The sequence below is a fragment of the Callithrix jacchus genome, chromosome 10 (genome assembly GCF_049354715.1).
Source record: "Callithrix jacchus isolate 240 chromosome 10, calJac240_pri, whole genome shotgun sequence".
Lineage (NCBI taxonomy): Eukaryota > Metazoa > Chordata > Mammalia > Primates > Cebidae > Callithrix > Callithrix jacchus.
In genome coordinates this window covers 42,781,936-42,926,114 of record NC_133511.1, presented here as the reverse complement: position 1 = coordinate 42,926,114, position 144,179 = coordinate 42,781,936, and the positions used below count along the sequence as shown (strand labels likewise).

At 36.3% G+C, this 144,179-nt stretch overlaps 1 long non-coding RNA gene across 1 annotated transcript; it reads left to right on the top strand.

Annotated features, from left to right (window-relative positions):
- The first annotated feature begins 69,134 nt into the window (after positions 1 to 69,134).
- LOC144577980 (uncharacterized) lies at positions 69,135 to 127,239 on the top strand. The gene is made up of 4 exons (XR_013522855.1): positions 69,135 to 69,578; positions 119,651 to 119,691; positions 120,829 to 120,907; positions 125,470 to 127,239. It is a non-coding gene; the product is annotated as an uncharacterized LOC144577980 (long non-coding RNA).
- Positions 127,240 to 144,179: the final 16,940 nt, after the last annotated feature.

Sequence of the window (144,179 nt, the reverse complement as noted above, 5' to 3'; positions counted from 1 at the left end):
TATATCCATGGGTTCCACATTTGTGGATTCAACCAACAATACATAGAAAATACTCAGAAAAAAATTCCACAAAGTTCCAAAAAGCAAAACTTGACTTTGCTGTACTTGGGGTAATCTGTTGAATCCACAAGAATAAAGTTATATATAGGCATTGCATTAGATTTGGTAAGTAACCTAGAGATGATTTATAGGATACAGGAGGATTACCTAGGTTATACGCAAATACTATGTACTTGAATATAGTACTTGACTGTAAGACTTGAACCTCTGTAATTTGGGTATCTGCGGGGGCTGAGAGAGAAAGGAGGGACCTGAAACCAATTCCTCACAGATAGGAGAGATAACTAAACTGTATAACTAAACTATTTAATTGTAGCATACACACACACACACACACGTGTGTGCATATATATAATGTAACATATATGTCCTCTGTCTTATAAATTGTAAAAATGTAAGTATCAACACAGTATTTAAGTCCAGGGAATTATAACATTATCCTGCATTTACCATATGATGAACTATGATCTTGGCAATGAATATAGTTTATTTGAATGCTAAGGTTGCCTGATATGAAATTTCAGCTATGCTAACCCTGTCATAGATACAGAAATTAGAGAGAGACTTTTTGTATAAGAAAGTTTCTGAAATATTTGTGCACATCAAATATTTTCAAACCAAGTAGTAACAATTCCATTTGAAATAATGATCTTTAGGAGACAGTCTAACATGGAAACAGACAATATATACCACTTTGATCTATGATGGATGTGTTATTATGAGTCCTTTGAGATTCACATTAAATGACTGTTTTCAGTGGATTGAGGATATTTATCTCTGTAATTGTATAAAAGTGAAGGAGAGAAAGAGAAAAACAAAAGACATTAGAGAAATACTCTGCTTTCAGTTGAGCTTGGAAATGAGAACTAATGAGATGGAGAGTAATAAGAAAGACTATTCCAGACAACAGGAGTTACAGAGGAGACGTTCCTTTTACCAACATCAGAGAAATTAGTGGAGGGCTGGGATTGAGTGAGAGGGAATCACAGAATGCAGATTTCCATCAGGAAAACAGAAAGTCCCTCTCACATTTAGAAACAAGAAAATGTTAGGAACAAATGCTTTAGTGAAGAGAATAGTGAATAGAATCACTAGAATCACTAGAGGAAGAGGGAATGACAGTTGTGTGTACAAGTGTGGGCTTCCTAGCCTCTGAGATCAACTTCATGTGGTACATCATGGAATGTGAAAATGTGAACCCTGAGAAGCTATTACAAAAGTGAACTGAGTAGTTTAATTGAGAAGCAATAAAGGTATGGATAAGAAGTTAAGCAGATATGCAACTGCGACACAGTGGTATATATGGACAGATTTGCAGAAGGGGTTTTAATGTATTTTTAATGTGTTTGTAAAAGCTGTGAAAATCTTGGCATGTCGCCCAAAGCCATCAGGGCTCCATGCAAGTGGGTGGGAGGGAAGGCTTAAGACAGGCAGTTAGACGAACAGCATGGAGCATGCCATCAGCAGCTGAAGGGAAAATAAAGTTTATTAATTAGGGGAATTAATTGGATAGCTGTGACTTTTGCCTTATGTGGTCAAAAGAGATTGGGAAAACAGACTGTAAAGTGTATGCAATTTAGTAACTTAGTTTAAAATATAACCTTGTAACTGAACCAAAGTAATGAGATGGAAAATGGCAAAGACCAGGAGGTGTGGATCTGATTCTACACTATCTGTAACTGTCATATTTATGAGGTATTATTTAATAATTCTTGTTTCTTAGAGACTTTATTTCAGATCAATCCAATAAAAGGATTGGCTAATTGTTTGGTGGCTGATGTAAATTAAATGCCATTTCAATGTAAAATGGCAGCTCTTAAACAGATCTTATTAAATGTATTTATGATAGGAATTTCTCCTGATCAAATTTAGCAGCCTTTTCTCTCTTAAACTTTTAAAACCTCATTGTTCTAGTAGTCTCAACAAATAATTTTTTTACCTGTGATTTAGTTTTTGAGTTTTTTCTAAGAGTTTTCTGAAACTATTTATTTCCAGTGTAAGTTTCTGAAACAAAATTATGTTGAGATCTCTATTTTTGTTTTTCTACTTTCAAGAATTCATAATTTTACCTAATTTCATATTCCATGTCTGAAGAGTACATCTATTCCTTTTCTCTAATTTTATACATTATTCCCAAATAACATTTTTAACTTACTAGGATGTGCATTCAATTTCTGTTGTACAATCAATAAAGCATCAATTCAAATAATCTTTTCATTAGAAGTTAAAATAATAATAATTAAAATACCCTGATAATTTACAGTTCACAAAGCACTTTCTCGTGCTTTATTTATAGTATTATATAATACTATAAATCTATATACTAGATGTTGATTCTTACAGATTTGGACAAAGTATATGACTTGTCTACTGTCTTAAGATTACTTGTGTAGCTTAGGCGTGAGCATTTTGACTGTCAATTCCATGTAATTTCCAAATTCAACATAGTTTAAAAAGTCTTTAAGCTCATATTCCATGCCAGAAACTATGCTAGCAGCTGAGCTAGGAAATGCTTTGGTCCCAAACTCTTTGAGTTTATGGTGTAATGGGAAAGAATAATAGTTGTGAGTCTGTGTGACAAGAATTTTGTTGGAGTTAAATAAGGTGGCAGTGGAGTTAAGACAGAGGAAGAGCAAGTACAGTCAAGGAAAGGATAATGGGAGAGTCCCTATGGGAGATTTACTCTGCCTAGGTTAGGAATGTGAATAAAAGATAAATTATTTATAGTCATAAGCAATGCAGTGTTGTGGGAGTATGAGAGGGCATATGTGATGGTTAATATAGAGTATCAACTTGATTGAAGGGTGGAAAGCATTGTTCCCGGGTGTCTATAAGGGTATCGGCAAAGGAGATTATCATTTGAGTCAGTGAACTGGGAGAAGACAACCTACCCTAAATCTGGGTGGGCACCATCTAATCAACTGCTACCTGACTAACACAGTATATAAAGAAGAACTTTTACATGACTAGGATAAAAACAGGCAGAGGAATGTGGAGGGACTAGACTGTCTGAATCTTCTGGCCTTCATCTTTCTCCCGTGCTGGATGCTTCCTGCTCTTGAACATTGGACTTCAAGTGCTTCAGCTTTTAAACTCTTGGACTTACAGCAGTGGTTTCCCAGGTGCTCTCTGGCCTTTGGCCACAGACTGAAGGCTGTCAGCTTCCACGTCTTTGAAGTTTTGGCATTCGGACTGGCTTCCATGCTCCTCAGCTTGCAGATGGCCTATTATGGGACTTCACCTTGTGATTGTGAGAGTCAGTACTTTTTAACAAATTCCCTCTCATATGTATATCCATCCTATTAGTCCTATCCCTCTAGAGAATCCTGACCAATACAGTATATAAAGAGGAAATTTTACATATTACAGCAGGAATGAAAGCAGATTGCAAGAGAGGAGTAGCGAGACTAAACATGGGAATAGATCATGTATTTAGAGCGTTCAGCCATCGATTTTCTGTTAGCATTTGTGACATTGCCATTTCCCTTCCATTGCACAGTGTCCTCCTATGACTTGTTTGCTAATTTGAAAATTTTCATAGCATATGCAGGAAACTTTTTTGCATACTGGGTACTTGGGAATAGTTATTAACTGACAAAGTCAGGTTTTGACTCCTAATCCATGGACTCTGCTTCTCTGTATATTTAATATGTAACCGTTTAGGTACAACATTTAAAGTGTATCGTAAGTACTTCAGTAGCTGCCAATACTAGCTGTTAAAAATGAGCATGTCTTTTCTCTATCCTCTCCTGCTCCTTCAAGTACAGATCTGCTAATCCAGTACAAAACATATTATCTGAGAGGAAATGACTATAAAAGCAGCATTCTGTCCACCTATTATCAGGGGGTGAAAATTCGGAGAGTGGGTTTATGGACAAATAAGTAGATAAAGCAAACCGACAAAATCTCTGCTCTAGAAAAGGAAGCATTTTCATCTTTTTGGTGAAAAGCTATGACAATGAGTCAATCTAAATGAATTTAAGGCCACATTTGTTCCAGAGAAATAACATACCTTTTGATATAGCTAAGCCTACAGAAACTTTTTATAAGGATGTTGATGAAAAAATCATCACCTTGCGAACTTCTCATCTCAGTTTTCCAAATATTAATACTGAGTTAGAAATATGACTTTTGAATTATATATATATTTCACTAATACTGAGCCTCTTGGCAGAGATCAGTTTTATATAAAAGTAGTATAGATTAAAAACAGTTGAGGGGCATTTCAAATTCATTTTCATTTGGTATGCTAGCTTGTATCAAACGAAATTTTCTGACCCACCAGAAATTTTAATCACTATGTTTTACACAGTGTCTGGCTCTGTTGCTCAGGCTGGAGTGCAGTGGTGCAATCTCAGCTCATGGCAGTCTCCAGCTACTGGGCTCAAGCCATCCTCCCAGGTCAGCCACCATGCCCTGATAATTTTTGTACTTTTTGTAGAGATGGGGTTTTGCCATGTTGCCCAGGTTGGTCTAAAACTCCTGGTCTCAGACGATTCACCTGGCTTGGCCTCCCAAAGTTCTTGGATTAAAGATGTGAGCCACTGCACCTGGTAGCACTTTTTTGGATTATGTTACAAAGTTCAAATTCATCAGCTTTATATTCAAGCCTCATGTCATTCTTCCCAACCAGAATTATTGAGAATTAGTCTACTCATAATACCTTATGCATATGATCATTCTTCACTTAAAAATGAAGATATTAATACTTTCCATATACCAATGCTAGTCACACAATGTAACCTCTAAAGAGAGTTGTAGTTATGCCATTCTCCACCCCAGTTTCAACCCCATAACTGAGGAAAATGAATCACTCAGGTACACCCATATTTCTACTATGTGCAAGGTGAATATTCAGTTAGCATCAATAAGTGACTTATAAGTAGAATCATACTAGGTTAAATGACCTCTATTGATTCATCTTTTCTCTCAGTTTCCCTCTATATCACTTGAGAGGTGTTCCAGACATTAGAAGGATAAGTAAGACTAGAGTGCAGCCCAGAGGAAAGAAAATATTGAGTAGATAAATCAGAGCATGCCTATAGCCATTAAGAACACTGGCTGTAGGGCTGGATACATCTGGTTTTAAATGGCATCTCTGCTTTTAGTAGTTTTTTGGCTGCAAGGAAATCTTTAAGTCTCTAACCTCTCTAAGCATCAGTTTCACATTATAAAAGAATTTTAAAACTTTAACAAGTAATATCAAAGAAAAGTTTCCTTTTTTTAATGTTAGCTGCATGCCAGGAATTGTAATATGAAGTTAACAATAGTGTCCACTTCAATGCCTATAACAACCCATGGAGGTGGGCATCAGAACTGCGTGTGTTCAACATGCATCACAAACTACTGGGATAAGCCAGTGATGTCCATTCATATGAAATAACAAAATATTTTCCTTTTTGAGGAAATTAGAAACCAGTCATAATGAGTCTTTACTCCAAAAAAGGCCTAATAACATCCAAGAACAGAAATATAAACCTAAATACTTAGATAATTTTTATTCATTTATCATTTATTCTTTTAAATATTCATGTAAAATCATAATATTAAAGGAAAAATGAATTGTACAACCTTGATCCCATATAATTATTATAATTTCTCTTACCTGTAAAAGGCTTTCCCTACATATCTTTATACCCAGTTTTATGGGTAAATACTCCAGATGAGTTAGAAAATGTGACTATTTGGGCATATTACTTGGGAATTACTTAGGAAAGACACTGGTATATATGGTAGAAAGAACAGGATAGAAAAGAGAAAGAAGATCAAGAAGGTTTATGAAAAGCAGGTGAAGGAGAATAAGGTAAATAGGAGAAAAAGCAGAAAAGTGGAGTTAGCATTAGTTAGGAAGGGCTGGAGTCCAGCAAGTCGTATGAGAAGTTAAGCAGCATTGAAAAAGTGTTTAATTTCAGAGAAAGAATAGAGTGAAAAGGAAATGGCAGAATGAGGGCAAGAGAAGGTAAAAACTCTTATCAAGACACTGATGAGAATTCCTAAAATAAAAAATGTGACCTAGAATCAATTGGTATTTTTAGTTTAAGGGTTACCTGAGAAAAATGCTGCTGATAATTGTTGAATAAAGGTCACTCTATTTAATTTTGGAATCACTTTTAAAATTTATTTTGAATCGAATTTTTTAGAAATCTAATTTTAATTAAAGTGTGACATGTAATTAAATTTTAGCATCAAGTATAAGTCTTAACTATGCCAATTAATGGCACATTTTTAGCATGCTACTCTCAACTTCTCTTAAGTCAATCCTTATTTGAAAACACACCCACTCACAAAAACGTTCACAATGCCCTGTTTCCTGGATATTTTAAATTCTAATAATTTTAGAGGTCATGTAAAGCAGTCGTGGGTAAAAACAAAGCTACAGTAAATATAAAAATGCAAATTCCACTGGTTATTTCCCTATGTGGCTCTTGTAGAATGTCAAATATTTATGAAGGCCTTGGAGGGTGTATTCCATGTACATGGAAGCATATTATGTCTTGCACGTTGCAGCTGCTGCTTTCCTATCTTCCCCTGGGGACCCATTTGAAATCTACATGTCTTCCTGTCACCTTTCTCTCTTGCTACACCACAAGCCATGAAACTTTCAAAATGCTAAAGTTGAACTGTGTCCCAGTATGAGGTAGGCAAAAATTCCTTTCTCATAATTTCTTTCACTTCAGTTAGAGCTAATCAATAAGCACTCTTTGTTCCACAGTAAATATTAAAGTAATGGAAAACTTTAGTTTGATTTTTGTTTTCACTTCATTTCTGCTTCTGCCTTCCTACTTCCCTGCATTTTGTCAGATAACTCTCTTGAGAACCATCAGGCTGTTTTTAGCTTCACGTGGAGGATAGACCTTCATTCCTTGGTCAAACTTACTGAGACTTTCTTTTGTCTGATTGATTCTATTCGCAGGAGACCCACTGATATTGCATGAAAATAAATTTTTGGCCAGTTCACTCAGCCAGCTTGCCAGCCCAGCCCACCAGAGGTTCAAGCTGAGCTTTCTGCGGTAGTTTAAAGAAAATGGATGATGATAATGATGATAACTTTTAACCAAGAGCTTTGGTTGTGTCAACAGTGTTTCAGAGATAAATACGACCGTAAAAAGTTTAGCGGCAGAAACAATATTGTTTCGATTTTTATGTTTTAAGCATAAAATTATCTTTATTTTTCTTTTCTCAAGACCTTTACTTTAGACTAGTTTATCAATGTTCTTTGTAAATGCCAGGTATGACACCTGTTTAGAAAATGGTCTTGGACTGTTTTTATTTTCACTAAATATATTTCAGTGATTCTGACCTCCCTCCCTTTCGAATTTTGGATTCCAATTTTTGCTTTGAAATCTGCTTTAAATGTTAGCCACAGTTTCACTCTTCTACATTTGACTTAATAGTTTTAACCTTCCTCCCTGGATTTTAGAACTGCTTGCTCTTCTGATTTTATTATTCCTACATTTTTATAAAAGAAGAAGCAAATATTAAATACCTCTTTCATCTTTCAACCCTGGTTCCTCAACTTCACTGCCAGTGGTCTGGAAAGAAGGGTGAGAGAATAGTTTGCAAAATAATTAAAATGCCAAATTTAGTAGGTAATGAAGTCATATTCTAGGCTGGTTACAGTATTTTTTTCCAGAGTGTTTAGATGTCAAATTCCATGAAACTAAAAACCATCATCACTCATTTTTTGTATCTTCTAATGAGTCAACAAAGTTTACTCACAGATAAGGTAGACTTATTCAACTTGAAATTGACATAAATTACTAGTGGTAAAACCAAAACATGAGATTTGGTTGGGCACACAGACCCAAATCATATCAATGGGTAAAGAAGATTTAGGGTTTACTGGCCTCATTTAAGCATTAATCAATTAAAAATTTTGATAGAGCAGGGACAAGCATATGTGACATCTCATGGCTTGTAGGAATGAAATATCTACTTGAGCTGTCACCTCTACTCAGCTAGAATAAAATGCCTGATGAAGGTATCACTTTCAGGGTTTAAGTTACTTTTGACCTTAGAACAGAATGAGGGCATGAAGAATTCAAAAACTGTGGAGTAGAATCCTGTTTTTAATAGCATTAAACAAGGTAGATAAAATGACAAATACAAGAGCCTAAATCCTCAATTTATAGCCAAGACTAAAACTGAAGAATGATCACGACTGTACAAAAAAAAAAGATGGAAAAACACCTCTTACCTGGTTATTATGTTGAAAATACAGTTTGATTCTCTATGATTTCAAATTTTAGTGTTCGATTAATAAATATTTAAAGTGAACATATGACGCTAATCATAAATGAGTGGATCACTGAGAATTATGACAGAAATAAAGATTCCAAGGACTTTCATTTCCCTGACTTCGTAACCAGTATGAGCATCCATTATTAAATGAAGTAGTACCTTCTTTCTGATCATGTTAGATTCTTACCTCCTTTCTGGGAGATGCTATAATTTCTTTATCTTAACAAGTTTCTAACAAAAGAGAGTACATTTTTTTCTGATGTTACACACCTCAAGTTCTCATTTCTCCTAAATTAATTGGGACTCAACATGCTTTATATTTCTAGTTACAAAGTCAAATTCTTGCAGAGAATTCTTATACATTAAAATAATTGCAGGGCCTTTCCAATTTATATGAGCAGATATCAGGGAAATATCTAGAAATGCATATTGATTTATTTTTCTTGAAAACTAAGAATTTAATTTTATATTCAGATAATTTACTATTATGTTCAAGGAGTAATTCTAACTATGCGTTTAACTGGATGCATGTAGTTTAGATGCAAAGAGGCCATGCTACCTAAAGATAAATGCCAGAAATATTTCAGTAAAATTAGCAGTAATTTTACAAATTTTAATGTTCTTCAAAATATCTTTGTTGATAGATATTCTCAGAATCTATTACAGAAAGTCTTATTCATTAAGAATAGGTAATTCTTATCGTGGTTAGAGGACCAAACTTTGAAATCCAGAGGTATCAATCAAATGCTTGGTGATGGGAATGTTTAGAGAATACGTTAATATGATTTACTGGTGATCAACATGCATATATCCCATATTTTTTCCCCTGAGAGTAACCAGAAGACACTTTTTTTTTTCTTTTTTGGAATACAGTGGAGAAAGTGTGTTGAGATGCTTTGGAAATGTCTTGGTCACTTCTCTCTGTAAGTTGTAAATTCTAGTTAGAGATACTTAAAATCTGATTTCATTAGAAATGGGAAGATTCTGTTTCAGACATAAGAGAGGCTCATTCAGTTAGCAAATGTAAAGTAGCATAATTATCTGCATGTATGGGAGGTCCCTCTCAGACACCAGGATAGTTTCATCCATAAAGAACATTAGTTGTGGCTACTTAATAAGATCTCAAGGACCGTCGTAGCTAAGAAGTTGACTGAAATTTTACCTCATCTGTATGACACCTGTCCCCGAAACAAAATTGGACTGCTTTGACTCACTATAACAAAAAGTTGGATTGCACCAAAATTCCATATTCTGAGTCTCTACAAAAAGTAATATTGAGTATTATAGAACCAGTAATATCATAAATATATTCAGTGAATCTTCCTCACAGCTCACTTCAGAGGGCATTATTCCTATTGAGCAAGGTAAATGTGCTCTCAGGTGAGCTCACTTTAGGAAATTTTCCAATCTGTTTTCTACAACTTGGGACCCAGAATGCTACTGCAGAATTCTAGTATTATAGATACTTATGCAGTCAGCCAAAACAACAGTGTTTCCAAATATTTGCACGGTTTTCGAAGTGTGTGCTCAAATTGGCACCATGTTTATTATCCCAGTATCTGCATCTGTGTTTGGAATTCATATCTCAACATCATGCAGAATCTCCATTGTCCTCCCTCCATTAGCTGTGGAGTAATACCTGCCGTAATAGGCAGAGCCAAGAGCAATCCCCTGGAGCTCTCTACCTAGAAAAACAATAAAGAACAGCACTCTATACTGGTTGACTGGCAGATACTAATGTTACCATCAAATAGAAAGTTGTAGGCAGATGATCCTTATTCTGTTTAAATTTCTGGTTTGACTTGTGTGGACAACAGGTAGTCACAAGGACCTTTATTTATAATATGGACTTGGGAAGTTGGACTGCTATAGGAAACATTACTAACTGTTAAAATGGAGAACAGCAGCCAGAACTGTTTTTCTAACATAATAATATTCTCTTTACTCTAGACTTCCATCATCCAACTCTTGGATGATGATTATCATTGCTGTGTTTTACTGAGGTAAGTTTGTCTTGGAGAATCCTCCGTCCAGGGCTGGGTATTTCATGTGTCATTCATTGAGGAAAGGTGTACACCCTCAGATAAAATCCTAGAACTGAGAAGGAACTGAGAAGAGAAAATCTCTGTCTTTCTTTGTACTTTGGGTTTGGGTGTTGAAGAATAAAGTGGTATAGAACGTACAGGAAATCAGAGGAAAGGAGAGGACAAATTGGTAACTTAGAAGGGTGTCTGCCTTACAGAGGACCCCATGTTCTAAATGAATCAACTAGGTGAATGAACTATACCTGTACACTAGAGGACATGGTATATTATATTTCTATTACTTTTTTCATTGTTATTTCTGATTCTTTTAAAGCTGTTTTCATTTTCCATCTGCAGTCTCCCCCACTTCTCATCCATAAGGATAATGAAGAAGCTACCAAATTGTCTACGTAATAAAATCTGGAGAATAACTTAATAATCTAGTAGTAGTGGAAGATAACATTAGAAATGGTTACCCTCAATATTTGGAGGAAGGGGAGGTAGGGCAGATATTATCAGAATCTAGGATTGTATTTTAGTTTAATAACTTTTAAAGTATTTTTTATATTCTTTTCACCATCCCCATGTCCCAGAAACTTGCCTCATTGGAATGGGACAGAAAAGGCAGTCTCATGCTTTCCTAGATGGGTCAGAGTGTTAAGAGACTTGCAAACCTTCTCCTTAAACCATCTCCTTAAGCGATACTTACGAATATCCCTATATGAGCTAGGGTTCAACCACAGAAGCAGAACCACTAAAAAAACATGTTAAGAGACTTATTACAAGAAACTGGCCTAGGTTTGGGAAGGCTGGCAAGGCAACTTGTATTTGTAGGGCAACTGAAATTTGTAGGGAAGACTGTCAGGGCAGGCTGGGACTCTAAAGCAAGGGCTTGACCTGCCATCTATCCTCAGACTCGAATCCTCATGAAAGCCTTGGTTCTGCTCTTACCACATTTCAAGATTGAATTAGGCCTACAAAGATTATTTAGGATAATATTCTTAGAGTCAACTAAGTACAGATTTGAATCATATCCACAAATACCTTTACATCAACACCTTGATTAGTGTTGGCTTGAATAACGGCACTACAGCTTAGACAAGTTGACACATAATCCTGACCCTCACAGGCCCTGCACTGAATCTTGGCAACAGTGTTAATGCACATTCCCATACGTGGAGATTTTCATCGACAAAATTAACTGAAGGGTTTTGATGGATGAAGATTTAGAATAAGGGTCTTTTTCCCTCGAGACTATATCTTGCCTGTAGAAAAGTATCTATAGTTTGTAATATTTGATTGAGAGCACGATTGTATTTTGAAGGAAAAAGGGAATCTGGCTTAAGAGATCCAGAAGGTTTAAATAACAGACTCAGAGCAATTTCCTGGGGAGATGAACCAGATCATTTAATGGCACTGGTTTATATAACTTCCTATAATGTAGTGTGTAAAAAAATGCCCATTATAGAAATTCATTAGGGTTGTTTGAACGTATAAAGTGGTTGATTCAATGTTTCTGAGTTTTGCTTCCCCGTTGTCCTCAGCATAAAGGGGACCAAGTACTTACATAAAAAATTCATGGCTTTCTGTATTACGTGTTTTATGTTGTGTGACTCAGCCACAAAATGATATTCTATTAATGTCTAAAAATCTCTTAGCACTAAATTCTTTATAAATTAAGTAATAATCATTTGAATTGAAGCTAACTTCTTATTCTCTTTCCTTACTTAACTCTTAAAGATGCGACACTGGAATGTGGCAATACCACGGTGTTCAATTTACATCATGTTAATGAAGCTTTAGAGGATTTTTTAGAAAGTTGATGTTCTCAATACCTCTAGTCATAGTTCCAAGAACAGGGAAGTGATTCCTGAGCTATGTTCTGTTAAACGTATATTAATTATTACCTTGTGAACATTAACATCTAAATATTCTCTCTGTAGAAAATTGATCCTTATAAGGGGAGGGTGAAAGAAACCTTAAAATATTTTTGAAATCCATCCACTTTCCCATGTCTCCACAGCCTTCAACCTTATCAAATCCATGTTCATCTCTCAGCTGAACTACTGCCTTCTCACCTTTCTCTTTGCATCTACTAAAATGTAAATATGATCATGCCAATACTTCCCAGGGTTGTTGGAATAAAGGCCAGTATTTTCAACATAGATTTAAAACACTTGCACGATTTGACTCCCTTCTCCTTTTGAAGCATTAACTTGCCAATGCCCATGGTATTTAAGGTAAATCAGCCTCTTCTTAGCTCTGTACTTTGTAGTAGAAATTTGCATACAAAAACTACTAGACCAAAAATACCTCAAGGAAAATCACCCAAAATTACAAACAAGTGTCACGCATATGTCACATTCAGGTACTTCCTATTGAGTTTGATATTGACAGTTTCATCCTGTGTGGAGGACTGTGCAAAGATTGATTCAGTCGTACCCTTCAGCTTGAGACATATACATCTTCATTACTTCTTAAATGTCTTTTTTTTCTTGTTTAGTTCTCTTCCATTTTTTTTTGTTTTGCCTCAGTGGAAGACTACTCAATATGTTATGTATTTTTAATCTATCAGTCAATCTAGATATATCTAATAGCATTGAATCTATAATATGCAGGACTATTTTTTCATGTCTGTATTTTTAAGTATTATAATTATATCAAAACATGGACACAGGGAGGGGAGCACTACATACTGGGGTCTATTGGGGGGAATAGGGGAGGGACAGTGGGGGGTGGAGCTGGGGAGGGATAGCATGGGGAGAAATGCCAGATGTGGGTGAAGGGGAGGAAGACAGCAAATCACACTGCCACATGTGTACCTATGCAACTATCTTGCATGTTCTGCACATGTACCCCAAAACCTAAAATGCAATAAAAAATAAAATAAAATAAAAATTCTCTACTTTTTGCCTTTTAAGATTTTTCTATTTTTTAATTTTTAAAATTTGTCTACATTTGGGGGTACAATTGCAAATTTTATCATATGCATATAAATGGGTAGTGGTGAAGTTTGGGCTATTAGTCTACTTATCATTCAAATGCTGAACATTGTACTGAACAGGTAATTTTTCAGTCCTTATCCTCTCCTCCAATCCCACCTTTTATAGTCTCAAATGTGTATTATTCTATTCTGTATATTCATGTATACCCATTAATATCTCCAACTTATAAGTGAGAATGCATGGTATTTGACTTTCTGTTTGAGTTATTTCACTTATGATAATGGCCTCCAGTTTCAGCCATGATACCACAAAATACATAATTTCATTTTTTGTGGCAGAGTAGTAGTCCATGGTGCATGTGTTTGAGGTATATGTGTGTGTGTGTGTGTGTGTGTGTGTGTGTGTATTTCTCATATGTATATATGTATCTATGAGAAAATGTGATACATATATCCAGTCATGTCAGTGAACATTTTGGTTGATTCTATATCTTTGCTATTGTAAATAGTGGTATGATAAACATGTAAGTGCAGGTATCATATCAATATAATGATTTTTTCCCTTTGAGTATATACCCAGTAGTGGGATTTCTGGGTCAAATTAGATTTATATTTAAGTTTTTTGAGAAATCTTCATATTGCTTTTCATAAAGTTGTACTAATTTACATTGCTACCCTCAGTATATAATTCTTCCCTTTTCTCTTCAACTTCACCAACATCTGTTATTTTCTGACTTTTAAAATAATAGCTATTCTGACTTGTGTGACATAGCTTATCTCTGCAGTTTTAATTTGCATTTCTTCAATTAGTGAGGTTCAGTATTTTTTTCATGTTTGTTAGCTACTTTTTTGTCTTCTTATGAGAAGTGGTGGAGAGCGCTTACTTTTTATGAATTTTTTTTTTTTTTGCTTGTTGAGTTGAGTTCTTGCAGAATCTAGTTATTAGATCTCTTATAGATATATAATTTGCCAATATTTTTCCCAATTCTGTGATTTGTCTGTTTACTCTGTTGATTCTTTCTTACTTTGTTTAATATCTTAAGTTCCATTCATGTAATTTTGTTTTTGTTACATTTGCATTTGAGAATTTGGTAATATTCCTTGCCTAGGCCCATGTCCAGAAGATTTTCCTAGATTTCCTTCTAGAAATTGTATAGTTTCAAGTCTTACATTTAGGTTCTTTGGGGTTAATTTTTGTATATAATGGAAGGGTACAGGTCTAGTTTTATCCTTCTGCATATAGCATATGACTTCTCAATTTTTCCAGCACCATTTATTGAAAAGGGTATCCTTTTCCCTGTGCATATTTTTTATGTTTGTCAAAGGTCACTTGGCTGTAGGTATGCATATTCTTTTCTGGGATCTCTATTCTGTTTAATTGATCTATGTATGCTTTTTGTACAATTACCATACGGTTTTGATTACAATAGCCTTATACTATAATTTGAAGTCAGGTAATGTAAAGCCTCTAGCTGTGTTCTTTTTGCTTAGGATTTATTTTGCTATTTAGGAGCAAGAAATCATATTTGGTTCCATATGAATTTTAGGCTTTTCTTCCTAATTCTGTGAAAAGTGACATTAGTAATTTTATAGGTATTACATTTAATCTATAGATTGCATTGGATAATATGGTTGGTCATTTTACCAATATTGATTCCTTCATTCTATGGGCATGGGATATTTCTCCATTTGTTTGTATCATCTATGGATTTTTTCAGCAGTGATTTGTAGCTCTCCTTAAAGGTGTTTTACCTTTTTGTAGCTATTGTAAATGGGACTGCCTTCTTGATTTGGTCTTCAGCTGAATTCCAAATCAGGGGTAATTTGACTGCTTCTTTTCCAATTTGGATGCATTTTATTTTCTTCTCGTGCCTGATTGCTCTGGCAAATTCTTCTTCCAGTACTATTTTTAATAAGAGTAGTGAAAATTGACATCCTTGTCTTATTCCAGTTCTCAGAGGAAATGCATTCGACTTTTTTCTAATAGGTATGAAGTTGGCTGTCAATTTATCAAATACTGATCCTCTACTATGTTAAAGTATGTTTCTTCTATACCTAATTCGTTGAAGATTTTTATCAGGAGGGTTGCTAAATTTTATAAAATACATTTTCTGCATCTATTTAGATGATTATACATTTTTATCTTTTTTATTGTACTTTAGATTCTGGGGTACATGTGCAGATCATGCAAGATTGTTTCATAATTACACTCTTGGCAAGCTGGTTTGTTGCCACCATCCCCCCATCACCTATACCTGACATTTCTCCCCACGTTATCCCTCCCCCACCCTCCCACTATCCTTCCCATAGCCCCTCCAGCAGATCTCAGTGTGTGATGCTCCCCTCTTTGTATCCAAATGTTCTCATTGTTCAACACCTGCCTATGAGTGAGAACATGCGGCGTTTGATTTTCTGTTCTTGTGTCAGTTTGCCGAGAATGATGGTTTCCAGGTTCATCCATGTCCCTACAAAGGACACGAACTCATTGTTTTTTATGACTGCATAGTATTCTATGGTGTATATATGCCACATTTTCTTTGTCCAGTCTGTCATTGATGGACATTTGGGTTGGTTCCAGGTTTTTGCTATTGTAAACAGTGCCATGATGAACATGCATGTGCATGTGTCTTTATAATAGAATGATTTATAGTCCTTTGGGTATATATTCAGTAATGTGATTGCCTGGACAAATGGAATTTCTATTTCTAGATCCTTGAGGAATCATCACACTGTCTTCCACAGTGGTTGACCTAATTTACACTACAACCAACAGTGTAAAAGTGATCTCACTTCTCCACATCCTCTCCAGTATCTGTTGTCTCCAGATTTTTTAATGATCGCCATTCTAACTGGCATGAGATGGTATCTCAATGTGGTTTTGATTTTCATTTCTCTAATTATCAGTGATGATGAGCATTTTTTCATATGTTTGTTGGCCACATGTATGTTCATAGCTTCTATTGTTCCCTTCTGGGGCTAGTGTGTAAATCAAATAACTCTTGGAAAATGACTAGGTAATTTTATTCAATCAATGATACTAGTCATAGCTTCTATTCTATACTGATATCACCAAAATACTGGTAGGTAGCTATTGATTTAAGAAATGATTCATATTAATTGCAATCAGTAGAGGAATCAGAAATAGTTTTCTTTTATCTCTCAATAACAGTATAGTATTAACTATCTTAACCCAGGGCTACATCAACTGCCATGCTCTCTGTCATGACAGTCTGAAGACGTTTGATCATCTTGTTATCCTTCAGTATGTCACCCTTTTCTAAAATACTGATGCTTTTGTACAAATTGAACCTGGTGAGTAGGAAACTGAAAACATCTTAGATACCTTAGAAAACAGAGTACCAGAATTTGTGAGAAATGTCAGGAGTATGCCATACCCTTGGAAGATCCCCTATAAAGTGAAGGACAAGTTGCTGTTTTTTGAGTCACCTATTAGGTTGAAAAGATAACTCTTTAGATTTTAGAGGGAATAGGGTGTAATTCTCTAAGTTTATTTATCAGATTGTCTGTAATACTGCCAGTTTCAACAGTGCCAGATCAAGAAAAGGATTTGTATCACATTCGGGCTGTGACTCAAGCACCCATGCCACTTGGGTCATGTGTTCCAACAGCCTAAATTTTGCCTGAACGGTCGGTGCCACAAAGAGATATAGTCTGAGCCCTTTAGCAACTCCCAATAGGAGAATCACAGTGAAGACCTACAGATGTTGGCACAGGGTCATGCTCTATTCTGCTGACAGAAATTTTACATTTAGCAAAATAGTTTCTACCTTGGAATTGGACCCAGGTAGAGCCATAGTGCCTGATCAAAGAACAGTAAATGAATGTGAAACCCAAGATGCCCACTATTAAATGTGAATTTGATCCACTCAATCAGAAAGCTTGACATACAGGTAAACTTTCTACTAATTGAAAGTTGTATATCACGAATGTACCCAAGGAAGTCTTGAAGGCACAAGAAAGTTGGATACAAATATTGCTCATACTTATCTGCTCTAAACACTTTGCTACTTCTCTCTACACTTAGATAAATGGCCTCTTGTGGAGTTTCGTATGTCCAGTTAACAGGAGGCCTGGTTAACCATGTTTAGGATTGGTATAAAAATAAGTCTGCATGGCATTTAGCACTGCTGGAAGTATATAGTGCTGCACTACAGCTTCACTTACTGATAGCCCTACTAAACAGTATGAAAAGGAAACTTGTCAGTGAGAAGGACTTTGAGCAAAATAACTGAGTTTCTACTGCCTAGAATGAGAGATGGCTTGGAGTGTCGGGATCCTTACAGATTCATGAAAAATGATTAATGGGTTGCCCAATTTTCCAAGGACTTGGAAAGGTCAGAATAAAGACTGGTTACAAGGAAGTTTTCCAGAGAGGTATTTTGGTATTTAAAGAATGTGGGTATACTGGGACTGGATCTGAATTCATGTAAATTCCCTCTGAAGGGTTTCCAGGGCAGAGAAGCTCATCAACAATCAGGGTAAAAAGCGGACCCATGTCATACACGTACGCAAGCCTCTTTTGGCAGTGTCTTTCACTGATAACATTCACTAGTTGTTTCATGTGCTCCATTACTCGAAAGCATATGGATTGTTAGAACTATAAAGTTTTGTTGAAGTCTCAATTACAGAGCAAGCTGCAGAAGAACAACTAATTATATTGGTGTGCCTTCTCAAAGGGCATAATGTATACCTTAAAGCCAATTTAGGGTGGCTTTCTCCAAATTTCCCTGTTTTCAAGGGTCCAGAAACCTAAAGGTTAAGGTGTGGTAGCCCTTCTCATAATTATAGTCCATAATCTACTAAAATTACCTTTTTTCCTATTCTCACAGTCTTGGACTTGGTGGGTTTGGACATAAAAGTGCTCCAGAGAAAACTAATTCCTCTAGAAACATAGCTTAGATTCTTATCAGTTAGAAGCTGAGATTGGCCCCAGACAATTTTATGCTTATACTACTAAACTGGCATGCTTCTGAACCACTATTCTGGGCAAGATTCCCACAACCCAGAGTAAATTAGATTATGGCTTCTTGATATGGCATGTAGGACTATGTATGGAACCTGGAGAATCACTTGGGTGTAGCTTAGTGTTCCTGTTCAATAACAATTCATAGAAAACAGAAGAAGTCTAACGAAGAAAGGACCTATAAGGACTTAGAAGTTGTAATGATACAGGTTTGAGTCATTTCTCCAGGAAAGAGAAACACAAGCAAAAACTTCACAACTATTGGCACTGTTGGTAGAAAGCAGAAGATAGAATATATAGGACATAAAGGAAGCTACGAATACACATTTGGGGCTTTTTACCAGCTACAAAGTATGGACTGTAGCAGCTCTGTTTGGTGTTCATTATTATTTTTTCCTTCCTTTTATTCTAAAAATGTGTAAATAAGTAACATTTGTGGCTAATTGTTATTGATTCAAGTATGCCCTGCTAGTATATGTTGGCTGATGAGACATTACATTTTTCTCCCTGGGGAAATGGGAATTTCTTCACATGAATGAATTATCAATTAAAGGAATATTGGTAATGATGAATGTTGAGTGGCAAAAGCAGTGGTGTACCCATAACTTTTACACTGTATTCTTTCTGGCTTTGCGCCTAGAAAGATTAATCAAACCCTACAGATTGCAATATGTAAATGCAGCAGTCCCTTCATTTCTGGGAAGAGACAAACAGAAGTTGAAAATGTATTAAAGGAAGGGAAGATCAAGGTATGACTCTTCCTTGCTATTTCATTCCTCTCAGTGGTTGGCCATAGTTTGGGCAACTGCTGTATTTACTGTGGAGTTATGACTCACCTTGGTCAGTCTCTCTTCCTTGGCTTCTACCATTGACAATTCTTCTTTAGTGCCTTGTTTCATCAGGCCAGTGGTGATAATGGTGATAATGGCTTCCCACTGTTGATAGTCCTGGGGTACTATGCCATTTATTGTAGATTTCAAACTATGAAGTGCCCCTTTATTAAATTCTGTTCATGGATTTCTTTAAATGTGCCATTGATTTATGTCAGTACTGTGACTGATATAACAGAATTTATAGTTTCTTCCAATTCTTATATTTTAAGTGTCTATAGGCTATTGATTTTTAAATGCCATTTTTTTATAATGCTGCAGCTAAATAAGGTATTGTTTTACACACATAGAGGATTTAGAATTATGTTATACTGAGACATGCAAAGTAATAACTCTATAAAAAGAAATACTTTTGGCGGGGGGCATGCAGAGTCTCACTCTGTCACCAGGCTGGAGTACAGTGGCTTGATCTCGGCTCACTGCAACCTCTGCCTCCTGGGTTCAAGGGATTCTCCTGCCTCAGCCTCCTGAGTAATATGGACTCAGGCAGGCCCCACCATGCCCAGCTAATTTTATATTTTTAGTAGAGACTGGATTTCACCATGTTGGTCAAGATGATCTCGATCTCTTGCCCTCGTGATACAGCCGCCTCAGCCTCCCAAAGTGGTAGGATTACAGGCATGGGCAATCACGCTCAGCATACATTTTTAAAGGAGGAATAATTATAGGAAAATGTTGCCAAGTTTCAATACATTTTTAAAGGAGGAATAATTGTAGGAAAATGCTGCCAAGTTGCTGAGGAGAATTTATTATTAGTTAAAATATAACACCCCAAAGCCTCTAGAAAGTACAAATATGACTTTCATATGCATGAAGTCATGAACACATTATTCTTTTTCCTTTTATAGTAGCACATCACAGAAACTTGTTCAGTCTTCCTTGTGACCTTGTGAAGGAGAGCAAACATGTCCCTTTGTCACCTAAAACATTTTATTCATTTCAAAATGGCAATGACACTGTGGCTATTTTAAGCTTCCCATTGTTTGTCTAAAATAGATTGCTCTGGCAGAGTGTATGTTCTGAAAGTTGTTTGCTTGGTGTGCTCATTACTTCATGTCAACTTTCAGAATGGCAATTTCTAACAATTTCTAAACACTCTTTTCCCAAACAGGTCAAGTGAATGATGCTATTTAAGTGTATGGTTAGTGGACTATGAAGTGTAAGGGAGTAAGGCATTAGCCCTGGTGAGGGGTAGGCAGACCACACTCAAAAACCATACCAGTGTCGTAGAATAAACTAAGTTTTATGGAAGTGTAGAGAATGGTAATCAGATATAAGGCCAACTGGTTTGCAGTTCTTGTTAAGGTCAGGGCAAATCTGAAATACAAATTATAGGGGGTTAATTGATAGACTGTAAAACAGACTGAATGGGTCAAAGGACTGGTTTCTGTTTTCCAACTCTTTCCTCACTCTACTTCGTCTCCCATTTTGACAGTAGGAATAGCATGCTATAGAGAAAATTTAATTGTGCTAACAATTTGCTTAATGGCATCAGCTTTAGATATGCCTTTTTCAGGGCTTCTTATTATCAGTGTTATCAAAGGCAAGCCTCATCTGATCTCCCTCATCTTACTTTCCAGTATTCCTTTTCACATATCTTCTAGATCTGTGCTTTTCCCATCACTACTCTGATATTTCACCATTTTGACAAACATTAGAATTTTTGTTTCAAACTGCAGGTTGAGCTGAATTGCTTGTGTGATGTGTGCAAATCATTTGGTTTCTAGCATGAAAAAACTAAGTCAAGGAGCTAAAGTAAGATCAGAATTGACTGGAATATGTGAGTTTGGCTGAAAAAGTTATAAACTGCTGCTCTAGCCACAGTGAACATACTTTGTGAGCAGCACTGAATATGCCTTCACAATGATTTTACTTCTTCCTCCAGTTACCTTTCCCTGAGATATGAGTCTAATGCCTACTCCTTACTGTCCATACAAACTCATTTCACACCATTATAGAGAAGTCTGATTCTCCAGGTAAAGTAGTAATTACTTTGCCTGATCTCTCAATTATTTTTTCATGAGCCATTAGCTTAGTTATCTGATTATGTAATAATTCATCTGTTTAAGTTGTAGCAAGTGAACTTCTTCAAAATAGGACTACAATTAATATCTACATTCTTAGACCCCCCCCCCAAAATGGCTTGCCTCCTTGTGGGTGCTCAAAAATATTTAAAAGATCATCATTTCAAGCTGGAATCAGGAATCTAAATAGATGTGCACTTCTAGACAAAAGAAACAGCATGTAAATAAACTCAAAATGACCTTTTATTCTAGTTTAAAACCTGGAATAAGACATCTACATACCGATGTCTTTCATAGGTTCTGCCTTGCATTCAGGTGTTTCCATAGGAGACAATCTTAATCAAAGAGAAGATCTGAGGTTTTGAAAATGCCTTATTTCTGAAATGAAGAAGGAAATGAAGCTGGAAAGCTAAGGTTTGTAAGATTTGACTGGAAAGCTAAGGTTTTCTTTCCACTTGTGCCATCTGACTTGGTGACCATGAAAAGAACAATTGCAAGAGCAACAACAAACTTCCAGTAGTAATAATTATAACAGGTGAAATGGAGTTTGTACCCCATGCCTCAAACCGTTTCAAGCACCTAAAGTTATTAGGTTATGAAATTTTAAAACTGTGTTTATTAAACATCATAGGCAGAATACCCTCAGTGTTTGTATGCTTCATCCAAAATCTCTGAGTGTAAGAAGATTTTTAAACATTATAGATGCCTAAAGGAAAGTTGAAGAGATAGAATGAGGGATGGCAATAAAATTTGAAGAAATTAACAGTAGTGGTTACACAGCACAGTAGACAAAGCTAAAAATCCATCAGTTGGATGAGGCAAAAGATAGTGATAAGTAAGCTTATTTATGCTGCAAAACCATTCTTGGGGAGAGGAGACACTAGTTCACTTTAAAGTGGGAATAAGAAGGGGGAATGAAAACAGGAGTAGTATTTTGAAACGTTTCAAAAGCACTTATTTTGTTCCTTGTTCAACATACCCATATGAACCCACACATTAGATGACTACTCCTCCTGTAGTTTATCAGGAAAAGAATCTACTCTGAAAAATTAAAACTAATAAGCTCTAGACTTACACACATTGAGCAAATTTAAGGGGACTTGAGGGTAGATGAGTATATTAAAACAGGAGGGTAGGGTAAATATCTTCTCACTAAATGCCGAGACAACCTCCTGCTTCTCTCACTCAGCTTCTAGAATCCCAAAAGCTAGGCTTATACTACCAATTAGGAGGAACAGGATGAACCAATAAATTTATAACTGCTGATATTAATATATAATCAGAACAGCTGAACGTCCACCAGGGAAGTCAAACCCATTCATATTTTGGGACTTCTCACAGCACAGATATTCTAAGTATAAAATGAATCAGTCTTACATAGGATAGGGCAGGTTACACATTTGAGGAAATCTACATGATTTAAAGACAGATGCCAAGCTGTTTGTGGTGTGTGTGTGTGTGTGTGTGTGTGTGTGCATGTAAAACAAAACAAAAAGTATTTAGAGAAAAGAAAACTTCAAAAATAACATTCAACATTAACCACAACTATATTATCGAGAAGATATGACATTATAATATAAGAATAAATGCTATTTTGGCTGGGCACAGTGGCTCATGCCTGTAATCCCAGCACATTGGCAGGCAGAGGCAGTTGGATCCCCGGAGGTCAGGAGTTTGAGAGAAGCCTGGCCAAAATGGGGAAACCCTATCTCTGGTAAAAATACAAAAATTAGCCGGACATGGTGACACATGCCTGTAGTCTCAGCTACTTGGAAGGCTGAGGCAAGAGAATCACTTGAACCCAGGAGGTGGATGTTGCAGTGAGATGAGGTCGTGCTACTGCACTCAAGTCTGGGTGACAGAGTGAGACTCCCTCTCAAAGAAAAAAAAGAATAAATGCTATTTTTTTAAAACAAACATTTAAAGAATTAAGAAATAGATATTGAAAATTCGAGAAAGTGCATTTTAGTAGAAATACTTTTTGAAGACTTATTGGAGAAAGTTGAGGATCTGACTTAGAAGAAAAATATAGGAAGAAGTAAAGCCATGTAGATCAGGTTTAAATTGGCAGTTTCAAAATCTGAGAAAAGGTAAAATAGATGGGAAGATATCAAAAATTTAAAAGAAACTTTCCCTGGGAAACAGTGACATGTGATTCCAGATTAAAAGAAGCATTCATTGATGACCCAGTGAAATTTATATGAAGTCACATGAACCAAGTCAAATTTTAGTACTCATAAAGACCTTAAACATTCTAAGGGCAACAATATCTGTTACAGATATCTACATACAGATAAGTATATAAATATGTGTTCATCCATCTGACAGAGAACAGAAACTATATCAAAGGATTAGGAATCAAAATAAATAAACTATATATTTCTCAGCATAAAATTCCACACTCAAACTATTCCAGTGTAGTGTAGAATGAAGATGGTTTTAGACAGGTAAAACACACAAGTTTTGCATATCATGCACATTAATATGGTTTATTAAGATATGTTCCTTCCATAAAAATGAGAGTAAATTAAGATAAATTTATGTAATTCAACAAATAATAGACTAATGCTTCTGAGGCTTGAAGGAAAAAATCAGGATAATACTGTGCAGTAGTCTAGGAAGTTCCGACTCTCTACTTGTTATTTCTGTATTTGATAATATCTTCCAGCAAATAGATGGAAATTTTTTTCTCTCTCTCTGCTCTTTTTTTCCTTGTACTTTAGGTTCTGGGGTACATGTGCAGATCATGCAGGATTGTTGCATAGGTACATACATGGCAAGGTGGTTTGCTGCCTTCATTACCCCATCACTTATATCTGGTATTTCTCCCCACGTTATTCCTCCTCACCCTCTCCATCCCCCACTGTCCTTCCCCCAGCCCCCCCAACTAATGACAGTGTGTGATGCTCTCCTCCCTGTGTCCATGTGTTCTAATTGTTCAACACCTGCCTATGAGTGAGAACATGTGGTGTTTGGTTTTCTGTTCTTGTGTCAGTTTGCTGAGAATGTTGGTTTCCAGATTCATCCATGTCCCTATGAAGGACCTGAACTCATTTTTTTTTATGGCTGCAAAGTATTCCATGGTGTATATGTGCCACATTTTTTTTATCCAGTCTATCGTTGATGGACATTTGGGTGGTACCAGGTCTTTGCTCTTGTCAACAGTGCCACAGTGAAGATATATGTGCATGTGTTTTTATAGTAGCACAATTTATAATTCTTTGGATATATACCCAGTAATGAGACTACTAGGTTAAATGGTATTTCTATTTCTAGGTCCTTGAGGAATCGCCGCACTGTCTTCCACAATGGTTGCACTAATTTGCACTCCCACCAACAGTGTAAAAGTGTTCCTATTTCTCCATATCTGCTCCAGCATCTGTCTCCAGATTTTTTAATGATTGCCATTCTAACTGATGTGAGATGGTATCTCAATGTAGTTTTGATTTGCATCTCTCTAATAACCAGTGATGATGAGCACTTTTTTCATATGTTTGTTGGCCTCATATATGTCTTCTTTTGGAAAGTGTCTGTTCAAAAGAAGTGCCCACTTTTGGATGGGTTTGTTTGTGTTTTTCTTGCAAATCTCTTTTAGTTCTTTGTAGATTCTGGATATTAGTCCTTTGTAAGATGGGTAGATTGCAAACATTTTTTCCCATTCGTTTGGTTGCCAATTCGCTCTATTGCTTGTTTCCTTTGCTGTACAGAAGCTCTGGAGTTTTTAATTTGATCCCATTTTTTAATTTTGGCTTTTGTTGCCATTGGAAAATTGTAAGAGTTACAGTCAAAGGAAAAAAAAATACTGTAACTGCTTGATCACCTGAACTTGTTAAGAGGAGATTTTCAAGTCTTTCCAAAGGTTTGGAAAAAGAATAAATGCTAAGGAAACTAAGCATTTACAGTAGAAACTATTTCTGGAGTGCTCATTTGTGCCAGGTAACTGCCCTCAGTTTATGTGTTTTATATATTACCTTAAGAACCTTATAACCCTGGTAATTTTGTTATCCTCATTTTGTAGATGAAGAAATTCTAGGACAAACAAAATAAATATACTACAATATATGGTTTACCCATGAATACTGTCCAAATAAATATAAAAATGCAAACCAAAATACTTACTCAAAATATGAAATTGCTAGGATAGAGATGAGGCACAAAGTTGGCAAATGATAAGATTATTTCTGATCTTCTGTAATAGGAACTCAATAGATAATGTCTAATGGTATGAAATCAAGAAACAGTATCACTTTGTTGTTAAACAGGATCTCCCCTATGGTATGTAGGACTCAGGGTAATACCTTGGTGGGGCCTCTGTTTCATAAACAATTTGAATTAATATTTGTAACAAAACTCATGTGCCCTTGTGGAATATAGGGATTTGATTTATTGAAGATGTAGAGGAAAGAGACACTCATATGTTTAAAAGTGTCATACCTTGAATTCTTCAGACTGTAATCTCTGAATTCCCAGGACATAATCTCGTTTGATACTGGCCATATCTCTGCCTTCTATCCACCACCACCTACAGGAAGATAAGTGAGAGGAGATAAATCGAAAAAGAGTGGGTCCTTTCGAGGAAGGATGGTCTTTCTTTTGTCTAGCACAAATGAAGACTGACCCTGGAACATGATGTTTTCACATCCATCGGTGGTGATAGAGAACACTGATTAGGAGAGCTCATTGTCCTGTGGAACAACAGTCTTCAGAACCTTAAAGGAAATGGCACAGCCACCCTTGGAGACTGCCTGACAAGTGGCAAAGAGTTAGTGAATGGTACTAGTGGCAGGCAGGGTAAACAATGCCTGCTATCAACATCACTACACCCTACCATTGCATACTGTAGGCCCTCGGTGGTGGGGTAATCACAACACAGATGGGTCAAATACATTGCATAGGCCTAGACATGTGACTTTAGGACAAGGGTCAACCATGCCATGGATAGATAGCACAGGATCTGAAATCTTCCTGGGTCTGACACAAATAAGAGAGAGTTACCACAAATCAGCATGATGGCATCATTTCGACACTTTAATCTTATACAATCTTTAGAGAGAAATACTTGGATCGTCCAGGAGGAGTCATCTTGTAATGATGCCACTTTCTTGGAACTAGATCCTTGCTTACCCGGTCTAAGAGTAGTTCTGTATCTGAAATCTGGAGGCAAATACAAAAAGAAACAGCTAAAACATTGAAATGTTGTGCTAACTTATTCCAGTAGCAGGGCTAGGGAGGAGGAAGGGTAGAGTTGAGGAATTACTGTTTTTCCTAATAAGTCTTTTAATACTGTATTACTTTTTAAGTCCTGTAGATGTATTACTTTTCAAAATTAAAGAAATAAATATACAAAAGCAGTTTATTTTTAAGTTCTTTTTCCAGCTCCAAACTGCTAAGGGTACATATATAAGAATATGCTTATTAGAGTTTACAGCGAGCTGAATACACTATAAAATATTAAAGTTATTGTCCATTTATTTTTAAATTGGTACTTTCAAATATATTATGGTTGGCCTCAAAGAAATTTCAAGGTCAGTGACCAACAGTATGGAACTTTAACCTAAACCAGTCAAAGGGGATAACAAGAAGAAAGCTTAGTATTATTAGAGGTATAGAGTTTGTTCAGGACAGTATTGGGCCAAAACAGTGACTCCCAGCTTGCTCATCTGTGGTAGTCTGACTTCCAGCCCCCATCTTCCCTCGGGCACCTCTGCTGGCTGTCAATTAAACACCACTAATGAGGACACTGATAACAACTTAAGAAATGCTTCTGTCCCTTGAGTATTTCATTCCAATAAGAAGTGTCTTATTAGACCAAACTATTTTAAACCCAGAAGAAATAGCCTGAAAAAGAACTAATTTTAGTCAGTGTCATTTACAATAATGGTGAAACTTTGAGGCCTTATAAACTCTCCACTACTCTCAAGTTTTGATTTGTAGTTGGCTGCATATTGTGAAGCTGACGCAGGTTATACGTAACTATGAAATAGTATTTTAAGGTTAAAAAAAATGCCCTGCTGAGTAAAATGAGATCTTTTGATTTGTATTTACTTCTACATAGGCTATAGTGCAAGTATAGATGCGAGAAGTATTTTTATTACACATACATTATCATTTATTTCAAGGAAGCATACAAGCCCTCGTTTGCATACACACTTGATGGAAAACCTCATTGAATAAATCTGGAAAAACTGAGTGTAATTTCTTGTCTGTGTCTACGTAAACTTAACTGTATAAATATGTACATGCACATTCACAGAGATATTTAAGGCAATGTACACAGTAACATCTCACTATCTTTGCAGTGTTAAAGGATCATTATTTGTATGTGAATTTCAAGAAAATTAAAATTTACCTCATCAGAAATACTTAAAATGTTCTTTAAAACTGCCTGCCAACTACATCACCGTTCTTTTATCTTCTAAAACACTAAATTGAACTTTTGAATTATTCGACACATAATTATTATAGTACATAAATTGACATAATGTGTTATAGTTCGTGCTTTCCAGTGTTGTCGATTTGCAAATATTTCACACAGTCCGCGAGAACTCTGCTACTTATTTTTGTTTGTTTGTGTTTGTAACTTTCTGCCTTTTTCTCACTGGTAGGCTATCCCATGTCACTCTTCACTTCTTTAGTATGTTCTTGGAGCTGTTTTTAAAAGTTAGTTTTTGCATCATCGAGAACATAACTGCTCAATAACTGTTCTGTTGAGTTAAGCTAGATAGTTCTCTGCTCTTTGACAGTGTTGTAAAGAAAGGAGGAACTGTTTTTACTGATCAGAAACCATACATTTTTCCTCTACTTTTATCATACCAGCTATTTAACATGACCTGAACTAGTTTCAAAGTAAGTTAAGCACTGTACGTTAAAATGCTGGCAATAAAAATTCAGTTAGTTTCTGGTCAGTGTGAGAGTCCTACTAATTATTGAGATTTGGCTCTTTCTGTGAGTAGGTGTTTGCAAAGGGCTGAATATTGAATGAGACTGACAGTATTTCTAAGAGGATTTGAAGCTATCCCTTCATAATCCACAGGATGAGCTCCTACTTTATAATTGCTGTAATCCAAAGAACTTCTGGCTCATAAGGAGCGTATGTTTGAAGCCGTGTGAGTTGGTAGTTAACATTGATCTCTTCAGTTTCTTCTGTTGTCACAGCCCCTCCTGGCAAAGTAAATTTTCTTTTGAATGTCTATTTTAATGCTTCTTTCCCACCCCCTCGAGGTGGTAAGCCATTTCACTTAGAAATTAGAAAACTGGAAGGCAGAAGATCATTTTGAAGATTGTTTATTTCATGGCCTCATATTTTAGAGGGCCCTGAAAGTCTCATCTCTAAGCAATCAAGGCAGACAAGCTTGACTTTATGGTTACCCTAGGCATAGCTCTTTGATGGATTAAAAAGTGCTTTTAGCAAATTGACATCTGCTGCTTCAATGATACAATGTGGGCATTTTTGGCTTGTACTGAAAATGGAAATTGGACTTCACTGCATTGAAAATAAGGTTTAGGAACACTAATAGCCACATTAGTGACTTAGAATAATTTTTAGTTATAGTTCTTGAGTAATAGGACTGGAAATATTTGCTATGAAAACAAATTACTAATTTGCCAGTAGGAATGATGGCATTGACCTTAACTTGAATAAGTATTTTAAAAGGCTGGTGATACATAAGGCTTTATGGAAGGGTGAGTTTCATGTGGAAGGTCATGTTTCCACATGACTCCACATGTCAATTAGGGGAATTCTACAAACACATTTACGATGAATATTTCTTTGTCTTAAACTGAATAGAGAGAGTATATTCATACTTTATCTCCAGAAACTAGTGGTCCTTGATGATACTGCCCTTTAAAATTCGTTTAGCTGAACAGTTACGTTCTTTTGAATGCTAAGATACTAGTAAAGTAAAACCCAACAAATTTACTGGAAGTACTATTTTAATGTGACCGTCTGTTCTGCTATGAAAAATTACCTGAAACTAGGTAGTTTAAAAACAAGATAAATTAATTTTCTTATAGTTCTAATGACTAGGAAGTCCAAGATGAAGGTGCCAGCATTTTAAGTTGTTTAATAAGGACTGCACATTCCAGAGAGAAGAAAAGCTGTGTTCTCACAAGGCAAAAGGTGGAAGGGCAAGCTAGCTGAGCACTGCACAAAGCCTCTTTTATTAGCGCCTTAATTCCATTCCTGGGGCAGGAGACCTCATGGCCTAATCAGTTCTTAAAGGCCCCACCTCAGCACATCACAATTGGTAACATCTGAATTTTGGAGAGAACCCATTCAAACCACAGCAGTAAGTTTTTTCAACTTGTTTTCTTATGCAGTTTTCGTTCAGTTGACATATGCTTTGTTATATGATTATGCTATAAATACACCTGGTTCGTGAGAGAGAGAACGCTTTATGCAGATTCATAAATATCACATATCAAGTGTTAGACCAAATGTAAAAAAATGCTGGCGATTAAACTGAAATTCAATATTTTCTGTCTGAAATTTGAAAAGTAGGTCTAGAGAATGAGGAATGATTAATTTCAATAAGCAGCAAAAAGATACACATGGAAAATAAACAAGAATGCTGTGTCCTGAAGTGAATGTTATTTCCAAAAGCATAAGATAACCTGTATTCTTAGGCTACTTAGTATTCTGAATAACTTTTCCAAAGGCTGACAGCATTTATAAGTCTCTGGGTAAGCTTTCAAAACTTGGGAGAGGTTAATTTGGTTACTACTGTTTCTGGGTCCCCTATGAGTTACAAGTGTTTGACTTCCCCAGTTTCTGATGAGGTCAAGAAAAATGACCAAAATTTCTGCTTATGTTTGTATCAAACTTCCCATTATTTGGAGTATACCAAGAGATTTTATTCCTTGGTTTCAGAAGAATCTAACATGATGCCTGAAAGAAATAATTCACTTTTATTTTTAGTAATAATTCTGTTGGAATGTAATTTATATACAATTAAATTCACATTTAAAATGTATAGTTCAATATTTTAAGTCTGTTCAAAGTTGTGCAACCATTACCACAATTTCAAAACATTTTCATCACCCTCTACCCAAATCCCATCATTGGACCCTTTAACAGCCACATACCACGTACCTCATTCCTTCTATCTACAGTCAACCACTAATTAACTTTCTCTGTTGATTTTTCACATCCTGGACATTTCATATAAATTGCATTATATAATATAGGATCCTATTTACTGGCTCTTGTACTTAGAGAAATGTTTTCAAGGCTCACCTATGGTGTGGCTTGCATCAGCACTATATTTACTGACACATAATTTCCATTATATGGATATACCATATATTGTTTATTGATTCATCAATCAGTAGACATTTAGGTTGTTTCCACTTTTATGAAAGATACTGCCATACATATTCATGAACAGATTTTTGTGTGGATATGTGTTTTCATTTATCTTGGGAGTAGGGGTAGCAACTCTATGTTTAAACTTTTCAGGAAATGGCAGATTGTTTGCCAAAGTGTATGCCTCATTTTACATTCTCACCCGCAGTGTATGAGGGTTTCAGTTTCTCCACAGCCTTGGTGACATTTGTCATTACATGCATCTTAATTATAGTCACCTTACTGAGTGTGAGGTTATTTCTCATTGTGGCATTTATTTTCATTTCCCTAACAGCTAATGCTGTTATTTTCTTATATATTTATTGGCCATTTAAATATTCTTTGTAAAAACATGTATTAAGTCAATTGACTACTTTTTAGTTGGATAATTTGGGATATGATTGAGTTGTGAATGTTATTTATGTTGTCTAGATACAGGTTATTTAAATGAGATTTGTAAATTTTTTTTCATTCTGTAGATTATTGTCTTAATTACTTGACAGTGTCCTTTGAAACATACAGGCTTTACATTTTGATGAGGTACAAATTACATATTTTTTCTTTCTTGCTTGTGATTTTTATGTCATAACCAAGAAATGATTGCCTGGTCCAAGGTGGTGATGATTTCATTTTATTCTAAGACTTTTATTTCTTTAGCACCTGTATTTAGACTTTCATTCACTGAGGTATTTTTTGTAAATTATGTAAAATAGGGGTCCAATTTTATCTTTTGCATGTAGATATCCAGTGGGACCAGCACCATTTGTTGAAAAGACTTTAGTTGTCGATCTTTTCAAAAATGACTGTAAATGTAAAGGTTTGTTTTCAAACACCCAGTTCTATTACATTTAAATATATGAGTGTGTGTATGTGTGTGTGTCTGTCTCAGTCTGTTTTACTTTTCTATAAAGGAATAACTGAGACTGAGTAATTTGTGAAGAAGTAAGTTTATTTGGCTCATGATTCTGCTATGGGAAGTTCAAGATTGGGCATGTAGTGAGGGTTTCAGGGGGTTTCCTCTCATGGTAGAAGGTGAAGGGGAGCCAGTATGTGCAGAGATCACATGGCAGGAGAGGAAGCCCGTGAGAGAGAGAGGAGAGGTGCCAACTACTTCTTGTGGGAGCTAATAGAGTAAGAACTCATGTATCCTTAAGAAAGGACATTAATCTGTGCATGAGGGATCCACCTCCATGACCCAAATGCCTCCCATTAGGCCATACCTCCAACATAGATAGGGAATCAAATTTCAACATGAGGTTTGGAGAGGACAAACATCCAAACCATAGCATATGTATACATATATAGCTTCAGTCAGTACCACATTGTCATGGTTTCCATAACTTTGTACTGAGTTTTGAGTTTGGGAAGTGTCAATACTATAGTCTTGTTCTTTATCAGGATATTTTGGCAATCTGGATATTTTGAATGTCCTTATGAGTGTTTGGATCAACTTACTAATATCTACAAATACACAGCTGAAATTTTCACAGAAAATACACTGAATTTATAGATTTATATAGGCTTATTACTATCTTAATGTTAATGGTTAAGTCATCTGTATAGATTATTAGTTCTGACTTTTTGTTAAATTTCTAAGCATTTTTTGCTGCTATTATAAATGTTTTCTTAATTTCATTTTTGGATTGTTCTTTGCAAGTGCATAGAAATATAAATGATATTTGTATATCAATCTTATAAGCTGAAACCTTGCAGAATTTGTTTACCAGTTCTAACAGTTTTGTGGTGAATGTCTTAGAGGAGTTTACATACAAAATCATGCCATCTGCAAAGATACATAGTTTTACTTCTTTTTCAACCTAAATGTCTTTTATTTCACTTTCTTGCTATTTTACCCTTACTAGAACCTTCAGTATAATATTGAATAGAAGTAGTAAGAGAAAACATTATTGCCTTGTTCCTGATTTTAAGAAGAAAATACAGTTTTTCACTAAGCATGCTGCTGTCCATTGTTTTTTGGTAGATTCCCTAAAAAGATTAAAGAAGTTTGCTTATATTCATAGTTTGTTGAGTATTTTCATAATGGAGAGGTGTCAGATTTTGTTAAATGCTACTTGTGGTTCTTCTATTGCAATAATTGTTCTGTCCTTTATTGCATTAACATGTTGAGTACGTTAATAGATTTTGACATGTTAAATCAATGTTGGATTTGTAAGATAAATTCTATTTTGTTATGATGTCTAATCTTTGATATAAGGACTAATCTGGTGAGCTAGCTTTTTGTTAAGGAATTTTGCTTGCTTTCTTTCTCTCTCTCTCTCTCTCTCTCTCTCTCTCTCCATATGCATATTGAATGTGTGTGTGTGTGTGTGTGTGTGTGTGTAATTTTCTTTTCCTACAATTTATTTGTTTGGTTTTGTATCAGGGTAATACTGGATTCAGAGAGAATTGAGAATATACACTTCTCCTCCTCTGATATTTTTTAAGAGTCAATAAAAAGATGGTATTAATTCTTTAAATGTTAGAATTCACCATTGAAGTAATCAGGCCTGAGCTTTTATATTTTCTCTGCAAATAGTTTATTCTTCTCTAGATATCAATTCAGTTACTTTAAATGTTGTTAACTCCATACAGAGCTTCTATTTCCTTATGAGTCAGTGTTGGCAATTTATGCTTTTCTGGGATTTTGTTCACCTAAATGTTCTAATTTATTAGCATACTGTTTTTTCTAGTATTCTTGACAATACTTTAAGTCTACTAGTAATAATCTTTCTTTCATTCCTGATTTTAGTAATATGAATATTCTCTTCCTTTTTTTTAGTCTAGCTAAATATATAGAATTATTTTTAAGCTACTCAATAAAACAAGCTTTATATTTGTTGATACTCTTATTCATTGTTTTCCTATTCTGTATCTTATTTCAAAACTGTTTGCTTTGTTATCTTACTTTGAGTTGAATGTAATCTTTTTTCCTAGTGTACTATGGTGAAATGTTAGATTATTGATTTCAGTCTTTCCCTTTTTAAAATATGAGCCCTTACCACTACAAGTACTTGCTTTAACTGCATCCAGTAAGCTTTGGTATATTATGTCTTCATTTAATTTATATCAAAGCGCTTTCTAATTTCCCGTGTGATTTCTTTTTTGATTATATCATTATTTAGGACTATGTTGTTTAACTTTCCTGTATTTGTGAATTTCCCAAATTTCTTTTTATTATTGATTTCTAATTTTATTCAATTGTGACTGCAGAATATGCTTTGTAGAATTCCAATTACTTTAACTTATTGAAGCTTATTTTATGGCCTAACACACACTCTACCCTGGAGAATGTTTCATGTGCACTCTGCTGTGGGTGGGTGCAGTGTTCTACAGATGTCTGTTACATCTGGTTGGTATATAAGCTTGTACACATCTTTTATTTCCTTATTGATTCTTCTGAGTAGCAGTAGTTGTTTTCTGTTTGTTTAGTGACTGTCTGGAATATTTTAGTGAAGTTTCTTTGCCCTGAGGTATGAAGTTTCTGACGTTGCTCCATAGCTCTGGACATGTTCACAGTCACCCTGGGATGACAGTAGTTTCAGCAGAGCTATCTTTAACTGTTTCTTCCCCTGATCACATCAAGTTGCTGATTAGGTACTCTTGTTCTCAAAAATCCCAGGGGCATATGTTGTTTTATAGACTGTTCCAATTAAATTGAGGACCCTTTACCCAGGTAGTATTTGGGGATACTATATGAGGTTTTAATGACTCCAGGATTGCTCTTCTTAGCTGTCTCATTTTCCTCTTGTCTCACCTAAAATGGCTTGAGTATGACTGAACTTGTTTTTCTCATGAGGTTACCTCCATGTAATTGCTTCATTAGCACCTTCCATGTTTTGGAAAGCACTATTAGGCTTGAACTTCCCCAGACCCTACTTAAATGAAGTCAGTTCTTTTCACTAAAGCTACAGAGTTCTCTGTTAAGACTTGCCTCTGCCCCTGGACAGAATTTTTGAACCAAGTTCCTAGAGCTGTAGTCCAGGACTTTGTGTCACTTTTCTCTGAGTTACCCCTGCTGGAAAGGCAAGTACGACCTTAGTTTTCTAGGCATTTTTTTTCCTACAGACAAGGTGGGGGAAACTCTTCCCTACAAATGAATTGGTGCGAAAGCCTTTGGGGCCTGGAGTGCTCAGCATGCTTTTTGTAAGCTAAGGCCCCAACCCATGAGTGGGGCACAGGGGATAAAGGTAGTCACTGACCTCTTGAGTGCACGTGCATGGAATTTAGCCCCCCTGCAAAGTAGCTGAAGGAAGTATTAAAAATCTATTTCTTTCTACTGGTTTCCTCCTCTTTGGAAGATATCATACCCTTCCACGAGGGGGATAGCTGTGTTCTTAGCGGCATATGCCTGAGGGAAGTTTCCATCACATTATGCTGAGAGTGCAGCGGTAGAGCTCACAGTTCAAATGCCAGTCTCATTGTTCTTACTGAGTTTTAGTCGTTTTCTTAAATAAATGTGTCTTCATTTCCTGTATGCCTTTAGAATATTTCCAGAGACATTACTTTTAATTATTATTACCAGTTATGTTGATTTCACTGAGGAGTGGCCCATCCAGCTTCTCATAATACCATTCCAGAAATAGAATTCCCTTATGTTTATGTTTGATAATCATAAGACATCTGTAAACATGTAATATATTATTTGACCAGGCTAATTTGCAGGATAGTATACATTATTATGTAATAGCCTACTTGCTATCTGAGTTAATGCAAATGTTTTGTTTAGTGGTATATTGTGCAGAAAAATTATATCTTGACTACAGAATTTCAAAGAAAAAGGTAAATTTTTTGCTATTTTTGAATGTCTGAAGTTGTATGCAATGTGCAATACACACACTTACAATATTAGACATGGACATACATACATGTATAATCTACCTTTATACAAAATACACACACACACACACACACACACACACATGTGTATGTATCCAGTCTTTGAGTTAATGTCATTCAACTAAACACTTTAGGCCAGACCTGTTCTGACTCTTTAGTGGCTAGTTTCTAAAAGATGATACCTTCTTGAGTTTCTGCTTTAACTAACTGAAGTCATGTTTAGTTGCTTAGAACCACAGAGTCCTGACTGATTAATATAAATATTAAATGCTCACAAATTATCTAGACACAGGCATAGGCAAAGATTTCATGAAGAAGGCACAAAAAGCAATTGCAGCAAAAGCAAAAATTGACAAATGGGATCTAATTAAAGAGATATGCACAGCAAAAGAAGCTATCCACACAGTAAACAGACAGCCTACAAAATAAGAGAATTTTGCAAACTGTGCATTTGACAAAGCTCTAATATCTAGCAGCTATAAGAAATAAATGATTTTACAATAAAAACTATGCACAGCCCTATACAAAAGTGGGCAAAGGACATGAGCAGACACATTTAAAAAGAAGACATACATGCAGCCAACAAGTATATAAACAAAAGGTCAACATTACTGATTATTAGAGAAATGCAAATCAGAACCACAATGAGATACTATCCCACACGTAGTATGCCACACATTCTGAAGGGAATGGCTATTAAAAAGTAAAAAAAAAAAAAAATAGATACTGGCAAGGTTGTAGAGAGAAAGGAATACTTATACACTGCTGGTGGGAGTGTAAATTACTCCACCCATTGTAGAAGACATTGTGGCAATTCCTCAAAGACCTAAAGACAGAAATATCATTTGACCCAGCAATTCCATTACTGGGTATGTACTCAAAGTGAAATAAATTGTTCTGTTACAGAGACACATGCACACATGTGTTGATTGTAGCACTGTTTACAATAGCAAAGATATGGAATCAAACTAAATGTCCATCAATGATAGACTGGATAAAGAAAATGTGCTATATATACACCATGGAGTACTATGTAGCCATGAAGAAGAAGAATATTATGTCCTTTGGGATATGGATTGAGTTAGAGGCCATTATTCTTAGCAAAGTAACACAAGAATGGAAAACCAAATGCACTATGTTCTTACATGTAAGTAGAAGCCAAATGATAACACATGGACACATAGCGGAGAATAATATATACTGGGGCCTATTGGAGGATGGGGTATGAGAGGAGGGAGAGAATCAGGAAAAACAATGGGTACTATGCTTAATTCCTGGGTGATGAAATCTGTGCAATAAACCGCCATGACATGTTTGCCTATACAACAAACTGCACTTGTACCCTAAAATTAAAATGAGTTAAAAAGTTATATAAACAGAAAAAAGAAGCTACAAATAAATAAAATCATAAAAAGGAGATGTTAAAACTGATAACATGGAAATGCAAAAGAGCATTAGAGATTACTCTGAACAGCTGTATGTCAACAAATAGAAAACCTATAGGAAATGGATGAATTCCTAGTCCCATATTAGGAAAAAATGAAAAACCTAAACATACTAGTAATAAATAACAAGTTTGAGTCAGTAATAAAAGCCTCCCAATAAAGCCCAGAACAGAATTGCTTTACTGCTGAGATCTGCCAATCTTTCCAAAAAGAGCAAATGTCAATTCTTCTCAAAGTGTTTCAAAAATATGGAAGAGAAAGGAATCATTCCTAATATATTCTATGAGGCTGGCGTTACACTGTCCCAAAACCGAACAAGGATACAACAAAAAAGAAAGCTGTATTTCAATATGTCTGATTAGCATAGATGTCGAAATCATCAATAAAATACTAAAAAATTGAATCCAAGAGCACGTCAGAAAGATAATATACCATTATTTATCCCAATATGCATGTATGATTTATCCCAGCAACGCAAAGATGTGACTCAACACATCAATCAAATGAAGACAAAAAAACATATGTTCATCTTAATAGATGTAGAAAGCGCATTTGATGAAATGCAACTTTTCTTCATGATAAAAATTTGCAACAAGTTAGGAATAGAAGAAATAGAACTAAACACAATGGTCATGAGTGGCAATCCCACACCTAACACAATAGCGAATGCATAAAAGGTTATCTCTAAGAATTGGAACAAAATGAGGATGCTGACTCTCACACTCTTCTTCCATATGGTACTGGAAGTCCTAGACAGAGACATTAGGCAAGAGAAAGAAATAAAGGCTATCCAAATAGGGAGAGTAGAAGCAAAACTGTCCTACTTGGTAGGCAATATGATATAATGTACAGAAATTCCTAAAAACTCCATCAAAATGCTCTCAGAAGTAATAAATTTAGTAAAGCGAGAGAATACAAATTCTGTAGTATTTCTATACACAAATAATGAACAAGATGAAAAGGAAATCAATAAATCACATTTACAGTGACTACAAAAAATTCAGGAATTAAGTAGGTAAGATTTCTATACTGAAAACCACAAATCACTGAGAAAAATTAAAGAAGATATAAATGGAAGGGCATTCCATGTGCATGAATGAAAAGGATCAATATTATTAAAATGACCATACTGCCCACAGCAATCTACAAATTTGATACTATCCCTGTTAAAATACCAATGACACTTTTCACAGAAATAGAAAAAATCCCAAGATTTGTATGGAACTACAAAAGATCTTAAATAGCCAAAGCAATTCTGAGCAAGAAGTACAAAGCTGGAGGCATCAGAGTGCCTGAATTTAAAATACCCTCCAAGGGGTGGAGCAGGATAGTGGAATAGAAGCATACACTGTTCATCCCCCACAATGGAACATCAAATTTTATCAACTATCTTCACATATAAAAGAAATGTCACAAGAACCAAAAATTAGGTGAGCATATTGTTGAAAGGGACATTGAGAAGGGGTTCAGAGAGTCTTGGATCCCTGACACCTCCCCTCCTCCATGTTCCCAGCAGCAGTCCTGCTATTTGGAGTAACAATCTTTGCACTTTGTGGAGGAAGAGTGCAGGGATCAGAGGACTTAACATTGAACTCGTGCTGCTCTGTCACAGCCAGCATCTGCACATGGAAGGAGCATTTGGACCAGCCCCAGCTAGAGAATCACCCATCACAGCAGTTGAAACCTTTTTGGCCAGCCTCACCACCACAGACTGAAGCACTCCAAGGTCCTAGGTAAACTTGAATGGTAGTCTAGAACACAAGGTCTGCAATTTGCAGGCAACTCCCAGTGCTAGGATGGGCTTAGAACCAGTAGACTAGGGTGACATATCACCTAATGAGATACCAATTGGCATGGCAAAGGGAGGACATGTGGCCTCCCTTCCCCAACCCCAGGAAGTACAGCTCCTAACAATAAAAGTGCCTTCCTCCTTGCATTTAGGAGAGGAAAGCAATGAGTAAAGAGGATTTCATCTTGCATCTTGAATACTAGCTCATCCACAGAAGGATAGTGCATCAGGCAGAGTCATGGAAGCCCCCATTCCAAGCCCTAATTCCTGGATGGCATTCCTAGATACATCCTGTAACAAAAAGAAACCTGCTGCCTTGAAGGTAAGGACTTAGTCCTAGCAGAACGCATCACTTGTTGACTAAGGAGCCCTTGGACTCTGGATAACCACCAGTTATACCCAGGGAGTACACTATGGGCCTTGGACTCTGAGATCTGCTGGCTTCAGGGGAGACTCAGCACATTCTGTAGCTATGGCTACAGTGAAAGACTCCTTCTGTTTGAGAAAAGCAGAGGGAAAAGTAAAAGGGACATTTTCTTGCACACTAGAAACCAGCTTAGCCACAGTGGGGTAGAGCAAAAAGCAGGCCTACTAGGTCCTTGACTCCAGGCATAGGCTCTTAGACCTTCCCTGGGCCAAAGGATAGCCCACTGCCCTGAAGGGTGAGTCTCAGATCTGACAGTATTCACCAAAAACTGGTTGAAGAGCCCTTAGCATTGAGGCAAACATCATCAGTAGCCTGGCAGAAGCCCCCATAAACTGGCAGTGGTGGTGACCATAGGGAGAGGCTCTTTTGCCTCTGTATAGGGAAGGCAAAATGGGGAAGAACTTTGTATTAACATTTAAGCGTCAGCTTAGTCACAGTAGAATAGAACATCATGAAAATTGCTAAGATTTGTACTTTGATCCTCGTTTTCCAGACAACATCTCTGGGTATGCCTGGGGCCCTGGGTAAATCACAATCCTGAAGGTAAGGGCCTTGGGCAGGGCCTAGTGCTATGCTGTTTTCAGTTCTGACCTAGCAGTGTCTCAGTGGTGGTGGCCACAGGGGTGCAGGCATCACCAACCTTCTAGTTTCAGGTATCTCAGTATAGAGACAGAGAGAGACAGAGACAGAGTTGGGGGGGAGGAAGGGAAGAAAGAGAGAGAGAGAGAGAGAGAGAGAGACTCTGTATGTTTGGGAAAAAGTAAGGGAAAAGGACAAGAGACTCTGATAATTCAGAAAATTCTTCTAAATGTTATCTAAGATGAATAAAGTGTTACCTCTATGAGTCTGCAAAATCTACAACATTATTGGGCTTAGGGCCCAAGTCCCTTCAAATACCTAGAAAAACCTTCTCAGGAGAGTGAGATACAAACACGCCCAGGCTGTGAACACTACAATTAATACCTAACTTGTCAATGCCTAAACATCTAAGAACATCTACAAGTATCAGCAGCATCTGGGAAAACATGACCTCATCAAATGAACTACATAAGGCACCAGGGACTCTCCTGAAGAAACAGGTATGTCAGAGAATTCAAAATAGTTGTCTTGAAGAAACTGAAAGAAATTCAGTTTAACACAGAGAAGGAATTCAGAATTTAATCAGATAAATTTAAAAAGATATTGAAATAATTAAAAGGATTCAAACAGAAAATCTAGAGTTGAAAAATGCAATTGACATGCCAAGGAATGCATCATAGTCTCTGATTAGCAGAATTGATAAAGCAGTAGAAATAATTAGAGCTTAAAGATAGTCTATTTAAAAATACATAGAGGAGACAAAATAAAAAAAAATTAAAAACAACCATACCTACAGGATCTAGAAAATAGCATCAAAGGGTAAATCTAAGTAGTTGGCCTTAATAAAGAGGTAGACAAAGAGACAGGAGTTGAAAGGCTATTCAAAGCATTAATATCAGAGAACTTCTCAAAACTAGAGAAAAATATCAACCTCCAAATACTAGAAAGTTATGGAACACCAAGCATATTTAGCCCAAAATAGACTATGTCAAGGCATTTAATAAATTTCCAAAGTCAAGGATAACGAAAGGATCTTAAAAGCAGCGAGAGACCAAATAACAGACAATGAAGCTGCAATATGTCTGGCAGCATGCTTTTCAGTAGAAATCTTACAGGACAGAGAAGGACAGGATATATGTGAAGTGTTGAAATAAGAAAATAAATCTTTTAACCTAGAATAATGTATAAAAAATATTCTTTAAGTGTGAAAGTGAATAAAAGAACTTCCTAGATAAATAAAATCAGAGGGAATTCATCACCAGACCTCTCCTACATAAATTGGTAAAGGGAGATTTAAATCTGAAATCACCAGAAGGTATAAAACGCACCAGTAATCTTTAAATGAGCAAGAAGAAATCAACTGAAGGTACAAAACTCACTAGTAATAGTAAGCACAGGAAAACAGAATAATACAATGCTATAATTTTAGTTTATAAACTTCTTGATTTAAGTAGAAAGATTAAATCATGAACCAATCAAAAATAACTACAACTTTTCAAGACATAGCATAAAATATAAAAAGAAACAATAAAATATTAAAAGTGGAGGACAAAGTTAAAATGTAGAGTTTTATTAGTTTTTCTTTTGTGTGTTTGTTAATCAGTGCTAAATCGTCATCAATTTAAAATAATGGGTTATCGGATAGTATTCGCAAGCCACATAGTAAACTCGAACCAAAAAACAAAACATATGATGGACATGTAAAAAAGTAAAAAGAAATGCCAGCATATTACCAGAGAGAGTCACCTTCACTAAAAGGAAGAGAAAAAGCTAAGAGAACACAAACAACCAGAGAACAAATAACAAAATGGCAGGAGTAGTTCCTACTTACTAATAACATTGAATGTAAGTGAAATAAACTCTCCAATCAGAAGACACAGAGTGGCTGAATGGATGAAAAAACAAGACTCAGTGATCTTTTGCCTACAAAGTACAAAAAGCATGCTTCACCTAGAAAGGTATGTAGACTGGGCTGGGCACAGTGGCTCATGCCTGTAATTTCATCACTTTGGGAGGCCGAGGCAGGTGGATCACAAGGTCAAGAGATCGAGACCATTCTGGCCAACATAGTGAAACCCCATCTCTACTAAAAATATAAAAAAAATTAGCCAGGCGTGGTGGCACGTGCCTGTGGTCCCAGCTACTCAGGAGGCTGAGGTGGAAGAATCGCCTGAACTCAGGAGGCAGAGGTAACAGTGAGCCGAGATTGCACCACTGAACTCCAGCCTGGTGACAGAGCAAGACTCCCTCTAGGAAAAAAAGAAAAGAAAAGAAAAGTATGTAGACTGAAAATAAAAAGATGGAAAAATATTCTATAACAATGAAAACCAAAAAAGGCAGAATTAGCTATACTTATATCAGAGAAAATAACTTTGAGATCAACATCATAAGAAGAGACAGACAAGGTCATTATATAATGATAAAAAGGTCAATTCGGCAAGTGATAATAACACTTATAAATATATATGCACACAACCATGAAATACCAAAATATATAATGCAAATAGTATTAAAGGTAAAAAGAGAGATAACTCCCAATACAATAATAGCTGGAGACTTCAGTACCTTACTTTCAGCATTGGACAGGTATTCCTGGCAGAAAGGCAAAGAAATATCGGAAATAATCTTCACAATAGAACCAATGGACCCAACAGATATTTACAGAATACTTTATAAAATGGCTGTGGAATATACATATTGTTCATTCTCAAAGATAGACCACATGTTAGTTTGTAAAACAAGTCATAAAACTTTCAAAAAATTGAAATATCATGCATCTTCTCTGATCACATGGAATAAAACAACAAATAAATAACATCTAGAAATTATACAAACACATGGAAATTAAATATGATTCTAATGACCAGCGGTTAATGAGGAAATTGAAAGATTTCTTTAAAAAAAAAAAGATGATGAAAATACAACATACTAAAACCTGTAGAATACAATGAAAGCAGTACTAAGAAGAAAATTTATAGCTATAAATGGCTACATCAGAAAAGAATAAAAACTCTAATAACCTAATGATACAGCTTAAAGAACAGTAAAAGTAATATCAAACTGAACATGTTAGTAGAAAAAAGATATAAGAAAGATTAGAGTAGGAACAAATGAAATGAAAACAATACAAAAAGATCAATAAAGCAAAAGTTGTTTTCTGTAAAGATAAACAAAATTACAAACTCATAGCTAAACTGACAAGAAAAAAAAAGAATATCCAAATAAATAAAACCAGAGGTTAAAAAAAGGAAACATTAAAACTGATGCTGCAGAGATTCAGAGGACCATCAGTGGCTACTATAAGTAAATATATGCCAACGAATAATGTAGAAGAAATGGTCATTCCTAGAAACATCCAACCTACTAATATTGAACCAGGAAAAACTCCAAAACTTGTTCAAACCAAGAACAAGTAAGGAAATCAAAGTCGTAATAAAAATTCTCCCTGCAAAGAAAAGCCCAGGACCCAATGGCTTCATTTCAGAATTCTACTGAACATTTGAAGAAAGCCTAATACCAATCCCACTCAAACTGTCCCCAAAAACAGTGGATGTGGGAATACTTCCAAACTCATTCTATCTAGCCAGTATTATCCTGATACCAAAACCAGAGACATCAAAAAACTAGGAGTCAATATCTCTGATGAATATTGATACAAAAATCCTCAGCAAAATACTAGCAAACAAAATTCAGCAATACGTTAGATTATTCATCACGAGCAAGTGGGATTTAATCCCAGGGATGCAAGCATTGTTCAATATGCAAATAAATCATTGTAATACATCATATCAATCAAATAAAGGGCAGGAACCATATGATCATTTCAACGGATGCTGAAAATTATTTGGTAAATTTCAACATCCCTTCATGATAAAAACCCTCAGAGAACTGAAAGTAGATGGAACATACCTTAAAATAATAAAAGTCATATTTGACAGACCAACAGTTAGTACTGTACAGAATAGGGAACAGTGGAAAGTCATTCCTCTTAGAACTGCAGCATTACAAAGATGCCTCACTTTCATCAGTATTATTCAATGTGGTAACCAGAGGTCTTAGCTAAAGCAACCAGACAAGAGAAAGAAATAAAGAGCTTCCAAATTGGAAAGAGAGAAGTCAAATTATCCTTAGTAGCTGATGATACAACTTTGTATTTGGAAAAACCTGAATACTCAGCCACAAAAACTGTTAGAACTGATTAACAAACTTAGTAAATGTGCCAGATACAAAATCTAAATATGAAAGTCAGCATTTCTATATGCCGACAGCAAACAGCCTGAAAACAAAATTGGAAAGATAATCACATTTACGATAGCAGCAAATAAAATTAAATACCTAGGAATTAACCAAAGAAGTGAAAGATTTCTATAATAAAAACTATAAAACACTGAAGAGATAAAGAGGACACCAAAAGATTTAAAGATTCCATGTTCATAGGTTGGAAGAATCAGTATTGTTTAAATGTCCATACTAAGAGTCAGTGTAATCTCTATCAAATTACCAGTGATAGAGATTATTAATAGAAATAGAAAAGTGAATTCCAAAATATATTTGAAACCACAAAAGACACAGAGTAGATCAAGTATCCTAAATAAAAAGAACAAAACTGGAAGAATCAATTTACATGACCTCCAATTATTCTACAGAGCTGTAGTAACCCGAACAGCGAGGTACTAGAGTAAAAACAGACACATAAACCAATGGAAGAGAGTAGAGAACCCAGAAACAAATCCACACAGCTATCGTGAACTAATTTTCAACAAAGGTGCCAAGAGCATACCTTGGGGAAAAAACAGTCTCTTAAATGTGCTGGGAAAATGGGATTTTTGTATGCAGGAGGATGAAACTTGATCCTGATCTCTTGCCTTATACAAAAATGAAATCAAAATGGATTAAAGACTTAAACCTAACACTTCCAACTGCAAAACTACAACAAGAAAACATTGGGGAAACTCTCCAGAACACTGGTCAGGACAAAATTTTCTTGAGTAATACCACACAAGCACAGGCAACCAAAGCAAAACTGGACAAATGGGATCACATTAAGTTAAAAAGGTTCTGCCCAGCAAAACAAAACAACCAGCAAAGTGAAGAGACAACTCACAGGATAGGAGAAAATATTTGCAAACTACTCATCTGACAAGGGATTGATAATCAAAATATATAAAGAGCTAATACAATTCTAGAAGAAAAAACTAACACTCTGATTAAAGAATGGGCAAAAAAATTCTGAATATACACTTCTCAAAAGATGACATTCAAATAAAAAACAAGTGTATGAAAAATTGTCCATCATTATTGGTCATCAGAGAAATGCCATCAAAAACTTCAATCGGATACCATCTTACCCCAGTTAAAATGGCTTATATCCAAAAGACAGGCAATAACAACTGCTGTCAAGGATGTGAAGGAAAGGGAACTCTTATATGTTGGTGGCTGTAAATTAGCATAACCACTATGGAGAATATTTTGGAAGTTTCTAAAAAATATAAAAATAGAGCCACTATACGGTCCAGCAATATCACTGCTGCATATATACCCCAAAGAAAGAAAATCAGCATATCAAAGATATTCACACTCCTGTTTTTTGTTGCAGCACTGTTTACAGTAGCCAGGATTTAGAAGCAACTTAAGTGCTCATCATCAAATGAATGAATAAAGAAAATGTGGTACTTATACATAATGGAGTACTACTAGCCACTAAAAAAGAATGAGATCTAGTCATTTGCAGCAACATGGAGGAAATGAATGTCATAATGTTAAGCGACATAAGCTAGGCACAGAAAGACAAAGCTTTCATTTTTTTCTCACTTATTTGTGGGATTTAAAAATCTAAACAATTGATATCATGGAGATAGAGAGCAGAAGGATGATTAACAGAAACTAGGTAAGGTAATTGGGGGGTGAGGAAGGAGGTAGATATGATTAATGGGTACAAAAAAAAGTTAGAAAAAATAAATAAACCTGACCCATCAAATCTTTGTGTAAAACAATGTTCTGAATCATTTGCTCTATGTTTTGTTCCAATAGTTTCATAGTGTTTGCTCTTATGTTTAAGACTTTAATCAATGTTAAAGAATGTAATAGTACCACAAGGGACTATAGTCAATAATAACTTAATCATATATTTAAAATAACTAAAACTATGCAATTGCATTATCTGTAACACAAAGAATAAATGCTTGAAAGCATGAATACCCCATTCTCCATAATGTCATTATTATGCATCACTTGCCTGTACCATAATGTCTTATGTACCCTTGCAATATATACACCTATGTAGCCACAAAAATTTAAATAAAAATATTAAAAAATACTATAAAATTATAGTAACCAAAATAGTATGGTATTAGCATAAAAACAGACACATTGACAAATGGAACAGAACAGAGAACCTAGAAATAAATCCACACATTTACTGATTTTTTTTTTTAGAGAGACACCAAGAATATATATAGTGGGGAAAAGACACCCTCTTCAATAAATGGTGCTGGGAGCTTTTGAAAACTGTATGCAGAATGATAGTATATTTCTAACTGTTAACATACACAAAAGTAAACAACATAAAACAACATAAACACAAGAGCAAACACTATGAAACTATTGGAAGAAAGTGAAGGGAAAATAATTCAGAACATTGTTCTAGGTAAAGATTTTCTGGGTCAGATTTCAAAAGCACAGGCAACAACAACAAGAATTGGACTGAGAGAAGTATATCAAACAAGAAAAGGAGTGTGTTGGCACATGCCTGTAGTCACAGTCAGTCAGGAGGGTGACGGAAGGATTGCTTGAGCCCAGGAGTTCAAGGCTGCAGTCAGCTATGATTGTGCTACTACCTTCTACCCTGAATAACAAAATTAGACCCTGTCTCTAAAAGAAAATGAAGTTTATTTATTTGGTTCATGGTTGTGCATGCTGTATGAGAAGCATGGCACCGTATCTGCCTCTGGAAAAGACCTCAGAAAGCTTTTAATCCAGGTGGAAGGCCAAGAAGAAGCACCATGTCACATGGAGAGAAGGCGGCAAGAGACAGAGGAGAGCCCTGCAACACTCTTTTATCCAATCAGCTCTCCTGTAAACTAATGCAAGGAGAACTCATTCATTGCAGTGAGGATGGCACCAAGCCATCCATGAGGGCTCCTTCCACACAACCCGAATATCTCTTACCATGCCCCACTTCCCAACACTGGGTTCAACATTTCAACATGAGATTTGGAAGGGACAACTATCCAAACAAAATTAATATACCTGGAGTAATATTCAGCAACAAAAAATATTGTAATTGGTATCAATATGAATGAACTGGGAGGTTATTGTTATAAATAAAATAAGTCTAGCAGAAAAAATAAATACTCCCTGTTCTCAGTCATATGTGGAGCTAAAATATATCAGAAGTAGAGAGTAAAACTGTGGTTATTAGAGGTCAAGAAGGTGAGGAGGGAGGGGAGGATAGGAAGAGGCTGGTTACCAGTAGATACAAAGTTATGTTTAGATGACTGGAATAAGTTCTAGTGATCTTTAGCATTGTAAAGCGAATATAGTTAGTAGTAATTGGGTGTATATCTTCAAAACACTAGAAAGGATTTTGACTGTTTACCGCACAAAGAGATGATAAAAGTTTGAGGTGAGGAATGTGCTAATTACCCTGATCTGAACATTACAGGTTATATACATGTATTCCACTATAACTCTTTATTCCAGAAGATGTAGAGTTACAATGTGTCAACTAAAAAAGAAGGAAAAGATAAAAATTAAAAACGGAGCTGTTCCTCAATATTCAGTGATACATGAGAGCTTTCATACATGAGAGCTGAGAAGTGACCACTGAATTTTTAAATGAGAAGATCATTCATGAAATGACTGATTTGATGAGACTAGATTATAGCCTGTTAGGAAGTACGTAATTAAAGAAAATAATTGAAGAATGTACTTTAAATAAAGTTAACTGTGATAAAAATATTTGAGAGAGCAATATATTCTTTTTTATAGGAGTTGCTTTGTTTTCTGTTCTTATTTTTGTTTGAAATTCTAGCACACCTCATCTGTACTGAATGTAGATATCTAAGGAAATGGGTGTTTTTGCCACATGCTTGGGCCATGGTTTTGAATGGGAAGCAGAATTTTTTTATGCTCAGTATGATTTACTTTGTCTATAGTAGTGGAAGTAAGAAAAACTCTAGAAGACTATATAAATCAAATGTAAGAGAGATGGAAGCTTGGGGATTGGTAGTTCTGCCAACCTGGGCACATGCCTTTAGAGCTACAGTTTTAGAGTTCCTAATAATTGTTTGAATTAGAGAGTTGATTCATTGGCCACTGGTAAGGATATACCAGTATTGAGCAGTACTTAAGATAATTTTGTTCACAATTAACCTGGTCCTTAAGCTGATCTGTGCAGGATGCTGTACCATGAAGAAATTTTATTTGCATAAGTATTAAAAAACTTAGGCATTTCCATGGAGTGTATTTAGTGCAATGCTTTAGAATTATTGATTACCTATGACATATTTAAATAAAGATCCAAGAGTAAAACGTTATGAAGTTTATAAACCTAATGATACTTCTATAGTTTTGAATGGAAGTTCATGCTGTTGTTTCTAGTACATACACTTATTTTTAACACTGCTTATTGAGTAATTGTCATTATATTTTACAGTTATTGAGCACTCAAATGTGATCACTTTACGCAATAGAACACTCAGATGATCCTTCATTATTGAATTAAAAATAAAGCCTTTAAGATTAGATCATTAGTACCCTTTCTCCATCCAGAGTCTTTTAATTATGTAAGAATTTTAATAACTTTTAATATCTTTCTTTTAATATTAATAAATTTTAATATCTTTCTATGATTACTTTCATTAAAGACATAGAGATCCAAAATTAAGAAAATAAATATAGTTTGAAAATACAGATAGCATTCGGAAATCTATTTTTTTTTTTTAAAAAAAAAGACTGTATGGGTAGAATAATAATAGGTTACATATTTGTAGTCAAATGGTTAGTGTTGGAATACTGATTTCCTTTTTTGAGACTGGCCAAACTTACTCTCTAAGTGTCGTGCTTTTCACATAATGCTTCTCTGATGTGTTAAGAGAAACACATGAAGTTCTGTGAAAGACATTTTGAAAGTGCTAAATAATTATAAAGTAGTATTAAGATTACCATATTATTACTCAGGGTCTAAAATGTCCTTGTCATAAGTAAGGTGTGAATAACTATTGTTAAGGGTTCTAGAGTTTTAAAAAACATGGATAAAATAACAAACTGCGTAGGAAGAGAGAGTAAAAGGAAATTGAACCGAACAATGCCAATAAAACAGAAAATACATAAAAAGTTCTCTTTTTAAAAAAAATCCCCACACAATGTGTTCTAGAAAGCTGAATGTATCATATATTTCAAATTTCATTGTAGTGATCAAATTGGTAGTTTTCAAAGTTAAATATATCACACTTAACACCCTGTAGAATGCAATTTGAGTATATCTTCCATATTGGGCCACATTTCTCCAGACCTAACCCTATTCAGCCCTTCATCATGTCTTGCTTCAACTGTTATTGTTAAAGACACCTCTTTTTATGATTATCAATATTTCTCCCCAAATTATATTTAAATTAAAATATAAGACCAGCCCTTTTTTCTTTTTTCTTAGCAAATCCTTTCTTTATTGATGATATGAAAGCACAATGAACACAAATTCTGAATCATCAGTGTTCTAAGTAAAATGGGGTGATCATGTATATAGAGTAGTTTTTATAATTAATTGAAACTTAAGAGTGTTGCTGAAACACTAAAGATAGTACCGACCTTTGCAAATATCTGGTCCCTTTCTCCAAGTTGGTAGTTAAAAACAATGAGAAAATATATCAAAATTATTTATTAGTCATTTTGGAACCAGAAAAAAGAGTTAAACTACTCTCAAAAGATTATCCTTTGTATTTCAGGCCCTCCAGGGAAACAAAGTAAGCAAGGTCGAAGAGGAGAATCTAGTAATTCTCTTTCAGCTGCTCGTCACTCATGATATGAGTGTTCCAGCATCTGTTCTTCCTAATTCATGATAATTTTGTCTTGTTGGAAGTTATGTGTGTATATTTAGATCTTCTCTGCTATACCTAGTTTTCTTTTATTTTTTTAAACTTCTCATTTCTATCAGACTGTAAAAAGGAGAAGTTTGCAAAGTATTGTTAATTGCAGTTCGGTAACAATTGGTAACCATTTTTTGCTTTTTTTACTGGGTCGAGTTAAGTCTGTACTCCTCCATTTCTTTGTACAATGGAGGGTTTCTCGGCTGCACACAGTATGATAATGTCACTCTTTTCCATGTAGGTGGTCTCTAAATGTAGGTCCTTTGCAGAAACATCTGCCTAGGGACACTAGGGCACATGTCTTAGAAAGGTGTATTATTATTTTATATAATTGGCAGAATATTGGTATGCTTTAGCTCTCATTGTTTTCAAAATTTGGGAATGTTTTATCCTTCTTGTACAACCATGGAATTTTAGCAATGACGGGAGCCTCAGTAATCAAACCAGAACTTTCATTTTGCAGCTGAGGAAATGGAGTCCCAGAGCAGTCAGGTGATTTGGCCAAGGCAGAATTTGAAACAGAACAAATTGTCCTGATTCCTACATCAGTGCATTTTTGCTTTCAGACCAAATTTCTACACATAAAACAAATCTCCAGTGTAAAACAGAAAAGTCAAGTAAAATTAATTTTGAAACTGAGGTGATCTGTATAAATGAGTTCACTAACCATTTTACTTTTTTTGGAAGTGACCACATGAAGTCTTATCAGTCCATTCATTCTTCATGCAAGATAAAGTAATTTAAGGTTTGATTCTAACATGCTGTTAATTGCCGTTTTTCAGTATTTTCTGTAAGTATTTATCAATACTAAGAATAATAATTTCTAAGTATTGAAACAGAAATATTAACCTATCAAAAAGAGCTGACAGCAGATTGATGTGTTTTTTTCCTTTTCATTTCCTCTTCCATTTTAAGAGAGATGTAAAGTAAAAAGTGTTTATGAAAAAGTATTAATTTGAGCAGTGTAATGGCTTATTTTTTTAAATTTTACTTTAAATTCTGGGACACATGTGCAGAATGTGCAGGTTTGTTACATAGGTATGCATGTACCATGGTGATTTGCTGCCCCTATCAACCCGTCATCTCGGTTTTAAACTCTGCATGCATTAAGTATTTGTCCTAATGCTCTCCCTCCCTTTGCCACCAACCCCCCGACAGGCCCCTGTGTGTGATGTTCCTCTCAATGTGTCCATGTGTTCTCACTGTTCAACTCAAAATGGATTAAAGAATTAAGAGTAAGACTTAAAACCATAAAAAGCCTAGAAGAAAACCTACGCAGCACCATTCAGGACATAGGCATGGGCAAAGACTTCATGACTGAAACACCGAAAGCAATTGCAACAAAAGCCAAAACTGACAAATGAGATATAATTAAACTAGAGTTTCTGCACAGCAAAAGAAACCATCATCAGAGTTAACAGGCAACCTACAGAATGGGAGAAAATTTTTGCTGTCTACCCATCTGACAAACGTATAATATCCAGAATCTACAAGGAACTTAAATTTACAAGAAAAAAACAACCTCATCATAATGTGGGCAAAGGATATAAACAGGCAGTTCTCAAAAAAAGACATTTATGCAGCCAATAAACATGAAAAAAAGCTCATCATCACTGATCATTAGAGAAATACAAATCAAAACCACAATGAAATACCATCTCACGCCAGTTAGAATGGCGATTATTAAAAAGTCAGGAGACAACAGATGCTGGAGAGAATGTGGAGAACTAGGAAAGCTTTTACACTGTTGGTGGGAGTGTAAATTACTTCAACCATTGTGGAAGACAGTGTGGCAATTCCTCAAGGATTTAGAAATAGAAATACCATTCGATCCAGCAATTCCAAAACTGGATATATACCAAAGGATTATAAATCATTCTACTATAAAGACACATGTACATGTATGTTTATTGCAGTATTATTTACAGTAGCAAAGACTTGGAACTAACCCAAATGCCCATAAATGATAGACTGGATAAAGAAAATGTGGTACATATATACAATGGAATGCTATGCAGGCATAAAAAAGATGAGTTCTCAAAGTGCTGGGATTACAGGTGTGAGCCACTGTGCCAGGCCTTGGTTATTGTTTTAAGCTACTGTTACCTTCTTGCCTATTAATTTGCTCATTTACTCCTCAAGGCTGGGTAGGTGTCTGGAATTTCCCTTGAAGGAACTCAAGATTTTCTGTTCTTTTCATGCTTGGGAAATCCATAGGCCCTTAAGAGGAGACCCTGCTCAGTCTCTTTTACACCAAATGATTCATTTTTAGCAGTTGCCTAAAAGTTTTTAGTTTCTTTAAAAAAAGTTTTGTTGGTAGAGACAGGATCTTGCTATGTTGCCCGCGGTGATCTCAAACTCCTGGCCTTAGGTGATCCTCCTGCCTTGGCCTCTCAAAGGGCTGGGATTATAGGCAAGAGCCACCACTCCCAGCCATCTAAACATTTTGGTTTTATTTTTGTTTGTTTGTTTGTTTGGTGGGGAGAGAGCAGCTAAATTTTTTGTTCCTTCTCTGGAAACTCTTATTCCCTAAATATTACAACTACATTTGCATGAATGTAAGCTGCCCAACTATTCTGTGGACGTATCTTGCCTAGCATCCTCCTACAATGTTTACTGGACACCTGATATGCACAACTCATTGTGCCAGAGAGGATAGCCATTCGGTTTTACAGACTGGTTACAAAGATTAATGCAAAAACCAAATAGGTGAAATTTATGAACTTAATATTGAGAGAATAAAGCAAGTGTTGGGAGAATAAAAAAAATGAGTTGATGTCCTTTGTAGGGGCATGGATGAAGCTGGAAGCCATCATTCTCATCAAACTAACACAGGAACAGCAAATCAAACACTGCATGTTCTCACTCATAAGTGGGAGTTGAACAAGAGTAGCCCTATTTTAAAAGCTCTGTATAATTACATGTTGCCTATATTTAAAAAATTTTAAAATAAAAAAATTTCTAGCACATGAAATCTACCTATAAACTCTCTCTCACCAATGGCTTCTATGTATCTAACTTTCTGCTTAACTTTTGCTTTTACATAGCTACATCAGTGTTGTTTTTAATTTGCAACTTCCAGCCCTTTTATATGCTACTATGATTACCTAAAATGTCTTCCCTTCTCTTTTTCTCCTGGCAAACTCTCTCACAGTCTTTGAGACCCAGTTCAAATAGCCCGTTCACAGAGATGCCCCTCCAACTTCACAACACTTGTTTTGTTTATGTTATTAAATGTGATAGTGTTTCCTGAGTTATGGAGTATCTGTTTTGAGGATTTTATTTCTCACTAAATTGTGAGCCTCTTTGTTTAGAGGTAGTGCTTGTGTTGTAATTTATGTTTAATATTTAAATCCTCATTAATGGGTGAGCAAATGGATGGATGTCTGGATAGCAGAAGAGGAAGACGATAACCTTAGGACCAAGTGGTTAATCTAATTCCGGTTCAGATTTCTGATTTCTACATCTCTTGTATACCTGTTGCCAGTACATCCTTTGTCTTTCTGTTGGTTCTTCACTGATTAAGGCAACTATCCCTTGTGTAGCTACCATGCAATAGAAGTAGCTCAATTCATTTATTTTCCATTTTCCTTCAGACAGTACCTAAGTAAGTCTAGAAGCTCTTACAGCAAATGTGTGAGAGTAAATCACATTGTGTTAGTCATGGATATTTAAACAGAGATATTACTAGTTGATATTGGAATTACCTTTTTTTTCTCATTTATAGCTGATTAAGAATCAAGCGTTCTTATTCACAATATATATACAGACTCACTCTCTTTTGTCAGCTTAGAAAAAGATTATCTCGCGTGGTTGAAACTTCCCTGAATGATTACTAGCTTCCAATATTACAGCATGGACATGCCTGCAAACTATACCCCTTTAATCATACTTGCTACCTACAAATATCTCTTAGAAAGCATATAATACTTTTACATCAATAAGAAATAAATCATATTTGTAAACAATTTTAATGTTCATTCTGGTTTACATTAGTTCCTGGACTTAGGGTCAATTCTTAATTCTGCAGATATTTCAGCATCCTGCAAACAGCACAAATCTAGCATTAGAAAAAAAAAAGTTTTCTGCCTGCAAGCCAAGCAGTCAAAACGTTAACAAGGATCCCTGATTCCATAAATAAGAGTTTCCTTACCAGCAGTAAAATTTCCAGAAACTCCTGCTGTGTAAGCTAGAAGCCTTCAAGCTGAGCTCTTTTTTTAGCGGCAAGTTGCCCTTAGATAAATTACACTGATGACTAAGTAAAACCAAGGTAATGTGAGACCACAGTATAGCTAACATTCTTCACGTCATGCACCATTATCAGGCTCAATGAAGCAAACCTTTAGAGATCAAAGAATAAACCTTGTCCTCACTGCTTTTTGCTGTGCTGAAAATTTTAACTGCTGGTTAGTCTATTTTTAACTGATTTAAATAGAGCCAACTGCTCACTGGCTCAGAGGGTGCTTAGCTAAGACACTACTGCCTGGCTTGCATTGTCCTATCATCTAAGAACCTGATGCCCTAGATTTCCCAAGGCAGACCCTGTTTTAAAACTTACAGGTTTCAGACCTAATTTGTACTCCCTGGCTTCAGTGAAAAATAACCTGAAACCAAATTAATTGGAGAGATAATTCATATTAGGTGATACTAGATTGAAAAATTTAAATAACAACTGGAATTTAGATCTAATATGATAGACCATAAACAGCTATAGTAGATTCTTGACTTGAAAGAAACAAACAAACAAAAAACCCACATTTTTAACTAACAATAGTAAAAATAAAGATGATATAGTATATTATCAATTAATTGTGGAGTAATGTTGGAATTAAAATCTTATGTGGCAAAGAGACTGGTTTTCTGCCTTGGCTAGTTATGCATCCTTAGAGGGTCTAAACCCTTTGTATTGGGAAAACACTTTGTCAGAACCAAGAACTGCTCTTCATAAGCTCAGGCCAAAGAAAGAGGCAGACCCTTCAAGGTTGGTAAGTAGTCAAATATTTATTCAGAGGGAATTTACAAGGCAATCTTGGGTGTCAGTCAGACAAGGTACATCTCTGTGTCTGTAACGGCTATCTGTCTAGTCTTTTTCCCTTTCCTTTTCCTTTTCATGGTATAAAAGAGAAACAAAAAGTTACTAATGTGGTAAGCCATCTGTTTGCGTTCTTAATCTATGTACTCTCAACTAAAAGGGATTATTTGAATTTCCTACAATCTATCCCACATTCCTAAGGTGGGGTAATGTTCTGGGCAGCAGCAATGATCTTGGTGCTTGTATGTTTCTTCCAGTCGCTGCGTCCTACATCCACTTCATGGTCACATATACAGAAAACATTTTCACAACACTCTATTCCTCATGATCGCCTTGCAGTTTTAAACACCTCCTCCCCATGAGAATCCCTGGTTTTCACTGTGGGTTCTATAGTGAGGGTGATAGCCTTACTGGCAACTTGATGCTACACTGCAGGGTGATTTCACAGCAAAAATAGAAACACATACAGGAGAAAAGGCAAAGCAATGAAGTAAGCAAGTAATGACTAACAAGTGTTTTAACCATTTACCAAGATTTTAAAATCAGTTTGACAACTGCTGATGGAGCAGCATCACTGAGAGCATTTATCTATGAAGCCATGTGTTGCTCTAGAGTGGTGACATTTTATTTGTAATAGGTAGCATTCTGTTATGATAATGGCATGGGTTCTGCCTTGTGTCGTAGTCTTTTACAGGAAGGCTATTTCTGTGTTCAGTGCTAGAATGTCCTGTCTACTGTCCTTTAGAGATTGTCTAGTGACACTGGTTAATGTCTTTGTACTATATTATATTTCTCATGCTCATTTGAGGAATAAAGACGGCAGCTCTATGACCATACCTGTAGAAGGCAGATCACTGTCCCATCCAGCTCTGAGGTATGGGTGATTGGCAGCAGTAGTCAGTTTATTCCATAACTGTCCATTGCCCAGCAGAACCCTAGAGTACAACATCCCATCCATCTGGGGGCAGCCAAGGCTACAGGTTGGAACCACACAGCAACTGTGTTTCATTAGGGGCCACCCAGTGTATGCCTGGTCATTTTACTCTGGCAGTGGCGTATCAGAGTTTAGCAGGGTAACCATGGCATTATGGGTGGGAGGAGGCACTACTCCATGTATGGAGTGGTCTCTGGAATTGTGTTTTTGGCTGTGATTATTTTCTTTCTGGCAGAGAGGGGTAACTTGACTCAACTTTTCATAGCCTTGTGTTATTTAGATAGAGTTATTTCAGACCCTTATACATTTTTGTTATTTACTCCTGATTTTGGGACTAACTGAGACTTTATTTTTTTTTTTATTTTTGTGGCAGCACATGAAAGTGGGAAGGAGGGTCCCTTGTTTGATAAAGTATCATTAATGGGCCATTGGGTGGGGTCTTGCCTAGTAATATCTGCAGTAGTTCAAGAACTCACATATTTTTTCTCAAAATGTATGATTATAATGCAACCAAGAAAGTTACTGCAAGGAGTTAGCATTCATGTCTGAACAGAGATTCCTAACAGTATCACCTGTCCATAAGCCTAACAAGCTGACGTATTTCTCATTTGGGCATAGGACATAGCCCAATGCAAGAACACATTTTTTAGACTATGTCCTGTAATGTTCACACTTCATATTAGCAACAGGAAGCTAGAGGCAGCAAAATAAAATTCTAATTCACATTTGTAAAGGCAGATCATCTCCTTTCAACGAGGTTTAGACTGGTGAATTGTTTTTGACTGGTCAAAACAGCAGCTTCTGAGGTGTCTTCCCAGGAGAAACGTACCATATGTGCTGACAAGGGAAAGTAGGAGTGCTTCCCATGAGGGTTCTCACTGCAGACAGGTTTATATGCCAGACCAGCAATCTGATGACTTTTCCCCTCTGCAAAGTGCAAGTGCCTCTCCATTGGTACATCATTACCTCAGGCCCAGTGTCTAGAGGCATGATGAGACTCCGGGTGAGTGTGGTCCTCTGGGCCCCGCAGGACGAAGTATCCCACTCAACCTGCTAGGGTATCCCATGCTAATTTTCACTGCACCAGACCATCTCTTGGTTGGATGTTTCAAGGGGTATGCATTACCATAATGCACTTAGTAGGTGCCAGCGGAGGCAAGAATGTATCTTGCTCTGTTTGCCATTCTCTTAGCCTTAGTGAGGGCCCATATAGCTTTCTTTGTCTGGCAAATGGGATAACAGGGTAGGTTATGGCAATACTTTCATCTGCCTGAGCAGGTTAGAAGAACCTATAAGTGCTTTTATCTGCTGTTTGAATACCCTGGTTTCTGCTCTATCAGCCCTGTTGCCTGTGGGTTATAGGGTAAATGGAATCTCTGTAGGACTTTATTTTGTTATGCCCATTTTTATATATAATATCCATTGAAGTGGGTTTTTAATTGCTACCTCATGGGCATGTCATTTGTTAACACTTAATTTTTTTAAGTCTCAAATTGTAGCTTGCTGGTTAGCCCTGTAACAGGGGAAAGCCAATGTCAGGTCATTACCCTCAGTTACGGATAATGGATCGGTATGCTCTACCTGCCGTTACTTGATAGATGTCAGCCCTCTTTATGTTGTTGCAGATAGCTTAGGCAGTGCTCTGGGGCATCTCAAGGAGCAGGCTTGACAGTGTTTTATTGTATGTGGCATATGACTACATTTTACAGGCAAATCTTTGTCCTGGGCAGCTTTTCATTTTACCTTTGTTTCTTTATGTTCCTTTGTTTTTGACTGCATTGTGCTATGTCCTCTGCCTGGAAGACCATAGCACACATTTCAATGAGGGCATTTGCTTCCTGATTGCTTGTTGGTGAGACAAGAGTGTGGGTTGGTACATAGAACACTTGAAAATCAGCATGCGAGTTTTGCAGCCTGTCCCTTACCTCTTGCCACATTTCCTGTCCCCAGATGGGCTTTCCCATCAGTGTCTACTCTTCCTTCACTCGTTGCCCAATCCAAACGTCATGATGGTCCAATTACTCAGTGCAGAGTACTAAAGGCCGAGGTTTGTTATCAAGTACCATCCATATGGTCTACAACTCTGCCCACTGGTTACTTTAGTGTCTCCCAAATTTAACTTCTCAAATTATATGTCTCAAGATGAAACACTACTATTTTCCATGAGGAAGAATTGCCTTTGCTGGACTTAACTGTATACCATGCCTCTACAGGGCCAGGCCCATTATTTTGCTTAGTGTTGGTGGTACTGCCTCAGGAACCTAGGGTACCACAGATTCCAGGTCTTTCTAGACCACACGCTCCAGTGACATCCACATTTCCTCTGCCTGTGTGCTTAAAGATAGTGAGCTGTGCTGCTGAAGGTACTCATGCTGCTTTGTAAGCATGGGGGCCTGAGAAGTGGCAGAGCATGAGTTTTTGAACATACTATGTACCTGCCCTCCACGTGAGTAAGTGGTCCTAAGAGTGGCTGGGTTGTCCTTGGTCAGGGGATCAGTTTAGACAGGGGCAGTGTATACTACAAATAGCTGCAGTTTTACCTTAAAGTAGCGTTTAACTCTTCTCCATAACTGTGATCAAAATCCTCAAGAAACTGAACTCTTACCTTGTTATTGCCATAGTGCCCCTCCTACCTCATCTTTGGCAATAGACACATTGAATTTACAGGGTGACCATACCCTGGTTACCTCTAAAGCCTTAAGCTGTTAGACCAGAACTTTTGCCTTTTTAATAGCCTGTTCTTCTCGTGTCTGATCCTAGACTGTTCCCTTTTTACTTAGCCCATATAAGGGCCTGAGACATTGAGTAAGGTGCGCTATAAGGCTCTTTAAGTACCATAACAGTCTCACAGAAGCTCGTACTTCCTTCATTGTCATAGGAACAGGGTAGGCTTGGATCTTATCTATTACTCATTTAGGCACTACCTGACTCTTTGTGACCAGAAGACTTTTAAGAACTTTGTGATGGTGACTAGTTCCTGTACCTTGTTGGTGTTCACTACTCATCTTTGTGAATAGAGATATTTGGTCATTGAGGTCAGGGTGATCTGTAAGAGGGAAAATCCTTACAAGTTAATGTGTCATCAATGACAGATGGTGATGGGGGGGGCAGAAACAGAGTCAAGTCCCAGCCAGAATCCTATGGCAGATTTGTAGGGTTGTGAATGTATTCTCACAGTAGCGCCTGAAAGGCCTATTGCCATCCTTTCCACATAAAAGCAAATTCATTCTGTGAGTTCATAGGAAAATACAAAAAAGGCATTAGCTAAATCCAGTATTGCATGGGTAATTTCTTTGGGAAGACATTAAGTTCTAGGAAAGAAGTATTGTTCAGTACACCAACATGTATGGCGACACCATTTTGTTGAAATTTTTTTGTAATCCATTGTCATTTATCATGACCCACTTGACTTTCCTACTGCCCATAAAGGACTATTAAAGGTGCTTTGTGCTGTTCTTACTGTCCCTGGCCCTTGTAACTCCATATCTCCTCCCACCTTCCCCACCAGCAATGTGCAATGCTCAGTGGCCACTGTCCTCCCTCCAGGAAGTGGGAAAGGCCACTGGCTCCCAGCCTACAAGTCCACCTAAGGTAAGTTTCATTATCTGTACCCATAGGCAAATTTTTCCTGGGGGGTCCTTTTAAGATGTCAAAACCTAACATGTTTGTAGGTTTAGCCAAAATATAGAGCACATAGTGTTTGGAGGGACTCCATCCAATTTGCAAAGCAAGAGCCACTTGTACTAAACAGCACTTCCTTCTGTAGCCATTTATAGCACAGATAGGACCCATAAAGCAGCTAAGATTTCTATATATGGGAGTACGTTCTATCCTGGAATATACCAAAGTCTAGTTTGTTGGTTTCTTTTTTTTTTTTCTTATTTAAATGTGACTAATGTATTGTTACCACGACATGTTGCCTCCAATTGCCGCCCCAACACTAGTATTTCAGGGTGACGTTGGCTCTACCCTAGACCCTAGGGATTGGAAGAACCCAACCTGTATAGATTTAAATACTGGAAGCCTCCTTGGTTAGGACAAAGGGACTGACAAAATCAGGGACACTAAGCAGTCTTAACAGCTGCTCCAGACTCAAGGCCTTTCATTCATAGCCCCAACAACAAAGGCTGGGTTGTGTGCCTGTCTTTTCCACTGGACTCCCAACCTTTACCAGAATTACTCACATTTGCTTTTGTGTCACCATTGTGTGTCTCCTTTCACTTCAGTAGCACCCCTTTTAGGGGTAGCTGCCCTCCTTTGGTAATGTATTTACTTTTTCCTGGAGTCAGTTTTTCCCAGCTCAGTCACAGTCTGTCCCACTTCATAGAATTTCTGGCCTAAGACAGGGCTAAGCATAGCGATCAAGGTTTCTAAAAAGCAGATGGAGCAGACTGCAAATGTTAGGTTGGTGCAAAAGTAACTGCAGTCTTTGCCATTTGAAAGTAATGACAAAAACCAAGGCTACTTTTGTACCAACCTTATACAGTGTCTAACTCCTGCAGTAAAAGTAGCCTTGTTTGGGCCCTTAAAGAGAGCCTAATATACCATCTGGCACGTTTCAAATTCCTTAGGATCTGCTATAGATTTCCAGTTGAATATACCACCCAGCAAGACACCCTCATTGGGCCTGCTATCTGACCAGAGCTAATAACCAATTTAAAAGTAAGTGGGTACCCAAGGTGCTTCTCTCCCCGGGATGGGTGATTATATTACTTATCTTTTTTGATAGGGTTTTTTTTTTTTGGCCATTGAGAGAAGCCATTTCCACCCTTATCCCATAGCCTCATTAGCCACGTGGAAATGCTTTCCCTAGGTTTCTGTTGAAACTAAACTGTAATCTCTGTTCATTTGGGTGTTTACTGATGTGAACTGCATGTTACTTGTAGAGGTAGTCTGCCCTTAAGCTGTACCTATATCTGGTCAGTCTCTAGCTTGTGGCTTAATAAGAGTGGGCCTGGTATATTTTTTAAGTTACTTTTTATTACTACTTTAATTTTATTGTTATGTTTATTTTCCAATGTGTTTTATGTCTTTGCATCTCCATCTGCATTATGGGCACGGACTTTCACCTTGGGGACTTTTCTTCCCTGTAACTTAGTACACCTGCATGCCAGTTGTAAAGTTTTTATCCTGATTCTCAACCTCATTGGCTAGTCCTGTGGCCAGTAGAGTAGTAGACATTTGCATATTCCTTTGTAATTCTAGTTTCTTTCTCAGTTTTCTTACTCTTACTCTTTTTTTTTTAGACAGAAATATAACTTTGTCAATGTTCTTATGTAACTGAGAAATGAGACACATTACCTAAAGACATTCAGTGCACATTATTTCATATTTAAGGTGACATTCCCATACCAGTTCCACCACCTGGTTAGAAGTGGCCATCACAACAACCTCTGCAGGCACTACTGACACATCCTGAACTCATATTCATACACAAAGGGACAGAGAGGGAGGTCAGAGACCTGGACCAAATTCTTCTCAAAACCACACTTTTATATTGTAGAAAAATGAATAATAGTTATAGAAAATCAATTGATCTACAGAGTTTTATTGGGTATAATTTCATAATACAGTTTTACAAATTTGTATAACAAGTTCTGATTGTTCACCTTCACACTTAAACTTTTTGTATTTTTTTAATTTATTGTGTATGTCTTAAAATATGTATACGTTGTGGAATAGCTAAATCAAGCAAATTAACATGTATTACCTCACATATCATAGTTTTTCAACTTTTAGATTCAGGGGGTCCATGTGCAAGTTTGCTCTCTGGATGTATTTAGTGTGAGACTGAGGTTTGGGTCTGACTTTTGTTGCTGTTGCTGACTGCCTCTTGGCTCTTGCACTGCCCAATATAGGGGAAGCCCTACTGCAGCCACCACCATCCTCCTTTCTTTTTTAACTCCCTTGCCCTATTTTTACCTGCTCAAATGGAACTTGGGATATTTTCAGAGAGTCCCCACACTTCCAGGTAAATCCATATGTATGAAGTATGTGGGCCACTGATCCCTACAAGGAAGCTGCCAGCTAGCCTGGGATTTTCCCTCTGGATGCCTCAATCCCCAAGCCCCTTTCTTTGGTGGGTATAGGGAATCCATGAGCCGCACATCACCTGTGGGTACCCCGAGTTCAGTGGTGACAAAGGAATGAGAGAAAGACAGATTAGGAGAAAAAGTGTGACCAGGGGCCATCGCGTTATTCCTCTGGAGGTGACAGTGAAGGCTCTGAGCTCTGATAATCCACACTATTTATTGATGACAATAACTTTGATCTATAGGGTAGGGATGGAGTGATGGTGGGATGAATCAGTGAACCAGAAGTGAATCAGTGGCCAGAACCGGTGTGTCATCCTAAGGATTGATAACAGAGGCAGTTTGGGAGTCTAACAAAACAAGAACATGTGGTTATCTTGAGCTTATTGTCTATGTACAGCTTGTGGAAAGCAGGCCTTCACTGTTGCCTCCAGAGTAATGACGTGATGCCCCCTGATCCCACTTTTTCTCTTAATCTTTTTCTCATTCCTTTGTCACCACCAAACTCGGGGTACCCATGGGTGACATAGGGCTGGGTGCCCAATGTGGGGCTTATGGTTCCCTACATTCTGGCACCGAAGTGTGGGGCTCATGGATTCCCTACAGTGGGCTCTTGTCTGGCTTGCTGTTTGTTGGGAAAAATCCCTGTCAGAAATAAGAACTACCTTCCATAAGCAAAGACAAGCTCAGATCAAAGAAAGAGGCAGACACTACAGGTTGGTAGGTAGTCAAAAATATATTCAAGGGGAACTTACCTATGATGAAGTCTTGGGTGGCAGCAAGACAAGGTAGAGCTGTGTATTTGTAATACACTGCCTGTGGAGCCTTTTATACCAGGAAAAGAAAAAGGACAGTAAAAAAGTCATGGATAGTGTATTAAACCCTCTGGTTGCATGCTTAATCTAGTTAATCTATTTAAAAGGATTGTTTGGATTCCCTACAATGTGACCAACATTCCTACAGGGAAAAGGGGAGCAAGATGTTCTGGGCAGCAGCATTTATCCAAGACTGTGTGTTTCCTCCAGCCAGTGCATCCTGTGTCTCACTTTGTGGTCATGTACCCAAAATACATTTCCTCAAATTGTGTAAGCCATATAAATTTGATGATGATTCAAGACCATAGAGTATTTCATTACTTATAATCTCTGTTAAACATATAACCATTTTATAGAATAGTGTCAGGCGCAGTGTTGTCTTAATAAATATTTGGGAAATAAATTAAAAATGAATGCTTATTTCAAGAAGACTAGATCAGGGAGGCACGATATCAATGCAAAACCCTCACTAGAGTGCATGGAATACATAGGCTTGCTCTCAAAACGCACCTTAAGTTGGGGAGAGAATCACAAATTTATTAAATGGGAAAAATTCATTTCAGGATAGTGATTATGGGGGTGCTAATTCTCAATTACTCAGCAGTGGTTCAAAATTTTATCTTCTATCTGTTTATCATCCCAGTGTTACTTCCCCACAATTGCTTAGATGAAATCTCTACTTCTGCCAGACTAATTAACTTACCCATTCCTATAGAATCCTCTGTGTCCTTTGCCTTCATCGTTGCTCATACCGATCCCTCTATTTGGAATGCCCTTTCACTACCCAGCTATTTTAATGTTAGATTCTCTTTAAGAATCAGCCTAACAGTAATCTTGCCCATGAATCATTTTTCTCTCACTTCCGGATCTCACAGGTATTCTGAATTTCAGTATTGCTCATCTTAATATTCACGTGGCCCTTAATGTGTGTGTGTGTGTGTGTGTGTGTGTGTGTTTGTGTGTGTGTGTGTACACTCATTGTTTTGGATAATTTATGCTGCAATAACTTGGACCATATCTGTGTGTATGTTTATTTCATTCCTTCAACAAATATTTCATAAGCAGGTACTTTCCAAGGCACTGGGACTCAAGATTGAACCAAACAGATTAAAAACTCTGAGTTATGAAACTTATATTCTGTTTTATTTATTTATATTTTTGTATTTTAAAATGTTATTCCTCAAAATAATATAATAGCATGATTAAAGTATTTACAATGTAATAGGTAAGCATTTCATTGTAGTTTCTATAGACAGGAATATCTTCAGAGGAGTTTGTGTAGAAAAAGTTAGACTCAGCATTCTGACAGCATTCTAACTAGGATGTGCTCAGGTATAAAATAGGCTCCTAAGGGAATTTAGAGAGCTACTTTTTGAAGGTCTTTTTTCCCAGATGTTTCTGACTAAAAATGGTCTCTCAAAAGATCACAATTCTCCAGGCATATATATATATATGTGCATATATGTGTGTGTGCATGTGCATGTGTGTGTGTGTGTGTGTGTGTAATGAATGTATTTGGTAAATAAGTTCTTTGCAGTTGTGATTAAGTTAAAGATTTTGAGATGGGAATATTATCCTGTGTCATCCATGTGGGCCCTCTATCCTGTCATAAATGCTCTTCTAAAAGAGAGGCAAACTGAGAGTTGACACAGACGTAAGAGGAGAATGCAGTGTGATCAAGGAGACAGAGATGGGAGTGATGTGGTCACAGGTAAAAGCATACCAGTGGCCATGAGAGGGTGAAAGAACTAAGAAACACTGTTCCCTAGAGCATCTGGAGTGAGCATAGCCCTGTTGACTTTGTAATTTTAGCTCAGTAATAAAGATTGCGAATGTATGGGCTCCAGAACTGTGAGGGAATAAATGTATTCTGTTTTAAGCCCTCTAGTTTGTAGGAATTTCTTACAGCAGCCATATTAAATGAATACATTTCTTAATTATTATTCCCTCTTCCTATTTAAGATTTTTGCTGTAACTTCTAATTATATGCCCTTAAGAAGGTTAAGAAAGTAGGGCCTATTCTTAGTGTGCTAAAAGTGTTTAAAATAAATGGGTGATGAATTAAATATAATTTTCTGCATTAATGATTCTCTATTAATAACACAAATTATGCATACACACATTCACACATGCATTCTTCTAAGAATATTTTTTCCTAAGATAAACTCAACTAGAACATGATGTATTATCTTTTATTAGATGTGGTTTGCTAAATAATTATTTAGAACTATACTTATTAGTGAGATTGACTTATTCTTTTTTTGTACTGTATTATTTTGGTTTGGATATACAAGACATGCTAGCCTCAAACAATTCTTTGGACATTGCTTTCTTTTTTTCTACCCTTTGGAAGTGTTTGTACAACAATAAATGATGATTTCCCAGGCAAGGTTTAAGTTTTTAATTTACTTAAGGAAGGGGACATTAATACCCAAAACATAATTTTGATAGCACTAAATCTAATGTGTGTGTGTGTGTGTGTGTGTGTGTGTGTGTTTTAAAGGTACTAATGGGTAGGTCATAACTTGATTACATTTAACAAAATAGGGTTAAATGTGAATGTAGCTCCATTACCAAGCAAGGAAAGTTAGATGATTTTGCCTTATCTCCTTGTAACATAAGTAGACCTCTGAAAAATAGACAATATTTGCTATGACATCTGAACATATAAACTAATAATATTTGTTTGAAGTGTTGTTTTTATAAAATACTATAGTCAACTACAGTTGTGTTTTGCATAACTTAAAGAATACAGACTTCAAAGTCTGCCTTCGTGGGTTCAGATCTTAAATCTTCACATTTCTGTGTGATGTCAGGCAAGTTACTTAGCCTCTCTATGACTTAGTTGCCCCTACCTGGAAAAGAGAAATAACACGTCATATGTTTGTTACAGGGCTTAAGTGAGTGAGCATTTGTTGAAGTACACAGAATTGTTTTTGTTTCTAGGAAGGATTTTATATGCATTAACTACTAGTATTTTTCTTATCATGTTCTATACTATTTTTCTTCTAAACATATGAGAAGAGTTCACATCAATAGTCTGGCCCAACATCAGAACCCTTGTGTACAGTGGCAGGAAATTCCCCATTTGGAGTAGTTGAATGTTGGAACTAGCCTGAGAGGGGCAAAGTGCTGACTATAAGCCAGATATTACTCCAAGGTGTGATTTTTCTGTCTTACACTTACTTCACTAATTGTGTTAAATCAAAGAATAAGAAAAACGCATTTAATGTGTGATCGGCCTTTTGATCCATATGTTTGCTCAGATTCTGTCTGCTTGCTAGTGTACTTGATGAAATCACTGATGATAAGTAGTGTGCTGAATTAGTTATCTTTTAATCTTAAAGGTTTAAGTAGAATAAATTAAATTGTAGGCAGCAAAAAATTGAGATTGGCTGTTACATTTTTTCTCATTAGGAAAGCTTTCTCATTTCAGTTCCTTACCTTTATTTGTTTGCTTGTTAAATAAACTTTTATATCAGTATGGCCTGGATGTAAGACTCACTTCTATTACTATTGTCAGAATTTTCTATGAATGTAAATGTGCCTCTAGCATGCAGATAACATTCCCCACGCTCTCTAACTATGTATTCAATCTGTCAATTCTAGGCAATAACTTCATAACTCTGCCCTTCCATGTTAAATAATAAGTAGCAACCACTGAAGTATGGGTAAAGATTCCAACAGTTTGAGCACAGTCTATCACATTTTCTCCAAATGAAATGTTACTTTTTTGGTCAATCAGGGCACATCTGGCAAAATATTTTTAATGCATGTAAATATCTCAGTCTCCTCTCATATTAAACTGGCTGATGCTCAACATCTAAAATTGGATATGTACAAACTAACTTGCCAAGCAAGTGGGGAATTTTTTTTTGAGGAAGCATCTGAACAATAATAATGTAAATTTTAAGGGGACTTTTTGTTATATAATTAGTTTAAAAATTAAAAAGTGCACAAATTAATTATGCCAAATAGAATAGAAAAAAGTGCCTCTACCGACCGTGATTAAAAATGATCCTGATGTAGTATATGGTTTTTAGAATTTACTCCAGTAAGTTATTTTGTGAGTGATAAGATGATGTGAGTTTTTCTTCAAAAGCAAGAAGAAAAGGAATAGAAAAGGTATGAAAAAAAGAAGGAAAAAGAGAAAGAAAAAAAGGCGACTTTCTATGGTGTCTATTACAGCCCAAATTAAAAAAAAATACACAAAAGTAGGTAAATATGTAGTGTATTTTAGCTTTGTTATTGAAATAGAAAATATATACTCAACTGTATAATACATGTATATACTTAATTGGAGTAATAGATTTTGGTGTTCATATATGGAATCTATATAAAATCTATATAATATATATGGCATAGTTATTAAAATGGTGCATTAAAATAAGATTAGCAAACTAATAGTTATTGAAACATTAAATGAGATAATGTATATAAAGTTCTTAGTACAGTGCTGACACTTACTAAGATATGCAGGTGTTATTAATGCTCGATTTTTATTGCTACTGGTCGTACTAGTAGTACTAGGGTCTTTAAAGAGTTTATAAAAATGTTTGAAACACCAAAGGCATAATAATTGGGAGGAATGTTTTGCTAGTGATATACTGGTTTCTGAGGAAATGCATACCTTTCCCTAATTAATCAAAATAATGTCATTAATTAATATTATCTCTGTAAAGGCTTACAATATACTTTCAAAAAGAGATATGTTTATACAGACATGCATAAAAATATTTTAATGAGAAAAATATGTACTAAAAGAATGAAATTCAGAAGACAATAAATAATTGCTACTTTAAATTTTCAGTACCTAAGATAGTATATACTAATTATATGTTTTTAAAAAAATAAATTAATACACCTGGAAGAAAAAAGTTACTGAAGAATTAGATTTTGGCTAAATTGAGATGGATGATTGGAGTTGATCCTGAAGAAAGGTCATCGTAAAAGTAGTTACCAAACTCAACTATAAAAATGTTACTGGAAATTAAATATATCACTTAGATAGGTATCACTTACGTAATACCACGGGAGGGAGATAAGGAATACACAACAAAAGTGTGAGTACCAAGTGTAGTTGAACAGGATGAACAGAAAGTTGCTAATTGGAATATAATCCGCTGGGTTCCCAATGCGCTACATACTCTAAACTATACTTTGGTGCAATGTTATTAGTCTGATATATTGATCTTTACTGAAATTACCAACTCTAGGTAACTCACTGATTATATTTAAGAATAATGTTCAGGGACATTTTTCTTACATCACATGGTATCTTTATTATAAGGATGTGTAAGAGGAATTCTTTTCTAATTGTTCCAAGAATTATATATATTTTAAATCTATTTTTATATTATAAATTGAATAACCATTTCCATGTTGAACATTAGTACTGCATAGCCCAATACAGCTCAGATAAAAATTGCCAATGTATAGTGAAACAGAAGCACACGTAGTGGATGGAGATGAGTATGTTCTTACAAGTGACTCTGGAATCTTTTCAGCCAATGGCACAGCAGTGAGACAGCTATCTCATTAGAACAGTCTCAAGAAATCAAGTAGGAATAAGAATAAGGACAAAGATTATAGCAGTGAAATGCTGTAGGAATTATCAGCTCCTTCCATCTGCCTCCCAACTCCTTGCAACATACACACACGCACACACACACACACACAGTAAAGCCACAACAAAGGATTTACTGTGTATGTGGCACCAAGTAAGTATTTTATTATTTCCCTGCTCGACTATTTTTCAAGGCTATTTATATATTGATTATGAAAGTAAAATATAAATATGCACAAAATTGGAGAGGGGAAAGGGCAGAGAACGAGTGGGGAGAGAGTAAAATTTCATTGGTTCAAGTACAAGGTAATTTAGAGTAGAATTAAACAGTGAGACTAGATATAATGTTTGGTAGCAGATGTAGAAGTTAGGAACAGATGTTGTAAAGCTCTGACTATAACATAAGAGTTTAATTTTATTCTCTAACTTAATAGAAAACTACTTAGACATTGCGTAGGGTACTAATGCTATAGTGTTGATATTATAGGAAGATTAATTTGGTAATGTAACCTCAGTTTACTCTAACAATTATTTACGAAGTATCTACCATTTTTAAGATGATATGCTAAGTGCTTCAGGTGATGTACTTTGACTTGGTGTTTCAAAGCTTGTCCAAGATGGATTTAACAGTTACTATGTAACAGGGATAGTTGTAGCTGTATTGAGCCAAATAGGTGGAAATGGGAGAATAAGAAAGACAACACAAATCAAAAGTCACATAAACAATGTGTAATCAAATGTTACGGAAATTTAAAAGAGCCAGAAACTGCATTCAATTGGCTATAGAGGATGGGCTGCTGGATTTTTCAACATAGTTGGTTCTGCCTATATCAGCATCCTCCTTATCACTTGGTAAAACCAAAAAACCTCCCAGCCCTCCTGAAGAATACTGTCAACTTCTTGGTGTCTTGGTCTTTCATAATAAATCCATTGTAGCGTACCCAATTCTCTGAGCCCTTATTCTCATTCTTTGTCCTTTACCATGAGAATTTTAGCATCTAATCTGAGAGGAGTAATAGCATTTTCCAAGCTTCCATCAGTCATCTGAAAAGGGCATTCGAACTATCTCCCAGAGCCCTTAAAATCATGTTAAATCTTGTAGCAAGGGAGAGTTCTCCCACACTAAAACATCTCCCTTTTGCAGCACCCTCAGGATCTGTTTTTAGGCAAACTGGCTTTTTTTCCTAGTACTTGTTAACCATAACCTGGAGTGACTTTTTGAATGTAATTATTCTCCTCCCTTAGCAACCTTGGTGCTTCCTTCTTGAATCTTGCTTGGATTTGACTGAATTTATTTATTTGGTGGCTACAAGACAGTTCTCCAGGTGGCTTAATCTTTGGACTGAAACAGGAGATTCTCTCCTCTTTCTTGTTAGCAGTTTTGAAGAGTAACTTGACTATGCTGGGAATACAACATCTTGAGACTGGGGAGAGACTAGTCAGAATAGCCCAGGGCTGATTTCCTCTCTCTTAGAAACAATGTGTCCTTCAGTGCATTCACTCAGCATGTCTTGTTTCTCCGGAGGTAAGTAACCTGGGTGGGATGCATTTTGGAATTTCTCAGCAGTGGTGCAAGTAAAATGTATCAAGTAGGGACACCCTGGGCAGTTTACATGAGCCTGGGGGACCAGCTTGCAAGAATCTTAAGCTTCGGTTGTTTCTTGCTGCCTATCTATAAATAATAAATCCAGTTTATGTAACTTGTTGCATGCATGGATGTTCTCTGTCACTGATATCAGACAAGTTAGTAACCAGTGCAGTTAGCCAGCTTGATAGTGGCCAATAGAAGGGAAAGACGTAGATTCTAAGGGAGAAAAGCATTGTCTGTAAGGTATCTGTCTAGTCTTCAATAAAAGCAGAGGCTACTATAATCTACCAAAGTAGAAAACTTATAAAAACCCAGGAAATTCAGTGTAATCAGAGCTTTCAGGGTTCTTGACACTACCCATTTAAATCAATTGTAGTATCAGGGAAAACATTGGCTTGAAATTCAGCCATTCTTGCAATTAATTATGCACCCCAGATTCAGTTCATCCTGCCATCTGGCTCTAGGAAATAAGAATCTCTTCGAATGTTAGCAAAGAACATTATATAGGACAACAGTTCATCTGAGTCAGGTGTTTCTCTATGGAAAGCGTTAATGATGCTCAGCAGTAGGCACAGCCTTTTTAATTGTTCTTTCTCCTCTACTTCTCAAGTGTGTGCACCAAACTGTGCATCCCCTTCCAGTTCACTAAATGTGAGCATTTTAGCAATTGTACTTTGTCATGCTAGGGATCATCAATATTTTACCTTTCACCAGTAATGGGGTCCTCACTGTCATATGGCCAGAGAGTGAAATAACAGAGAGGATCCTGTTCACAGAGTCTGTTTCTTAGGATCATTTGTGTTAATAGCTGTTTTAGTTCAGAGACCCAACAAGCAGAACCTGAGATGAGATTCTCATGCGGTAGATTTCCTGAATGTGTAATCTTAATGTGGAATCTGTAGAGGAGTGAAAAAGAGTATGGCAAAGAAAGAAACTGGGAAAAGATGTGTGTTTAGCTTAGGTCTAGTCTCAGCCTGACTCCATAAGAAACCCTATGGTTCCACAAAATTATCTCATTTGGAAGAAATGCGACTGGACTTCTGAACCTCATTTCATTTAGTCATTGGTGAGGGGACAGTCTAAGAATAGAGCATAGCCTTCCAGGCATTTCTGGGCAAAACAACTTTTAACAAGAATCAAACATTTAGAAATGGAATCAGGCTCTTTATTACATAGACCAACAGCAACTACTAGAGAAGGCCACTCCGACTTTGACTTCTTAATTTACAAACCTATGAATCCTCTCTATAGAGGGCATAGTTTCACATATTAGCTAGTATTTCAGAATGTTTAACATGCCTTGACGAGTAAAACCCTAACTCTAAAACACTGCTCTCCTTCAGCTGACACCCTAAATGAACTTTAATAGACCATTGCACCATATCATTAGTCCTGCTGTTTCTTAAATATAAGGTACATGACAAAATATTTGGGCCTATTGAAATATTTTATTTGCTGTGAGGTTGTCCTTTGGGCTGAGACAACATTGCATGGGATAACATATCAACAGATGAATTGCAAAAGCCACATGTTAATGCTGCTGGTAGGAGGAAAAGTCATTTTGCAGTAAGAAGCACTTCTGAGTCAGAGTGAATTGCTACACCCTCCAGGGTGATGAATCACATCTTCAAATAGATAATAAGCCTTCTCAAAAAATTATGCCACATCTAGAGCTCAACCTTTGTTTCAACTGCTGGCAGTGGCAATAGCTAGATTTGCCTCGATAAGATGTAACCCAGGCTGTTAAACTAATGTGTAGCCTCCTCTCTGCTACAGTGATATATATATACATGTTCATTGCCCTACTGAGCCAACATTTGTATGGCCAAGAAGAGAGGGTAACTGGCATCCACAGAACCAATGATCCTGTCCATCTAGCTTTGGAGAATTCCATCTGAATTGGATGTTCTCTGAGGACATTAATGCTAGCAAAACTATTTGTATGCTTTCTGTTCAATTTCACTTTCCAGCCGCATAATCTTTATCCACACATCCCTGTCTTTTAGCCTCTGGTTCAGTTGATTTCTAGCTCCTTACCAACCAGTCGAGGTGGTTTTCACTGCTTAGAAGTCCATGCACATTTGTACATGAGGCACTTCTCTCTATATGAACTGAATGAATATATTGCTTTGTGCTCTGCTTACTGTATTTCTTTACACTAATGTCATTTTGCTCAGGTACTAATACAACTGAATGGTACAGTAATAAATTCAGTCTTGATACATAATTTGAACTGAGCTTAAATTATTGCTTTTTTGTTAAGATTGTTGAACGGGTCATTACATTAGACCACAGGTGCGAGTTGAGGAAGAGGTTTTAGTGAGACATATAGGTAACAGGGCTATTTGGATCACCTTTAAATTCACATCTTTTGAACCTGCCCTGTCAGTAATTTAAATGTGCCATTCAAATAAAATGATTTTAGTTGTGCCTGACTTATTTTCTGTTTGGGGAACTGATTAGAGCCAGCTCATGATGGGCAGCTTCAGTCACAGGGTAATTTGTTTTCAGTTTCAAACATTGAATAGTGTTCTGTTGCAGAACAGGTGACATTATGCCAGATCCAAGGTGTATTTATACTTGGCTTTCTTAGAATGTTGCATCTTACTTCACAGGTCATGAAACCTAAATAAGGATTTTCCAAGTTAGCAAGTATATCAGCACATTATACATTTGGAGAGCAGACAATTCACTGTAGGCTGGGTATATGGATCCACTGAAAACAATGTATTATACATTTTGGCCAAAAAAATCATTTTCTCTGACCTCTATTAGCATAATTCTAATCAGAAGGTAATGATGGAATATTGCATTTCATAGTATTAATCTTGGTTCAGACTCTGTATGTCCCGTCTTTGAAAAATCAAAATATTTCTCATTCTCTAGGGCACCGGTGCCTTGAAAACTGGCGCAGGTCCCTTTGGGGAAAAAATTGTAGGCATTTTTTAACATGTTACATCAGCATGACAGTTCCCTTCTCAAGGATCTCTGAGTCAGTGAATAGAATTAGGTCTTGAAACTCAGTGAGGGAGAACAATTTTTATTGTAACATTTTTTTTATGAGAAAAAGAGAAAGGGAGAGAAAGAACAGGAGTCTTGCTCTATTGCCCAGGCTGGAGTGCAATCTAAAAATAGGTATTAAAAACCTCTTTTCTGCTGATAATTGTGCTTAACAGCAGAGACAGGAAGGAATAAGGAAAGAAAATAACAAACAAACAGCCATCAATATTTCATTTAAATCTGTGAAATGCTATAGAAATGCTGAAGAGTGATTTGCTTCTATTTATGTGGTACTTTCAAAATAGATGTAATGTGATACTGAGAAAAATGTATGTTCTGTGGACCTGGAGTGAAGAATTCTATAAATATTCACTGAGTTTTCTTGTTCCAGGTCTGAGTTCAAATCATAAATGTCCCTGTTAATTTTCTATTTTGTTGATCCATTGAATATTAACAATGTGGTGTCAATGTCTCCCACTATTATTGTGCAGGAGTCCAAGTCTCTTTATAAGTCATTAAGTACTTGTCTTATATATCTGGGTGTTCCTATATTGGGTGCATATATATTTATCATCATTGACTCCTATTGTTGCATTCATCATTTATCATGATGTAATGTCCTTCTTTGTTTCTTTTAGTCTTTGTTACTATTAAAGTCTATTTTGCCAGAGACGAAAGTCACAACTCCTGTTTTTTTTTTCCTCTCCATTTGATTGGTGAGTCTTCCTCCAATCTTTTGTTTTGAGTCTTTGTGTGTCCTTGCTTATGAGATGGATCTGGATACAGTGTGCCAAGGTGTTTTGACTTTTTATTAAGTTTGCATGTCTGTGTCTTTGATTGGGGCATTTAATCCATTTAAATTTAGGATTAATATTGATATTTGTGAGTTTAATATTGTCATTTAATGCTAGCTGGTTATTTTGTCCATTAGTTGATATAGATTCTTCATTATGAAGATACTCTTTACATTTTGGTAAGTTTTTGGGGTGACTGATACTGGTTGTTCCTTTCTGTGTGTAGTGCTTCTTTCAGAAGCTCTTGTAAAGCAGGCCTGGTGGTGATGAAATCTCTGAGTGCTTGCTTGTTTGTGAAAAATTTTATTTTTCCTTCATTTATGAAGCTTAATTTGGCTGGATATGAGATTCTAGGTTGAAAATTCTTTTCGTTCAGGATATTGAATATTGACCCCCCACTCTCTTCTAGTTTGTAGGGTTTCTGCTGAGAGATCTGCTGTAAGTCTGATAGGCTTCCCTTTATGGGTAATCTGACCTTTCTCTATAGCTGCCCTTAGAATTTTCTCCTTTATTTCATCCCTGGCGAATATAACAATTATGTGTCTTGGGGTTGCTCTACTTGAGGAGTATCTTTGTGGTGTTCTCTGTATTACCTGGAGTTGAGTATTGTCCTGCATTTCTAGGTTAGGAAAGTTTTCCTGAGTAATATCCTGAGGAATATTTTCCAGCTTGGATTCATTCTCTTCATGACATTCAGGTACACCTTTCAAACGTAAATTAGGTCTTTTTACATAGTCCCATATTTCTTGGAGACTTTGCTCATTCCTTTTTACTTTTTCTTCTCCAATCTTGTCTTCTTGTTTTATTTCATTAATTTGGTCTTTGACCTCTAATATCCTTTCTTCTGCTTGATCAATTCAAGTGTTTAAACTTGTGCATGCTTCTTGGCGTTCCCGTATTGTATTCTTCAGTTCATTAATTCACTTATAGTCCTCTCTAAATTGTCTATTCTCGTTAGGATTTCCTCAAACGTTTTTTCAAGGTTCTTAGTTTCTTTACATTGGGCTAGAACATGTTCTTTTAACTCACAGAAGTTTCTTATTATCCACCTTCTGAAGCCTAATGCTGTTATTGGATTGCACTCGTTCTCTATCAGGCCTTGTTACCTTGTTGAGGAACTATGATCCTCTGTTGAGGGAGAGGCTTTCTGATTTTGAGTATTCTCAGCCTTCTTACACTGGTTTCTTCCTCTCATTGTAAATTTATCCACCAGTTGTCTTTGTAATTACTGACTTTGAAATTAGGTCTCTGAGTGGATGTCCAACTTGTTGATTCCCAGCACCAAAATCTGAGCAACCCGCTGTGCTGGCTAAAATAGCAGCATCAAGATTCTTGGTGCTTTTCTGCCCAGGCATCTCCAGTCTGGCTTCCCTCCTGAATCCCTTCTTCAATCAGCTGAATGGGCAACTGTGCTTTCCCGGAGCTCCAAACGTCGACCAAAAGGGGACCCAGTCCCGTTGACTCTGCACCGAAAACCGCCTGCTGGGGCACTGGCAAAACCACTGCACCAGCCACAAGAGTCATGCTTGCGACCCGTGGGGCTCCTCCACTGGGAATCTCCTGGTCCGTGAGCAACAAAAATTCATCTGAAAATATGGCGTCCTCTCATTTCACTGGGAGCTATGATCCTGAGCTGCTAGTGATTGGCCATCTTGGATCTCTCTCCAACTTTTTTGTAACTTTTGATGATAGTTTTCTGCTTGCCAAAAATTGATTTCTTTTTTGCAAGATGAGCAGCATCTTATACGTCTGTCTTCCTGAGGAATCTTAGTAGCTCTTCAATGTATGCCTGTGTCAAGGCATCTTTACTATCACTCCAAACTTGCTGCCTTTTATGTTGATCACATCTACCCTGCATATATGGATTAAGGGTTGACATCTAGCTTCTGGCCTTCTGTGATCTCATCATCTCCAATTTATATTAAGAAGCCTGGTTCCACAGAAGCATCTCCTACTGTAAACCTTGTCCTCCAAGGATTGCTACCACCGAACTTTTCAGATTCTATTGTCATCTTCATCAATTTCTTATTGGCCTAGTAAAAGGTCTTGCTGAGCAACATGTTCAGGTGGTGCTTTCTTAATGCTTACAAAAAATCCATTTTAGTTGTCCCACTTTTCTGAGTTTTCTGATCCCTTCTTCAGTACTATATCAAAAAAGTTTTCTTTTGCCATAAGTAATTTTTATGCTCAGATTTCCAGTAGTGATCCCAGTTGACTTTTAGGTCTAGCTGCAAGTATTACTATGAAAATATTTAGTGTTCTGTTGCAGAAAAGGTGACGTTATGTTGGCCAGGCTGGTCTCAAACTCCTCATCTTGTGGTTTGCCCACCTCTGCCTCCCAAATTGTTGAGATTACAGGAGTGAGCCACTGCTTCTGGCCCTAAATATAATTCTTAAAACTCAAGCATAAGACAAATAACCAACTAGAAGTTGGGCAAAATATTTGAGAAGACATTTCAGAAAATGAGATAGACAAGTGGACAAAGAAATATGAATACCCATGAGAATGGCTAGAATTATAAAAACTGTCATGGTAACTTTTGAATGGAATGTTTCAAATTTGATCTCTTATATAGTTTGTCAGCTTCTTATCAGGATACATCATATATGCCATTTATTCAATGTTTTACCTCTCAGCTCTGAATGAAGCCTTCAATATACGCTCCATGATAAATAATGAGATACTGTTAAATATTTTACCTTTAAAGTGAGTACAATGTCAAGCTTTCTTAGCAGAGAGTGCTGGTAAAACACTGTACGAGCCTAGGTTTCTTGAAATTTCCCACTTGGACCTGAGTGGAAAGTGAGGGTTTGTCTATAGATCATAGGTTAGTTGGGGGCAAAAATGAGGGTTGAAGTGACTGCTAAGTGGTGAGTGAAAGAACCTATGGGTAATAAAAATGGTCTATATATTGAATCAGGGTGATTACATGGGTGTACAAAATTGTCAAAGCTCATAAAACTGTTTACTTACATTGTGTGCATTTCATTTTGTGTAAATGACACCTTAAAACAATTTATTTAAAAGTAAACATACAATGTATGGACAAATGAATGGAACTTTAGAGTGTGTTTCTGAAGACCTAGATTTGATTCACAGTTTACTGTGTATCATTGAAAAAAAATCATCTGACACAGATACTTTCTGCTTTCACCCAACACAAGCAAAGCACACTCCATCCAGCTCTGAGGAAAAGAGATTGTGAAAAAGATTCTATGATGTTGTGTTTCTAAAAGAAAAAAGAAAGTGCAAAGTTGAGGGCGGAAAATCAGCTTGTCAGTTCCACTAGATTTAAACTAAAGTTTGACTGCAAAACAAAGACTTAATCAAAACAACAACAACAACAAAATATGAAAGAGGATAAATTTATGAGTTATAAAAAAAGAAACTAGAGGGAAACAAGTCATTTGTGTACTAATTCAACATGCACCCAACTGAGTAGATACTTTGTACCAAACCTTGTGCTAACATTGGGAAAAACAAAGTTCTCTTCAGTTAAAAAGAGTCCAATAGACAGGCAAGTAAAGTCATGTATTTATAATTGGACAATAGGTTTAACTGACAGAGGTAATCCCAGTGTGCTTGCCAATGTGTACTACAGTGGGAGTAAGACCTGGGTAAGGTAAGGAGTGTAAGAGATTTATCATGTAGAAGAGGTGATAGAGAAAGACATGCAAAAATTATTTCATAATGTTGAGCAAAAAAAAAAAAAAGAAAAAGAAATTGCAAAATTAGTGGAAAATAATGAATTTGGCTTTGAATAGGTCAAATGTTGGCAATTATAATGCTGCCCTGTAAGATTTGATAGTGAAAGATATGAATATACATGAAATCTCCAAGAAGAGGATTAGAGAAAGCGCAACAGAAATTCAAGTATTAAAAGTCAAAATTAGCCAGGCGTGGTGGCACGCGCCTGTGGTCCCAGCTACTTGGGAGGCTGAGGCAGAAGAATAGCTTGAACCCAGGAGGTGGAGGGAGGTTGCAGTGAGCCGAGATTGTGCCACTGCCCTCCAGCCTGGTCACAGAGCAAGACTCTGTTTAAAAAAAAAAAAAGGCAAAATTAAGGTGTCATTTTAAATGAGGGGTCAATATTAGGAAGAACTAATGGTGGTAACTATTAGGCTGCAAGCATTTCATTGAGGGTGTTCAGATATGACCCAGAATCAAAGCTGTTTGCTAAGTTGGTTTTGGCAGCCTTTAAGCTACACTGCATTAAGATGAAAAGTAATGGCAAGTAATAGTAAAGTTTAGAATGATGCAATAAAAGATGCTTCACATTTCAATAGTTTTATGACTGTAAAAACAAATTTTAAATATTCTATTTCATTGAATTTTTGTACTCTTTTAAGGTGGACAGGAAAGATATATTTACCGTTTTCTGTTCAAGGAAATAAAAATCTATCAAGTTTAATGATTTACTGGAGATCTTACAGGTAGTAAATGACAGAAATGGGACAAACACTTGAGTCATATTCCTAACCTAATACAGTTTCTACTATACCATTTAATAGAAGATTATATTTTCCTGCTTTGTGCACTGAACTAGTAATGGGAATTTTGACAATTACCTCTTTCACTCTGTAAGATTAAGCACATTAAGGGTGAACTAGGGTAATGGGGGTGAAAATAGGGAAGACTGTGAGTTTGAACATAGGCACAGTTTTTTTTTGGTTAACATTCCAACATGCCTCTCTCCTGATGATGAATTTCAGATAATAATGATTATCACTGTTGGAATTAATTTTCTGTATGACTATATTGTAACCACTTAATCTAACTGATTTGCTTTTACTGGCAATTATAGACTCTCACTATTAACTTAATGAATGTATGTTTTTCTATTATACATATATTTTATGTGATACTTAGAAGTTTGGAGCATAAAAACTATTAAAGAAATCTACATAAACCACGTTAAATTATGTTTCCAATAATCCTGAGAGCTTCAATAATACTAATGCCAACCTCCATATATAAACAAAATGCTGCTACTTGCAGTACTCAGGATATATGCTGCTTTGAGTAAAAGTGATGGATTGGTCCCGGTCCATCTACTTTCTGTCCCTGGATTTAACTTGTGGCATGATGATGAATATTTACAAGAGGGATGGCCTAAGTAAGCAGTATTATTTTTGGCCCTGGTGAGTCTAAGATAAATCTGTGATGCGATCAGCCTCTATCTATCTTACGGGAACATCAGAAACTATTATATGGAAGTGATTTAATCTTTCGGGAGAAAAAAGTGCTTTTAGACCCACATAACAATATAATTATGTTGTATAGTGTTTGACACATCTTGCCTTTTTATAGGGAATTAGATTATATCATGGTTAAGTATAAATAAATTGGCATGCCTTGTGTATGTTTAAGGTCATGAGCAATCTAATTTTCCTAGAGCGAATAGTAATTAATATAGTATCCATGGGACTGTCCTTGGAAAGAAAAGGAGAGTAAACATAACCCTTAATTTAGAGACTAATTCTCCAGTGACTCAGACAAGAGTTCAATGTTAATTTTTAGAATGATTTTTATGATTAAAGTTGTTTCAATAAATCATTCTGAACATAAAAAGTTTCCTCACTTTTGCTTCTGTTGTGTTTCTTAGCACAGTTTTCCCTGTATTGTCATCATTTTGTGATTTTCTTTCCTTTTCCTTTTTTTATTTTTTTCCAGAAGAAGTCTCACTCTGTCACCAGGCAGGAGTGCAGTGGCACAATCTAGGCTCACTGCAACCCCTGTCTCCCGGGTTCAAGCAATTCCCTGGCTTCAACCTCCCAAGTAGCTAGTACTACAGGTGTGCTTCACCATGCCTGGCTAATTTTTCATATTTTAGTAGAAGAGGGATTTCACCATATTGGCCAGGGTGGTCTTGATCTCCTAACCTCATGATCTGCCTGCCGCAGCCTCTCAAAGTGCTTGGGTTACAGGCATGAACCACTATGCCTGGGACATTTTGTGATTTTCTTAATTCTCTACTTGAGAATAATCTTTCAAAATCTAAACTGAGCCTTATTCCTTGTTGCATTTCTCATGATACCTATCAGAGGAACCTGTTCACAGTGAATACCGAATAAACATCTTTTTGAATGAAAAATATATGAAAGAACAAATATCTATTACTAAAACATACGGAAACTTGATCTATAAGAGGACATAATGCTTCATCTTATTCTCAGTACAGTTGTTCTTGGAAGGCTATACAGAGAAAGTGAATTTATTTAAATATGAGCAATAATACTTATCAAGCCCCTACTATGTGCCAGACACTGTTCTTGACACTGAATAAATAGGAAATTTAACAGATAAATCTAAAGCCTAATGAAGGTTGCATCCTTCATTATCAGTAGACAAGATAGCAGTAGACAGGAAGCAAACACACAAATAAACTATATAAAATGTGAGATGGGGATAACAGCCATCAAGGAAAATAAAGTAGAAAAAGTAGATAGGAAGTGACAGGTTGAGAACATGATGACGTATACTATGAAGGTAAGAAGGGCCTCACTGCGAAAGCAGATATTTGGAAAAAGCTTAATGGAGGTCAGAGAGTGAGTCCCATGGATTCTTGACAGAAGGGTAATCTTAGCAGAGTGTTTTTATCTAGCACCATTTCTCCAGAAAGCACAGAAAAACATTTCCTGCAATAAATAAAAGCAAATATGTAAGTAGAACATGACATCTAAGAAACGATGGGGCGGTAGATACAAAGATGTGTGTACATCATTGTGGTGATGGGCCTTTACAGAAAGCAAGAGAAAGCCATCTGGAGGCTTGTTTTAGTAATCGTTCTGGCAAAAATGTTGAAATTAAACTACAGATTAAAAAAGGACTGCCATGAAGATCAATGTAGAAGACTTTTGCAAAAATCCAGGAAATCTGATAATACATTGGGGGAATTGTTTCAATGTAGGTGGAGAACAGTGTGATTTTAGAAATATTTTGAGGGTAGAGCCAACAGGATTTCTTGACAGGTTGGATGTGGGATGTGAGAAAAGGAAAAGGTTCATAGATGACTCCAAATTTTTTGTATTGAGGAACTAAAATAATAGAGTTACCATTAATGGACACAGGGAAGACTGTGTATGGGAGGAGGTTAAATATTTTTAAAATTGGTGATTTTGATGATGATTATTACACCCAAGTGGAGATAGTCATTTGAAGAGCAGGAGTGGCATTCTGCCAGGAAACAGAGATTTAGAAGTCATTAACATTTAGTTACTTTCTACAGCCATGTGCCTAAAAGAGATTGTCAAGAGAGTGAATGAAAATGAAGGAGAGAAGGGAAGGGAGGGGGAGGATAGAAGAGAGAAGGGAAAAAGGAAGAGAAGGGAAGAGAAATTAAGAATAGATTATTGAAATATTCCAATGTGAAGAAAAGACCAGAAAATGAGGCTATATCTGTATTAACTTCTATTGTGCTGTAACAAAAAAATACTACAAACTTAGTGGCTTGATATAGCACAGTCTTTATTTTCTTCGAATTCTGAAAGTTACAAATTGAAAATGGCCTTCAATGGACTAAAACCAACAAGACTGTACTTCTGGAACATCTATAGGGAATGTATTTTTGCCTTTTCAGCTTCTAGAGGCCACCTGCATTTATTGGTGTATGGTTCCTTTCTCCTATTTTTTATTTTATCTTTTATGTTCAGAGTTACATGTGGAGGTTTGTTACATAGATAAACTTGTGTCATGGAGGACTGTTGGACAGATTCTTTCATCACCCAGATAGTAAGCCTAGTACCTATTAGTTATTTTTCTTGATCTTTCTCCTCTCACCTTTCCACCCTCCACAATCCAATATGCCCCAGTGTGTGTTGTCTCCCTCTGTGTCCCTGTGTTCTCATCATTTAGCTCCCACTTATAAGTGAGAACATGTATTTAGTTGTCTGTTCCTGCATTAGTTTGCTAAGGATAATAACCTCCAGCTCCATCCATGACCCTGCAAAAGGCATGATCTCATTTTTTTATGGTTGCATAGTATTCCATGGTGTATATGTACCACATTTTCTTTATCCAATTTATTACTGATGAGCATTTAGGTTGATTTCATGTCTTCACTATTGTGAACAGTGTTGCAATGAACATATGTGCATGTGTCCTTATAACAGAATGATTTTTATGCCTTTGGTTTTATACCCAGGAATGAAATTGCTGGGCCAAATAGTATTTCTGTCTTTAGCTCTTTGAGGGATTGCCAAACTGTCTTCCCCAATGGCTGAACTAATTTAAACTCCAAACAGCAGTGTGTAAGTGATCTTTTCTCTCCACAACCTCACCAGCAATTTTGTGTGTGGGTTTTTTTATTTTGACTTTTTAATAGTAGCCATTCTGACTGGTATGAGATGGTATCCCATCGCAGTTTTGATTTGCATTTCTCTAATATTCAGTGATAGTGAGCTTTTGTTCATATGATTGTTGGCCCCATGTATGTCAGCTTTTGGAAAATGTTGATATCCATTGTCCGCTTTTTAATTGTGTTGTTTTTTTCCCATGAATTTAAGTTCCTTATAGATGCTGGATATTAGATGTTTGTCAGATGTATAGTTGTAAAAATTTTCTCCCACTTAGTTGGTTGTCAGTTTACTGTTTATAGTTTGTGTTTTTATTCTTTTGGTCATGCAAAAGCTCTTTAATTATATCCCATTTGTCATTTTTTACTTTTGTTGCAATTCCATTTGGTGTCTTCGGCATAAAATCTTTGCCTGTGAGTATGTCCTGAATGGTACTGTCTGGGTTGTCTTCCAGGATTTTTACAGTTTTGGGTTTTACATTTGAGTCTTTAATTCATCTTGATTTGATATTTTTTCTGGTGTAAGAAAGGGGTAAAATTTCAGTTTTCTTCAAATGTCTAGTCAGTTATCCCAGTACCATTGATTGAAAAGGGAATTTTTTTCCCCATTGCTTGTTTTTATCAGCTTTGTTGAAGATCAGTGTGTAGTCTTATTTCTGGGTTCTCCATTGTGTTCCATTGGTCTAATGTGCCTGCTTTTGTACAAGCACCATGCTGTTTTGGGTACTGTAGCCCTGTAGCATAGTTTGAAGGTGGGTAGTATGATGCCTCCAGCTTTGTTCCTTTTGCTTAGTATTACCTTGGGCATTTGGGCCCTTTTTTGGTTACATATGAATTTTAAAGTCATATTTTCTAGTTCTGTGAAGAATTTCAATGGTAGTTTAAGAGGAATAGGATTAATCTGTAAACTGCTCTGAGCAGTATGGCCATTTTAACAATATTGATTCTTCTCTCTATAAGTATGAAATGTTTTTCTGTTTGTGTCATCTCTGATTTCCTTTACCAGTGGTTTTTAGTTCTCCTTGTAGAAATCTTTCACTTTCCTAGTGAGCTCTAATCCTAGGTTTTAATCATTTTTGTGGCAATTGTGAATGGGAGTTCATTTCTGATTTGACTGTTGGGTGGACTTTTATTGATGTATAGGAATGTAAGTGATTCTGGCACATTGATTTTGCATCCTGAGACTTTACTGAAGGTGTTCATCAGCTTAAAAAGCTTTTAGGCTGAGACTCTGGGGTTTTGTAGATATTGGGTCATGTTTACAGAAAGGGATAGTTTTGCTTCTTCTCTTCCTATTTGGATGCCCTTTATTTCTTTCTCATGACTGATTGACCTGGCCAGGACTTCCAGTACTATGGCAAATAGTAGTAGTAAGAAAGGACATTCTTGTGTTGTGCCAGTTTTCAATGGAAATGCCTTCAGCTTTTGCCCATTCAGTATGATATTGGCTGTGGATTTGTCATAAATGCTTCTTATTATTTGGAGGTATGTTCCTTCAATACATACCTTATTGAGAATTTTTAACGTTAATGAATGTTGAATTGTATCAATAGATTTTTCTGCATCTATAATCATGTAGTATTTGTCTTTAGTTCCGTATACATGATGAGTCACAGTTACTGATTTGCATATGTTGAACCAAACTTGTATGACAGGGATTAAGCAAACTTAGTTGTGGTAGATAAGTTTTTTGATGTGCTATTGGATTCAGTTTGCCAGTAATATTGTGGAAAATTTTTGCATGGATTTTCTTCAAGGATATTGGCCTGAAGTTTTCTTTTTTGTTGTCTCTCTGCCAGTTTTTGGTATCAGGATTATGCTTGCCTCAGAGAATGGGTTAGTAAGAAGTCTCTTCTTTTCAATTTTTTTAGTATAGTTTCAGTAGAAATGCTACCAGCTCTTTTTCATACATTGGGTAGAAATCAGCTGTGATTCCATCTAGTCCAGGTCTTTTTTTGGTGGGTAGGCTATTTAATACTGCCTCAATTTCAGAATTCATTATTGTTCAGATATTCAATTTCATCCTGGTTCAGTCTTGGGAAGGTGTATATGCCCAAGAATGTATCAATTTCTTCTAGATTTTCCAGTTTATTTCCATAGAGGTGTTTATAGTATTCTCTGATGGTTGTTTGTATTTCTGTGGGGTCAGTAATAGTATCCCCCTTGTCATTTCTGACGGTGTTCATTTGAATCTTCTCTCTTTTCTCCTTTATTAGCATAGCTAGTGGTTTATCTATTTTATTAATTTTTCCAAAAAACGGATCCTGGAATTGCTCATCTGTTGAATGGTTTTTCATGTCTGTCTCTCCCTCAGCTGGCTCTAATTTTGGTTACTTATTATGATGATAAATACTAAGTGTCAATTTGATTGGATTGAAAGATACAAGTATTGATCCTTGATGTGTCTGTGAGGGTGTTGCCAAAAGAGGTTAGCATTGGAGTCAGTGGGCTGGGCAAGGTAGATCCATTCTTAATCTGGTAGGCACAGTCTAATCAGCTGCCAGTGAATATAAAGTAGGCAGAAAAATGTGAAAAAGAGAGACTGGCCTGGTGCCCAGCCTAAAACTTTCTTCCATACTGGATGCTTTTTGCCCTCAAACATCGGACGCCACGTTCTTCGGTTTTGGGACTCAGACTGGCTCTCCTTGATCCTCAGCTTGCAGACAGCCTATTGTGGGACCTTGTGAGATCATGTAAGTTAATACTTAGTAAATTCAGATAGATAGATAGATAGATGGATGGATAGATGATAGATTGATAGATAGATAGATAGATTTTATTCTGTTCCTCTAGAGAACCCTGAAAAACTGGGTACCAGGAGTAGTTCTAGAGGAACACAATATTAAGGATGGAGCCCTTTCATTGGTTTTGGGGTTTCTGGAGTTGACTGCTTAATATAATTAGACTCAAAAATGCTAAGGACTCTACTGTTAATAGTATGGAGAATACTGATAGTACATGGCGTGAACTGTTTAGAGAATTATGTAAAATAAATGCATTTGACACTCATGATTCACAGATTGTGAGAGATAAGGGGTTTAGTGACTCCATGCCTAATACCTTAGACCATATGTGGAAAACCAAGGAACATAATAAAGCTGGTTTGTTGTTCCTAAGTTCAGTGGATAAAGTGTTGAAAGAAAATGATGAACTCCACAATCTGTCTCTGGCTTGAGAAGCAGATACTGAGCCTCAAATCTGCTTAGATTGCTCTGAGACTCCTGTAGAGAAAGAGTTGAAATTGTGGAAAAACAGACATAATAACCTCTTATCATGGGAGTGGCTGACCTGCAACAAAAGATGCATGCACAGGCTTGCCATGTGTCTGCTCTTAAAATGAGGGCATTGATTGGAAGAGAGTAGGACTCTGAAACTTGAAATGGGTATGTGTGGGAGGACACTGATGAAGCTGAGGACACTGAGTTTGTAAACTCTGATAACTTTTTTTTTTTTTTTTTTTTTTTTTGCCAGAGGGAACAGCTTCCCCATCCCCAGTAGTGGCAACACCCCTTCCCCAACCCATCAGCCTTTCCACCTTTGTCTGAGGATAAAAACCCTACTGCCTCATGCAACAGTTATAGCCTCCCCTGAGGTAGTTGCCAGGCAAGGTAATGTTGATTCTCCTCAGGAGCCACCCCTAAAACCTCTGTTTTCTTCTGGACCTATAACTAGACTAAAGTCCTGAAGGACTCATAGAAGTGAGGTTGAGATTGTAACCCACGAGGGGTGTGCTACACTAGAAAAGAACTGTTTGAATTCCCTAATTTTTATGAACAGCAATCTGGAGAACAGGCATGGGAATGGATATTAAGGGTATGGGTTAATGGTGGAAGGAACATCGAATTGGATCAGGCTGATTTTATTAATTTGAGCCCACTAAGTAGGGCCTCTGCATTTAATGTTGCAGATCGAGGAGTTAACAAAGGTTCTTATAGTTTATTTGCATAGTTAGCTGAAATATGAATTAAAAGATGGCACACTGTGAGCAAGCTGGAAATGCCTGGTCTCTCTTGGTTTAATGTAGAGGAAGGGATCCAAAGGCTTCGTGAGATTGGGCTGGTGGCGTGGATCAGTCACTTTGGATCAACTCATCCCAGCTGGGAGGGTACAGAAGATATATCCTCGACCAATGCCTTGCAAAATAGATTTGTTAGGGCAGCACCTGCATCTTCAAAGAGCCCTGTAATTGGTTTTCTCTGTATGTCAGCACTAATATTGGGAACCTCAGTCACTCAACCAGAAAATTTAAATACAATGAGAATAATTGGACTCTGAGGTGGCAGGGGCCATGTGGCAGTACTCAACCACCAAAGGCAAGGTGCTCATAGCTACCATAAGGGACAGCAGAGGTAAATTGGCAATCAGAATAGTATGACTCATGTAGAGCTCTAGCATTGGCTAATTAATCATTGTGTTTCTAGAAATGAAATTGATACAGCCTACTACGTTCCTACTTAATTTATACAAGCAGAAAATTTCTAGGTTTAATGAACAAAAGATAAACTTTGATTATGAAAACAGAAAATCATGGTACCTTAATCAGTTTCCAGGCTTGAGCCAGTTTATGGACTCAGAGTCTCTTGAATGAAGGGGATTCTGGGTCCCTTTGACAAAGGACCCCCCTACATTACTGACAATTTATGCAGTGAATCTTTCTCTCATCCTTCCCCAAAGAGATATTCACCCTTTTACCAGGTTAACTCTGCATTGGTGAAAGGGAAATCACCAGACATTTTGGGGACCACTGGCTCTGAGCTGATGTTGATTCCAGGGAGCCCAAAACGTCATTGTGGTCCTCCAGTTAAAGTAGGTTCTTATGGAGGTCAGGTAATTAATGCAGTTTTAGCTCATTCTGACTTACAGTGGTTCCAGTGGGTCTCCAGACTCATCCTGTGGTCATTTCCCCAGTGCCATAATGCAGGGGTGGTGATTCCCTCCACATCCCCTTTTAGCTCTCCTATTTGGCCTGTGCAGGAGACAGATGACTTATGGAGAAAGACAGTGGATTACAGTAAACTTAACCAAGCGGTGACTCCAATTGCTGCTGCCGTACCAGATGTGGTTTCATTGCTTGAGCAAATTAACACATCTCCTGGTACCTAGCATGCAGCCCTTGACTTGGCAAATGCCTTTTTCTCCATTCCAGTCCACTGGGCCCACCAGAAGAAATTTGCCTTCAGCTGGCAAGGCCAGCAATATACCTTTACTGTCCTACCTTAGGGACATATCAACTCTCCAGTTTTGTGTTATGATCTTATTCAGAGAGACTAGATGACTTTTCACTTCTGGAAAATACCACATTGGTCCATTACATTGATGACATTATGCTGATTGAATCCACTGAGCAAGAAGTAGCAAACACGTTGGACTTTTTGGTGAGACATTTACATGCCAGAGAATGGGAAATAAATATGACTAAAATTCAGGAATATTCTTTGTTAATTTTTTCTCAATGATCAGTCTAATATTGTCAGTGGGTGATGATGCCTCCCACTGTTATTGTGTGGGAGTCTAAGTCTCTCTAAAAATTTGGTTTATAAATCTGGGTGCTCATGTGTTGGGTGCATATATAGTTAGGATATTTAGATCCTTTTGTTGCTTTGAACGCTTTACCATTATGTAATGCGCTCTTTGTATTTTTTAATATTTGTTGCTTTAAAGTCTGTTTTGTTAGTAGGATTTCAACCCCTGCTTTTTTCTGTTTTCCATTTATTTGGTAGATTTTTCTCTATCCCTTTATTTTGAGCCTCTATGTGTCACTGCATGTGAAATGAGTCTCTTGAAGACAGCACTCCAGTGAGTCTTGATTCTTCATCAGATTGCTACTCTGTCTTTTAATTGGGACATTTAGCCCATTTACATTTAAGTTCAGTATTCCTAAGTGTGGATTTGATCTTGTCATCATGATGTTGGCTCGGTATTTTGCAGACTTGGTTATGTAGTTACTGCATAGTGTCACTGGTCTATGTACTTCAGTGTGCTTTTATAGGGGCTGGTAATGGTCTTTCCTTTCCATATTTAGTGTTTCTTTCAGGAGCTCTTGTAAGGCAGGTCTTGTGGTCAGTTTTCTCAGAATTTGCTTGTATGAAAGAAATCTTATTTCTCCTTCACTTAGGAAGACTAGCTTGGCTGGATATAAAATTCTGGGTTGGAATTTATTTTCTTCAAGGTTGTTGAATATTGACCCCCAATCTCCTCTTCTTCTTAGGGTTTCAGCTGAGAGGTCCACTGTTAGTCGAATGTGCTTTCCTTTATATGACCTGGCCTTTCTCTCTGGCTGCCCTTTTTTTTTCATGTCAACCTTAGAGAATTTGATGATTAAGTGTTTTGGGGATGATCTTCTTGTAGAGTATCTAGCTGGGGCTTTCATTTCTCAAATTTGAATGTTGGCCTCCCTAGCTAGGTTGGGAAAGTTCTCTTGGATGATATCCTGAACTACATTTTCCAAGTGGGTTCCATTCTCCCCATCTCTTTCAGGTACACCAGTCAGTCATAGATTTGGTTTCTTTATATAACCCCATATGTCTCAGAGGGTTCATTCATTACTTTTCATTTTTCTCTCTTGTCTGCCTGTCTTCTATCAGAAGGCCAGTCTTTAAGCTCTGAGATTTTTTCCTTTACTTGGTCTATTCTACTACTCATTCTTGTGATTGCACTATGAGATTATTGTAGTGTGCTATTCAGCTGTGGTCAGGGTGGTTATCTTCTTCTCTGTACTGTTTATTTTGTCTGTCATCCCCCTCAATGTTTTATAATGATTTTTAGCTTTCTTGCATTGGGTTACAATATACTCCTGTAGCTCAATGAACTTTGCTCCCATTCATATTCTTAATTCTAATTTTTTTATTTCAGCCATCTCAGCCTTGGCCTGGTTCTAAACCCTTGTTGGAGACATGATGCAGTAATTTGGAGGAAAGAAGGCACTCTGGATTTTTGAGTTTTCAACATTCTTGCACCGATTTTTCCTCATCTCTGTGGGCTTACCTGTCTTCAATCTTTGATGTTGTTGACATATGGATGGGTTCTTTTTCCTTTTATCCTGTTTGATTACCTTGAGGGATTGGTTATAGTATAAGATAGATTCAGATGACTGGCTTCATTTCTGGAAGATTTTAGGGGACTAACACTGAGCTTCCAACTTCTGGACTTGTGCTCTAACTCAGGGATTTGTAATGGATCCCAATTTTGTTCTCTGGCTCCCCAAGGCTTGGCAACCACTGTGCTGGTGAAAGGCAAGGTACAGCAGCTGCAGGAGAGTGCTAGTGGGTGCAAGGGTGCCTGACTGCCTGGGGCTATTTACTACAGTGGCAGAGACAAGGTAGCTAGTTGGGTGGGGGGACAGGGGAAAAGCGGGGCCCCTGCTGTGTACTGTTGCACTGGAGCTGGTGTTGACTTGGGGCATGGTGCTGGCTGGCACTAGTTTAAGTACATTCTCTGCATCCTGCAAGCAGGGGTGATTGCTCAGGTTGTAGGAGGATCCCCTGTTCTCTGTGCAGAGTTAGTGTAAGAGCAGGATACTGATACAGGTGGGGCTTTCTGTCTCTGTGCCACCAGCCCTGTCTGATGTGAGAGACTACTCTACAAAGGTGAAATCTGACAGTTCCCTTAGGGCTAAAGTATCTTATGGGAGCAAGTCAAGCTTAAAGGGATGGCCATTCCTGGCCTTGTTCTGCTATAGACACTCTCATACAAACCCTCTGGGCTCCACCCTTTCAAAATAGGTGGTGGCTTGCTGCTTCATCACTTGCTTGTCTCCTGGGGATCCATCCAGAGAGATGTGGGTCATCAGTTCTTTAGTGTAATCACCCCAGGATGAAGGGTATGTGCTGTGCCCAAGTCAGGGGCTTCCTGTCTGGGGATGAGCAGTCGGAGTTGTGTGGGACCTATGAGTGGTGGACTGGCCACACATCTTCTTGGGTCAACTGCAGCTTGTTGGAGGTATGGATAAGGCACTTAGGATCTTTGCTCCTTTGTTATCAAGGACAGTTACAGTGTACATGCAGTAGCAGAAAGGTTTTCAGTTGCCCCTGCAGGTTCTGTTCAGGGAGTTGCCAAGTTGCTACTGGCTTGATAGCTCTGGTGGTAGGTGGTTAGAGGCCCAGGCCTGGAGGACCTTCCTGGTGAGGAGATACGGAAACAGGCACCCACATAACAGTATGGCTGCTTTTCCACAGGACTGCTGTAGTATTCTTGGGGATCCACTCCAGTTCCTAGTTGTCTTGGATTCCAATACTTGGAGGTATCACCAGTGAAAGCTGCAAAATAGCAAAGATGGTAGCCTGCCCCTTTATTTGGGAGCTCCATCTCAGGGAGTTTTGAAACCTCTGTTGGTGCAAGAACAGTGGCAGGGATGGCTGGAGACCCTGGTTGGAAGGTCCTGCCCATGAAGGAGGAATGGGATCACAGACCCACTTACAGAAGCAGTCTGGCCACATTTTCATAGAGTAGCTATACTGTACTGGGTGCTCCCTTTCACTCCTGGTTGGCTTGGACTCTTCTAAACCTGAAGGCTGGAATAAATAAGTTGCTGAAATGGCAAAGATGCTGGCCCAACCCTTCCCCTGGGAGCTCTGTTTCAGGGAAGTGTAATGCTGCTACCGGTGGCTGGCTGGAATTCCAAGCCAGTAGGTCTTATCCTGTGAGGTGCTGTGGAAGTGGGGCCTGCAGGCTATTGCTGCTCAACCCCCTGGATTCAGCCTCTTTTCTAGAGGTTTGTACAGGGGATATAACTTCCCACTTTGCTGTAGTTGCAGTTGCTTTTTCCAGGAAGCCTCGAAAGCCTGAGTGGCTGCTCTGCTGAGACCTCACATAGCTCTGTGTGTCAGACTGAAGGCGCTGTTGGAATGGAATAATGAGGGGATCTCCTGACCTGACAGTTACAAAGATTCATGGGAGAAGCATGGATTCCCAGGGTTACAGATTTACTCACTGCTTTCCTAGATAGGGGAGGTTCCATTGGCTATGTTGCTTCTGGTTGGGTCATCGTCCTGCCCTGCTTTTCTTCATTTTCCATGGATTGAGTTGTTTCCTTGATTAGTCTCAGTGCATGGATATTTTAGTTAAAAGTATTGTATTTACCTGCTCCTTCTGTTCCTCTCCGTAAAAGCCACACACATACTAGCTGCTTCTAATTGGCCATCTTGGTCACTCCCCAACCCCTTCCTCTGCATTGAGAGCCAGAAATCCCATCCCTTTGACCACTGTTTTTGCCATCACATTTTCTCCTCTGATTCTGACTCTTTCATCTTCCTCTTGTAAAGAAACCTGTGATTTCACTGGGCCTAGATGGCTCATATAGGATAATATCCCCATCCTAAGATCCTTAACTTAATCTCATCTGCAAAGCTTTTTTGCCCTGCAAGGCAAATATGTTCACAAGTTCTAGGAATTAGAGGATGGACAACTTTAGGGGATAATTATTCTGCTTATCATGATGATAATCAAATGGAGGGGTTAGAATTAATTCCAAGACACTGTGTGGTCTTGGAAGCTAAATTAAGAAAATACTTAAAAAATGAGAAATACAGAGCTATGCCAAACATCTACTGTTAGGTTAAGCAAGATGAGGGCTAAACAATGAGATGACTATTACAATTCATTGAGCAATTGGAATAGAAGTTTTGGGGCAAGTGTTTTGAAGCTGGATTTAAGTGTATAGGGAGAAATTTAGGCAACTATTGTGAACAAACTTTTCCAAAGAATTTTTCCCCAGAGTGGAAAGTAAAAATGTGTAACAGACAAGGGAATGGCACTCATTTAAGATTTAACTATTAATAGGAGAAATAACAAGTATAAACTACATGTATATATATATATCAGCATGACAATATACAGTGATATTAAGGATGTAGATAAGCTTGCAAGAAGGAGAAGAGGGGGTATAATAAACTGCTGCAGTCATAGACACTGAATGGACAGATGGCAATAAGATTTAGTAGAGTAGAAAGACCTTACATATGAACAAACCATGCCAGAAATAATAAAAGGGGAAAATAAAGGTAGGTAGATAAGTGAATGTGGGATAGACATTTTTAATGTTTGCATTATTCTCAATGAGATGAGATGTTAGAATGAAAATGAAGCAGAAGGCATTAAGATTTACAGGAAAAAAGAGAAAGTATGAAATAATTATCCAGGAGAGAGAGCCACTGGCCTAGTAAAAAGATTGCATTATTCTGCACAGCTCTAAGGCACACTTGATATTTGATGTCATACATTTTTCATGATACAAATGCATGGAATGTGTGTATGTTTCCAACCCTATTCATTTACACAAGTACAAATCAGAATAGGCAAGAGGTTAAATTTTAAAAGTTCCACGCTAAAGAGATTAAATGAAAATGGAAAAAGAAACTTAAGATGAAAGAGATATCTTGGATTGGATGATAAGACTTATCTAGGCTAAGGAGAAAAGAGAAGACATTATGGAATTAAGAGTTAATGAGAATTTGATAATGTGCGTGGATTGCTGATGGTGCTGGTGCCCTAGAGGGTATGACATGGATATGTATCAGGCATTAAAAAGTGGGATTCTTGAAATCGAGACTATGAGCTTACAATTGTTGGTAATAACTAGATCTAGGGTATGCATTGGGAATGACTGTCTCAGTAACAACCACATAAATGAGGATGAAGATGTTAAGAATTTGAGAAGTCAACAATAGTGCTATGATCATCTACACGAATAGTGAAGTAACCCATAAACATGACAGGGGTGCTGGAAATAGTAATTAAAAACCAGGAACCAATTTTTAAAAGACAAAGGGGTGATGTAGGCTTTATAGATGATTTTATCAGAGGCATAGAGAATCTCTACAAGGGTAGAGCTTTTCAGGAGTAGAAAAACAAAAGTGATTGGAAGAGTCAACAGTCAGAAGGGCACCCATTCTATTTTCAGGGCATATGGATAGAGAAAACATTCACTATTTGAGTAGGCTGCAGAAGTAGCATCTTCAAAGAAAGATTAAATGTTTGTTAGAGCAAGAAGGGAACATTTCGAGGAGGTGTTGGGAGTCTAGGGGGTTATGCTGATTTGTGCCTGTAAGTTCTACAGGTACTGTAGAAAGTTTTAGGAGGGAGGGGGTAGTTGGGAAATGGGGTAAAAATTGGGATGTACAAATTTTTTCCTGTTATATGAAATATTGATTCTTTTAGTGTGAGATTAAAAGATGCATGAAGAGTAGAAATGCTCCCTGTATGTGTGGAGAAGAAATAAGGCTAGATTTCCTGCCTGGAGAATGTAGAATTCTGAGATGACTTCTTCATCACTGCGGCCAGTGTAGAAGCTGGCCAAACGTGCTCATATCCCTGGCTTCCAGGTGTTTGCCCCAGGCTGCTCCCCTTCTTTTTGTGGCTAAATTCTATCTTAAATTCTGTCAGTATAAGGCTAAAAAGCAGCAGTATGAGTAGCTCATGGGCATTCTCTTAGCTTTTTTTGTGGGCTTGTTCTTTTCTGATTTTGTTCATTAAGAACTTTTAGACTGGATTATATTGTTGTTGCTACTATTCTCTGATGTAAAAAATTTTGAAAACATGCCGCTTTAACTTTGCTTCCAGTTGTTTTCTTAGCAAGGATCAGCTTACAATAGTGAAAAATCAGCCTGGTGGGGGCACATGCTTGTATTCCCAGCTACTCAGCTATCTAAGAGACTAAGGTGAGAGGATCCCCTGAGTCCTGGAGTTTGTGACCAGCCTGGGAAAAATATCAGGACTACATCTGTATAAAAAAGAAAACAAAATGAATAAACTGAGATCAAGAAAAGTGCATGGTTTGACTATGATCACACAATTATGAATTGTACATGAGAAGTTTGTAAAAGTACCATTTTACTTCTTGATATTTATTTCAACTCTCTACATTTCAGCTTCCTTATTTGTAAATGGAGATGATAATATCAAGGCTATTGTGGGAAATAAATGAGAGATGCTCAGCACAATATTCTGGTTAGACATGGCACTCAAATATAGGCATGATTACTATTAACATGAACATCAAACAGTACCATAGTGAAAGAGTAATTGCTTAATCTCAGCTAACAAGTAATAGGTCATGACTGTCTGAAAAGTGTGTCTTCAGAAAGCACACACATCTTGGCTATAATATTTTATTGTCCTTAATTATTTTGTCTATTATTCTCAAAATACTATATAACTCTGGCTCCTATAGGAAACCATCTATAGATGAGTTCCACATTTGGTTATGTACATTATAAAATAACTTACAAATTGCACCTGAATTCACAGTGTGTTTTAGTAATGACTTTTACAAAAAGATTTAAGATCATAATACTGATCCAGCTTTCCATTGCATTTTACCCATTATCGCTGTAAAAATTACCTTCCTGAAGATTTAATTGGCACCCTAAGACATGGCAGATGATAATCAGATTTACTCTATTCAGGCTAACTTAATTTCCAATCTGTATAAGCCTCAGAGTGATGAAAAGGGGAAAAAATTCTGCTTAAAAAGAAAACATTAATATTGTAAATATTCACTGTAATAGAAATGTTAATATTTACATAGCCTCCATTCTCCTTCTTGATTCTAATAACACCCTATTGCTTTTGGAAGCCATTACTTTTTAGAAGTGCTGCCATATGAGCTCTGTATGATATACTCCATGTCTAGCTCCAGGCTGAGCCCTGATAGATGTAAGCAAATAAATACCCACTTTTGCAGAAACTGGGGCTGACGATACAGTACTAAGCCAATAAAACCATAGAATTCCATATAGGTATTTGTTTAGTGTTTGTGTAAATAGTGCAACCTGAGGACTTTTGATTGGTAATGATGACAGAAGCATTGAGGAGTATAAATAAAGAAACTTTAACCTAGCTGCCACCATCACCAAGTTGCAATAATGACCCAAACCAGGCTTCAGATGCAATCTTCAGATGAAAACTTTGTGTGAAGGACAGGAGACCAGAAACATAGAGGAATGGAACTATGATGCCACTGTTACTTAATCTAGCACCCCGATACCCCACCACTTCTATATTTTCAGTTACAAAGAAAATCTATTGATTATGTACCATTTTGAGTTCAGTTTTCCATTACAACTGAAAGCACCCGGAATAGTACACTTCTTTTAGCTTGTCTATTCATTCTCTGAAATGTAGGTTATTACTTCAACTTCATGATGAGATGTTTTATAAAATTATAGTGTCCTTGGATATAATCAAATCCAGAGGTTTATCCTATATTTTAATCTCACATATATTACTGCTAGTCATGAAGCATAACATTTTGCTATCTAGCCAGGAGAATAAAACACACATCAGATAACTAAACAGAAGAAATTTAATACAGAAAATAAGTTATGAAACTGTTAGGGTTGTAAGAGCAATCAGGAGGTTTGCAATAACTCAGATTAGCAAAGCAAAAGCTATTTTCAATCCTAGGGCTGGAGTGTCCAGAGGGAGGAGGCTGTGCTACCATTGTCTAGGATCCAGGGCTATGTAGAAGAAACTGCAACCAGAGCAAATCCTATTTGCAGGAACTCCACAATTAAAAGAGCCTCTGCTAGATACTTGCTAAAAGTAGGGATTGAGAGAGGGTAAGAAATATTTGCACTTCTCTCTTCCTCTTACACTCTAATCTCCTACCAGTAGCTTCTATTGGTGAAAACAGTTGGCCTAGTTACCTGTGGGGTGGGGAAAGGCCAAATAAACCTTTCAAGAGTCAGCCATCTGCCAAAAAGAGCAGAACACGAATCTGTAATATACAAGTTCCAAATCTGAGTGGTTTGACAAATGTGAAGTTTATTTATCACTCAGTGAAGGCTAATCATGGGATTCAATGTAGTAAGGGCACAGGGTTGTTCCATCTCATAACACCACCTTCTAAGTATTTGTAGTATTATTTGATTAATTGTCAGAAAGGAAAAAAATGTTGGAAGGTCATTCATGGGAGGTTCTGTGTGCCAGGCCTGGGTATTTTGTATTACTTCCCTAAGTGGCTCCGGAGTGGCTGGCACGTGCATGTACCTACCTCTAATGAATGGGAAACACGGTGTTGCTGTGTGCCCATCAGAAAGTGAATAGGGTCAGCAAGCACCTACTTGTCTCAGCCAAGATATATTATACTGAATTTAAAATATCACAGAACAAACCTTTCCATCTGGCAGGCAATAATATTTATAAAGTTCTTTCTATGGAACCAAAATGTGCTCTATGATTTTTGTGTAATGTTGTTAGTCCTGCCGATTTCAATGCTCCTTCATAATAGGCTTTCAAGTCATCTGAGTGTCCTAGTCAGCATTCTCCACATGATCTCTGTTTTATCAATATTCATGTGCAGAAGACATTCATGACATGAAGGTATTAGGTACACCTGAGCAAGAATCACGGCTTTGACACTTAATGTGTGACCTTGGAAAAGTCACTCTCCTTTAACAAAAATATATTCATCATCAGAGTGGGATTTTTAACTCCCAAGCTAGTCTAGACTAACCTCCAGAAACTTGTCAGTTACAGTTTGCATATTCCTAGTTCCTCTCTCCTTTTATCTCTAACCAAGATGTAATTCCTGCCACAGATTTAGGGACTGTGGCTTAGCCCTGTGACCTCAATTCTCTGACAGATAGACGAAATGTTTCTCCGATGTGACTGACTACTTCCAAGAGAGGAAATCAGAAGTTGTTTGCACTATTATAAGGCAGAGAACCCAAGACACATGCTTCTCTACTAAATAATAATTTTTTTCTGAAATTGTTGTTTAGTCATTACTTACATTTCTTTGACATCTCCCCAGAATGAGGCTATGCTTCTGACTTTCACACGTTCTGGGACATATCTCTGAAAGAGAAAAGAATGCATCTTCCTATTTCAAAATGTTTTACCTGACTCCAATACTGCTTGATTCCTAGTAATTCATTAGTCTTTTCATACAGTTGTATCCCTTACGATAACATCTGTAAAATAAGAACAATACCAGGGCATACCTTAGCATAAAATCTTTGTTTATTTCCTGAGATTAAAGGATGATCTCTCTTTATCAAAATGCAGGATTGCTGTTCTATAAAAGGAGCTTAAGTAGGAGTGACATCATCAGTGACATCCTCAGGAGCCTGTGCGGTGAGGTGAAGTAGTTCAGGATATGAATCTTTATGAAATGTTAGAAAATGGGTTGTTATTAATGGAATCTTACAGTTAGATGGCCTCCAAATCATTACTTCACACTTTATATTTCCAAATTGGGAAACAGTTGCAGATGATTTTAAATAAACTGCTTGAGGTCATAGAGAATATTAGTAGGAAAACCACAATGAAAACCCAGGTCTTGACGTTTCTAGTGAAGTGTTTTATTTGCTTTTCCTGTTTTGTTTTTCTTTTTGTCTTCTTTGTTTTTCTACCAACTAAGACATGCTCTCTTTGATTTGCTCAGTTCTATTATTTTCAATTTAGCTGTAGAAAGAAACACCTAATACATGGTGGGCAATCACGTATTAATTAGTGATAATAATGGCAACTGTGTTTGTGTGATGAGGTTGTATGACAAGCTATTTCTCTGACTCACCATTTAATTTATTCTACCATCAGACTTTGAAGTCATTGATTTTATTGTTTTACATTTTGGAACTTAGTGAGCATGTCTATGAAAACCCTAGAGTCACAGTACAACATCAGCCTCCATGCAGTTACACTTCATAAAGAGGCTAATGGAAGTTCATCCTGAGAGTGGGCTGAGGCTCAGAGGGTCAGTACTGCTGCTTCTTTCTGATACCTTTCTTGAATTGTGTTTGTTTGTGTTTTAAGTTACAGATACTGAAGAACAGTTTTAGAATTGTCCATTTTCAATACCTTAGGATGGAAATCTTGTTCTACTTTCAGCCATACCTGTGAATTACAAATGAGCTCTGAGCTAGTTACTTTCTTTCCCTACTCATTTTGCTGTCTTCATAATGAGGATAAGGAAGAATACCTGCCCTCCAACTTACCTTACAGAAATACCCTGAGGACGAATGAGATCACATGCATAAAACGACTTAGAGCACAAAGAATGACATCAATTATTTCTTCCTATTAATCTCATAAGATGTAATTCACGACTTTATAATGTGGCATTACATTGCAGTTTCAGTGACAACTTAAAAATATCTTTCTCTACTTTGTAGTTGTTCATTTCTCAGGGAATAATAGTGTGGGAAGATAAATAGGCTCTCTCTAAACTCTGCAATAGCTAAGTCTAGAAAACTCATATAACAAGATTAGATGTTAAGAGTAAAATGGCCCTAGACCAGACTCTTTTGATGCAACTATTCCAGCTATAACATCTCTGGCAGGTAGTTTTAATTAACCTCTGATTGAGTATTACTAGGGATGAAGACTTTACTGCCTTCTAACACTGTCATTGTTGGGAAACACTCGTAGCTACAAACTTCCATCTTTGGAACTGGAATCGTGCTTATAATCTGTGAAAAATATATTCTGTGCCTCTGCTACCTCCACTCCTGCAATTCTCTTTGTCCTTTCTTTATTTTCAGTGCACTATTTCTTAATTCTTTGATTATCCTGATTAAACATTGTATTAAGCCACTCTTACATTGCTATAAATACCTGAGACTGGGTAATTTATAAAGAAAAGAAATTTAATTGGCTCATGATTCTGCAGGCTTTATAGGATCTATGGTGCAGGCATCTACTCCTTGGAGGCCTCAGGAAGAGTATAATCATGGTGGAAGGTGAAGGAAATGGAGGAAAGGTGCCACTCACTTTTAAGTGGCCAGATCTCCTGTGAACCCAGAAAGCTCACTTTACCACCAAAGGGATGGCCCAACCCATTCATGAGAGATGTGCTCCATCTCCAAGATTGGGGATTACATTTCAACATGAGATTTGGGTGAAGACAAACATCCAATTATATCAAACATCTTTTGTTTCTTCATTCCTTTTTTAACTTTGATTCCTAATATATGTAGCCACTCTCATTTGCTTATACTTTGTGCAACATGTAGTACTCACAGCTTGATCTAGAACCACAGAACACTGCAGGCATGTATGACAGCCATGGAAGTGTGCCACTTGGCTCCTCTTTGAAGAGAGAAACTGCCAATTAGTGCAAGGAGTACATTTAACTGACAAGTTCCAGCTGCAGCACCTTTGGGATCCACAGCATTATGTGACCTGAGCCCAGGCTCTTCCTCAGCCGTCCTGGTTAATGATTGAACTTGGTAGATTGCTAGGGCCTGGTCATTTCTGCCTAATGGAGAACGGTCCCCAGCCCATAGGCAATATTTGCCCCTGAGCTCCCTGTTGAAATGGAGAGGACTTTCTAGAGTCATACCACACAGTGAGTCATTTTCAATTCAAGCTGCTTCCGGAACCCCTTTCTATTCACATATGTGAGACTGGCTTTGCAATCTGTGGGTTTTCCCTGCCTCCTCCTTTTCCCTATTACTTTTTGTCTTTTAAAGGAATTTTTATAGATATCCCTTGTCTTTCTAACTCCATGCTGGCATCTGCTTTCTGGGGACACCACTGAACCTAATATGCTACCTGCTTAGCCTTAATCTGAACTTTCCCAGCATCCATAAAGTAATGAATGACAATAGTTGATGACCTATATTAAGATTATAGTGTAAGGAATACCTTATACTTCCTCAATGATTCCAAAGCCTTACCTATTTATTACAGGTGAATTGGCTGGAGGTATCACTATCACTTGGGGCATACTCGATATGAAGTAAAATCTTCCAAGCATATCCTCACCCATCCCTGAAAACCTTTATTACAGGGCTCAAGAGAGATTTTGTAACTGCCATCAGGTCCAGCATAATTTCTGTAGGCTTTGCAATGGCCACTGTACTAGCTATGCCTTAGGCACTTATGTATTCATTCCTGATCTTTTGACCGAGACAACCTTACCTACATAATGTTTAATCTCATTGTTTGTCTTCCTGCTTGTGACTTCTTCTCACTTTTATCCTCCACATGTAAAATCACTTTTCTAGATTTAAACTTAAAACTATTTCTTGAGTACAGTTATAACTTTCTAGCTAAAATCTGTATTTTTTTCTAAGCTGATCCCTATAATACATATTGTTGTGTGTTTCTTGACTTTATGACCAATGATTTTGCTTTCTCCATATAAACTATTATTTCTCCTAAGTAAGGCATAATTGTAGCATTTTAAAGACATTTGATTTCAGGTGATAAAATTCCTCATCACAAGGGGTCATGATTGAAGTTTGGTAGTAGACAATCAACTTCCCCTGAAACGATTCAAAGCCATTGGGTTCCAACATGGGCACATGGGAGCAAATTCATATGCTTAGTGTATGAACTTCTATTTAGCCATATAAAAATTTCAGATTATAGCCCAAGCCAATCACTATATGTCAGTTTCCCCTAGAAATCAATTAAATATGGTTTCCTGAATTCAAAACAAGACCTGTGTTTATTTAACACAGGATCTCACAGGAGGATAGTTTGAGGTCAGCAGGCAGAGGTTGCACTGACCCAAGAACAGGCCAGTGCATTGAAACCTGGGTGTAAGAGTAAGACCCTGTCTCAAAAAAAAAAAAAAAAAAAAAAAGACCTCGAACATTAAAGAAGAATTGAGGAGAATTAACCATCTTGTCAAAATGTAAGTTGAGTTTTCATGTGGTAAGGCTTCTACTTCACAGAATATTTAAAGAAAACTATGAGCAATAATGGGATGACCATCTCCGAATTGAAACATAGCACATTTTAGTAGTCAGAGTTCTCAATTAACTTTCACACACATTTTCAGTAAGTATGTTCTATAGCAGCAATTTTTAAGTAAACAGAAAACAAACAGGTTTCAACTTTAAAAATAAAATCCTGAAACCAAGGGAAATGAATTATTTAAAAAAGCAACTGAAGGGGGGTAAAAAGCAACATAAAATGTGCTGCTAGGATGTAAAGAAAAGTTTAAAAATGTAAGAGATTGAGGAAAATAGGAAAGCTAATTCAAGCATGCCATTTACTTCTTTTGCAGGATGTCTATTTGTGACTCATAGATAATTTATAGATCTATTCAATTAGCAAGTTAGACATGCGTGTGCCTACATCTGCCCATGCAGCTGAAAGCAATAATCTCTGTACTGTGGTGTTATTGTTGATAAAAACTTTCTGTAGCAAGTACAAGAGAATTTAGTTTTCTGCAGAGCAGTTGAGAGAAAAATGAATCACAGAGAGGAATCTTAAGAGATTCAAACATAGCAAATAAATCTGTGTTCTGAAGTGGAAAGCCTTAGGCACACAGATGCCGTACTCCGAGGCAAAAAGTGAAATACTCAGCTGCAGTCTTCCTATTTTGGTTTAAATCTTTGGATATTTACAGAAAATGTGTATCAAGCATACGGTTTCTCTTCTTTGCTTGTTACCCTGTACCACTTCAACCTAGGTCGTCTCCCACCCTTTTCATGCCAGACTTTTTATTAATGTGCCCATATTATTAATCCAGGAGGCTAGAGATTTAATGATGAGGTACTCTAATTTGTGAGAGGTATCTGAACTTTGTTTTCGAATTTTTTAGTTTGAAATCAGATAGGATCACCTCGTTTCACGGATTCTCTACCAAGTAATGTAGCATACTAGATAATGCTATGTCATGGAAATCTTGGATATAGGACAAATGGTTTTTATTAGAGGCTCCTGATCTGAAGAAAATGCAAGTCCTTTTAAAATCCTAGCCCTTATCTATTACATCTCTTGCAGATAGATAGCTGTGAGAGAGATAGGCGGATGAAGAGTAGGTCAAGCATAGCCAATCCATTTTTTTGGCATTATAGCTTTTCTATTAATTCATACAGATATTAAATATTCAATGCCTGCCTTATAAATTAGTAAATAGAGGATATATGAATATGTATTTCATTTTATGCTCCCTGGGTTAGCCATATGAGGCCAACTACTTTATTAGGAATACAAGGGGATGGTAGTTATGTGTTCATATTTCAACACATAAGAAGACTTCCATATCGTGCCTGGAAATTATTAAACAATCTCTTGGTATGTTGTAGAAAAGTAAGTTTCAAGTTGAAATTAAATCTGTTACTTTCTATAAATCAGGAAAAGGCACAAAAGTATTTCCCTCTCCTGTAAAAATCTTTGAAATGTTTCCTAAAGGAAAAATTATACATGTACTTCCTGTCTGATTTGTTTTTGTGTATGTGCATGCATTGCCTCCTCTGAATCTCTGCAGATTGTGCATATATCCTTATTAATCTAATTTGTTTTACTAGTATCTTTATGGAGGAAAAAACCCACAATAAAACCTAAACTTTTTACTTCTTGTTTCCATATAATTCAGACTATCTCCCAAGATGTTAGACATTTATTTAGCCTTCTTTTTATTTATTTATTTATTTATTTATATTGCATTTTAGGTTTGGGGGTACATGTGAAGAACATGCAAGATTGTTGCATAGGTACACACATGGCAGTGTGATTTGCTCCCTTCCTCCCCATCACCTATATCTAACATTTATTTAACCTTCTTAAAACTCATTTCTACCATCTGTGAAAAAATGGTGATAGTAATTCCTCTATACTATCCAACATTGAGTAATTCCTCAATGTTGAATTAAATGAGATATGTTTTATTTTCAGAATCTATAATGATTCTTGAACATTTCAAGACTGGAAACTGTGAATATAATGTAACTTTAATAAATTCACTACTAAATTTTAATGTGTAGTATTTACTTTTTTCTGTATAACTGAGAAGTTATACAGTGCTATAAGATTTGCAACTGGAACATGCAGTAGAGTAGGTCGAACAGTTCAATATGCAGCATGCCTAAAAGTAAGCTTACCCCCAAATGATACTCATGTTGGCTGAAATAAGTGAGAAATTTACCTTGCAACTATTTAAAAAGTATCATCTGTGCAGTAAATAACAACCCAGACTAGCCACATATATAACTGAAGAGTGACCCAGTGACTCCTGTGACAGCTGTGAATGTTTTTAGAGACATTATGAAATGTTTTTATGATGTAGCAGTAAAACTGGAATTATGGCTGACTTGCTTCATGTAATTTTGAGGTTGTAAATTTTCCAGAGTATACTGTTAAATATTCTAGTCTTTTTAGTGTAAATTGCTCCGTAAGTGCACATTTTTGGGGCTAGCAGAATGTATGCATAGTTGGTACACATTAGATAGTAATTTTATTTTTTTCTTTCATTTCTCACTCTCTTTTTTTCACACTGCTAGCTATTTCTTTATCTCTACTTTGGCCTTTGACTATTTTATTAGATTTTTATTCTACTTCTAAATCAAAACTAAGTACAAATATAATAGCTAACCTGACCTTTTAAAGGTATTGGTGATTCTTTCTTAAGGGACTCTAATACACATTGTCTGCCAGCACTCTCCCTCGTTTGACCTTCTTAAACCTTTCCTCTAATGAAGATGAAAATGGAAAGCATGAAAATGTAGTGATTTTGATTGGAAGAACTTCTTTTGGGTATTTTTATTTAACCAAGAAGTGCATGAATGTCAACTTTGGTTCTTTCAAAGCACTAGCTTGCTAAAAATAACTTTGCTTTTGAGAAGTTCAACAGTCATCCCTTCTAGTAGTTACAAGTGGAAGTGCACTTATGATGGAATAAAGAGTAATTGGTCAAAGCAATAAATTTATATATTGTGTATAATTGTATGTCGGTTGGATACTTCATGAGATTATCTCATGTCACAGTCGAAGATTTCCCCTAGCAGTAGCAGCTGATGCTTCATATAATCCCTTCTTTCTTTTCCTCTGTATGTCGGCATGATCCACAAGCAATGTTAATAGCATTGTGAGATAGTTAGAAGAACAAGCCTTTCCTATTTATTATATTAAATAGCTATTTAATAAATGAATAATAGTTTTTTAGTATTCAAGTCCACCATAAATAATATTCCTAACGAAACAGTGATAGACATAATGAAAACTGTTTCTGATATTTTAACATTGTTAAAATAGTATATCCTTATTCAAATTTTCTTGGAATATTCAATCTCCCCTTTGTTAGTTTTTTTCACAAATGGAGATAATTCAGTTACTAATAGTTATGGTAGACATTGTGCTAAGGTAGTTGAACATCTTAACCTACTCTCTCACAAGTTGATAATGAAACTCACACTGGGTTTGATTAATTTCAGATATATAAAATACTGTAGCACTCATTACCCTGAAGTGATGAGGTGAAGTGTAGGTCAGAATTTAGCATAAAGATATGAATGTAATTCCCGAAATAACTGGCTGGGATCAAATTCTAACTTTTTAACTTACTGGCGTTTCAACCTTGAGCCTGTTGTAGAACTTCTGTGTGCCCCAGGAAATTGGGAATCAAAATTACAAATCTTTCATATGGTAATTTTGAGAATTAAATGGGTCAGTACATATAAACTTGGTTAAAGCAGTGCCCGTTGCACCAAAAGCACCCTCAAAAATATTAGCAAAAACTAGTATGTGGGGGATATAGGAAGTATCTTTTCATGTAGGGTTCTCTGTCCTTTAGGTATTTTCTCTCTGAGGATCTTTAAGAATCTAAGGATAAATATCTGGGATTCAAAAAATGTTTTATATATTTTTCATGTTGGGAACATTGTAATATGGCCTTTGATTTTGAAAATTTATATTAAAGAACCAACATTTAGAATTGTGTCTGGCTTATCATCAGCGATAGTATACCTCACACTTTTTAAAGATACCCAGAAAGAAATATAAAATATGCATCATTAGAAAGATTATGAGTTTATTTTATTTGAGATGGGTTCTCGCTATGTTGACCCAGCTGTTCTTGAACTCCTGGGTTCAAGCAGTCTTCTCACTTCACCCTTCTAAGTTGCTGAGACCACAGGTGAGTATCACTGAGCCCAGCCTAAGATTACAATTTTATGAGGGTCTTGCATATCCACATGTCTTTGGCCTTTTAACAACACTGTGATATAAGTATGATTATAATTATTTTCCCCATATTCTCAATGAGACTACTGAAGATCAATGAGATGAAGAAGTGAGACAAAGTGATTTACTAGATGTCTTACTACTTCTTAGTAGAGAAAGAACTTTAAAATAATAGATTATAATTCTTAAGCCTTTGCACCTTCAAAGGTGAAATACAAATATTGAAAGCTACCTTTAGGCAATGGAGAAAAAAAAAGATTCAATTTTCCTTATTTGTGTGTATCCAAAAGCAAACTCATGGTATGTATTCTCCCCCACCTCTATGGCTGTTTTCTGGTTTTCCTTATCTCAATGAAGGATATCATGCATCTTTTCATTTAGCAGGTGAGAACATATGTGTAATCCTTAAGGCCTCTATTTTGATTCACTCACTGTCTAATCCTTTACATTTCCTATCCATTAAATCCATGATATTTTCTTGTAAATATCTCAGCTCTGTCAGCTTCACATCTTCTCTGACATTAAGTCAGAGTTACCGACATTTCTCCCATTTACGGTTACAGTAACTCCCCAGTTGACATATGTACATCCATGTACCTCCTCCATTCTGCTGTCTACATTCCAACTGAGGTTATCTTTTACAATAGAAAATGCGGTCTTTACGCTTCCAACTGATAACCTCGTCTCTTGGGAGAAAGCTTGCCTCATCTCTTGGGAGAAAGGGAAAAAGATTAAAGTCCTTAACCAGCCTACGAGGCTCTGCAGGATCTGTTCCCTGTCCCCATTGGCTCTTCATCTTGAGGTTTTTCTCTGCCTCATTCAGGTTAGACTGCACCACACTTCCCACTTTTTAGTTCAGTGCTCTTTTTAGTCTGACTTGTCTGTCTGGAACTCCCTATCCTGCCTCTCCTGCTGCTGTGGCTTCCCACTTCTCCTGAAAATCCACCTTTTATACCCATCCTTGATGAAGCTTGAGCAGTGCTCTCTCACGATAAGCTTTTCTAAGTCTCAAGACAAGGTTAGAACTCTTTATGATAGTCTTTTAGCACATTAGACTTAATTCTCATTGAATTTGTCAAATTTAAAAATATTTATTTCACTGGTGACTTAATATTTAACTCTCCTGCTACAGTTCTTAATATCAGTGTTGCTTTCTACTGTTTCTACTTGATCTAGCAATAATGACAGGTAATTGTATACGTACAAGTGTTGATTGAAAGAATGGGTTAAAAAAACTGGATGAGATTTTTATATTGCTCTGTTTGATCCAATTAGTCACTGCTTTGTATTTATACAGAATAAATTCTAGAAATCCTTCTATGCATTCATGAAAAAAATTAAAATATCAATAATTTTTTGAATGAATCAATTATTGTAGGAAGACAAGATACAGCTGATTACACCTCTACTTTTGTTTACCAGTAATAACTATTCAAATATGTATGATAGTAAATTGTTTCATTAACTAGAAAATTATACATAGTACACATTTATACATATATATAAATGTTTTAAAATTTTATATAATATGCATATATTCATATATATCACATATGTCTGTATAAAATAAAGATGAACAAATATGCACACCTCAAAAGTTACTTTGTTACACATGAATGGTCAAGTATGTGAGAACTCTTATCATACTTTTTAGCACCTGAATTTGGTGTAGTTGTAGGAAGAGCACTGAAATGAATAAATAAGCATACTTGGGTCCTAGTTCTGGATTTTATCTGAATTGGCTTTGGAATATTAAGAAAATCACATTGTTAGGAATTGGTTTTCTCATTGGTGATTTAGGGGACTGAGCTGCAAGCTCTGCCAGGTCACTTTAGGTTCTTAGTGTTGTGATCTCTGTTGAATTGGACTAACATATCTGTGAATGGCATTTTCAAACCCTGAAGAATTTGAGGAAATGACAAGTGAAATGGTCAGGGGTAAAATTTTGCATGAATATTACAACAGGGTTGGAAAAATACCATATATTTATATGGCTTTAATGTTACAAGCTGAGAACTTCGTGTTATTGTTAGTATGTACTGTAACTTAATTATTTAAGCAAATTATTCAAACCTATTTAAAATAGCATTAGAACTTAACTTTCTTAAATATGCAAGACATAGTTTAGGTTTTCTTGATTTTCTTGTAAATTTATTTTTAATTAAATATTTTCTACTGATAAAATAGATAAAAATGTGAATGAATGCTCAGTAGTTGGTTGTACTCAATTCCCACATGATTTTCAACAACTTAAAATATTGAATATTAAAATGATGTGACAAAAAATTAAATAAAATTAGTTTACAAGGGAATTGAGTGTTACTAGATGTCTGAAATAAGAGCTATTATAGTTGAACACAGAAGCAAACTTTGACGTTTTTTTTAGCAAAATGACCAGACCAAAATCCTACCATTTTATGTTTATATGACTATCATTTCCTTGCCCAAACTTAAAAAGCAAAAACAAACAAAAACAAAAACTCCAGGAACATATTTGAACCTGACACTTATTTTAGGCATGTTTTTATATTTTTAGAGGATTCAGAATCCCTTCATAATTTTCATAATCCCTTCAAGCTCATTGGAGATATAAAATTTTATTCCAGATCAATTTTGTGACAATTTCTGCAGTATATCTGCTAATAGTTCATAAAAAAACCTTATCACTGACCTCAAAGTTTTCACATGACATTCTTCCCTGTTATTTATGAATGTAACAAAATTTAGAAAGAAATTAAGATTGTGACCACTATTCAGAATGTCTTAGGTCTTTTCTCAAGAACTATTTCAGTGACAGCTTTAATATGTTTCTTAGTAGAAAGCACATTGCTTGGGATTATGTCCAGGATTTTGACAGCTGTATATATCATGTAAAGGTTGAAAGGTAGGAGACAGCTTCCAGAAATAATGAGTACCTCGATATCCGATAGTCATCTTAAAACGATTTAGTTAGAGAGAGTTGGGAGGCAGCCAGGAACTGAAATTGAAGATGCAAAAAGTAATGGAGTAAGATAAGGGTTGTAAATCATAAAAATTTGCATGCCATTGATCTTACATAGCAAGAAGATTTAACAATGATTGAGAAGACATAGGTATTAATTTGGGGGAGATAGAGATATGAAAATAATAGGATATGATTAGCAAATTAAATGTATATAATTGAAATATTAAAACAGACTTAAAGCAAAGAAAGAGGAGCCAAAAATGTCATTTTCATTTAGTATCTTGGGTTTTAACATCCATGTGAATAATCACCATAGACAATTATTTTCACACTTGTATTTTTTGAATAAAGAATTTATTATTTTTTAAGTCTCAAATCATAGTAGATCTTTTCACCATCAGTGTGAGACATTTTTATATGTTTATTAGATAAAGTCACAGCTCTATGATATCACTTTTATGATTATCATATTTACTGATTGCTGGATAAATTTTCTATTATCCCTTATGAAGCCAAATTCATCAATATGAAACAGTGATGTTTTTCAAGTTATGTAAATCCCATATATTATGTACATATACTGTACAGTGCTTTATTCCAGTTATCAAATTAATAGAAAACAATGTTATACTTTATGCCTCATGTATTGATTACACGCTGCTGTTTGTGTGCTGTCCCTTCTTCGTATTAAACAGGCTCAGTCTCTATTTAGTTTTCTTTCTTCCTGAAAAGAATGTGGGGGAAGTTAAATAAATGGGAGGAAAGTGCTGTATATTGGGTCACTTCTCCAACTTGGTGTTTATTGTTTCACTCTTCTTGAAATGATAGATTCGTGATCTTTAATAAATGACTACAAAGGTTGTTTTAGCTTCCTGTGTTTCCAAAGCACATAAAGTTGTGCTTAATGGATGGCATGATCAGTGAATCAAAGAATGTGTTTCTGCACTTTCCACAATACTGATCTATTTGCTTTTGTTTTAAGTTATAGCAACACATTGTGACAATAGCTTTTTTTTACATTGAGACACAAACAGTGCAGGTAAAATGATGATCGTATCACAAGCTGTATTTGTTCTGATTTTTTTCTCTGTGACTCTCAAAATTTTCTACATTTCAGTCTAGGAGAGATGATTCCAAAATCCAAATAAAGCAAAAGGAATATTAAAAGTTGAAAGATAAGTATGTAATACAGCAATGCTCATGCATTTAAACAGTAGGATTTCTAATTATACTGCAAGACATGGATCAGAATCTAGTGAACATATTTTAAATAATAGATGTTGGAAAGAACTCAAAGACCCCAAATAGCCAAAAACAATCCTGAGCAAAAAGGACAAAGCTTAAGGTATCACACTACCAGAACTTTATAGTATTATAACATACTATAATACTATATTGACAAAATAATATTATAGTGTTTCATAATACTGTAAAGCTGTAGTAACCAAAACAGTGTGAAACTGGCATAAAAACAGATACACATACCAATGGAACAGATTGGAGAACCCAGAAACTAGTCCACATAGATTCAGATAACTGATTTTTTTTGAAAAAGGTGTCAAGGACTTTTTAATAACTGCTGAGAATACTGAATATTCATTTACAGAAGTGTGAAACTAGATGTCCACCTCTCACCCTATACAAAAATCAACTCACAATGGATCAAAAACCTAAATGTGAGACCCCAAAGGATCAAACTACTAGAAGAAAACATAGAAGAGGTGTTCAGGACATTGGTCTGGGAAAAGATTTTATGAATAAGACCTCAAAAACAGGCAACAAAAATAAGCCAGTGGAATTACATAAAATTATTTCTTTGGCTGTGAAGAATCTTTTTAATCAACAATGAAAACACAAAATATAGAATGGAAAAAATATCTGCAAATGACTCATTTGGCATGAGATTAATATTCAGAATATGTAAGGAACTGAAATATCACAACAGCAAAAAAGAACCAATCTGATTAAAAAATGGGCCAATGATCAGAACATATTTCTCAAAAGAAGACATACGAATGACCAACAAATCCATGAAAAAAATGTTCAGCATCACTAATCATCAGGAGAAAGCAAATCAAAGCCATAATGAGGTACTACCTCACTCCTGTCAGGATGGCTATTCTCAAAAATATAAAACACAGTGCTGGGGAGGATGCAGAGAATAGGGAACTTTTATACTCTGTTGGTAGGAATGTAAATTAGTCCAGGCACTATGGAGAAAAGTATGGCGTTTCCTCAAACTACAAATAAAACCGCTATATGAAGCAGCAATCCCGCAAGTGGGAAAATAAATCGCTATATGGAAGAGGCATCTGTATCCTCATGTCTGTTGCAGCGCTATCCACAATAGCCAAGAGATGGAATCAATCTAGGTGTCCAACAACAGATGAATGAATAAAAACTGTAGTATGCATACACCACGGAATTATATTCAGCCATAAAAAGAATGAAATCCTGTTACTGGAAGTAACATGGAAGAAACGAGAGGACAGTGTTAAGTGAAATAAACGAGGAATATAAATTAAACATATGTTTTCATGTGGAAGCTAAAAATAAGTTGATTTCCTAGGAATGAGAAGAACAGATGATACTGGAGGCTGGGAGGGACAAAGGGAAGGGAAGGATAAAGAGAGATTTGTTAAAGGATTCACAATAACAGCTAAATAAGAGGAGTAAGTTCCAGTGTTCTACATATTATACTGTAGGATGGCTGCAGTTAGCAATAATACATCGTTCCAAATAGCTAGGAGGGTCCTGAACATTCCCAACACAAAAAAATTATAAATGAGATGACAGATATGCTAATTTCTGAAATCAAACCACTGGGTACATTTGTGTGTGTGTGAGTGTGTGTGTGTTTGTGTGTGTGTATACATATATATGCACCAAACATCACTATGTAACTCCAAAATAGATACATGATGCTACTGAAAACCTGAAATGTGGCTAGCCTGCGATGAGATGAGATGTAATTGTAAAAATCATACTGGATTTTAAAGACTTACTATGGAAAAAAAGTATTTAAAATATCCCAGTAATAACTTTTCTGTGACTATATACTGAGACAATTTTTTTTTGGATATGTTGTGTTAAATAAAATGTCTTGCTAAAATTTCTAAAATGAATAATCTATTCTGATCACCTTAAATCATGTGTCTACACACAGGTAGTATGGACAGCAAAAGTAACTCACAAAGGAATGAAATTAAAGTGAAGCAGAGCTGCATTCTTTCACGACTCAACAACTACAAAGGGCTCATGCAGTTATATCTAAAATAAAAGACCCCTTGCCAAAGGCAAATGACATCCATGAAATAGAACTGCCATGGCAATTTCCCCACAGGCTTAGCCACCATTACTCCCAATGGAAAAGTTCTGGGAGAAAATACTGGCTAAAGAAAGAAACGCATAATAAACTCTGTAGGTCTATATTCTTTTCTTGGTTTCAGTTTAAGGTCTTTACTGAGAAAGTCTATTTGTGGCCTCTGTAAACATAGTTTCAATTCTGCTGCTACTTTCATCAGGTGTGGAAATCCAGATTGTTTCTCAAATTAAGGAAGTGATAACAAAACAGAAAACAAAAAGAGGCAAATCAATTTCTTTTATTGTTCTTTTGTTTACATCTGAGAAACTCATACCTATCTGTTAAACTGTTATACAAAAAAGACTAGAATAGGAAGTATATTGTTCTCCTGCGAGTAATATGGGGTAAAGAAAGGTAATTTTTCTTTCATCTGGTCAATTTTCATTGTTAAGCCACAAACTAGAACACTTCTGATCCTGATTCTAATATTATCCCCACTGAAGTATACTATTTCTATTCATCCAAGTGTTTGAATACAGAAACATTTAAACTCTGCAGTGTAACATAGCTATAAAAAAGAAATAGATGTCACCAGCAAAAAGGGTTTGAGTCACTTGGAAATTATGTGATATCTCCCTTATTTATTTTGTGGAAAAAATCTCAAGGAGTTTTGTAGCAGGTTCTTTAAGACTTCCTTAAGTTCCCTACCATTTGCTAGAACTATAAGTTGTTAAATAATTGGACTTTTCATTATGTTCTTTACCTTAAGTGTGGGAGAAAGCAAAAACAAAAGACTTTCAGCCATCCGGATGGCCAGATGAGCCCTGAAGACAGAAGAGGCATGATTCAGGCTTGCTTTTTTAAAATTTGAGTGTTTTTGCTGCATGCCAAATATGTATTTCTGCATTTAGAGAAGAATGTTCCCAAGCATAAGGTGTGGAGTAGAGTTCCATTCATAGCTCATCAACTTCTATATAGAATCCTCCAGTAGTTGAATTATATATTTTAAATATCCATAGAATATCTTGACAATTTTTACATAAAAGACAATATTCTCTTTAGTTGCTTATACATGGTGGATATATTAGACCTTCCTCAAATGTATAGTTTGTAGAAATTTCCTTCCATTCTGTAGGTTGTCAATTGACTCTGTTAATTGTTTCTTTTGCAGTGCAGAAGCTCTTTAGTTTAGATACAATTTGTCAATTTTTGCTTTTGTTCCATTGCTTTTGCTGTTTTCTACAAGAAATCTTTGTCTGTGCCTGTGTCCTGAATGGTATTGCTTAGGTTGTCTTCCAGGATTTTTATAGATTTGGGTTTTACATGTAAGTCTTTAATCCATTTGATTTAATTTTTATATATGGTGTAAGGAAGGGATCCAGTTTCAGTCTAGTGCATATAGCTAGACAGTTACCTCAGCACCAGTGGCTGAATAGGGAATACTTTCCCCATTGTTTCTTTTTGTCAGGTTTTTCAAAGATCAGATAGTTATAGGTATGCAGTCTTATTTCTGGTTTCTTTATTCTGCATGCATGTCTGTTTTCAGACCAGAACCATGGTATTTTGGTTATTGTAGGCCTGGCTTTTGGTTATTTTGGTTATGATGTCTCTGGCTTTGTTCTTTTTGTCTAGGTTTGCCTTGGCTATTCGGGCTCTTACTTGGTTTTTCTGGTTTTGTGAACAATCTCAATGTTAGTTTAATAGGAATAGCATTGAATAGCCTTTTCAGTAACCACTAAAATTCACTTTTCAAAAGAAGACATACATACGGCCAAGAATCATACATTAAAAAAACCTCAACATCACTGATCATTAGAGAAATACAAATCAAAACCACAATGTGATACTATCTCACACCCATTAGAATGGCTATCATTAGAAAGTCATAAAATAACAGATGTTGGCAAGGTTGTAGATGGAGATACTGGCAAGGTTGTGGAGAAAAAGGAACACTTATACACTGTTAATTGGAGTGTAAATTAGTTCAGCCATTGTGAAAGACAGCATGGTGATTCCTCAAAGACCTAAGAAAAGAAATACCAGTTGCCCCAGAAATTGTATTACTGGGTATATACCCAATGGAACATAAATTGTTCTATTATAAATAAATACACATACACTCATGTGTACATTGCAGCACTATTCACAATAGCAAAGACATGAAATCAGTCTAAATGCACATCAATGATAGACTTAAAGAAAATGTGGTACATATACATGGTGGAATACTATGCAGCCATAAAGAAGAACAAGATTATAAGCTTTGCAGGGACATAGGTGGAGTTGGAGGCCATTATCTCTAGCAAACGAACACAGGAAAAGAAAAGCAAATACCACATGTTCTCATTTATAAGTAGAAACTAAATGATGAGAACACATGGACATATAGAGGGGAACAACACACACTGGGGCTTATTGAAGGCTGGAAGGAGGGAGGAGGGAGAAATCAGAAAAAAAATAATGGGGACTAAGTTTTTTACCTGAGTGATGAAATAATGTATACAACAAACCCCATGCCATAGGTTATCTATGTAACAAACCTGCACCTGTACCCTAAACTTAAAAGTTAAAAAAAGAAAAAATATTCATAGTTTGGTGAAGCATGTTTTATTTTTTTACTTGAAAGTTTATGGGGAATGATTCAAACTACTTCATATTCCAAGTCACAGTAAGTTTCTTCATAGAACAGAAAAAGTAATATCTTTCCTTACCCATTTCTATTCTATGGCTGTGATTGCTATAACAAAACACAGGTTAACAAGAGAAAAGCCTACAAATGTATTTAATATATGTGACATGGGAGCCTCCAGAAGTAAAGACTCAAATAAATAGGGAAAGTTGTATACATTTTATGCTAAGTCAGATGAAGAAGTGGACAGTTGTGGGAGAAACATGATTGGACCAAAGGGGATATGATCTAAAAATCTCAGTTGGGAGGGGAGGCTTAGCAAGGCCTGTCCATATTCTTCAGATTCTTCTTGATATCTCTGCATTTCACTCCGTTTTCCTAGGTATAGGGCGGGGCCTATGACCTATTTTTAGGCAAAGGTTACTTATGTTTTAGGGCCTGCTTTAGGGGAGAAGGGCAGCGAATTTGTTATCAATTTGAGGACTCACTTCTGTCGTTTCTTCAAATGCCACTGTATTTTGTGGTAGGCTGTCCCGAACCCCATCATCTTTGTGCACATTGCAGGTAACATCAATGTTATTGTCTATGTCAAATAGGTTTTCCCATCATGTACAGGAATAGTATTTGAAAGGAAAAAAATGTCAAGCCTCAGTCAGGTTAACATATGCTTTCAAAATCTATTGCACAACTTTTGCAATATACGACTCATGAAATTTTCCCAATAGTTGTTGCCAAAGAAAATGTTGATGCAAGTAGGTGGAGATGAGTAGTAGCATTTACGTTTCCAAGGGGGACAGGGAATTTGTTAAATGTATGTTCACACATAGGACTCAAGGGAACTTATTTTGAGAGAAATCTGAAGAAGGTGTTTTCACGAAGCACTTAAAATTCAGTGCTTTGATGTATCATACAGTATGTTGTTTTTAGGTCATTTTGGTTTCACTCATGCGCTTTGTTATTGTCTCCCTTTGTGTAAGAACCTGACATTTTTGCTCATCATATTTCTTGTGTGACTTAACTTGGGAATGTTGTAAAACATTTTTATCTGTTGCATGAAAAATACCATCTATTCCCCAGTTTACACAATAATGTTTAACAAAGTATAGATATACTATATGAACGTAACATGTACAATAGTTATCAAACTTCACTAATACACATCAAAACATGCTATTTCTACTAATACACAAATCTAGCAAACAAATCTAAGTCCATTATTTTCAGCTATTGACATTTCTATTTAAGGTGAAAACAATTTCTTCATACTTTTTTCATGTAACTGTCTGAATAGACTAGGTTATGCTAATGGTAACGAAGCCAAAATTTCAGTTGCTTAAAAGAGAAGAGGTTATTTCTTGTTCACGGTATGTGTGTGTGTGTATCATGAGTTGGCTGGTGGCGCTTTTGTGGATGGCGGTTTTCCTCACATTGGAGCCTTGGTTGAAAGAAGAGCCATGAACATTGCTGGCAATCTGGGTAGACTGTCAAAAAAGAGTATGGCAAATTGTGCACTCATTAACTTGTTACCTAGAATAAGAAATAGCTGGAATAGTTTTGAACTGTCCAAATTATGAATAAAATCTGCAGACAAAACCCTATTAACCATATTTGTGATCCAAATAGTTGTCTCTAATATCAAATACTTAAAATTCCCTGTGGAGTGTATGGGGTTGGGGGAGAGGAGAGATATCACACATTTAATGATTACCAAGTCAGGATCAAAACTTCCTGCATCTACCACAGAAGTCTGAAGACAGTAGGTTCAGAGAACACAGCTACCACATGTAGCAAATACTCTATTATTGTTTGTGCTTTAGCTCCAAATTTCATGTCTTGAAAAACTGAGCTTGAAATAGTCAAACTCCTTTAGCATAACCAAGTAAAAGCCTTCCCCATCTCTCTCTTCTACTTATCTCATTCTTATGCCCTTGGCTTGCCAACATAGAACATATCCTATAATGGAAAGCTCAGGTCCTCCAGGCTGCACTCAGCAGCATTCTCAAAAAGAAAATAGAGAGGAAGAATCCAAAAGATTAACAAAGAAAAACAAAACAAAATCATGCTAAAAACAGAGATTCGAAAATATAGAACAGGCCAATAAACCAGAAATGTGAATGACCAAGAAAACTGGTTGGCCATTTCCATGTATCTTTCTCAAATCAACAACTAAAATCATATTCTGAATTTGTCTAGGATATTTTTATTTCGCTTATATATTTTTTCACTTGCTTTTTTTGTTGTAGTTGTTGTTGTTATAAAGGTCAGAACTCCATATTTTAAAAATCCCCTGCATTTGCATTTGGTTTGAGTATAGCCAGATAGAAGCATAGGAACATATCTGGCTTGTGTTACCTGCTAACACAAAGGGCACACCTAGCCACCCAGTGGATCTGAGAGCTGCTAGCTAATACAGTTAACCTAGTGTTATAGGAAACCGGGGGGGGGGGGGGTGGGAAGAGGAGACAGAGGCACAGAGAGAGATCATTGGCATCAAGAAAAGACTTGTACATAAATGCCATTTCCCTGGGGAGGGTTAATTTTTGACTTTTCCGAATTAATTTTTGGGCTAGTACTCAGATACTTAGTTTATCTCTCTGCTTGTCCATAAACAAAGAGTGAATAATTTCTGGATGAATAATATTGGAGATTACAGTTCTCAATCCAGTCCCTTTGACCTCTATTACAGAAAGTTATTTTTGCTGATAATCTATGGTTTTAAGCCTCCTGACAGGCCACTCCATGTGGTACATTCCTGCTAAGTAACTTAATTGAGATCAGATTAGTCTGAGACAATTACCTAGATTAACATATTTATGAAACCAGCCTTGGCATTGCCTGAAACATGAAAGCAATGAGAATGAATCTAGAAAAAAGAAACAAGAACTTCCCCTCCTCACCCTTAAAAAAAAAAAAGAGTAGTTTAGAGAGAATGTCATAATTTTTCTATAATTTACAGATCCTCTTTCATTTTCATGTATTAGCATTAGAATTGTTAAACTTACAGTGCCTAGTGTTATTAAATTATAACTATAATTAGTATACTTTAAGCTGTGGGAGATGATGCAATAGAGAAATCAAATAAAGTTTTAAAAATCAAGTTTTAATAGCAACAGCAGTTCACACAATTATGCTAGCAATTCAGTGAACTGCATCTTTTACAAATTCCAAGCTTCGCCACATCATGGGGTGACTTTATAGCCTACTGTTTTCACATCCTTGTTGATATCTTGAATTAGTCAAGCATCTGCTACCCCAATGAAGTCAGATATCTATTTCAATACTTTTGTTTTCAGCATCGCAGTCATGATCTCATTGCTTTTGTATATGTTTAGAAATGAAAAACTTGTTTCTAATACTTTCTATATTTATTTTTTTCACTTGCTTGTTAACAAAGGGCAGATATGAGGGGTTGTTTTTCAAATTGATCTCTATAAAGGCACATTCTCTCAATGTCTCCATTTACTTTTTTGTTGTTGTTGCCATGAGAAAACTATTCATGTCAAAAAGAGGATTTATTCTGAAGCTTAATTGAGTAAAATTGGCAGGTAGTCATTCACTGTGCTTTGGTAAACCAGAGTTCTGGATCACTTTACTTCCATCACAATGTGCAGACAAAATAAGAAAGCATTAACCTAAGGAGTCTAGATAATTTTTCTTTGAAATACTTTTAAAATACCTTGATATCAAGTATATTAAATATATTAGGCATAGTAAGAAAAACAAAAAAGCATATAACCCATTTTAAATCTCATACTGTTAATAAAATGACTCTAGTCAACATACTTTTCACTAAGTTGTGATTTTTTTAATAGCATAAAAATGAAACACAAATATTTTCAGCTAAATACCTTTTCTAAGTTCTAAGCATTAGAGGAAAAGTCTCAAAATATATTCCTTTTTATATTAAGTTCAATCACTCATTATTGAAATGCTTTAGATTCAAAATGTTAAGCTGACAGAAGAGTGACTGGTATAAAAGGGTAACAGATATCCTTCTTTGCATTTTGTTCACATGTCATGTGGTTGTCGGGAAGACTATCATTTAATGCTAATTCTTTTTTTCTCCCCGTTATTGTTGATACCCTTTCATCCTGGGTGGGCAAAACAGATTACGTCCCCCAATAAAAAGAATAAAAATATACAGCTGTAGGTAGTTTGGGGTTCTGAAACTATATGCTATCCAGCAAAATAAACATTGGAATTATATTAAGAATGTATTGATTGCATGAATGGCGAACAACTTTCAAATAACAGCAAATATTATCCATAGTTTATAAATTCTCAAAAGAAAATAACAAAGGTGTCTCAATCAAAAATAGCTATTTAAAATGGCTTAAAAAACAACGTGATGTTTGACACATTTTATCAAGACAACAGATGATTCTAAACATAGCTCATTCTTCATACTTTAGTATCTGTGGATCAGAAAGAATCAATTACTTATTTTTGTCTCCAAGGATTTATTGAAGGGCTAAGGAGGGCAGAGAACTGGGAAAAGTGACTGCCAGAGCAGTTAAAAAGTGTTTTAATTTATATATCTTAAATCTTACAAAATCATGTTTAGGAAGACATTTTTAATTATCAAGGAAAAATACAAAGGCTTGCCTGGGAGCACACACTCAAACACAGGGAGAGATTTTACATGAATCCAGGGTTTCTGCACCCAGAATCCAGGAGTGCATTGATTCACCCTGAGTTTTCTCAAAAACAAACTGAAAAGAAGAAACAAGAATAAGTTAAGGTAAAGGGTGGATATTGTTAAGGATGCTTTCCTTTCCTTTCAAATTAAGCTGTAGCTAAGTCAGGTTAGTGGGAGGGATGGATGGAAAAACATGTACTGTGTTTAGGATTCAAAATAAATTGGCAGCTCCTTGAGGAAGTAAAAGGAGGATAAAGTAAGGAGAATGCAGAGGCTGCAACTGAGGATGCCAGGGATCCATTAAGCATGGTTTCATCGGTCATACATGGCATGTTCACTCTCTGTATTTAATGGGCGTTGGAGGAGGAGCTCTATAATCTGTCCAGTAGTTTTGCTTGTTTCAGGTTCGTTGTGTCAGTTACTTGGATAGTACTTGATTTTTGCATAAGGCCATCTGGAAGGGCCAAGGGCACCTTTGTGAAAAGGACATTAACAGAACAAATGTTAAAGAAACCCAGCCCATATTTAGTATTTCTCTTGTTCTGCCTGATTGCCTAAGACTTCACTGGTAAAAACTTTAGAGGAGACAATTTGAGAAGACATGTCAAAAATGTTTTTAATATCTATTTTATCAATTCTAAAATATACAAAAAAATTGTACACAAAGATGTACAGAGAGATAACTGACATATATTCATGCTCACAAAATGTTAAAAATGATGGAAATATCCCCAAAATAGAAGCTGGTTTAAATACATTACTCTGTGTCTATAAAACAAGTTAATATGCAGTAATTGATTGTTATAATTAAGAAATGTATGACAATATATTGCTAAGGGAAAAAGCAGATTTTAGACATTATGTTCTGGTTTAAAATTATCTCATACATGTTTATGTAGGTTGAGAGATACAAAGTTTCAAACATAGATATGAATGTTTCAGTTCTCTGTTGCAGATCATTGAATAGTTTGATACTTCCTTTTACTTGAATTTTCTAAGTTTTCTTCAATGCATATTGATCATTTTTCTAAGTGTAAAAATGCTAAAAAGTAAATATATGAAGAAAGCCTTCCCATTACCTAATTTGAGTAGCAATACCAAATTTGACAAATAAAACTTGAGTAGCAATATCAAATTTGACATATAAAACTCAATACTGAAATATTTATAAGAAAGAGTGCCTTGCAATTCATTAGTCAAAAGGGCATTTGCAGAATCCAGTGACTTTTTCAAGAAATCCAGATGCCAAGTTCTGAACAAACTCTCTTTTCTGAAACAAATCTTTTTAAAATAACACTTTGTATCATAATTCTTTTGGTTTTTGTGATTTCACTAAGTCTATATGATCTACATCATGTGTAAAATAAGAATAAATATTTAATAAGCTTGGATGATTATTCTTAATGCTGACAATATTTCTGAATACAAAATCTTATTATCCCAATATCTTCCCAGCAAACTGTAACTGAGAGATTGTATGATGATTGTTTTTCACTCATTTTGATGGTTTTGTAAAAGAAATACATATATTTTCATCTATTGCAGGTCCAATAGTTCCAGAAATCCTTGTGAACATTACAACATAGGTAAGATGAATCTTATAAGCCTTAATTAAAGTATTCTGAGATACCTGGTATTTGTATGTCAGCTCCTCCTTTTCTACCAGAGTTATGATAGGACAAGGTTCATATCCTTAGTGCTTCTGACTTTGTATCTGGTGTTCCATCCTTTGGCTTGCTCAGTACCTGAATTAGCCCAGGGACTCTCATTTTGTGGTGTCTACCCTGTGGGTAATCTTGTTGTCCTCTTTTTGATACCTCTTTGGTACAGTGTATTCTAGTTTGTGTGTTAAATGCTGAATTTTTTAAAATGTTCCAAAAAGTGCACAGTCTACGGTGTTCTGCTTTGTAAATACTATGATATTTAATATGAATGCAAAGTGGACAAACATATTCTTATTTATCAAAGTAAGTTAACAATATAGCATTTAAGTTACTTCTTTGGTGATGCTTGGCCAATTTGCTTAAAGTTTTAAGTGTGGGGGAAAAAAATGACCGAAAAGTTCTGTCTAAAGAATTGTGAAATTTGGGCTTGATGATGTAATTTAAAGTAGAGGAAGTCTGTTTATTCATATAGATTTATTGGCATCTCCTTCCGTATACTGACTTCAGGTATTGGGCCAAAGGTGATTTTTACCCAAAGATGGAAAAAGACCTCTTACTTGCTGACTTATAAATTGTTGTATCTCTGAGAGAAAGAACCAATAAAATAGGATGAAAAAGGATTTGTGGAATGTAGAGCTAAACATATTTGGATGTGGTTTCTATTTCAGTTATTTCTCAGCATGTCTCTTTGAGCAGATTACTCATCCTCTTTGACTTTTGTCTCCCTGTATAGCAAATGCCGAAAATAATGTGAAACTTAGAGTGTTGTAGAAATTAAATATGCTTTTTTATATATGGAAACAAATATAATTCCTGGCATTTGGCAGTGCCTTTTTCTCTAAATACCTAAAATGCTATGGGTGAAAATTCTTGTTGAAAATAAATTTTGCAGAAATTGCCAGTGTCATAGCGTGTTGTATTTAGCAAGGAATGTACACATTTTGCTTGTCGGGTGTTATTTTAAATCTGTCTATGGAAACTTAATGTGCTCATTCACAGTGTTCCTGGATACTTCTATTTCTGCCACTCAGCTCTGTTGCTTCCATGTCCTGTCCTTAGGTCCAAGTCTTTTGAACTTTTTAAGTCTGAATCTTCCTATCTACAATATGGGAATAATACTCATTGGAGATTATGAAATGTAAGTGAGATTATCTACATCTGCAGCTTTCAAAAGTATAAAATACTATGCAATTATGCTGGCATGTTGTTGCTATTATTATATGTGGATGCTTAAATCACTAAAAAGGCTGATCAGAATTGAGATTATTAGCATGTATCCAAATGTACAATTTGCAAATTCAAGCCTCAATGAAAGAAGTAGATTGGACTGTCAAAATGGCATACTTGTGAATAATTGAGCAAATCAGCTTGGTGCAGTCTTACTATTCACATAATTTAGGACTAAGGAGCACTGAGGGCCACTGGCACAAGCAGTTGTATGCTGATGCCAATTCATGCTGATGCCAGTCTTTACTGACTCTTGATAGCTGACTGTGCCCATCTCTTTCCAACTCCAAATTCAGTGACCTCACACTGGTAGCTTAAAATTGGCAAGAATCAGAGTACTCCACCAAGGAAATTGAGGCACTACAAATTAGGACTTGTTTTGTTTTGAGACCCAGCTGTCAAACATTTACCAGCATGCCACTGGGCACAGCCATCATTATGCCCATTAAGAGCATATCATGGTTAATAAAATTCCATTGGATATATTTATACACAGTAAGAATGTTTGAAAAAAGTAACCTTTACTCTAATGTTGAAAGGATGTGTTATTTCTGAGAAGGTAAATTCTTTTTACATTATATTATGAAATAGAGAATACAGCCAAACAGAGCAGTGAGACCCAGTAGCAGAAAGATTTCTTGCTTTCAAAATAAGATTTTTGAGACAGCTAATTGTCAGGTGAAAGCATTAGGGAGTGCCTATTAACAACAGTAGCTGGTATTGGCTACTCACATTTTATTTGACAGTCTTTTTTGTTTTTTGTTTCTAGCAATTTCTTTAGACTCGGAGGAATAATTTAGTCTACCTGTTGACTCAATGAAAGTGCAATTGGTTTCTAATTCATCAGGGCTTCTGAATTTTTGTTTGAATTTATAATTAGAATATGGATCCTTTGAAAGAAATATAGAAGCTGAATTTATATATGCATTTTTATTATATTCCAGTGTACTGCCACCATACAACGTCATTTCATGATTAACAAACTTCTTAACACCAACAGCACTTAATATAATAGAGGTTCTTTCACAATTTATGCAACTTAAATTGAGATTATTTTAAAACAGTTATTCTACTTAATAATGGCATAATAGTATCACTTTAATTAATAGGAATGAACACAAGACTCTTTCCTTTGTGTTAAGTTACTCCTAAGTCTTAAGTCAGACACCTTAGAAATACAGGTTCCAGAGCCATAAACAGCAGTTTAGTAACCAAAGTGGTTGTTAGCTACATTAGATATTTAATGGAGTGAATTTAAAATTAACATTCACTCAGAAACTATATGTACTGATTGACCGTTACATGCACAGTTCTACATGATGCCCTCTATTTGAGAGTCCACAGTATATACTTTGCAAATATTTGAAGGAGGAAGGAAGAAAGGGTCCTGAAGAATACACAAAAATGTAACACTCAAAGAGTTTTCTCTAAAAAAGCATGAAAGTCTAAAGAATTGTAGTCAGGGTTTTTCAGAGAAATAGTATAGGGTGTGTATATGTGTACATATACATATACCCAGATTTATTTTAGGAATTGGCTCATGTAATTGTAGAGGCTCACTAGAATAACAACTGCAACGTAGGCTGGAGACCCAGGAAAAAGTTGCAAAAGCAGTCTGCTGGCAGAATTTCATTTCCTTCTGTGAACTCAGTCTTTTAACCATTAATACCTTTAAGTGATTAGATGAGGCCCATTCATATTATGGAGGAAAATCTGCTTTACTCAGTCTGCTGATTTAAATGTTAATCTCACATAAAAATACCTTCATGGGGCCAGGTGAGGTGGCTCACACCTGTCATCCCAGTACTTTGGGAGGCCTAGGCGAGCAAATCACGGGGTCAGGAGCTCAAAACCATCCTGGCTAACATGGTGAAACCCTCTCTCTACTAAAACTGCAAAAAATTAGCTGGGCGTGGTGACACATGCCTATAGTCCCAACTACTCAGGAGGCTGAGGCAGGAGAATCGCTTGAACTTGGAAGGCGGAGGTTGCAGTGAGCCGAGATTGTGCCACTACACTCCAGCCTGGGTGACAAAGGGAGACTGTCTCAAAAAAAAAAAACAAAAACAAAAAGAGAAATCAAGTAACTTCATGGAAACATCTAGCATATTGTTACTTCAAATATCTAGGTATTGTGACCTAGTTGAAAAATAGAATTAATCACCCCAGGAGGCAAGACTGTGATGCACAAAGAGTTAAAGCACATATTAAATAATGGACTAAAATTGTGATTACAGAGAAACAATCTGAATTGGACCTTGGGACACAGGTGGGAATTCTAACATAAAAGCTAAGTATATTCCACAAGTAGTAGAGTGTTAGCAATGTGAAACTGTTTTCAAATTATTGCACTGATAGATCACCTAATCTGGGCTAGGTACTACCCAGGACTTCAAAAAGGATATCATCTGATTAAACCAGAGCATCAGTGGTATGTTTCAGAAAGGATCTATGAGTTATAAAATATGATTAAGATGAAACATTAACCATGGACTGAAAGATCAGATTCACTATCTTATTAAGCTTCCTGCAAAATAGATTGGGTGCTTATTATTTCATTTAATAGAGGAGAGCTCATTGTATGATAGATCTGCATCTACTAGCAGTATGAACAGTTAACAGTAACTTTCTTTATAGCAAGAGACTCCATTAACTCATCTATAAACTAGGAATACTTGCTTCATGGCTACTATAAAGCTAAATTTTAAATCATTTTATTTTATTTATAATACTGAATGAGGGTATATTACATTCCAGGCATTATGCTATTTACTAAACATAAAAGAACAAACAGAATTATACATTCATAGAGCTTATATTTAGGTCATTCTTTTATTTAAAATATTATATATGTGTGCTGCAACAGTAGAGTGCCTATAATAGAAAATTAATAGCAGACACATGATTAATGCAAATTGTCTTAATATTTTCCTCACTGTGTATGCAGAGACACATAATATGTTTATATATACTTACAAGTGCAATCTGAAATTCTTCCATCCTTGACCTCCTTTAGTTGTTACAGTTTTAAAGTTACTTTTCAAAGTACAAAAATATTTTCAAGCTAAATAGTCCTATCACAGAACCAAACCTGATGAAAAATCATAGGGCTTGACATTGATTTAATACCCAATCTTGCCCTTGGGTGTGTGAATCACATTGCAGTGTGTTTTAGAAAAACATGTAGTACGTTTATGAGTCAGACTTTGGAGAGAGGTTGTCTTAGACAAGCAAATGTGATTCATTGATGCAAAATTTAGAAAGGACTGCATAGAAAACATGTCCTAAAGACTTCCCATTCAGACAGGTTGTATTGGAACATGGCATGTGGGAAACTTCAGCCCAGCAGTGTGTGACCAGTATACTTCTTTTCAGATAGAGCTGTAATGGTTTGACTGCACAGGGACACAGAACAATGAAGAAAGTGTTGACCTTAAACATTTGTGGATAAACCTGAGTTTTCTTTGACATTTATTGTGGGGTCTCTGTGACTATAATATAATCAGGTCAGAATTTAACATACATTCTGCTGGCATATGTCAAACCTATTCCTATTAAGACCATAACTACGAATTAATTATGTGGCTGAGAAAGTAATGCTCTGATTGGTTACTTAGGTTTAAATTACACCAATATCTTTTGTACCTAAAGCTTGGAGGCCAAAGCAGGTGGATTTCCTGAGGCCAGGAGTTGGAGACCAGCCTGTCCAACATAGTGAAACCCTGTCTCTACTAAAAATACAAAAATTAGCCCATGTGGTGGCAGTTGCCTGTAATCTCAGCTAGTCAGGAGGCTGAGGCAGGAGAATTGCTTGTATCCAGGAGGTAGAGATCATGCTGCTGCACTCCAGCCCAAGTGGCAGGGTGAAAAAAGGCTTTTTCTCCTGGATATATTTTTATTGTGCATGGCTGTTGCCACAATCCACCTGTAGCTACTTACATTTAAGGGTTTAAGACATGACCTTAACCCTCAGAAGCTCTGAAATTTCTGCCAAGTTGTTGAATGTACTGGTATCATCTAGATAATGGAAGTAATTATCCCATGGTTGCTGGGAAAATTATATATGAGATTTTAAAATTGTGTCTGGCACAAAGTAACTGCTCACAAAATAATAGATAATAATTTATTGGTTTGGGGGAGTTGGGTTAGGACAGTAATACTGAGATGCTAGACGTCAGATTTACATAAATTTCTGCAGTTCTTATAGGCAAAGAATCCACAAGTTTGAGGATTTCAAGTGATGCTAAATGAAAAACCTTTTCATGCTTGGTTTATTTTGAGTAGCTATGGTAAGGATGCATGTTGTTCAAAAATCTTGACATTTCATTGTATTTAAGTAGAATCCATATTACTGAGAATGTTCATGTAACTATGATTAATGTGTCAATGCCTATAGTAAGTTATATCATGATCAAAATCCCATATATAAATGTTTTTTTCTACTTTATTTGCATACTCATGAATACTCTGCAGGAAAAGCACTTTTGGAAAAAAGACCTCTGAGAATTCTTTTCTTCACGAATAAATTGTCAAAAATCAACTCTAGAGCTGGGGACTGTACTGCAAGATTTGCATTTTACTCAAGAAAATGTCTGAATCTTGGTAAGAAGAGTGAGCTTTGTGGCTATGTAACTTACCCTCTTCCCATGCCCTCTCCCTAGCTCTGCATTAACATTGACAACGATGACTGATGCCGCAGACTCCAGAGCCCAATCTACCTCTAACTACTTACCTTTATGGGTTTAATTCACACCTTAGGGCATAATCTCCTTGAGGACTGTCACCATTTGACCTGTCTGCAGCTACTCTGGAAAGGTCCATTTTCTGCAATAGGCTTTATTTAACCCCAGGGCGTAGTTAGAAAACAATTAGTGGCAAATGTTTACAAATGCAGCTACCTAAGTTTAGGACCACCAAAGGCAAAAAAAAATGAGGTTAAACTAGCAAATGAAGTGTGAATTAGGGTGTATATTTCTGGTAACACAGAAGGCCCCTTGCATGTTCCGGAGCATTTAAGGAGATCTCTAACCAATCACTAGTTTATCACTAAGCTACTGAGAGACTCTTATGGCTAAATATGAAAGAGAATAGCTCAGGAAAATTAAACCTTGAGGTAGCCAGTTTGATTAGGAGAGAGGAAGAAACACATGTGAGAGAACCAGGAAATTATGGCACTTACACAAGAATAAAAAGCATTCAGTAGAAACAAAATTGGCTAATACAAATCTATGCAAAGAACTAAATGAACCATTCTTGAATAACTATGGAAAGATTTAAATAATGTCTAACAAAATAGAACACATCAGTAAAGATATTATTTAAAAACAGAAGAGGAATTCTAGAGTTAAAGCAGAATAAACAGCCTACAAATATTTGAAGAAAAAATGACCACAAACTTGCAAAGTCTGAAAAAACTAACACATCAAAGTTCAGAAAACTCTAACTTGGGTAAAGTCCAAGAGATGCAAACTTAGACAAATCACAGTCAAACTTTGAAAAACAAAACAGAAATAGACTCTTGAAATCAGGAAGAGAGAAGTGAATCATCACATAAAAGTGGCTTTAATAGATTAACAGCTAACTTTGAGAAACACTGTGGAACCCAGAACACAGTGGGATGACATACTTAGAGTGCTATCAGAAAAAGGCTCAAAAGAATATGATAGAAATTTAATAGAATATTCTTCAAAAGAAGGTAAAATAAATACTTCAAATATAAAAGAAAAAAACCACAAGAATTATAGGAGAGAAGTTTTATCAGGCTGAAGGAAGGTAAAATAATTACCATAAATACAGAGCAATGCTAGAAATAACTACACAGGTAAATATGAAAGATGGTATTTTATAGTAATGTTTTTTTCTGCCTGATTTTAACAAAACAATTGTATAAAGCAACAGATATTAAACTTTGGAATTGGGTCTAGCTATTGCACGATGGCAGAGTAAGACATTATACCTTGAATCCCCCTGTAGAAACAGCAACTTAAATTACTGCCTACATGCAAAGTACACTCTCATAAGAGCTAAACAAACCAGACCAGAGATTACAGCATCTAGATGTAGAACAGAACTAAGAAAAAAAATTGCATTAAACATGGGCAAAAGAGTATTTACATTATCCCTGCTACCCCTTTCCTGACCAGCAGTACAACTTGAAACCAGGTAGCCTGCATTCCCCAAGGAGAGAGAAATGAGCACCAGACTTTTCCTTGGACTCACAGCAATTTTCAGCAAAAGAACAAACCAGAGGCATTGCACACATTATTTTATTTCAAGTATATTACAAAGCTATAGTAATCAAAACATCATGGTGATGGTATAGAAACAGACATGTACACCAGTGCAATCGGGAACCTGGAAATGAAACTACATATTTACAGTCATGTGATGATGCCAGGAACACAAAATGGAGATAGGACAGTGTCTTCAGTGAACTGGGTTGGGACGAATGGATATCCATGTGCTGAAAAATAAAATTGCACCCTCTCTGAGTACACATAAAAAAATCAAAAGGAATTAAAGATGAAACAAAAATCTAAAACTATAAAACTACTGGAATAAACTTCTTGACATTCATTTAAATGATAATTTTTAAGATACTTCCTCCACCTCATAAGCAACAAAAACAAACACAGACAAATGGGATTATATCAACTAGAAACCTGCACAACCAAGGAAACAATCAACAGAGTGAAGAGACAAGGGGGTTAAAATCTAAAGTATACAAAGAGCTCAACAGAAAGAAAACAAACAATATAATTAAAAATAAACCAGGGACTTAAATAGACAACAAATGGCCAACAGTTAAATTAAAAATGCTCATCACTAATCATCAGGGAAATGCAAATTAAAACCATAATGGGGTATTACTTTACACCTGCCATAATGGTATTATCAAAAAGACAAACAGTTAGTATTGGCAAGATGTGGAAAACAGGAAATGCTTACATACTGTTGGTGGGAATATAAATTACTACATACATTATTAAAAATTTGTATACCAGTACCTCAAAAAATTAAAAATATAACTTTTGTATGATTCAGCAATCTCATTACTGGGTACATAAAATGAAATGAATATGTTAATGATATCTGTACTCCCTTGGTTACTGCAGCACTCTTTACATTAGCCAAAATATAAAAACAATCCTAAGTGTCCATGAGCAGATGAATAAAGAAAATGTGGTATATATTCACAATAAAATATTCATCAGCCTTAAAAAGTAAGGAAGTTTTGCCATTTGAGATGATATGGAGAAATATGAAGGCACTATGTGACATAAACCAGGCATGGAAAAACACTACAGGATCTTACTTCTATGTGGAATCTATTAATAAAATGTTAGACTAAGAGTCAGAGAAAATGCTGGTTGCCAGGGTTAGGAAGGTAGCTGGAGAGATATTTACCTTTTAGCACACAAAATTTCAGATAGGGGCAATAAGTTCAAGAGAGCTTGGCAGCTATAGTTATAAACAAACAGTTAATTGTATTTTTGAAATTACTTAAAGAGGGGATTTCAAGTGTTCTCATCACAAAAAAGGTACCTAAAAGGTACCTTAATGTATTGTTAATTAGTTTAATCTCACTATTCAATGTATACTTATTTTTAAAATGTTACACATAAGATACATATAATCTATCTTTCCAAAGATATTAAAATTGTTAGTGAATCTATAATGTTTCAAGATAGATGTTTTGTCACTGTAAAACTACAAATGATAGGGGAAGGGAACAAAGCTATAATGAATGGAAGATTTTGTATTATGAGAATTAACATGTTACTAACTTAAATTAAATGGTTTGATATTAAAATGTTACTTATAATTCAGGGCGACAACTAAGAAAGTAACTAAAAAATTCAGTAAAAGAAACAGTGAGAAAATTATAAAGCAATACTAGAAAATATCTGCTTACCACAAAGAAGGTATTAATGAAGAAAATTTTTAAAAGAAACAAGATATATAAAAACCAAAGTGCAAAATGAAAGTTATAACACCTAGAAACCATGTATATTTAATATAAAAGGGCTTAATACCCAGTAGAAATCAGATATTAGATTTTATAAAATTATTTATTTACGAGTCATACTTTAGATTAATAAGCAAAATTGAGTTAAGGGAAAAAAGCAAGAGTGCCTCTAGTAATAAGAAAAGAATTTTGTAATCAAAAAAGTTCATCAGAAAGATATACAATTACATAGATTCCTAACCACAGAGCCCCAAAGCATGTGAATTAAAACGGAAGGTAGAAGTTAAAAAATAATTCAGCTTAAGAATTGTGAACGTTAATATTAATAATTCTAAGAAATGGATATAACAGACATTTATAAATACCCCAGTCATAACAAGATAATGCATATTAAGTATACATAAAACAACCTACAGCATAGAATGTAAGTCTGGGATAAAACATGCAAAATCAACTGAAAAAGAATGAAATCATAGAGTACATATCCAATTTCAGTAAAATGGAATTTGAAATCACTAAAAAGAAAATCAAACAGGAAATTTGCCAATATTTGGAACTTGAAAAATATACTCATAATTAAATGAGAAATTAGAAAATACACTGCAATGAATGAAAAGAAAAACACAACATCACAAAACTAATGTGAAGCAGCTAAAGCAGTGCTTGGCTAATCCTTTCCCCGCTTCTTGTTTTTGTCAGGTTTATACTTATAAAAGTCAATACTCGGAAGAAAGATCTCAAATAATGTAACAAATGTAATATCTAATAATGTAATAAAATATAATTTTTTATTATACTTTAAGTTTTGGGACACATGTGCAGAATGTGCAGGTTTATTACATAGGTATAAACGTGCCACGGTGGTTTGCTGCACCCATCAACCTGTTATCTACATTAGGTAGTTCTTCTGATGCTAACCCTCCCCAACTCCCTGACAGACCCCAATGTGTGATGTTACCCTCGCTGTGTCCATGTGTTCTCATTGTTCAACTCCCACTTATAAGTGAGAAAATGTGGTGTTTGGTTTCTTGTTTTGTGTTAATTTGCTGAGAATGATGGTTTGGGGCTTCATCCATGTACCTACAAAGGACACGAACTCATCCTTTCTTATAGCTGCATAGTATTTCATGGTGTATATCTGCTACATATTCTATATCCAGTCTATCATGGTTGGGCATTTGGGTTTGTTCCAAGTCTTTACCATTGCAAATAGTGCTGCAATAAACATACATGTTTATGTATCTTTACTATAGAATGATTTATAATTCTTTGGGTACATGCCCAGCAATGGATTGCTGGGTCAAATGGTATTTCTGGTTCTAGATCGTTGAAGAATTGTTACACTGTCTTTGAAAATGGTTGAACTAATTTACACTCCCACCAGCAGTGTAAAACTTCCTATTTCTCCTCAGCCTCACCAACATCTGTTGTTTCCTGACTTTTTAATGATTTCCATCCTAACTGGTGTGAGAAGGTATCCCATCATGGTTTTGATTTGCACTTGTCTAATGACCAGTGATGATGAGCTTTTTTTCCATGTTTTTTGGCCATATAAATGCCTTCTTTGGTGAAGTGTCTTTTCATATTTTTTACCCACTTTTGGGTGAAGTTTTCTTTTCCTGTAAATTTGTTTTAGTTCCTTGTAGATTCTTAATGCTTCATTAGATGGATAGATTGCAAAATTTTTCTCCCATTCTGTAGGTTGCCTGTTCACTTTGATGTTGGTTTCTGTTGCTGTGCAGAAGCTATTTAGTTTAATTATCCCAATTGTTGCCATTGCTTTTGGTGTTTTAGTCATGATGTCTTTGCCCATGCCAACATCCTGAAAGGTATTACCTAGGTTTTCTTCTAGGGTTTTATATGGTTTTAGGTCTTATGTTTAAGTCTTTAATCCATCTTGAGTTAATTTTTGGGTAAGATGTAAGGAAGGGGTCAAGTTTCAGTTTTCTGCATATGGGAAGCCAGTTTTCCCAACACCATTTATTAAATAGGGAATCCTTTCCCCATTGCTTGTTTTTGTCAGGTTTGTCAAAGATCAGATGGTTATAGATGTGTGGCATTATTTCTGAGGCCTCCATTCTGTTCCATTGGTCTATATCTCTGTTTTGGTACCAGTACCATGTGTTTTGGTTACTGTAGCCTTGTAGTATAATTTGAAGTCAGGTAGCATGATGCCTCCAGCTTTGTATTTTCTGCTTAGGATTGTCTTGGCTATATAGGCTCGTTTTCTGGTTGTACATGAAATTTAAGGTAGCTTTTTCTAATTATTTGAAGAAAGTCAATGGTAGTTTAATGGGGATGGGGCGGCTATGGGCACAGCTTCTGCAGACTAAAACATTCCTGCCTTCTGGCTCTGAAGAGAGTAGCAGATCTCCCAGCACAGCACTTGAGCTCTGCTAAGAGATAGACTGCTTCCCTGACCACCATGCCTCCTGACTGGGAGACATCTCTGAGCACGGATTGACAGACACCTCAAACAGGAGACCCCTGGCTGGCATCTGGTTGTGCCCCACTGGGATGAAGCTTTCAGAGGAAGGAATAGGCAGAAATCTCTGCTGTTCTACAGCCTCTGCTGGTGATACCCAGGCAAATAGGGTCTGGAGTGGACCTCCAGCAGACCTGCAGCAGAAGTGTCTGACTGTTAGAAGGAAAACAAACAGAAAGGAATAGCATCAACAACAACAAAAAGGAAATCCACACAGAATCCCTATGCAAAGGTCACTAACATCAAAGACCAAAAGTAGACAAATCCATGAAGATGAGGAAAAGTCAGTGCAAAAAGGGTAAAAATTCCAAAAACCAGAATGCCTCTTCTCCTCCAAAGGATCACAACTCCTTGGCAGCAAGGGAACAAAACTGGATGGAGAATGAGTTTGATGAATTAATAGAGTAGGCTTTGGAAGGTAGGTAATAACAAACTCCTCTGAGCCAAAGGAGCATATTTTATCCAATGCGAGGAAGCTAAGAACCTTGAAAAAAGGTTAGGGGAATTGCTAACTAGAATAACCAATTTAGAGAAGAACATAAATGACTGGTTGAAATGGAAAAATGCAGCACAAGAACTTCATGAAGCATGAACAAGTTTCAATAGCTGAATTGATCGAGTAGAAGAAAGGATATCAGAAATTGAAGATAAACTCAATGAAATAAAGTGTGAAGACAAGGTTAGAGAAAAATGAGAATGAAAAGGAACAAACAAAACTTTCAAAAAATATGGGAAAATATGTAAAGATCAAACCTAAGTTTGATGGGTATGCTTGAAAGTGATGGGGAGAATGAAACCAAATTGGAAAACACTCTTCAGGATATTTTCCAGGAGAACATCCCCAATCTAGCAAGACAGGCCAACATTCAAATTCAGGAAATACAGATAACACTACAAAGATACTCCTCAAGAAGAGCAACCCCAAGACACAAAATTGTCAGATTCACCAAGGTTGAAATGAAAGAAAAAATATTAAGGGCACCCAGAGAGAAAGGTCAGGTTACCCACAAATGGAAGCCCATCAGACAAATAGTGGATTTTTCTTCAGAAACCCTACAAGCCAGAAGAGAGTGGGAGCCAATATTCAACATTCTTAAAGAAAAGAATTTTCAACCCAGAGTATCTTATCCAGCCAAACTAAGCTTCATAAGTGAAGGAGAAATAAAATCTTTTACAGACAAGCAAATGCTGAGAGATTTTGTCAACACCAGGCCTGTCTTACAAGAGCTCCTAAAGGAAGTACAAAATATGGAAAGGAAAAACCAGTACCAGCCATGGCAAAAACACGAAATTGTAAAGGCCATCAACACTATAAAGAAACTACATTGTCCTGAGACTCAAGATGGCGCTGTGAGAACAACCCAGGATTGGAGCTCTCGTTGAATCCGCAAACAATGAATCGGAGCTGCATTTCCAGACTGATCTTTGTTGCCCACAGAATGGGGAAACTCCCAAGTATAAAAAAGACACGGGATGCCAGGCAGTAGGTTTGCCTGGCGAAGCCGGCAGCCGGGGCGGCGGTGGCCGGCCCTACCCAGCAATCCCCACAGGGCGCACTTGTCCGGGTGCCCTGTTGAACCGGCAACCTGAGATTTCAGAGGGCTGGACTTGAGACTGAACGAGACTTGGACAGTAGGCCAGCCCAGGGGATTGCAGGGAAAGATCGTTTGGGACACCCAGTGGGACGAACAAAACCGCGATTTCAAACTATCCCGAGCAGACAGTCCGAGACGCTCTGTGGGGGAGGGGTGTCCACCACTACCCAACTGAGATACACGCCCACTGCTGAGGCAGCCAGCCGTTGCCGAGGCAACCCATCCCTACTGAGATACACGCCCACTGCTGACGCAGCCTGCCGTTGATGAGGCAACACGGTACAACGAAAAGACTCCACCGCATGGCATGGCGGAGACCACAGCAGAGCCTGCAGGAACAGGGCGAATCACACAACAGCGGGACGGAGCCTCGGCAGCCAAACAGTGGCTAGTCTGCCTTCTGGCTGGGCACGACACCTCATTGGACATCAAAAAATAAAGCCTGAACCCCCCAACACAGAGCATTTGAGAAAAAAAGGTTTTTTTTTTAATGAGCTCTGTTGCAGCAGAATCAAACATAGCAGCCTAACAGCCCTGAATGAACAGAGCTCACAGCTCACCAATTGAGCTCCAAAAAAGTACAGACTGTCTCCTCAAGCAGCTCCCTGACCCCACTATATCCAAAAGACGGACATTTGGCAGGCATCATCCTGGGACAAAGATAGCAGAAAAAGAAACGGGTAGCATCCCTCACTGTGCCACAGCTGCTAGAGGTGCACCCCGAGACAAGCAGGGCCTGGAGTGGACCTCAGCAGTCGTACAGCAAAGGGGCTAGGCTGGTAGAAGGAAAACCAAGTAACAGAAATAATTCATCATCAGCAATCTGGGTGTACACTCAGGGACCCAATCGAAAAGTCAGCAACTACGCAGAAGACAAGCGGATAACCCCACAACGATGGGAAGAAACCAGCGCAAAAAGGAGGAAAACACCCGAAACCAGAACACCTCGCCTCCTAGAAAGGACCAAAACTCCTCACCAGCAAGGGAGCAAAGCTGGAAGGAGAATGACTGTGACGAAATGACGGAATTCGACTTCAGAAGGTGGATAATGAGAAACTTTGGTGAGCTAAAAGAACATGTATTAAATCAATGCAAAGAAACTAAGGAACTTAAAAAAAGATTGAGGAAATGATAACAAGAATGGATAACTTAGAGAGGAATATGAATGAATTAAAGGAGCTGAAAAACACAATACGAGAACTTCGCGAAGCATGCACAAGTTTCAATAGCCGAATTGACCAAGCAGAAGAAAGAATATCTGAAGTCGAAGATCAACTCAATGAAATAAAACGAGAAACCAAGATTAGAGAAAAAAGCACAAAAAGGAATGAACAAAGTCTCCAAGAAATGTGGGACTATGTGAAAAGACCTAATCTACATTTGATAGGTGTACAAGAAGGGGACGAAGAGAATGAATCCAAGCTGGAAAATACTCTTCAGGACATCATCCAGGAAAACTTCCCCCACCTAGCAAGACAGGCGAACACTCAAATGCAGGAAATAGAGAGAACACCACAAAGATATTCCGCAAGAAGAGCAACCCCAAGGCACATAATCGTCAGATTCAACAAGGTTGAAATAAAGGAGAAAATACTAAGGGCAGCCAGAGAGAAAGGTCAAGTTACCCACAAAGGGAAGCCCATCGGACTCACAGCAGATCTCTCGGCAGAAACACTACAAGCCAGAAGAGAGTGGAGGCCAATATTCAACGTTCTTAAAGAAAAGAACTTTCAACCCAGAATTTCATATCCAGCTAAACTGAGCTTCAGAAGTGAAGGAAAAATAAAATCCTTTGCGAACAAGCAAGTACTCAGAGATTTTGTCACCACCAGGCCAGCTTTACAAGAGCTCCTAAAAGAGGCACTACACATAGAAAGGAACAACCAGTACCAGCCATTCCAAAATCACACTAAATGTTAAAGAGCATCAACGTAATGAAGATTCTACAACAACTAACAGGCAAAACAGCCACTTGGCATCAAAATGGCAGTATCAAATTGACACATAACAATATTAACCCTAAATGTAAATGGACTAAATGCACCAATCAAAAGACACAGCCTGGCAAATTGGATAAAAAGGCAAAACCCATCAGTGTGCTGTATCCAGGAAACCCATCTCACATGCAAGGATACACAAAGGCTCAAAATAAAGGGATGGAGGAAGATTTACCAAGCAAATGGAGAGCAAAAAAAAGCAGGAGTTGCAATTCTCGTCTCTAATAAAGTAGACTTTAAAGCAACAAAGATCAAACCAGACAAAGAAGGCCATTACATACTGGTAAAAGGATCGATAAAACAAGAAGAGCTAACGATCCTAAACATGTATGGACCCAATGCAGGAGCACCCAGATACATAAGGCAAGTTCTTAATGACTTACAAAGAGACTTAGACTCCCACACAATAATAGTGGGAGACTTTAACACTCCACTGTCAATATTAGACAGATGAACCAGACAGAAAATCAACAAGGATATCCAGGGCTTGAACTCAGACCTGGAGCAAGCAAACCTGATAGACATTTACAGAACTCTCCACCCCAAATCCACAGAATATACATTCTTCTCAGCACCACATCACACCTACTCAAAAATTGACCACGTAGTTGGAAGTAAAGCACTGCTCAACAAATGCAAAGCAACTGAAATCATAACAAACAGCCTCTCAGACCATAGTGCAATCAAGTTAGAACTCAGAATACAGAAAGCATCCCAGAACCGCACAGCTTCATGGAAACTGAACAACTGGCTCTTGAACGTTGACTGGGTAAAAAATGAAATGAAGTCAGAAAAAAAGAAGTTCTTTGAAACCAATGAGAATGAAGACACAACATGCCAGAACCTCTGGGACACATTTAAAGCAGTCTCTAGAGGAAAGTATATAGCAATAAGTGCCCATATGAGGAGAATGGAGAGATCCAAAATTGACACCCTATCGTCAAAATTGAAAGAGCTGGAGGAGCAAGATCAAAAAAACTCAAAACCCAGCAAAGACAAGAAATAACTAAGATCAGAGCTGAACTGAAGGAGATTGAGATACGAAAAACCCTTCAAAAAATCAATAAATCCAAGAGCTGGTTTTTTGAAAAGATCAACAAAATAGACAGACCACTAGCCAGATTGATTAAAAATAAAAGAGAGAACAAGTAAATAGATGCAATAAAAATGATAAAGGGGAAATCACCACAGATTCCACAGAAATTCAAACCATCATCAGAGAATATTACAAACAACTCTATGCACATAAACTGGTAAACCTGGAAGAAATGGATAAATTCCTGGACTCCTGTGTCCTCCCAAGCCTAAACCAGGAGGAAGCTGAAACTATGAATAGACCAATAACAAGTTCAGAAGTCGAGGCAGCAATTAAGAGCCTACCACACAAAAAAAGCCCAGGTCCAGACGGGTTCACAGCCGAATTCTACCAGACACACAAAGAGGAGCTGGTACCATTCCTTCTAAAACTATTTCAAACAATCCAAAAAGAGGGAATACTTCCCAAATCATTTTACGAGACCAAAATCATCCTGATACCAAAACCCGGCAGAGACCCAACAAGAAAAAAAAACTTCAGGCCAATATCCATGAAGAACATAGATGCAAAAATCTTCAATAAAATATTGGCAAGCCGAATGCAACAGCAAATCAAACAACGTATTCACCATGATCAAGTAGGATTCAGCCCGGCGATGCAAGGCTGGTTCAACATACGCAAATCTATCAATGTAATTCACCACATAAACAGAACCAAAAACAAAAACCACATGATTATCTCAATTGACGCAGAGAAGGCATTTGACAAAATTCAACAGCCCTTTATGCTAAAAACCCTCAATAAACTCGGTATCGATGGAACATATCTCAAAGTGATAAAAGCTATTTATGACAAACCAACAGCCAATATCATACTGAATGGGCAAAAACTGGAAGCATGCCCTTTGAAATCTGGCACTAGACAAGGATGCCCTCTTTCACCACTCCTATTCAATATAGTTCTGCAAGTTCTAGCCAGAGCAATCAGGCAAGAAAAAGAAATAAAGGGTATTCAGATAGGAAAGGTGGAAGCCAAATTGTCTCTATTTGCAGATGACATGATAGTATACCTAGAAGCCCCCATCACCTCAGCCCAAAAACTCCTGAAACTGATAAGCAACTTCAGCAAAGTCTCAGGATATAAAATCAATGTGCAAAAATCACAAGCATTCGTCTACACCAATAACAGACTTAAAGAAAACCAAATCAAGAACGAACTGCCATTCACAATTGCTACAAAAAGAATAAAATACCTAGGAATACAACTCACAAGGAACGTAAGGGACCTCTTCAAGGAGAACTACAAATCACTGCTCAATGAAATCAGAGAGGACACAAATAGATGGAGAAACATTCCGTGTTCATGGTTAGGAAGAATTAATATCGTGAAAATGGCTATACTGCCCAAAGTAATTTACAGAATCAACGCTATCCCCATCAAGCTACCATTGACTTTCTTCACAGAACTGGAAAAAACCACCATGAACTTCATATGGAACCAAAAGAGAGCCCGCATAGCCAAGTCAATTCTAAGCAAAAAGAACACAGCGGGGGCATCACACTACCGGATTTCAAACTATACTACAAGGCTACAGTAATCAAAACAGCATGGTACTGGTACCAAAACAGAGATATAGACCAATGGAACAAAACAGAGGCACCAGAGGCAACACAACATATCTACAACTATACAATCTTTGATAAACCTGACAAAAACAAGCAATGGGGAAAGGATTCCCTGTTTAACAAATGGTGTTGGGAAAACTGGCTAGCCATGTGCAGAAAGCAGAAACTGGACCCCTTCCTGACACCTTACACTAAAATTAACTCCAGATGGATTAAATACTTAAACATAAGACCTGGCACGATGAAAACCCTAGAAGGAAATCTAGGCAAAACTATCCAGGACATAGTAGTAGGCAAGGACTTCATGAACAAAACACCAAAAGCATCGGCAACAAAAGCCAAAATAGACAAATGTGTCCTAATGAAACTCCACAGCTTCTGCACGGCAAAAGAAACAGTCACCAGAGTGGATCGGCAACCAACAGAATGGGAAAAAATGTTTGCAGTTTACCCATCTGACAAAGGGCTGATATCCAGAATTTACAAAGAACTCAAACGGATTTACAGGAAAAAACAAACAAGCCCATTCAAAAGTGGGCAAAGGATATGAACAGACACTATACGAAAGAAGACATATATGAGGCCAACAATCATATGAAAAAATGCTCATCGTCACTGGTCATCAGAGAGATGCAAATCAAAACCACATTGAGATACCATCTCACGCCAGTTAGAATGGCGATCATTAAAATATCTGGAGACAACAGATGCTGGAGAGGATGTGGAGAAAAAGGAACACTTTTACACTGTTGGTCGGAGTGTAAATTAGTTCAACCATTGTGGAAGACAGTGTGGCGATTCCTCAAGGCCTTAGAAATAGAAATTCCATTTGACCCAGCAATCCCATTACTGGGTATATATCCAAAAGACTATAGATCGTTCTACTATAAGGACACATGTACACGAACGTTCATTGCAGCACTGTTTACAATAGCAAAGACCTGGAATCAACCCAAATGCCCATTGATAATAGACTGGATTGGAAAAATGTGGCACATATACACCATGGAATATTATGCAGCAATCAGAAATGATGAGTTTGTGTCGTTTGTAGGGACATGGATGAATCTGGAGAACGTCATCCTCAGCAAACTGACACAAGAACAGAAAATGAAACACCGCATATTCTCACTCATAGGTGGGTGATGAAAAATGAGAACACATGGACACAGAAAGGGGAGTACTAAACACTGGGGTCTATTGGGGGGAAAAGGGGAGGGCCAGTGGGAGGGGGAGGTGGGGAGGGATAGCCTGGGGAGAAATGCCAAATGTGGGTGAAGGGGAGAAGGAAAGAAAAGCACACTGCCATGTGTGTTCCTACACAACTGTCTTACATGCTCTGCTCATGTACCCCAAAACCTAAAATCCAATAAAAAATTAAAAAAAAAAAAGAAACTACATCAACTAATGGGCAAAATAACCAGCTAGCATGACAGAATCAAATTCACACATAACAATATTCACCTTAAATATAAACGGGCTAAATGCCCCAATCAAAAGACACAGACTGGTAAATTGGATAGAGTCAAGACCCATTGGTTTGCTGTATTCAGGAGACCCATCTACATGCAAAGACACACATAGGCTCAAAATAAAGGGGTGGAAGAAGATTTACCAAGCAAATGGAAAGACAAAAAAAGTTGCAATGTTAGTCTCTGATAAAAGACTTTAAACCAACAAAGATCAAAAAAGACAAAGAAAGGCATTACATAATGCTAAAGGGATCAATGCAACAAAAAGAGCTAACTATCCTAAATATATATGCACCCAACACAGGAGCACCCAGATTCATAAAGCAAGTTCTTAGAAACCTACGAAGAGACTTAGACTCCCACATCATAATAGTGGCAGACTTTAACATACCACTGTCAATTATCTGTCTCATTGATCATTCTAATATTTACAAGAATGTCCAGGACTAGGACTCAGCTCTGGACCAGGCAGACCCAATAGACATCTATGGAACTCTCCACCCCAACCCAACAGAATACACATTCTTCTCTTTTAGTCTGTGAATAGGCTACAAACCACATTGCAATTATTCTAAAATTGACGACATAATTGATAGAAAAACATTCCTCAGCAAATGCATAACAATGGAAATCATAACAATCAGTTTCTCATACTACAGTGCAATCAAATTACAACTCAGGATTAAGAAACTGTGCAACTACAAGGAAACTTAACAACCTCCTCCTGAATGACTTCTGGGTAGATAACAACATTGAGACAGAAATACTGATCTTAAAAACCTACGTAAATAAAAAGACTTCCCATGCTCATGGATTGAAAGATTTATATTGTTCACATGTTTTCAGTCTCCCCAAATTGATCTATAGATTCATTAATTTTATAAAAACCACTGTCTTGTTTTGTTGGAATCAATCCTCAAATTTATATAAAAATTCAAGAGAACTGAAATAACCAAAACAATTCTGAAAAGAAGAGCCAAGTTAAAGGACCCAAACTTGTTTATTTCACAACTTACTACAAAGCCACAGTAATCATAATTGTGTAGAACTGGCATAAAGACAGACACATAAATTTATGAAATTTAACTGAGAGTCCAGAAATAAAGCCTTATGTATATGTTCAGTCGATTTTTCAAAATTCTTTTCAACCAATGGTGTTGCAACAATACACACATGAAAAGAATGAAGTTGAACCTCTAATTATAACATGTATAAAGATTATCAGACAATAATCAAATATTTAAATAAAAAAGCTATAACTTGTAAAAATCTTAGAGGAAAAATAGGCATAAATATTTGTAACCTAAGATTAGGCAATAATTTCTTAGATGTAACACCACATCAAAATTAAACTGTTTATGCTTCCAAAGACACTATTACTAGAGTGAATAGACAATCCACAGAATGGAAGAAACCATTTTTAAATCATATGTCTGATAATGGTCTATATTCAAGACAATATAAACAACTCCTGCAACTCAACAATAAAGAAATAACCCAATTTCTTAAATTGAAAAATTATTTGAATGGATACTTTTCCAAAGAAGATAAATGGCCAATAAGCACACGAAAAGGTGTTCATTAGCATTACCATTAGCAAAACACAAAACCTCAATGAGGTATCACTGCACATATACTAGGATGGTTATAATTATTTTTTTAAAAAAGATGGATAATATCAAAAGTTGGTGAGTATGTTGAATATTGAACCTCTCATACACTGCAAATGTGAATCATTGTAAAATGGTGCAGCTACTCTGATAAACAGGGCGGCAGTTACTCATGATGTTAAACATAGTTACTATATGACAGAGCAATTCTAATTCTAGAAATATCCTGAAGATAATTAAAAACACATTTCTAAAAAAAAACTCATTCATGAATGTTTACAGCAGCATTATTCATAATAGTCGCAAAGTAGAACTAACATAAATATTCACAAACTGATGAATGGAAGAATAAAATGTATATTCATACAAGGGAAATCATTCTGCAATAAAAAATGAAATACTAATTTATGCTATAGCATAGATGGACCTTGAAAACATAGTATGTATAAAAAGTGGTCACGTCAGGAGGCTGAGGCAGGAGAATTGCCTGAGCCCAGGAGGTGAAGGTTGTGGTGAGCCGAGATCACGCCATTGCACTCCAGCCTGGGTAACAAGAGTGAAATTCCGTCTCAAAAAAAAAAAAGTGGTCACAAAAGATCACATATCATATGAGTCTATATATATCAGATTTCCAGGATAGCCAAATCTATGGATAGAAAGTATTATAAAACAGTGGTAGCCTAGGGCTGGGGGTATAGCTTTGGGGTGATACTAGCAGTCATTGCTAAAGACTATGGGATTTCTTTTGAAGGAAATGTAAAATTTATTGTGTTGATGGTTTCACATTTCTCTGAATAGACTAAAAACCACTGAATTGTATATTTTAAATGAATGGATTCATAGTACATAAATTATGTCATGTTATAAATGTTAAATACATCTCAATAAAGTTATAAAATAAAAACTCTTCAGAGACAGTGGAAAAATTAAGAGATCCATATTTGAGTACATATTACCCTTGTTTTGATATGATTTTAAATAATGGCTATTTATAAAAAATAGCTTGAGAATTTCTGAATATGTAAGAGCTATTGTAAGCTGGCATCCACTGTCATCTATATTATATGTATATATGTGTATAATATATATGAGGGATATCATATGTATATATGATACATTATATACATTATATATACATATATATGAGGGATATATATACACACATACATGCATAAAATATATATATAAATATATGACAGTGGATGCCAGCTCATAATAGCTCTTACATACATATATTTCCCTCATAAGCAAAATGTGGTTCTCATATATATAAAAAACATATATATATATATAAAACACATACATCCCTCATAAACAAAATGTGGATCTCAATTTTCTACTGTCTCTGATTAAATAATACACACACACACACACACACACACACACACACATATATATATTACTGTAAAAAAGACTGATTAAAAATACCTCAAGAGTGAAAAGAATTTTAGGTTGGCAATGTTAGAAAAGCACAAATATTTAGTAATACAGAGAGCAGGATGAAAATGATCATTTTGGGTTGTGAAAGTCAATCTACCTTTTGTTATATGTAAAGTGAAAGGAAATCTTATCTCAAACAATGAAAATGCAGTGGAACATTCTGCCTTTTTAAAATATGTTTAAAACTAGTAATCAGAAAGTTTGTTCTGTATTACAGATATTATGATGTTCCTTGTTAAAATACTATATAAAGAACATATTTAGAAGAAAAAATAAATTACAGTAATAAATAATATTCTTTAAAAAGATACTTTAATTTTAACTTGACAAATTAGGCTTTCCAGAGAAGAATAGTGAGCTGTGCAGCAGCATTACTATGCAATAGCGTTGGGAACTGTGTCTTCGTGTGCCTACTGGGCAGGTGTTGGAATAGTCTGCGATGGAAATGATGATGAATACTAAGACTATGTGACCTAAGGGGGCAGACCCTAACTGAATCACGCACATGTTCAGCAGAAAAATAAAAATGAAAAATAAATAAATTCCAGAAAATATAATCACAGGTGACTCCTTACCTGAAAAAAGAGTGGAAATCCATATAGCGAAGTCCCTCGCCCAGTGATGTCCTAGAGACAGTGGATTCCAGCTTATAATAGCTCTTAAATATTCAAAAATTCTTAAGCTATTTGTTATAAATAGCCATTATTTAAAAGTGTCATATCAAAACAAGGGTAATATGTACTTAAAACATATCACTTCATATTTATTTTAGGGTTTTACTGTATTTATTTTAGGGTTTTACTGTCAACTTTGCTCTTGATGTTATGTCTATTTCATCTCTGATAAAAATACTGCATAAATCTGTTACTGTTAATCTTTTCTTAACTCTCTGTTCAGTGCTTTGTTAAAATCAAATATAGTTGAAGTATTTACACCATAGAACTGGCCATCTTCTACTAGGGCTTTGTTGATTTTGTAAGTTTAAGAAAATGAAGAAAATATCAATTTGAATTACACACATCTGTTGCAACATCATTGTGAATAGCACAAAATTGAGGATTATTTGTCAATTATCACTACTTCTCATTTAATCTATACAGCACGATGAGGTTTTTAAAAAATTTATTTTCAATTCAGGGGTACATGGGCAAGTTTGTTATATAGGTAAACTTGTATCATGGGGCTTTATTGTACTGACTGTTTATCACCCAAGTACTAAGCCTAGCACCCATTATTTTTCCCGATACTCTCCCTTCATCCTACCTTCCGGCCTTCAATAGGCACCAGTATGTGGTGTTCTCCTCTACATGTGAATGTGTTCTCATTTAGTGCCCATGTATAAATGAGAATATGCAGTATTTGGTTTTCTGTTCCTGTATTAGTTTGCTAAGGTTAATGGCATCCACCTCCATCCATGTCCTTGCATTCTGTTTTATGGCTGTGTAATATTCCATGGTGTCTATGTACCACATTTTCTTTATCCAGTCTACAATTGATGGGCATTTAAGTTGACTCCATATCTTTGTTACTGTGATATCTTTGTTACTGCAATGAACATATATGTGATATGTCTTTATAACAGAATGATTTATATTACCTTGGTTATATACCCAGGAATGGGAATGCTAGATAGAATGGCATTTCTCTTTCTTTGATCTTTGAGGAATTGGTCTTCCACCGTGATTGAACTAATTTACACTCCCACCAACAGTGTATAAGCATTCCTTTTTCTCTAGTCTTGCCAGCATCTGTTATTTTTTTTGTCTTTTTAATATTGGCCATTCTGACTGGTGTACAACAGTATCCCATTGTAATTTTTATTTGCATTTCTCTCATGCATTTTTTTCTTTTTTTTGTTTTTTTTTTTGTTTTCTTTTTGAGACAGAATCTCACTCTGTTCACTCAGGAGGGAGTGCAGTGGCACAATCGCAGCTCACTGCAACCTCCACTTCCT